Raw genomic sequence first — 144,179 nt, forward strand, 5'->3', positions numbered from 1 at the left:
AATTTAACTGAAGCTGCACAAAGTGGTCTTGCTCATGCATTTGGGCTCCACTGAGTGGAGCGCAGAAAATGAACTCTCTCACAGAAAGGTATTACAGAATACTGTGAAGACCTGGAAGCATTTTGCATTCAAAGCTCTTCAGAAAACTTCAGAGATTCCATCTGATAACCATCACAGCCTAAGAAGCCACAAACAGTTTACAGGTCATTGGACCTGGACCCTCTCATGACTTGTAATGATTTTAGAGAGGACAAATGTACAGTCATGTATATGATAAATATTTGGTACCAAACAGGGGAGTTCAAAATGCTTCCATTCAGTACATTTTTGGGTTTTTCGGACATACGTTCTTTAGGTGATGGAATGCTGGATCTTTTCCCTGAATGGCCTGCTTCCATCTACACAGCCCTAACATTAATGTCTCATAAGCAGTTCACACTACACACTTGTCAACATTTTGTAAAAGTGCTAACCCAGTGTCTTTGACTAAAATTTCCTGTATGTATTCAATGGTGTTTTGATACCGTTCAAAGCTCTTTGTCCAGGGTGGTGGGTTTGAGGGGTTTTTTGTTTGTTTGTTTTGGTTTTTTTTCTTCTTATGCACATCTGTGGTGGGAGCTCTGAAATTAAGCTCAGATTTCTGATAGCACTCTACCAAATCAAGGAAAAAACACTGATCCCATTTTTATTATTTCCTCAGTTTTGTGTGAGAATCAATTCAATCACTCTTAAACTCCTATATCTCAGCCTTTTCTCCCTTACAGTTTTCCACCTTGAGACAGGCTCTTGAGTTTCATATAGTCTTATAGCTTTGCAAAAGGTGCCCTTCACAGATCACACTTTCTTTTACACAAGCCCTGGCAAAACCCTGGTCATGTCAAACCCCAAGAAAATAACAGATGATGAAGCATGAATTATACACCCATCTTAACAGGCAAGTTAGTTAAAAACATACACATATATCAGGACAGCAGATGCACTCCTTAGCACTGTTTCTTAGTATTGCCAAACCTTTACCATCCCATTTGTTTCTGAATGATGTTTTGCCTACAAGCTCAGTGTCAAATTAGACAAGTGCACCTTCTCCAACTACCTAACTACCAAGACAGCTAACAAAGTTCTTAACAGAGAAAACTTTTTTTTTTTTTTTTTTTTTTTTTTACATTAAGAACAGTGTTCTGCTTTTAGATAGCAGGTAACAAAGTAATTCATCAGAGGAATACATTTCTGTCCTGGTTTCATCAGGGACAGAGTTAATTTCCTTCCTAGTAGCTGGTACAGTGCTGTGTTTTGAATTTAGGATGAGAACAAAGTTGATAACACACCGATGTTTTAGTTGTTGCTAGGTAATGCTTACACTAGCCAAGGACTTTTCAGCTTCCCATGCTCTACCGACTGAGAAGGCTGGAGGTGCACAAGAAGCTGGGAAGGGGGCACAGCCAAACTGGCCAAAGAAACATTCCATACCATGTGACGTCATGCTCAGTACATAAACTGGGGAAAGCTGGCCGGGGGGGGACGCTGCTCGGGGACTGGCTGGGCATCGGTCAGCAGGTGGTGAGCAATTGTACTGTGCATCACTTGCTTTGTGTATTATCATTATTATTATTTTATTTCAATTATTAAACTGTTTTTATCTCAACCCATGAGTTTTTCTCACTTGTGCTCTTCCAATCCTCTCCCCCATCCCACCGGGGGTGGGGGGAGTGAGCGAGCGGCTGGGTGGTGCTCAGTTGCCGACTGAGGTTAAACCACGACAGTCCTTTTTGGCGCCCAACGTGGGGCCCGAAGGGTTTGAGATAATAACAGATTAACCCGAGTGTATTAAGGAACTTATATCTGTTAATAGTTGTGGGTCACAATGTTGGTTCCTCTGTTCTCGATATTGATTTGTCTAATATGCATCATGCTCCTTTTTTTGTTGTACATGTTAAAGATTGGTGTTGGTTTTTGCAGTTTGCTGTGGTCTGCAGTGATTAGTGATGTCTCACTTGTGAGGTTTGTTTTTAGAACATTGACCTTGACCTTAGTGTGGTATGTAAGTTTCGCAATGAAGCCGTTACTGTACCATGGATACCATTTCGTGGAGACAACTAGCAATTACAGTGACTTTTCTGAGAGTTTTTTTTACGGAGGAAATACAGGATGGCAGTGTCACTACCTTCTTCTATGATGTTTCCTCCTTCATTACAGTAACTTGTCAGTATTTTGAACAGCCTTGGGTAGTTAAGATACTTCTATTGGTACTTCTTTGGAATACTGTTTCGGTTTTGTCTAAAGTTGGTAAGCAATTTAAGAATATCATCCAGAGATCTGCCCCAAGGCTGAATGGTTATGAGTGGCAGGGTGTGTGGGACAAGATGGGCAAGTACCTAGGCCAATGGGCACCCCCAGTGTTTTGGAACTTCAGCCCTGAGCAAGTGCAGAATCCTGAAGAGTTAGTAGAATATTTGGACAAAGTATGCTGTCACCCTGGCAACTCCAGAGAGATGCAGATCACTGCAACGTGCTGGGGCCTGGCCCATGCCTACCGAGCCCTGTTCAACACCATTCAGTACCCTCAAAGGGAAGAGAAGGTCTCTGGCTCTGACGGTAAAACGACACGCACTGCAGCCACTCAGACCCCAGCGACAGGCCCTGCGGCTGAACCAAAAAACGAGCCTGTGCCGGTATCAGTCGCCCCTGTACACAAGAAGAAATCTTGGAAGCGGAAGTCGGCTCGTTTAGTAAGGGAGGAATAAACTTCTTCGAAAAGGGAGCCAGAGGAAGAAGTGGAAGAGGCAGACTACCCTGGAGAAGGGCCATCACGAGAACAGCAGGAGGAGAGCCGGCCACTGATCGGGGAGGAAGAAGAGGAAGAACTCATATACGAGGCAGTGACCACCCGATCTCTATCCCTGAGTGAGCCAGATAATGGAGCCAGTAGCCTAGAATTAGAGGGTAGGGAAGCCAAGCAGCTGGGATCCCTTTCTAGGGAAGGGGGCATTGACAAAGCAATTGGAAAAGGGACACGAGTCCTCAGCCTTTGGAGGCGACTCTTGTCAAACATGAAGGAAAGGTATCCCTTTAAGGAAGATGTCATATGTCGCCCAAGCAAGTGGGCCACCATGGAGAAGGGTATCCAGTTCCTGAGGGAATTAGCTGTGCTGGAGGTGATTTATGGTGACTTGAACAATGAACAGCTATCCAAAGATCCAGACGAAGTCAAGTGCACACGACCCATGTGGCGGAAGTTTATAAGGAGCGCACCATCGTCATACACCAATTCATTGGCAGTGATGACCTGGAAAGATGGAGAGGAACAAATGGTGGATGAATTGGCTGGTCAACTCCGGCAATATGAGGAAAGTCTCTCTTCCTCCCTCGTCTCAGCTGTGGAGAAACTGTCCCGGGAGATCCAGCAACTCAGAGAGGATAGGTCCTACTCCTCACCTGTACAGACCAATATCTCGGCTATTAGGAGTCAGCGTTCTTTTGCTCAAGAGAGAGAATATAAAGGGCACACACCACGGGGCACCCTATGGTTTTACCTGCGTGACCACGGAGAGGACATGAGGAAGTGGGATGGGAAACCTACCTCAGCCCTAGGGGCACGGGTACGTGAATTGCAAGGGAAAACAATCACAGAAAGGGGTTCTTCCAGGAAAATTGCTGCTCCAGTTTCCAGCGGGCAGTTCCCCAGACAGAGTAGAAGGGCTGATCTTACTCTTGATCTTAATGAAGAAACTTCTGACTCATATGTACAAGAAATGAGAAACAAGTACTGTGACGAGGATTAGAGGGGCCCTGCCTCCAGCCAGGGGGAGGAAAGGGACAACCGGGTTTACTGGACTGTGTGGATTCGGTGGCCTGGCACATCAGACCCACAGGAGTATAAGGCTCTAGTGGACACCGGTGCACAGTGTACCCTAATGCCATCGAGCTATATAGGGGCAGAACCCATCTGTATTTCTGGGGTGACGGGGGGATCCCCACAGCTAACTGTATTGGAAGCCGAAGTGAGTCTAACTGGGAATGGGTGGCAGAAGCACCCCATTGTGACCAGCCCAGAGGCTCCGTGCATCCTTGGCATAGACTACCTCAGGAGAGGGTATTTCAAGGACCCAAAAGGGTACCGGTGGGCTTTTGGTATAGCTGCCTTGGAGACGGAAGAAATTAAACAGCTGTCCACCTTGCCTGGTCTCTCGGAGGACCCCTCTGTTGTGGGGTTGCTGAAGGTCAAAGACCAACAGGTGCCAATCGCTACCACCACAGTGCACCGGCGGCAATATCGCACCAACCGAGACTCCTTGATTCCCATTCATGAGCTCATTCGTCGACTGGAGAGCCAAGGAGTGATCAGCAAGACCCGCTCACCCTTTAACAGTCCCATATGGCCAGTGCGGAAGTCTAATGGAGAGTGGAGACTGACAGTAGACTATCGTGGCCTGAATGAAGTCACGCCACCGCTGAGTGCTGCTGTGTCAGACATGCTAGAACTTCAATACGAATTGGAGTCAAAGGCAGCCAAGTGGTATGCCACAAATGTTATCGCTGATGTGTTTTTCTCAATCCCTTTGGCAGTGGAGTGCAGGCCACAGTTTGCTTTCACTTGGAGGGGCGTCCAGTACACCTGGAACCGACTGCCCCAGGGGTGGAAACACAGCCCCACCATTTGCCATGGACTGATCCAGACTGCACTGGAACAGGGTGAGGCTCCAGAACACCTGCAATACATTGATGACATCATCGTGTGGGGCATCACAGCAGGAGAAGTTTTTGAAAAAGGGAAGGAAATAGTCCAAATCCTGCTGAAGGCTGGTTTTGCCATAAAACAAAGTAAGGTCAAGGGACCTGCACAGGAGATCCAGTTTTTAGGAATAAAATGGCAAGATGGACGTCGTCAGATCCCAATGGATGTGATCAACAAAATAACAGCCATGTCTCCACCAACTAGCAAAAAGGAAACACAAGCTTTCTTGGGCGTCGTGGGTTTTTGGAGAATGCATATTCCAAATTACAGTCTGATTGTAAACCCTCTCTATCAAGTGACCCGGAAGAAGAACGATTTCAAATGGGGCCCTGAGCAACGACAAGCTTTTGAACAAATTAAAGAGGAGATAAGTTCATGCAGTAGCCCTGGGGCCAGTCTGGGCAGGACAAGGTGTAAAAAAACGTGCTCTACACCGCAGCCGGGGAGAATGGCCCTACCTGGAGCCTCTGGCAGAAAGCACCAGGGGAGACTCGAGGTCGACCCCTAGGGTTTTGGAGTCAGGGATACAGAGGATCCGAGGCCCGCTATACTCCAACTGAAAAAGAGATATTGGCAGCATATGAAGGGGTTCGAGCTGCTTCGGAAGTGATCGGCACTGAAGCACAGCTCCTCCTGGCACCCCGACTGCCGGTGCTAGGCTGGATGTTCAGCAACTGATGCTACATGGAGTAAGTGGGTCGCCCTGATCACACAACGGGCTCGAATAGGAAACCCCAGTCGCCCAGGAATCCTGGAAGTGATCATGGATTGGCCAGAGGGCAAAGATTTTGGAATATCGCCAGAGCAGGAGGTGACGCGTGCTGAGGAGGCCCCAATGTATAATGAACTACCAGAAAATGAGAAGCAATATGCCCTGTTCACTGATGGGTCCTGTCGTCTTGTGGGAAAGCATCGGAGGTGGAAAGCTGCTGTATGGAGTCCTATGCGACAAGTTGTAGAAACTGCTGAAGGAGAAGGTGAATCGAGCCAATTTGCAGAAGTAAAGGCCATCCAGCTGGCTTTAGACATTGCTGACCGAGAAAAGTGGCCAGTGCTCTATCCCTATACTGTCTCATGGATGGTGGCAAATGCCCTGTGGGGGTGGTTGCAGCAATGGAAGCAGAGCAACTGGCAGCGCAGAGGCAAACCCATCTGGGCTGCCGCATTCTGGCAAGATATTGCTGCCCGGGTGGAGAACCTGGTTGTAAAAGTCCGTCACGTAGATGCTCACGTACCCAAGAGTCGGGCCACTGAAGAACATCAAAACAACCAGCAGGTGGATCAGGCTGCTGAGATTGAAGTGGCTCAGGTAGATCTGGACTGGCAACATAAGGGTGAATTATTTATAGCTCGGTGGGCCCATGACACCTCAGGTCACCAAGGAAGAGATGCAACATACAGATGGGCTCGTGATCGAGGGGTGGACTTGACCATGGACACTATTGCGCAGGTTATCCATGAATGCGAAACATGCGCTGCAATCAAGCAAGCCAAGCGGTTAAAGCCTCTCTGGTATGGAGGACGATGGTTGAAATATCAATATGGGGAGGCCTGGCAGATCGATTATATCACACTCCCACAAACCCGCCAAGGCAAGCGCCACGTGCTTACAATGGTGGAGGCAACCACCGGATGGCTGGAAACATATCCCGTGCCCCATGCCACTGCCCGGAACACTATCCTGGGCCTTGAAAAGCAAGTCCTATGGCGACATGGCACCCCAGAAAGAATTGAGTCAGACAACAGGACTCATTTCCGAAACAACCTCATAGACACCTGGGCCAAAGAGCGTGGCATTGAGTGGGTGTATCACGTCCCCTATCATGCACCAGCCTCTGGGAAAATGGAACGATACAATGGACTGTTAAAGACTACACTGAGAGCAATGGGTGGCGGGACATTCAAACATTGGGATACGCATTTAGCAAAGGCCACCTGGTTAGTCAACACGAGGGGATCTGCCAATTGAGCAGGCCCTGCCCAGTCAGAACTCTTACGTACTGTAGATGGGAATAAAGTCCCTGTAGTGCACATAAAAAATATGTTGGGGAAAACAGTTTGGGTTATTCCTGCCTCGGGCAGAGGCAAACCCATCCGTGGGATTGCTTTTGCTCAAGGACCTGGGTGCCCTTGGTGGATAATGCGGAAGGATGGGGAAGTCCGATGTGTACCTCAAGGGGATTTGATTTTGGGTGAGAATAGCCAATGATCTGAATTATGTGATGTTAAGTACTAATTATAGTTATAATAGTTATACTAATAATACACAGATATACTAATAACACTAATAATATTATATGCCATACTAATGTTATTACAATAAGAATCACCCAGACTAATGAAGAATAACTTCAGTGAAACCAAGCAAAGCACAGTGATGATGGTACCAGAACTGACTTCAACATGAAACAATCCAACACCACATACCATCTCCATTTTTTCCTGCCCTGGAAGATTATTATGACAGATGGAGCCCGAAGTCATGGACTAAATGAACTCACCGAACGTTTTAGAGGGATGGCCCACAGACTAAGGGAATGATATCTCTGTGTGTGTGTGTGTATATATATTAAAAAAAAAAAAAAGAAAGGGGGGTGGTGATTAATGAAAATGTACTGGAAAATATGAGACTTGAGCATGATGCAGATGGTATAGAATAAGGGGTGGATATTGTCCTGGTTTCGGCAGGGATAGAGTTAATTTCCTTCCTAGTAGCTGGTACAGTGCTGTGTTTTGGATTTAGGATGAGAACAAAGTTGATAATGCACCGATGTTTTAGTTGTTGCTAGGTAATGCTTACACTAGCCAAGGACTTTTTAGTTTTCCATGCTCTACCGACTGAGAAGGCTGGAGGTGCACAAGAAGCTGGGAGGGGGCACAGCCAAACTGGCCAAAGAAACATTCCATACCATGTGACATCATGCTCAGTACATAAACTGGGGAAAGCTGGCCGGGGGGGGACGCTGCTCGGGGACTGGCTGGGCATCAGTCGGCAGGTGGTGAGTAATTCTACTGTGCATCACTTGCTTTGTGTATTATTATTATTATCATATTATTATTATTATCATTTTATTTCAATTATTAAACTGTTTTTATCTCAACCCACGAGTTTTTTTCTCACTTGTGCTCTTCCAATTCTCTCCCCCATCCCACTGTGTGTGGGGGGAGGGGGAGTGAGCGAGCAGCTGCGTGGTGCTTAGTTGCCGACTGAGATTAAACCACGACACTACTTCAACTGAAGTCACAGCTTTGACACTCTTGCATGCAGCCTGGAGTGCACAGTGTTAAAAATCAGCAGTTCTGCTACTATTTATTAACTGAATAATCTGAGAATAGTCTAAAATTTGAACGCATGTTCTGCACGTGATTAAAACGAGATGTACAAAAATATGCATTTGTGCTTTGGAAGCTTTAGCATAAATTTCATATCTTAAAGTTAATGAAAAACTATATTTGATTTCTAACTTATTTACATCTTCTGAAATACTTTTTACGTCATAAAACATAAGTCTTTTATTAGGAAGGAAAAAGCAGTACAAATTATAATGCTGTTATTAATTATAACCTGGAAACTTTTTTAAAAAGCTACAGGTTCATCCTATAAATAAGTAGCAGAATATATGGCCTTGTCATAAAATTTAGATCAGTTTAATAAAATTGATGACCATGTATACAAACACTTTATAAAAAAGAATGTTGATCAATTGCCACAATAGTTTATATGTAAAATTTGACAAAACATCACACAGTAGCATTTCTAAGATGGCAGAGGCACATGTGGATGGCACCAATTATACAGAACATGCTTATTTTCCTCCATTATATGACCAATTTTAAGGGAATTTGACTGGTCATACCAAGATTTTATATGAAAAAGAAGAGAGAGCAGGTGGTGCTCTGACAGTCTCTGTAATAAAAAAGAAGGTTGTTTTAAATGGTGCAGGGTTTGTTTTTACTGTATCCCATTTCTCGAGGGTTACTTGTTCTACTGTGCGTGTTCTCTTTAGAACTATGGTTCAGAGATCTGAAGAACATCGACAGAATTGGGGCAAATTTATGCTAGATAAGTGGGAAGGTTTTTATGCTTATTTGTCAACCTATTCTTATTCTACTGGTGATTAGATTATCCCTCTGAGAAGCAGTTGTGTGAAGTGTTAGTGACTACAGTTGTATTACTTACAAGGTTTGACAAATGCATATTCAGTATTAGAAATTAGTTTCAGAAGTACCTTTTCTGCCACAAAATGTTATTTCCAAAGAGCACTTATTCATCTGTGGATTATATAGCCTTTTTGAAAACATTTTTCTGTAGGATTCAGAGAAGCTTAAAAGCGATGGATAAAATATTTCCTTCTTGCCCTGCAGTCTTCATTTCACTGGAAAGGAAACACCATCCCCCTTGTATCCAAGTTAGTAAGTGATTCACAGTGAAACTGATAGATCAAAAGGTCTGTTTTTCTTGCCTTAGTGTCAGTTGTTTTCTGATGGAAGCCTGAGACTCTTGCACTTTAACTCATCTAGTGTTTTCCAGTGTTTGTAGTTATTAGCCAAGTGTTGCATCAAAACAGGCAGATGTGCAAGTGCTGAAATGAACAGGAGGAACAGTTGTACTACATATACAGAATGTGCAGACGAGCAGCCCAACCTCATCTGAAATTCGTATTCTCCTAATCTCTTTTGCTCCTTCAGTTGTAAGATAATGCTAAAAGGGGAAAGATTTTTTTCAGTCTGTTTCTCTTTCAAGAAAAAAAATCCCTTTCTTAAAGTATGATGACTTTATCAGTTATGCTAGCACGCAACCACTGTGATCTCAGTTTCTGCTGCTCAGAAGAAATACATTGCTAAAGGGAAAAAAAGGACCTAGATGAAAAAAGCTTAGTTTTAAGCCATTACTCCTTCCTTCTTTACATAGATTGTTTGGTAAGCACTCAACTTTCATGATGGTGGTGGTGTGTGCAGTGAAAACGGCTTCAACAGCATTGTTGCTTAGATCCTATGCTGTGCTGCATACTGAATGCTTATATATATAGGTACTGGCCCTGAGAAAAATGGACTAATGGCCATCTTGAGATTATTCATTTTAGTCTCTAGAAACCTCTGTCTCAGAGCAAGGAAGAAAAAAGCAGAAGTACTTACCATCCTATGCATCAAACATATCTGTTATAAAATAATCAATGAAGGAAATCTGAGACTTGGGGATGCTGCAGGTGTTTCTATCAAATACTGGCATTATAACAGGCAGACCCTGTCTCTTCTCTTCATCAGTCTAAGAAAACAAAACTCCAGTTAGCCTCTAGAGCTTTGCTGGCTTTCATGCTGGAATAGCAAAGGCCAGGGGATTAGATGACTTTACAGTAAGAGATTTGAGACAAAACTTAGAACCCCTGAGGTGAACTGGCTTATTTCATCTGGAACAGGAACCGAAATCAACATCTCTTTCCTTTTACAAGTACTCTATTACTGTAGTGCTCTTGGTTCCGGTGAGACAGAATGCTCTAATCTGGTGATTAGGGCACAACCAGTTAAAAATGGAAAATGGGGTTTCAGAGTCCCTTTAGCAGAGGACAGATTTGAACTCTCCTTTTCCATGTCTCTGGTGGCTGTTCCAAACCATTTCTTTTTTAAGTAAGAGGGATGGTGCTGTCACTACTTTCTCTGCTTGTATCGGGTTATAAGATGAATAGAAGTCAGGGTATGCCCTTTAACTCTGTGCCCACAAATGGAAGAGGGCTGGTTTTGTTGCTCTCAGTATGGTAGAGGAGCCAATCACCTCAACAGTCTTAGAATTTAATTACAAAAACCCATTTTAAGTAGTTTAGGCAGCATCTAATGCTGGAAGTGGCAGCAGAACAGTCCCCAAAATTACCAGATGAGGTGAATGAAGAGCAGAACAGTTCTCAGCACCTTGCATTGCTGCAGGTAGGCTAGTGCCTAAGATTGGCAATTTAAAGCTAGCTCAGGATACCTTGACTGCTAGGGAGATACAACCTAAGTGAACCTTGATCTTACCCAGGAAGTGCTCAAATTTATTCACTACAATTAAAATGAAATTCAGACACGTCCCAGGTACTAACTACTACTTTGTTTCAGTAATAACTGTCACATCTATGATCTGAATTTGGATGGTAGGCATGCCCACTTTTCTGTCTCTCCAGTCGTAGCTGCTGATTTCTATGCCATTAGTGGCAAATAAAAGCTAAAAATCTATCAGTTGTTCAAATAAAGGATTAGAAGAGTGTTTCACTTTCAGGAAGCTGGTATGTTTGTGTTAGAAAAACCAAATATTAAGAAAGGAAGTTGAGCTTCCAGTTCTGTTCTGAGGGATCACGTGATAAACATTTATACTGCCCGTGTGTCTGTGGTACTGGCCTGCCACATCATCTGCCTACCATGACAATAGTTCAGGTACCATCTTAGAAGAGAAAGGGCCAGCCTGATGAGTCAGTCGAGGGCTTCGTCAGGCATGGCTCTTCATGCTCTCTTCAGGGAAGGTATTGGGACTAGAAGTTAGAATGGTGATGGTCTTGAATTTCAGCCAATTAAATTGACTAAGGTTAATCAAATCATTTTGGTTTGGCCAGATGGAGAAATTTAAAAGTGTAAAAACCTCCTTTCCACCATTCTGTACTGCAAGCTTCAGGGTAAACAAACTAGCTAACTTTGACTGGGGTGAATTCTTCTGCATGAAAGTGAGAGGCCAGTTCTGACTGGGGATGAAAAGCATACATCTGGACTCCGTGGAGATGCCAGGCAGGCTCCGTGTGGAACAGCAGACCAGCCGATGTGCACTTTCTTACATAACATAATCAAATTATAAAAATATATGTACCTGTGCAAAATACTCCTCTGAAATCCTCCCTGCCCATTCAATACATAGCTCTAGGGGACCACATGGATTTGCTACATCTGCACATTTAATCATCATGTGCTTGATCAGTGTCTGGTTATCTGGAAAATTCTTTATATTGGCTATACATTCACAGTCACTGCCTTCACTCTGTAAAAGAGAGTTGGTTACAGGGGCCAGTGGCCAGCATCCCTGCTAGCAGTAAGGACATCATTATTAGCTCTACAGCATGCACTTACGCACCCAGTCCAATGCCTTCTAATTCCATGCAAAGCACCAGGAATTCAGAGGAAAAAGTAATGATGTCTGAGGACAGCAGCCTTGCTAAGTAACTAATGATAGCCCCATTACATGAGACAGTTGGGGAGATTCTCAGACTTAATAGCAAAGTTTGTGAAATAAAGGAGTCACAGGCTCTTTATCAGCTAGGGTGAGTTACCCTTCTCTGCATCCCAGCCTTGCCCTCTTGGAATAGGACCACTGTGGTGGAGGCATCCACCAACTGCAAGCTGATAAACCACCCTCACTGCTAAACATTTAAATTTTGGGGCAGTGATGGTAGGGGCTGCTTCATTTAGGGGAGTTTCTAGAATTCAGTTTTCATGCCCAGATGGGAAAACTGAGACAGGCACAGAGGGGTAAACCAGCTTGCACAACTGACTGTTTCTTTTAGAGGCAGAAAAGCAAGTCTGTGCCATTCAGTTCCAGTATGTTTTCAAATAAAACTGCCGCCTTTGTGCTGGATTTTGAACCCTCGGCCTGGAATACTTTTTGGTTTTAGGCACCAGCTAAGATTAAGTCTCAGATAAGCTTTGAGATTAACAGTAGGAAAATGCAAGAGAGGCAGACTGACTGCAGAAAGGCTTTGCTTGCTAGGCAGTAAAATATCGAACTGCTTATTGACTGCTCTGGAGAGCGGGTGGAGGGGACAGAGTAGTTGTTACAAGTCTGTTGCGGCATCATCTTCTGGGTCTTGAACAGTTTAGAAGGGTACAGGTATATTATGTTCCTTATTGAGTAATAAAAAGCCTCCACCTCATCTCACTATGGCATTAACACTATTCTCAAAATAATATATTTGTGTAATTATGGCCTCCCTTTGCTGCTAAATTCAACTCTGAGTCAAAAATTGAACATAAATACTTTTTTACCACCACTGCTAAATTAATGTCTTTGTGGTTTATGGGGAGATATTTTGCAGTGACTCTTGCCAATTCTGGCATTAATCTTCTAACTTTATGTTTAACAGTTAATTTTTTTTCAGCATGGGTAGCGCAGCAAAGAGCTGCCAAATTAACTCTGCTCCTTAACTGCTGTTCAAGATCAAAAATAGGAAGAGCCACCGTTAATAATAAGGAATACAACAACCTAATACTGGGGGAAAAAAAATAAGTCTGTAATACAAGTGGTTATGTGCTGCACTTTTATTGCTCTCCAACTCTTGTACATTTTAAAATAGCCTCTGCTATAAACTGGTAAGACAAAGGACAGTGAATCAAAGAAAATATTTTCTATAGGTTAAAAATGCTGATTGCAGTATAATGTATGGAGATCATTTAAAAGCTCTTTAGCAACTGCTAGAACAAATGCATTCATGGGATAAAAGGGAGATTCCCAGAAACGTGTTCAGAGCTTGGAAACATCGTGGTTTCAGTGAGGCTTATGAATCTAAAGCCTACAGGCCAATGTGGGGATGCCAGAAAACAGAGATTTTAAAAGGGGGGAGGTGGAGGAAACACTTCAGAAAACGCTTAAGCTGTCAAGAGGGAGAAATGAAGCACTGTGAGAACCCAGATTTCCCAGTGCCACCTCAGAGGGCTTTTTTAGAAATTGATGGCCTCAGAGCAAGCTGCTATCTGGTCCACATGTAAGTACAGAGAAATATGATAGCAGCTAATTCTACACCACCCACCAACGTGGACCTTTCTTTCCTCTGTGCTTTGATCTAAAGCAGAAGCTCCGCTGTCCTGGCTTAGCCCACGCCACGAGGGCAAACCCATGAAACAGTGCTAGGTGATGTGCTGGGAGCACAGTGCAGAAACAGTGATAGGAGCCCCCAGCATTGCCCAAACCATGTCCCTCTGTGCCGTGGGACTTCTGGCACTGAAGATGTATCAGGCTAATTCAGACCCAGTGCCATGTCCAGTGAGCCCTCCAGAGCTTGGAAGTACTGGGGAGTACAGTTCAAAGTGTCCACAGAGCCAGTGAAGTTCAGCAGCATTTGTGATTTCCAGCTCAAACTGTTGGGAGAACAGAGCTCAGCGGTCCCTAGAAGCAGGTCAGTTCAACTGGTGTAATGCTGTCCCTAAAGTCATAAACCCCACCAGTCCTGACTGGTTTCTACACCCATGACAGTTTACAATGCAAAAATTCCAGTTACGGAAAACTGACAGAAGCTGCTTTATTTATTTTTAATACCACTGACTTTCCATTTGGTCTGATTTTTTTTCCCCCAGTGTTTATAAAAAAGCACGATTTTCACTAAGCTGTGATAAGATGATCTTTGCTTAGGTAAGTAACACTGCCCTAGAGAACCCTGTCAGACACTGAGCATTCAACCTTGAGAGGCAACAAGAGAAGGTAAAAAGAGGCCTGGGCTGGGAAACTCAAAGGTGTCTCATGAAATATGCCCTGGCTGGCGATGGAGCATTAGGGTGCAAGTAACTGATAGGAATAGTGGCCTGGACATCTCTTGGTGCAATCAAGAATGGGGCTGGGGTGGAGAGGTCTCAAGAAGCAATGGAGTTATTCCTTATGGCTTGAAGGCTTCAGATTATATAGACACAAAACCATCAGGGCAGTTTCCTCAGTTACAACCCCAGGCTTAGGCAAATCCCAATATTCGGAGGCAGGACCATAGGCACAAGTGCCGACCTGGCTCCATGCACAGAATTTTGCATGTACAAAAGCATCCACCTGCATGTTTTCTGAACACAAGATGGCTTTGAAGGCAAGGCTTATAAAATGAAGTGTTTAAATGAGCTAAGGGCAGAGCCAGACACAGAAAACTTAAGAAAATAAAAGTATTTTTTCACACTGAGGTGTGAGGTCACGAATCCAATTGTGTCTTTTGGGTGTTACCACAGTGCAAATCAATACAACGTGAATGAAAATGATACTTAAAATTGTCTCGGAAGAACTTCACTGAAGTTGTCTGAAGGCATAAAGTCCTGCAAGCGCTTACGTATGAGCTGGTCTCCTCAGATGCCATTGGCTTGTTGATGCTGTTCACAAATTTGTTCACATGCTCAAAGTGCTTCATCATCTCTGTTGCCAAAACCATATCAATAATGGCCTGGCGCAATGTCTGGTAGTGATTTCTAGGAAAGAAAAATAGTTCTTGCTCACAAGCCTGCCAGACAGAACTCTGTCCTTTCCTTGTCCCTTCCCAGACAGCACTGCAAAATGCTGCTTGGGGGGCTCATCCACACAAACTGGCACCTTCATAGTTATGAATGGTCTAGGGTTGGAGGAATGGACTAGACCACTCCTCTCCAGGTTCCTCCAGCTCTGAATTCCTGTATCGCCTTTTTTCTGTTATTTTTACCTAATGAAAAACAATCCCCTGAAGTCAATAAAAAATAAATTCAATTTCATAATGCTGTAATACTGAGACAACTTCTCCAGGAATGGCACCAACATATTTCCATCACGCTGTATGTTAGCTTGGAACTCAAATCTCAGATTTTTCAACAAACTCATTACCTGTTTGGGGTCAGGCCCTGAGCCCTTTCCCTCCCATCCCGCCCCTGCAAAAGCTACGCTGATGCAATGGAAACTCCCAGGCTATGCATACGCCCAACAGTAGGGCTGCCTCCAAGTCTCCCAGAGCTTCAACTCCCTCTGCCACCACCCCTTTCCATCCCATGTGAATGCAGCAGTGCCAGCAAGCATGAGGCCATGCACAGACACAGCTTGCAGCATCTGGCTGCTTGGGTGGAAACGCATGGCCCAAAAAGCCATTTCCAGGCTCCTGCAATGAAAAGGCAGTGGGTCAGATGCAGCCTTGAGGCTGCCAACTGGATCATGCCAATGTCATCCATGAAAGATTATCAAACGTTTTATATGGTTCCAAACAATACAAATTGGAACACTGAGAGAGAGAATTAAAGCCTTTTTAAAAATAATGACTACATAGGATTCTGGAAGAGGTTAAATATTAATGTCTCTATTCAAATTATATTTTCTGGTTTAGAAGGTAGGCTCTCAATCTGCCTCAAACTAAAATCCCCAAACAAGCAATCCACACACACACAGTCCCCTCCTCCAGCAGACCCACCTATCAATATTCTTGAAAATGTTGCATTTGCTGTCTTTAGCCGTAAGCTGAAATGCCAGTGCTGTGTGATGACTCTCTAATACAGCCGTATCATTGTAAAGGACAGCTAATTCACTGCCTGCATTGCACAGGAAAGAGTTGGTCCGTCCAGGGTGATCTACGTCATGAATGGTGGCAGCTATTAATGCAGCCACCTCATCTAAATGGTCAAGGCTTCGCTACAGGAAGAGAGAAAAATTATGACATGTCACAAAAATTACAGTAAATAATTTCTGATCATTTCCAGGTACCCACCAATATGTAAGTGTAAGCTTGAGTGCAGGGATCCTACCTCCTTGCAAACGTTTTCTACTCACTGCGCCCACAGGTTACCTACTCCAAAACTCCCCCTCCTACCCTCACCCAAACCCTCTTTCCTTAATGAAGTTTTTTACTGTGCTGTCACCTAAGCAATATCTTTGCATTAGATCCTCTAATGGTGGATGGATCCTCTAGTGGTGTCCTTCCACTTTGTGCACTTGTCTGAATGACTGTACTGACTCGACTCCTACAGATCTTGTGTGTTTTGCAAAGCTTTATTAAGAACTGTTACTAACAGCCAGTTACTAAGAGATAGAAGAGAACCAGTTTTTTTCCCCCTATTATTGCTACTTAAAAATGTAAATTCCTTACTCATATAAACAGACTTTAGAGAAACTGTGTGGGCCTACAGGCATCACAGGAAAAGACTTCAAGGGCAGAGCAACTTTATGAAGCCAGGACCATTATTTAAGTAAACATCTGACTTTTGAATGACACACACAAAATGGCAAGCACACCAAAATCCTAGCCCAAAGGACTCCTAGGTGACATTTATACCTTAACTCTCTCCTTCCCAAGAAAGAAGGCAGTAGCATGCAGGACATGCACTGTGTGTGTGGAGTTGTGGTATGAGTTGGAGGAATGGTAGTGTCCTGGTTTCGGCAGGGATAGAGTTAATTTCCTTCCTAGTAGCTGGTACAGTGCTGTGTTTTGGATTTAGGATGAGAACAAAGTTGATAATGCACAGATGTTTTAGTTGTTGCTAGGTAATGCTTACACTAGCCAAGGACTTTTCAGTTTTCCATGCTCTACCGACTGAGAAGGCTGGAGGTGCACAAGAAGCTGGGAGGGGGCACAGCCAAACTGGCCAAAGAAACATTCCATACCATGTGACGTCATGCTCAGTACATAAACTGGGGAAAGCTGGCCGGGGGGGCCGCTGCTCGGGGACTGGCTGGGCATCGGTCGGCGGGTGGTGAGCAATTGCACTGTGCATCACTTGCTTTGTGTAGTATTATTATTATTACATTATTATTATTATTATTATCATTTTATTTCAATTATTAAACTGTTTTTATCTCAACCCATGAGTTTTTCTCACTTGTGCTCTTCCAATTCTCTCCCCCATCCCACCGGGGGGTTGGGGGGGGAGGAGTGAGCAAGTGGCTGTATGGTACTCAGTTGCTGACTGAGGTTAAACCACAACAGGCAGTTGGCTTCAATCACCTGCAGCCATGCTCGCAGTGTTGCTTCTGAACAGTTTAAAAACTCAGAGACCCCAAACAGGGCAAAAACTTTTAAGCCCAAATACGCTAATGGCCTGAAAAACAATAGAAGAAAAAAGCACCACTGTAAAATAGGAACTTCTGACGTTCTAAAGAATGATGGTTTTGACAAAGAAACCAACAAGGCCTTAAAAATAAAAAGTGGGGAGAATGTTAAACATTTTTTAATTGTACATCTATAACATCAAAAGCCTGGCCAACAAGGTTACAAATTATTACATCTACCATCCTTTCAGATATTATTTTAATATGTTTTGTAGAAATGGTGCAGTTCCACTACAGTTTCACCAATTCTTGTAGCTTCAGAAAAAAATTTGTAAAAGCTCAGTTCTTTTGTGTTTTGAATATCTGTCAATCTATCAAAAATACATCTTTTTTCTGAGGAGAAAAAGCACACTTTGAACATTACACAGGCACATCCCAAAGGCTAAAAAACCATAAGACAAAGCGTCAAATGTTTACTGTTTCAAATAATCCTGGGATTTCAGGGGGTCCAGATTTCTACTTCTTCACTATTTGAAGTTGGCAATATGCTGCTTCTCAGAGAAGCTCTTAGCATCAAGTTACTATTTCATGTGAACTGTTCCAGCTTTAGGAGGACTGGATCACTTTCTAGAACTGAGGCAGGAGTCTGTCATAGGCAAACCCCCCCCCCCCCGAATTCCAAATGCTAACAGGCAGTGGATAATTGGGTGGGTGGGTGTGGTGGGGGTTAATGTCTAAAATTGAACTTCTGAACTCTCAAGCAGAAGCCTGCTGCTTTCTTGCTCCAAGTGGTATGGGCTGGACTAAACAGAAGTGGCATGTCCTGGATCCTTCAGTTAGCAAAGAGATGTGAGACAAAACCACCAATTAGGAGGGCTGATCACATGCTGTGTTTCTGCACACAGACTATTTAAATTGGGAAAACCATCAGCTTGGGGTTGTGAAAAAGAAAAGAGCTGGTGCTGTAAAAGATTGGTTCCCAAAAAGAAGAATAGGTCTCAGAAAGGAGAAGGGTGCCTGGAAAGAAGGAGGTGAAGACTCTGGCTGGAGGAAAGATCCTGGAAGTGGGGGAAGATCCTGGAGCTCAGAGAGCTGCATGGAGATGAATGCCGGGGGATGCCTAGGGACCTTGGCCAGCAATGCCGGAGGCTGGTACCTGCGAGCCACTGCTGAGCATGAACCAATCCAGCTGTCTGCCTGACCTTCCCATACCAGCAGCAATCTCCAGGCTGGGGAGGGAATTTGAGGTCTGGTCAGTCACATTTTTCATTCCTGCAAGATGATCTATGGGGCTCCTGAGCTGAGAAAGGCATAACCAAAAGCCAACATCTGCAAATTAAAACCAGGCAAATACAAATTCAGAAAATGGCCACTTTCTTCAAACAGAGTACAAGACACCTGGTAGTCTCTCCAATTCTTTGCATCTTGGAATGAAAATCACTTTTCTCTCTGGATGACATGTTTATTTTTGTGGTCTGCATGACATCAAAACTACTGGTGCCTCCTTTCATTATAATCTTTAAAATCTCAGGCTCTTGAGCTTATTGCTGGTTTATCCTCCATCCCAGTCTTTTATCCCTATAATCAAAAGCCACAGTTGCCTCAGAGCTTCCTAAATCATAGAGTGATTTAGGTGAGGGATGGGATAGGCTTGCTTTTTCCAGCATGACCATTTGTGCAGCAGCAGGAAAAAGGGGCATCTGTGAGACATCCAGAATGTAACAACACTGGACTGTGCCAAACAGTGTGACCTGGACAGAGTAGATGGGAGTCAAACAAGGTAAAAGTTGAACAGGAAACAATCTTGGAGGGCTGCAGATGCTGTCAGAGAAGACAATGGTCTGTACAGGGCTCTCCATGGCCTGTGCATGCATCTTGACCATGGTGTGTGCCTGGCTTGTTAAATGGGACAAGTGATATCAACACACACACAAAAAAGAGAGACAGCTCTCACAGATTTGCTGTGTCTTGCTTCAGTTTTTCCAGAGCAAAGCACTTTCTGCTACAGCTCCTCAACAACCTTTTTATGGGCATCCAGGGAAAGGAGTCCAGTACCTTTTATTTGTAACAGCTTCCAACTCAAAAATATTGAAGTCCCAGCTTTCCTCATTATCCAGGAGCTGTGTGATACAGGATAGAACATCATTGATGATATTTGGCACTGAAAGGTGACTATAGCTCAGGTTCATATCTGTTGAAATGGAATTTGGGAATTACAACATTTCTGGATATTTTTTTTCCACATATGGAATTCCATTTAGAAAACAACTTTTTTCAAGAAAAACAATTCTTTTCCTTACATGAAAAAGTCTGTAAAAGCCTATAATATATATGGTTTATATTATTATAGATGATTTGAACATAAACCAAAAAGATCAGTGAACATCTCTTTGAGTGCCAATTTAGTTATTTTCTACATTTTGAAATGCATTATTTTAATTATTTGAACCTGCTTCAACTCCAAAATGGAGGCAGTCTAGCACTAATTCTACAGTCACTTAGACAACCATTTCCAAAGACATACATCCCACTGCAAAACAGCATGGAGCTCTCTGTCACTAGCATCTACAGATGAAGTAACACATGCAAAGGGAATTTTAAAATGGTGGCTTACTCTTAGAAAACACATACTCATTTCCCAACAGTCTTCTCAAGCCATCCTGAAAAAGCAGGTTTATGCTGCAGTGAACTGAGAATTACAAATACAGGGGTACCGTAAAAATAACTGAATTAAATTCAATAGCTAATTTAAAACCCCAGGAGCCACTGTATCAACACTATATTTCCATTAATTCAATAACAAACTTAATTTTAATTTTCATCAAGCCTTCATGGATTTTTAGTCTATCCCACTAACTGCTGCAGAAAATGAAGCCTTCGTGAAATATTCAGGTTGAGCTTGAGCAGCCATGTAGGGGTTGTGCTTTCCGTTTGGTTGAACCTCTCTTTGCCACCAGAGGGTGCAAACCTGCAGTGTCCAAATGTGGATCAGGGTTAACACCATCACATTAGTATTGCTACAAAAATATCTGTAAGAATTCTTATGAATATAGTATAGATATTCTTATACATCACCACCACTGCCCATCTAAAATGGATCCCCCCCCCCAAATACACAAAAAACCCAAAACAAAACTTCAAGACATTGTATTTTCCATGCAAGGCGAGAGCACCTGGTACTCTACTACAGGCAGGAGAGATTTCCACCACAGAAGTGAAACAGAATAATTACCTAGTTCTGTTAGATGTACCTTGTTTTTTCCCTTATGGACCTTAAAGCTCCACAGACCATGCTTTCTGTTAGGCTGTGATCTTTAACCTTTGTGGTAGATCTCTACATCTGTTAAGAACAGGCTATATTCCCTGGGCTCACCAGATGTGTAAGGCTTCCCAGACCTATAGCTCGTTGCATTAGGGCTTTATTTACCAATAATTGCTCATGAATCAACACTAAAAAACATGAATTGAAGGTGCTATCCAACAGTACCAGTACAGTGCCAGTAGTATAGAGAATATGAATGTGACATTGGACACTAAAATTTGATTCTTAAGCTTGCTTGCTTCAGCAGTGTATTGGGTTTATGTTACAAGGTTTTGGTAGTGGAGGAGGGGGCTACAGGGGTGGCTTCTGTGAGAAGATGCCAGAAGCTTCCCCCATGTCATAGAATCATAGAATCATAGAATAGTTTGGGTTGGAAGGGACCTCTAAAGGTCATCTAGTCCAACCCCCTGCCGTGGGCAGGGACATCATCAACTAGATCAGGTTGCTCAGAGCCCCATCCAACCTGACCTTGAATGCTTCCAGGGATGGGGCATCTACAACATCTCTGGGCAACCTGTTCCACTGTTTCACCACCCTCATTGTAAAAAATGTCTTCCTTATATCTAGTCTAAATCTACCCTCTTTTAGTTTAAAACCATTACGCTTTGTCCTGTCGCAACAGGCCCTATTAAAAAGTCTGTCCCCATCTTTCTTATAAGCCCCCTTTAAGTATTGAAAGGCTGCAATAAGGTCTCCTCGAAGCCTTCTCTCCAGGCTGAATAACCTCAACTCTCTCAGCCTTTCTTCATAGGAGAGGTGTTCCATTCCCCTGATCATTTTCATGGCCCTCTTCTGGACCCGCTCCAACAAGTCCATGTCTTTCCTGTGCTGAGGACTCCAGAGCTGGACGCAGTACTCCAGGTGGGGTCTCACCAGAGCAGAGTAGAGGGGCAGAATCACCTCCCTCGACCTGCTGGCCACGCTTCTTTTGATGCAGCCCAGGATAAGGTTGGCTTTCTGGGCTGTGAGTGTACATTGCTGGCTCATGTCCAGCTTTTCATCCACCAGTACCCCCAAGTCCTTCTCAGCAGGGCTGCTCTCAATCCCTTCATCCCCCAGCCTGTATTGATACTGGGGGTTGCCCCGACCCAGGTGCAGGACCTTGCACTTGGCCTTGTTAAACCTCATGAGGTACACACGGGCCCACTTCTCAAGCTTGTCCAGGTCCCTCTGGATGGCATCCCGTCCCTCAGGCGTGTTAACCACACCACTCAGCTTGGTGTCGTCTGTCCAACAGAGCCAGTGTCAGCTGGCTCCAAGATGGACCCGCCGCTGGCCAAAGCTGAGCCAGTCAGCGACGGTGGTAGCGCCTCTGTGATAACATATTGGGGAAGGGGAAAAAACTGCTGTGCAAGAGCAGCCGGAATAGAGAAGAATGAGAATATGTGAGAGAAACAACTACGCAGACACCAAGGTCAGTGAAGAAGGAGGGGGAGGAGGTGCTCCAGGTGCCAGAGCAGAGATTCCCCTGCAGCCCGTGATGAAGACCATGGTGAAGCAGGTTGTCCCCCTGCAGCCCATGGAGGTCCACGGTGGAGCAGATATGCACTCTGCAGCCCATGGAGGACCCCATGCCGGAGCAGGTGGATGTGCCCTGAAGGAAGCTGTGACCCCGTGGAGAGCCTGCACTGGAGCAGGCTCCTGGCAAGACCTGTGGACCCATGGAGAGAGAGGAGTCCACGCTGGAGCAGGTTTGATGGTAGGAGTTATGACCCCGTGGGGGACCCACGCTGGAGCAGTCTGTTCCTGAAGGACTGCACCCTGTGGAAAGGACCCATGCTGGAGCAGTTCGTGAAGAACTGTAGCCCGTGGGAAGGACCCACGTTGGAGAAGTTCGTGGAGGACTGTCTCCCATGGGTGGGACCCCCACGCTGGAGCAGGGAAAGAATGTGAGGAGGAAGGAGCAGCAGAGACAACGCGTAATGAACTGACCACAACCCCCATTCCCCATCCCCCCGAGTGGCGCAGGAGGTAGAGAAGTCAGGAGTGAAGCTGAGCCCGGGAAGAAGGGAGGGGTGGGGGGAAGGTGTTTTAAGATTTGTTCTTATTTCTCATTATCCTACTCCATTATTAATTGGTAATAAATTAAATTAGTTTCCCCAAGTGGAGCCTGTTTTGCCCATGATGGTAATTGGTGAATGATCTCCCTGTCCTTATCTCAACCCACGAGCCTTTTGTTATATTTTCTCTCCCCTGTCCAGTTGAGGAGGGGGAGTAATAGAGCAGTTTGGTAGGCACCTGACGTCCAGCCAAGGTCAACCCACCACAAGCAGCCCAATGAACGGGGTGATGAAAAACAGAAAACAAAAGGACTTTTATCTATATTCCTACTGCTGCTTTTTTTCAGATGGCTGCAAGTTTGTAATTGTTTTGTACTGATTAGCTTGCATTAAGAGTATCACATCTACACTTCCCTGTACCAGTCTTTCAGCTGTGTGTATATTATAGAAAAACATCAAAGCGTATCTCCCTTTCAAATCAACATCAAAGCAGCTGTAAATGAAACAATAACAACTGTGAGGTTTTATTAATGAATTAAAAAGAAATACATGTAACTTTAGCACTGCTTGTTACAAAAATCTCTTGCACTCTAGCTTGAGCACTTTTAAAAATCCTGCTACTGTAAATGATACTTTGCTGCTAATACTGAAATGCATGTTTTAGTCCAAAGATGAGGTCAGTTTAAAACATTTTGAGCTTTGTTTTTCAGTGATAGACTTTCAAAGTTCTTCCAAAATTTGTGCAGATTTCTCCCTTGACTTGTTACTACCTGCCCCCACAAAAACTTGTGCAAGGGGGGGTGGTTTCAACAGTCAAATTTTACAGAATACCACCTATGAACTTCTTCCAATAGTAGAAGTTGTCCAATAATGTATTAATAAGGATAGGCTTGTTATACTGAAGAAGGGGCAACTAGAAATAGTAGTAACCTTCTAAATATCTTTTATGCACAAGTGTCTTTAGTCACATCATAGATAAAAGCACATTAAAATTCTAGATAAAACAAGATACATAACCCCTCCACCAAAGAACATGGAAACATATCATGTTTCCCAAGCACATCTTCAGTCTAAAATGTTGCCATCTACTTCCTATGCTCCCTACTTTCTATCTCACTCCTACAGACTACAGGCTAAAGATAGATTTCAGTCCTTTGCTCACAGAAGTCCAAACTTCTTTACTCTACAGGCCATGTACTAGAGTATTTTTGAGGCAAAACATGTGATACAATCATTTGCTTCAGACACTTTCGGAGGGAGTGAACCAGGAGCAGATGACAACAAATAGCTCCCCATGCCACCAGATTTGTTGCAGGACCTGCTTGGGTGGATATGTGCCTGGGCTGCAGACACCGGGGTCAACTGCTACTGCTGGTTTACTTCTTCCCATTGCTGAGGATGGCTTGGATTACACCCCTCCACAACACACGTTCTATTGAGCATGCAATGTCTATGAAGGCTATACTTTATTCAATAACCACATATTGGCAAACCTTGTGACAGCTGAGTATAGGTCATTATTAGACACAAGTATGCCAGATCAGACTGGCAAGAGCAGCTCTAGAAAAAAGCTCCTGAACTCCCTTCGAACTATGGTCTATGCTGCTTCACAGTATCACAGACACAACTGTCACATCCATGTTCCAGAGAATAAAAGCCTTTCTTCCTCTACAAAACGAGAATAGCCCATCAGAAAAAAGCTAAGCTTGAAGCAAATGCTAAAGTTTTCTTGTTTGCTCCAAGAAGCAATGAGAATCTCATTGACAATATAGATCACATCCTCTTGGAAAAACATCAATTTCTAAAACAAAAAATACCAATTTACTAAAAGTGATGAAAATTATGACATGAAATACCTGTTTGTTGTTTTCATTGATACAACGCAGCCTTTTGAGGGACACAAAGTGTCTTATTTTCCTAGCAACAGAAATAATCAATTGTTACCATATCAAATGGTTAAGAGAGAAGTTAAGTGATATACTGCTATTTTCTAAAGCAGAGTTCTCGATGCTCTTATGAAACAAGATACCAAACCCAACACCAAACAGACAACTGAGCAACAAGCACTCCTTCAGTGTTACAGCTGTGTTTTTGTCCCAGGACACCTGATTCTTTTGCTCCTGCAGGAAGTCACCTGCACATCTGGGAGCAGAATTTGGCAACATGCCCATAATACACTATAAAGGTGCAAGCACATACAAGCATGCACACAAACAAGAGGATCGCCCAGCTGCTGATCCTTCAAACTGACAACAGTTTGGATACTGTAGAATAACTTCATAAAGAAACACATGGTAACATGAACCTAAACATCAACTTTCAGGTATCTATAGTAGTAACACTATTAATTGTTACGACTTTACAGTTCTTTTAGCCAGCATATGACATCAAAATGGACAAACATCAGAAAAGAATGCGGCCTTCTCAACTTTGCTTATTCTTTCCACATTGCTAGAAGTCAGTAGTTATATCATCACCCTGCTACTAAATACATGAAGGCTCATGTAAAACTTACAGATGGGGAAAGCAGAGAGAGGACCCTAAAAAACAGAAAGCGGTTATGCTCTGGACAAGTTAGTTACCCTCCTTGACTGATCACAGGCATTATCTACACATGCTGCTGGATACTGTCTCCTGATTTTCTTCTTGCATAGTAAACCCCTTGCCATTCTTAAGCAAACACACACAACAGAGACAGCATATAAGAATATATAGCTTGCAGTCAATTATTCATTTATTATTACACAGTCCTTACGTAGTAAATAACTACATATTATTTCATGGTTGTATTTTTTTAAAATAGTGTAAAATGTATTAATACAGAGTAGTACCTTTAACAGACATTTGCTTATCTAAGGACAGTGTAAATTTTTTGTCATATGTTTCTCTTGTGAGAGTATATGATTTTTACAAAGAACTTTAGGAATCATCTATTTTGAGGGGTTACAAACATCCTTGCTAGGTACCACCATAAGCAGTGGTGGCTGCAACACATCCAGAAAATATCTCCCTTGGGAGCAGCAGAACCAAACTCTGTGCTGAGCACCATACAGCTTTGAAGTTGTCAGTCCTCAAGCGATATGTATGCTAAATTTCAGAAGCCCTTGACCTAAAGATGTCCCCTTCAACTAACCTCAGGTAACCAATAGCCTATTCTCACTCCATGACTGTTTTACCATGACCATGGACATCCAAGGCACTCTAGATGAGCAAAAGGAAGAGACAATTTCTTCATGGCATCTTTTATCCTATTCTCCTATGCAAATGCCCATTTGTCTGACTGGCCATTCATTTTCCCTCCATCTCCATTGCTACAGAAAACATCAAGAGGACTGCAGGCTAACCAGGAGCCATATATGCACCATCCTTAAGCAGTCCACTGATGCAGAAATAAAAGATATCCTCCGGTATGGATTGGGGAAGAAAGGAAGATAAAGTAGAAGGATTCTCTCTCCTTACCACCTCAAAGAATAGAGATTTTTAAGGAGGAAACTACTTGGCAGAAGACTAGGATGAAGTAGGAAAGCGGGTGGTAGATACCTTCTCTGTCACAGGCAAAGATGGGGACCACTACCTTCCAATGCAGAGGATGCACAGGGCCTTTGAGCAGGCAGTGCTAGCAGCTGGGCAGCTGTCCTGGTTTTGGCAGGGATAGAGTTAATTTCCTTCCTAGTAGCTGGTACAATGCTGTGTCTTGGATTTAGGATGAGAACAAAGTTGATAACACACCGATGTTTTAGCTGTTGCTAGGTAATGCTTACACTAGCCAAGGACTTTTTAGTTTCCCATGCTCTACTGACTGAGAAGGCTGGAGGTGCACAAGAAGCTGGGAGGGGGGCACAGCCAAACTGGCCAAAGGAACATTCCATACCATGTGACGTCATGCTCAGTACATAAACTGGGGAAAGCTGGCCGGGGGGGCCGCTGCTCGGGGACTGGCTGGGCATCGGTCGGCAGGTGGTGAGCAATTGCACTGTGCATCACTTGCTTTGTGTATAATTATTATTATTACTACATTGTTATTATTATTGTTATTATTATTTTATTTCAATTATTAAACTGTTTTTATGTCAACCCACGAGTTTTTTTCTCACTTGTGCTCTTCCAATTCTCTCCCCCATCCCACCGGGGGGTTGGGGGGGGAGGAGTGAGCGAGCGGCTGGGTGGTGCTCAGTTGCCGACTGAGGTTAAACCACAACAGTCCTTTTTGGCACCCAACGTGGGGCACGAAGGGTTTGAGATAATAACAGATTAACCGGAGTGTATTAAGGAACTTATATCTGTTAATAGTTGTGGGTCACAATGTTGGTTTCTCTGTTCTCAATATCGATTTGTCTAATCTGCATGGTGCTTGGTTTTTTGCTGTACATGTTAAAGATTGGTGTTGGTTTTTGCAATCTGCTGTGGTCTGCAATAGCCCTGGGGCCAGTCCGGGCAGGACAAGATGTAAAAAATGTGCTCTACACCGCAGCCGGGGAGAATGGCCCTACCTGAAGCCTCTGGCAGAAAGCACCAGGGGAGACTCGAAGTCGACCCCTAGGGTTTTGGAGTCGGGGATACAGAGGATCCGAGGCCCGCTATACTCCAACTGAAAAGGAGATATTGGCAGCATTTGAAGGGGTTCAAGCTGCTTCGGAAGTGATCGGCACTGAAGCACAGCTCCTCCTGGCACCCCGACTGCCGGTGCTGGGCTGGATGTTCAGAGGGAGGGTCCCCTGTACACATCATGCAACTGATGCTACGTGGAGGAAGTGGGTCGCACTGATCACACAACGGGCTCGAATAGGAAACCCCAGTCGCCCAGGAATCCTGGAAGTGATCATGGATTGGCCAGAGGGCAAAGATTTTGGAATATCGCCAGAGCAGGAGGTGACGCGTGCTGAGGAGGCCCCAATGTATAATGAACTACCAGAAAATGAGAAGCAATATGCCCTGTTCACTGATGGGTCCTGTCGTCTTGTGGGAAAGCATCGGAGGTGGAAAGCTGCTGTATGGAGTCCTATGCGACAAGTTGTAGAAACTGCTGAAGGAGAAGGTGAATCGAGCCAATTTGCAGAAGTAAAGGCCATCCAGCTGGCTTTAGACATTGCTGACCGAGAAAAGTGGCCAGTGCTCTATCTCTATACTGACTCGTGGATGGTGGCAAATGCCCTGTGGGGGTGGTTGCAGCAATGGAAGCAGAGCAACTGGCAGCGCAGAGGCAAACCCATCTGGGCTGCCGCATTGTGGCAAGATATTGCTGCCCGGGTGGAGAACCTGGTTGTAAAAGTCCGTCACGTAGATGCTCACATACCGAAGAGTCGGGCCACTGAAGAACATCAAAACAACCAGCAGGTGGATCAGGCTGCTAAGATTGAAGTGGCTCAGGTAGATCTGGACTGGCAACATAAGGGTGAATTATTTCTAGCTCGGTGGGCCCATGACACCTCAGGCCATCAAGGAAGAGATGCAACATACAGATGGGCTCGTGATTGAGGGGTGGACTTGACCATGGACACTATTGCGCAGGTTATCCATGAATGCAAAACATGCGCTGCAATCAAGCAAGCCAAGCGGTTAAAGCCTCTCTGGTATGGAGGACAATGGCTGAAATATCAATATGGGGAGGCCTGGCAGATCGATTACATCACATTCCCACAAACCTGCCAAGGCAAGCGCCACGTGCTTACAATGGTGGAGGCAACCACCGGATGGCTGGAAACATATCCCGTGCCCCATGCCACTGCCCAGAACACTATCCTGGGCCTTGAAAAGCAAGTCCTATGGTGACATGGCACCCCAGAAAGAATTGAGTCAGACAACGGGACTCATTTCCGAAACAATCTCATAGACACCTGGGCCAAAGACCATGGCATTGAGTGGGTGTATCACATCCCCTATCATGCACCAGCCTCTGGGAAAATGGAACGATACAATGGACTGTTAAAGACTACACTGAGAGCAATGGGTGACGGGACATTCAAACATTGGGATACACATTTAGCAAAGGCCACCTGGTTAGTCAACACGAGGGGATCTGCCAATCGAGCAGGCCCTGCCCAGTCAGAACTTGTACGTACTGTAGATGGGAATAAAGTCCCTGTAGTGCACATAAAAAATATGTTGGGGAAAACAGTCTGGGTTATTCCTGCCTCGGGCAGAGGCAAACCCATCCGTGGGATTGCTTTTGCTCAAGGACCTGGGTGCCCTTGGTGGATAATGCGGAAGGATGGGGAAGTCCGATGTGTACCTCAAGGGGATTTGATTTTGGGTGAGAATAGCCAATGATCTGAATTATGTGATGTTAAGTACTAATTATAGTTATAATAGTTATACTAATAATACACAGATATACTAATAATACTAATAATATTATATGCCATACTAATGTTATTACAATAAGAATCACCCAGACTAATGAAGAATAACTTCAGTGAAACCAAGCAAAGCACAGTGATGATGGTACCAGAACTGACTTCAACATGAAACAATCCAACACCACATACCATCTCCATTTTTTCCTGCCCTGGAAGTTTATTATGACAGATGGAGCCCGAAGTCATGGACTAAATGAACTCACCGAACATTTTAGAGGGATGGCCCACAGACGAAGGAATGATATCTCTGTGTGTGTGTGTGTGTGTGTATATTAAAAAAAAAGAAAGGGGGGTGGTGATTAATGAAGATGTACTGGAAAATATTGGACTTGAGCATGACGTAGATGGTATAGAATAAGGGGTGGATATTGTCCTAATAATAATTTATTTCAATTGAAATAATTTATTTCAATTATTAAACTGTTTTTATCTCAACCCACGAGTTTTTCTCACTTCTACTCTTCCAATTCTCTCCCCCATCCCACCGAGGGGGGGCGGGGAGCAGTGAGCGAGCGGCTGCGTGGTGCTCAGTTGCCGACTGAGGTTAAACCACAACAGCAGCCTATGTAAATGAGGAGAAGCAAAGCAAGAGCAGTCTGCAGGTATTGCTAATGAACTAAGGTGAACCTGCAAACTCCAGAAAATGACCTCCAGAGCTCAGACCATTGCTGGAAGTGACTCAAAGGTTCAATGAACCCCAAAAGTTCATGAAGCAGAGGGTGGGGCAGGGAAGGGCGAGAGGTACTTCTGCAACCCATGGGAGATGGGATAAGAGACTGTTGCATGTATTCGGGGAACATATGTCCAGGAACATATAGCCTTTCTGTGGCTCGTCACCACCATGACAGGAGTCCACAGTGCACTGCAGATATTCTAATTATATTTAGAAGAACAAACACCACTGGATGCTGATATATTTTAGTCACAACTGATTATGCCACATGGTGCTTAGAGCATGCAGTTAATGAAGGCTCTGCAGTTATGATAGAACTGTTAAACCTTTTGGTTGGATGATGCAGCCACTCAAGAGTCTGACTGAGGGACAAATTGTTATGTTCCAACTAACAAAAGCTCTATGTGCTCTAACCAAAACAGAAACACAGAAAATGTTCTTATATTGATCTTAAACCAACAGATTAGTAGAAGGGTTCAGTCAGATCCTAAAAGCAAAGCTAAAGAAATCTGTAGTCACTTGTCTGAGGCATGGGTTATTGTGCTCCTAAGACAGAGCAGAATTCTGGTCATACATGTGCAACTCATGAAAACCGCACCTTGTGTTTTTAAACCTAGAGCATTAAAAATAAAGCAGAACAGAAATCAAAACCAATTTTGCACAAGTTTATTTTATTTACTTACCTTTCCTTTTTTAATAAATGTGTTGATAGTGTCTAAAAGATCCACACAGTTTTTATTGCTTTTTGGTAGTTCAGTAAGTTCCTTGCCAATAAGCTCTCCCTTGTGATATCCCATCATCCGTTCAAAGGCTGGATTAACATACTGCCAAAACAAAAGTACTTTAGGATAATATGAAGAACATACTTAAAAGTTAATTACTCACATATAACTATCAAAGTGTTTCAAGATATACACCTAAAGCCATAACCACATATCCCTACAATTCAGTGTTTTTCATATAAAAATACTACATAATGGTGAAACATTTTATTCAAGTAAGGAGTTGAACACAGAAGGTGATATGTAAACTGTTATCAGAACACACAGAAAGAGAACAAAACCCTCTACTGTATAGGTTATCTAGTTCTGCTACAGATTTCATGCTGGTTTTACCATAAGCAACGTTACTTTACTGGAAATTATTAAAATTTAAAATAAAATTATTATTTAAATAAAGTTACTAAAGGAAAGGTCTTAAAAATTCCACAAGCGTCAACATACAGCATCCAGAAATAAGGCAGTTCATTGTATAGGGCTTTCTAATGGACAACAGCAGTAAATTACTGAAATAGAACAGAAACTACTGAGCAAAGATCTCTTTGGGGTTCCTCTCTCCAAGTTCTACAAAATGGTTAACTTTCCCCCCCCCTACCTGAATGACGTGATCTTCAGTGGTTATTTCTATAGCTTCCTGACAATGGTCTAATGCTGTAAACACTGCATTACAAGCCCTGAAATTAGTAAATGATTCACATTAGTTTTATTGTTAGAACATTTTGCTCACTATAAATACATTATTTCATTGTACTTATCGGTAGATGAATCACGAAGTAGCATGTTGTTTTGACTAAACCATGTCACTATCTCCATTATACTTTTTGTCAGGAAATTCAGCTTCAGACATCCCTGTTGTTCACATGTTTTTACAGCAGATCACATTGTAAAATTGCTCATGGGTACTGCAGCATCTTAATAGTATGTTTCTTTCTCCAAACATGGTCTAGACAGCAGGAACTAACAATTAGCAGTAAAAATAACAAATAGCTTTTACATCAGAATAGAAAGTTTGGTGATCAAGATAGGCAACACAAAAATCACCACAGCAGATATATAAAAAGTTTTCCATACAGTAAATACATCTCCACTATCAAATAAGTTGTAATGCAATATAATTGGAGGAAATAATTTAAGCCATCTCAAAGTCCTAGTCAGAAAAATATCACTTGTCCCATTTTTTTCAGGGCTATCCTTGAACTAATGCAGGAAAACAAAAGCCTTACCTTTTTGCTACAGAGTTTAAATTGCTTAAATTATAATTTGCACAGGATGGGATTAACATTAATGTAGGCTCCTAATATTAGAAAGCAAACTATATATATAGCGCATACTAAAAGAAACAACCCAGGCATACTTGCTTTGACAGATGTCAGTACTTTATCTTTGATTTGGACTAAACACAAACTAATTATCTTCTATGTATCTCTCATTGCAGGGAGCATAAAATTCTTGTATACAGTTATTACCTAAAGGAACATCTCGCTCCCAGACTGCATAGTGGGGTTTGAATTAATACTGATGACTAGCAAATCATTAGCAGAGAAGCATTCTGCCTCTGGATTAAGAAATACAGGACATCATTGCTAGTTCTGCTCACCATGGAAGTGACTCAAAAACAAATAGGATGCACAAAGAAATATACACAAAAGACATATACACGCAATCACGTGGATGAAGATTTGTAGGAACAAGTGTTGTATATAGAAGAGAACAGCTATATTTTGGTTCATACAATAAAAGGAGCTCCCAATGTAATTTTGCAAGGGATGTTCTAGCAGTCCAAGCCAGCTCCATGGTGTGATTTTGTGCTGTGTGAAACAACTAATTTATCTCGGTGATAGATGCCTGTCTGGTACATCAGCCACTAACAATTGTCATTATGTAAGCTTTCTGCAAGAAAACACATAGCTATGCTTGCACTATTTAAACCTTAGTATTTTCATTTGATCTGGCAAGCAACCCAGCAAAATTACAAGTTTAAATGGGCCATATTCTCTTTGATTAATACACACCTCCCACAGACGTCCAACCAAGCTTCAAAACAGAGAGCCAGAGAAGCTATGCAGAGTCCCTGCTTGGAATGGAAAGACACTTCTGACCACTGAAATGACCTTTCTGCTTTCTTGGGCTGGTCCTACTTTTTCATTAAGCATTTCTCTTGTGTTTGAACACCTGAAATATCCTGGTTTTAATTCCATCGACTAACTTTCTGAAAATATTCTCTCTTCTCTTTTACATTTACAAAGCTGTATTGAAGACCTACTGAGACAGCAAACAGATCAGAGACCCAGTGGGATAAACATACAGTGCACCACTTTTTTCCCCACTTAATTAAACTGTACAGATGAAAACAAATTATAACCAAATAGCATTACCAAACACTAGTTCTGCTTAGTTTTTCATGGCAAATTCATTTAGAGCACCTGCCTAATCAGGCAGAGGTAGGAGGAAATCCTCTGTTGCAAGACATCAGCTTCTCCAAGTTACAAGTATGCCTTTTCAGAAAGTTTATCTTTTAAAAGACTACTTCATGCCCCCAGATGTTAGTACAAATGTTGCTTGTAAGCGTTATTTATGCTTGTTATATGAAAAGAAGTATTTAACTATTTAACTATTTTGGGCCTGCATCTATTAAACTGTTTAAACTATTTAACTATTCTGGGTCTGCATCTGGAGGTGGCAGTAGCAAACCAAAAATACCACATCTGGATATTTTTCATAGTATTTTGCAATGCTGCCAACGTTTTCTGAAACAGTCATGTTCAGAGGTGATGTGAATATATTATACACACACATAAATATGATATCAATATACAAAAGACGATAATAAAGAATACATTTTATATAATGTTATTATTTACATAAACTAAAAGGAAGTAGGCTCACAGTTTATGTAACTACATTCAGGAGAGCAAAAGCAAGCAGAATTACAAGTGGGTGGTATACCACTGTTTCCATAAAAAATACAGATGAAAGAACTGTCAGTAGATTAAATGCCTCTAGAGACTGGCATTGTTTCCTTCAAATTTTAATGGATTTCAAGACTTTTTTGGTGATGGCTTTAAATAAACTTGAAGAAAAATATGGTAGCCAATATCAATCATGTTCCCTGTGTTTGAGTTTTAATTATCTGCATTCATAATTGATACTACTCATGTAGAGATGCTCAAACTGTATTTGCATCCTGTTCTTTAAATGAATCATTCTATATGTTAAAGCAGGAAGTTTTGAATGAGAAGGATATAAAGTTTATTTGAAAAAGAAATTAATGAAAACAAAATATACAGCAAGAGACCACTGACACATCTGTTAATACTTTAATGAAAAAAAAGGATAGTTTTCATTCCTGTACATTTTGGTAAACAGTAAGAGACAAGTGGAAACACCAAAAAGCTTCTACATACAGAATACAAAGCGATGAATGCTGTAACATCCTCAGATAAGTAATTAAGGAGGCCATTTGCATAAATTTACAGTTTCTGGGAGGAATCTGACTTTGAACATTGCTGGGTAACAAAGTTCTATAACTGGAGTAGTGGCTAAACTGTGAGAAGCTGTTACGACCCAGACTGGGTGACTCGGGGGGTCGTAGCAGTTTCATGATTCCCTTGGGCTAAATTAAGGTGAAACGACACCAGGCGATCAATTAAATGCTTTATTTATGGAGCATGCAACTTAAACTTGGAAAGCGTAGTAATAGGCGGCGTGGATTCTATTGAGGCATTTATAAGAAGAAAAGGAAACAGAAGAAAAGGAAAGAGAGAGAGAGATATCACCACCTGCGATGACGATGACGGACGTGGCAATCCTCCGGTGATGGGCGCGTGCACGGCTCCTTGGAGTTGTGCCTTTTATAGCCTAGTTCCCGCCTCTTGGGGAGTTATGTAGCTCCTGATCCTTTGTACAGGCACCATTGGGGGGGGGGTGTGGCTGTGAGCCCCTTCCTCGAATAAACTCTGTATGACTGTCGTGGTTTAACCTCAGTCGGCAACTGAGCACCACACAGCCGCTCGCTCACTCCCCCCACACCCCCGGTGGGATGGGGGAGAGAATCGGAAGAGTAGAAGTGAGAAAAACTCGTGGGTTGAGATAAAAACAGTTTCATAATTGAAATAAAATGATAATAATAATATAATAATAATAATAATAATGATAATACACAAAGCAAGTGACGCACAGTGCAGTTGCTCACCACCCGCCGACCGACGCCCAGCCAGTCCCCGAGCAGCGGCCCCCCCCCGGCCAGCTTTCCCCAGTTTATGTACTGAGCATGACGTCACATGGTATGGAATGTTTCTTTGGCCAGTTTGGTTGTGCCCCCCTCCCAGCTTCTTGTGCACCTGCAGCCTTCTCAGTCGGTAGAGCATGGGAAGCTGAAAAGTCCTTGACTAGTGTAAGCATTACCTAGCAACAGCTAAAACATCGGTGCATTATCAAATTTGTTCTCATCCTAAATCCAAAACACAGCATTGTACCAGCTACTAGGAAGGAAATTAACTCTATCCCTGCCGAAACCAGGACAATATCCACCCCTTATTCTATACCATCTACGTCATGCTCAAGTCCAATATTTTCCAGTACATTTTCATTAATCACCACCCCTTTTCCTGGGTTTCTTTTAATATATATACACACAGAGATATCATTCCCTTAGTCTGTGGGCCATACATCTAAAACGTTCGGTGAGTTCATTTAGTCCATGACTTTGGGCTCCATCTGTCATAATAATCTTCCAGGGCAGGAAAGATGGAGATGGTATGTGGTGTTGGATTGTTTCATGTTGAAGTCAGTTCTGGTACCATCATCGCTGTGCTTTGCTTGGTTTCACTGAAGTTATTCTTCATTAGTCTGGGTGATTCTTATTGTAATATCATTAGTATGGCATATAATATTATGTAGTACTTAACATCACATAATTCAGATCATTGGCTATTCTCACCCAAAATCAAATCCCCTTGAGGTACACATCGGACTTCCCCATCCTTCCGCATTATCCACCAAGGGCACCCAGGTCCTTGAGCAAAAGCAATCCCACGGATGGGTTTGCCTTTGCCCGAGGCAGGAATAACCCAGGCTGTTTTCCCCAACATATTTTTTATGTGCACTACAGGGACTTTATCCCCTTCTAGAGTATGTAAAAGTTCTGACTGGGCAGGGCCAGCTCGATTGGCAGATCCCCTCGTGTTGACTAACCAGGTGGCCTTTGCTAAATGTGTATCCCAATGTTTGAATGTCCCCTTCCCTAGAAAGGGATCCCAGCTGCTTGGCTTCCCTACCCTCTAATTCCAGGCTACTGGCCCCATTATCCCAGCATCGGAGCAGCCAGGTGACAATATGCTCACCTGGACAATGGCTGAAATCTTTTCGTATATCTTGCAGCTCACTCAGGGATAGAGATCAGGTGGTCACTGCCTCGTTTATGAGTTCTTCCTCTTCTTCCTCCCCAATCAGCGGCCGGCTCTCCTCCTCCTGTTCTCGTGATGGCCCTTCTCCATGGTAGTCTGCCTCGTACACTTCTTCCTCTGGCTCCCTTTTCGAAGAAGTTTCTTCTTCCCTTACTAAACGAGCTGGAGTCTGAGTGGCCACAGGGCCTGTCGCCGGGGTCTGAGTAGCTGCAGTGCATGTCACCCGGGTCTGAGTGACTGCAGGGCCTGTCGCTGGGGTCGGAGTGGCCGCACGGCGTGTCGCTGGGGTCGGAGTGGCTGCAGGGTGTGTCGTTTTACCGTCGGAGCCAGAGACCTTCTCTTCCCTTTGAGGGTACTGAATGGTGTTGAACAGGGCTCGGTAGGCATGGGCCAGGCCCCAGCACATTGCAGTGATCTGCATCTCTCTGGAGTTGCCAGGGTGACAGCATACTTTTTCCAAATATTCTACTAACTTTTCAGGATTCTGCACTTGCTCAGGGGTGAAGTTCCAAAACTCTGGGGGTGCCCATTGGCCTAGGTACTTGCCCATCTTGTCCCACACACCCTGCCACTCATAACTATTCAGCCTTGGGGCAGATCTCTGGATGATATTCTTAAATTGCTTACCAACTTTAGACAAAACCGAAACAGTATTCCCAAGAAGTACCAATAGAAGTATCTTAACTACCCAAGGATGTCCAAAATACTGAAAAGTTACTGTAATGAAGGAGGAAACATCACAGAAGAAGGTAGTGACACTGCCATTCTGTATTTCCTCCATGAAAAAACTCTCAGAAAAGTTACTGCAATTGCTAGTTGTCTCCACGAAGTGGTATCCGTAGTACAGTAATGGCTTCATTGCGAAATTCAGATACCAAATTAAGACCAAGGTCAATGTTCTAAAAACAAACCTCACAAGCGAGACATCACTAATCACTGCAGACCACAGCAAACTGCAAAAACCAACACCAATCTTTAACATGTACAGCAAAAAAAGGAGCACGATGCATATTAGACAAATCAATATCGAGAACAGAGAAACCAACATTGTGACCCACAACTATTAACAGATATAAGTTCCTTAATACACTCCGGTTAATCTGTTATTATCTCAAACCCTTCGTGCCCCACGTTGGGTGCCAAAAAGGACTGTCGTGGTTTAACCTCAGTCAGCAACTGAGCACCACGCAGCTGCTCGCTCACTCCCCCTCCCCCCGGTGGGATGGGGGAGAGAATTGGAAGAGCACAAGTGAGAAAAACTCGTGGGTTGCGATAAAAACAGTTTAATAATTGAAATAAAATAATAATAACAATGTAATAATAATAATAATAATACACAAAGCAAGTGATGCACAGTGCAATTGCTCGCCACCCGCCGACCGATACCCAGCCAGTCCCCGAGCAGCGTCCCCCCCCGGCCAGCTTTCCCCAGTTTATGTACTGAGCATGACGTCACATGGTATGGAATGTTTCTTTGGCCAGTTTGGCTGTGCCCCCCTCCCAGCTTCTTGTGTACCTCCAGCCTTCTCAGTCAGTAGAGCATGGGAAACTGAAAAGTCCTTGACTAGTGTAAGCATTACCTAGCAACAACTAAAACATCGGGTGCATTATCAACTTTGTTCTCATCCTAAATTGAAAACACAGCATTGTACCAGCTACTAGGAAGGAAATTAACTCTATCCCTGCTGAAACCAGGACATATATGGTGCATTGTCATGCCGGGCCTATCAGAACATGGAACTGCACACCCTCCGGCACACCCTCCACGTTCTGATTTTTCTGACCTCTCGTTTAAGGTTTATCGCTGCTATGCAGACCATGACTGGTTTTACCACAATGTTTGAGACATTAACTCTTTCAGTCTCTCACACCACCCTGTGGCTCAAGCATTGTCTATGTAATCTTCATCCAGGGTGGTGATTTTCACATAACGAATAGAGGAGAGAGAAGATAAATGTTGCGACAATATCAAGGCAATCATTAAAAACAAGAACCCACAGCCCAACATCATAGCAATATTTAAAAGCCATTTTCCCCAACCTGTAAGTCCCAGTGAATTCAGGAGAGATTTGAACCAATATCCAGGGCTCCAGCCGTTAAACCAGTCCTTCGGCTGCATTGCCTGGAAAAGCTCTCAAATCTGCTCCGATACCTCTCTCATCTTCTTTCGTGCTTCTGTAGTGGTAGTTGCATTGTGTATGGTGAGACAGCATTCTCCATCGGTGAGATTTAACATTCCACATACCCCCTGCTCTTTTACCAATATCGTATCTAAAGCTAATCTATTTTGTAAAGTCATTTTAGATGCCAGTTGAATCTGTAAATTCATTTCCTTGAAGGCATGATTGGTCCAATTGCTTAGCACGTGTATTTGCCAGGTCAGATTTTCTAAGACAAACTGGTGTCTTTTAAGGGTCACATATGGGGTAAATATATTTTCTAACATCAGAGATGTTGTCATGCCCCAGGTATAATAATCGGGTACTCAGATTCCATGCACCGCCCACTCGGGTTGCACCTGGGACCCATCACTTTCCTGGCACCTTCTGTTTTGATGAGGCACTAAGAAATTGAACACTCTAGAAGGACACGTTGTAGGAACTCCTATTCCACACTGTAATCCGGCATGTTGTCTCACATTAAGATGGGAATATAATTTTCCTTTCGAGCATCCCCACACTGTGCCCCATGGGGACGCGTACCTGGCAGTAGAGCAATCCATCCTGCTGCTCCCTCCCCCACCGTTCACATATGCGGGATCATGGGAGAGGGGAATTCCGCAAGTTGTTAGGGATGTACCTCGACTGGTTTTGTTCATTACTTGCTCACATAGATCTCGTCTTTGTTGTCGGAAACCATATATTGGATATCCCTAACACGTACACATATCCTGAATGAACGTTCTCAACTCTGGGCTATACAAGGTTTCCAGTGGGTCACCAGCCCCCATGGTACAATTTGTCATTTGGGTACAATTAAATAACGGGGACTCGGTCTTATTCTTAATCTTCGAGCCGACTTCACCTAGATCATCTGGGTCTCCCTGTTCTTTGCCCAAAACATGTCTCCAAGACCAGGCCCAGTGGTGCCAACTACGATTCCGGGCACTTGTGTTCCCTTCTTGGCCCGGAATATCAATACACCACAATGGGTTCCATGGTATCTTATACTCATATTCAAAATAGCCATCGGTGAGGGGAGGCTTTCCCGACACTTTTTTCGTACAGGTCTGGTTAACTGTCTGAGTTTCATTTCTATATTCATTGCAAGTTTGATTCCACAATTTTTCCCAGGAAAAATTGGTCGGAAGTTGATACCTGGTCCCCAAGCGATCAACCACTGTGTTGTTTTCTATTGTTAGGCGATAGCCATCTAAGTGAAAGCTACTGTTTAAATCAATCATTGCAAATTTAAATCCCCCTTCTGTCAAGTCAGGAAGGGTAATACATACTCCTTGGTCCATGTGATTCCAAATATGTACAAACCCCTGTATCAACTCCCAAGCCAAATTGGGGGTACCACCCCGTGATCCCAGTATCCCAACAGTGATAAAAAGAAAACAGGTTTTCCCGTCCATCTTTCTCAATATAGTTACCCAATCATTTCCAATAAAATCAAGCCAATAACACAATCAACAACCCTGCAATTGTGAACGTGGATCCCACAATGGTTTGTTCACAACCTGCAACATATACATATATAGATATGCCAAACAGAGTATAACCAAGGAGACAAAATCACATATGGCTGTAAAGGTTTCTGCGACAACCTGCAAATACATAGAACAAGAACAAAGCAGGTTCAAAAGGACGGCACAATCCATCTAGTATTAATTCGATGATCCCTTCCGTGGGCGTCGGTGGCTATCCAGGCATAGAGGTTAAGCGGAGTTTTCAGAGTTAAGGGTACTTCTCCTACCCTTGGTAAGTCTACCAAAACGGGTTGTCCTGGGTAGTGGAGTGGCTCTACCGAGTCCTTTGTTTCCCTCTTCCCTGGGAGCAGGGAGGGGGGTTTGGGGAAAAATGCGGTGAGCCTGGGACATCCATTTACCCCCCAGCAACTGTTCACTTTCGCTACGGCATCGGGGAGTTGTGCAGGCCATCCGGAATTGTGGGGCCTAAGGACACATTTCAGCAATCCGTTTGTCCTTTCCACTATCCCATTAGCTTGAGGATAGTAGGGGGTGTGAAATATCCATTGTATTCCCTTGCCTTTTGCCCATTCCTGAACCACCCCAGCAGTAAAGTAGCTACCATTATCTGATTGGATCGACTGGGGTTTAGGTAGATAACTAAACCATAGCTTCAACCCTTTCACCATGTTGTCCTCAGTTGCTCTCGCAACAGCCTCAGCCTGGGTAAGTCCCGGCACCACTTCCACCCTGAATCAACTTGCCAGGTCTCCCAGAGGCCCTTCCCTTCCCGTAAGTGGAGAGGGGGTTCTTGCAAGGGGTGCCTCTCTAATCGGGTACGGCACTGACTACAAGCAGAAATGATTGTGTTACACAGTTCCCGAGTAACAGGCCAGCCCCTGCCACCGGCTTCTTTGAAAAGGTCTTTAGCAGCATTTAAGATTTCCTCCCATTTTTCCCTTTGCCACACAGGTACCCGGTTAATTTCCCACTGTCGTGGTTTAATCTCAGTCGGCAACTAAGCACCACGCAGCCGCTCGCTCACTCCCCCCACCCACGGTGGGATGGGGAGAGAATTGGAAGAGCACAAGTGAGAAAAACTCGTGGGTTGAGATAAAAACAGTTTAATAATTGAAATAAAATAATAATAACAATGTAATAATAATAATAATAATAATACACAAAGCAAGTGATGCATAGTGCAATTGCTCGCCACCCGCCGACCGATACCCAGCCAGTCCCCGAGCAGCGGCCCCCCCGGCCAGCTTTCCCCAGTTTATGTACTGAGCATGACGTCACATGGTATGGAATGTTTCTTTGGCCAGTTTGGCTGTGCCCCCCTCCCAGCTTCTTGTGCACCTCCAGCCTTCTCAGTCGGTAGAGCATGGGAAACTGAAAAGTCCTTGGCTAGTGTAAGCATTACCTAGCAACAACTAAAACATCGGTGTGTTATCAACTTTGTTCTCATCCTAAATTCAAAACACAGCATTGTACCAGCTACTAGGAAGGAAATTAACTCTATCCCTGCCGAAACCAGGACACCCACTGATTTTGTTCCCAGAAGGGGAGCCACTCAGTACATCCTTTAAATACAGCATATGAATCCGTATAAATAAATGTTGGTTCTTTGCTCTCAGCCTCTCTTTTTATCACACTCCAAACTGCTATCAACTCCCCTACCTGAGCACTTCCCTCTCCCTCGGTTACAATTCGCTCCCCCGAATCAACATGTAAGGCTACTGCCCGGTATTTCCATACCTTTCCTTCTCTTTTTGAAGATGCATCAGTAAACCACACATTCTTCAAGTGAGGTTCGAACAGGGGAGCTGGTTTTATAAGGGAAGGGGGGGGTCTCCTGGTTAGATTGGTTATCGGGTGACTCATATCTGAAGTACCTTAGGTGCTCCTTCTTCTATCTTACGTGCATGGCAATAGTATTCCAGTTGTGCATACCATTTTCTGACTGTTTCCCGCTGTGCAACCCCTGCGGGGGGTGGGGTCCCAGCCAATAGTGGTTTCAGGACCTTAAAGGGCCCTCTCAAAATAATTGATTGTTGCCTTATGATTTTTTTGGCTTCCTGCAGGGCTAGATTAACTATAAAAAGGCCCTTTTCCCAAACTGAATATTGTTTTTCTGTATCTTTGAAACGGTTTGAATAAAACCTGATGGGACGAGTCGGACCCTCAGGTCCACATTGCCACATGTGTATTGATAGCCCGTGAATGGCAAAACCCCACTCGATATGGAGGGGATCAGTCGGATATATCGGCCCTAAGGCCTGATATACCCCAGCCTCAAAAATCAGCAGCTTTAAGGCTTCCTCATGGATGGGGGTCCAATCCCAAGAGGCCCTTTTGCATGTCAGATCATATAGGGGTCGGGCTATGATGGAAAAATCTGGAATGTGTTTCCTCCAAAATACCAACAGGCCTAAGGCATGTTGGAGTTCCCTTTTGTTTCCGGGCATTCCCACTTGTTCAAGGGTAGTCAAGGTTTTGGGGGGAATACACACGGTCCCACCCCTCCACCAGATACCCAGGAACTTTACCTCCGAGGATGGGAGCTGTACCTTCTCTGTCGGGATCTGGAGTTCTAAACTCTCCAGGTGAGTGATTGTTTTCATCTGGGTCTGTCCCACTATGCTGGTATCAGGGCCGCCAATCAATATATCATCAATATATTGGTATATCCTAACTCCCTTCTCAGGGGTAACCCGGGCAAGCTCCTGTGCCAGTGCGTAGTGGGCGATGGTCAGTGAGTGGCGGTATCCCTGAGGAAGATGTGTAAAAGTAAACTGTACCCCTTCCCAGGTAAAAGCAAAACGATCTCTATCTGCTTCCTGCAAGGGAACCATAAAAAACATGTCTTTCACATCAATAGTCGCCAAGATCGGGTGGGCTCATTCCTGTATAGTTGCAATCAGCTCAGCCATGTTAGGCGCTGCAGCTGTTAAGGGACCTGTATTGGCATTCAGGCGCCGATAATCAATTGTTAATCGCCACTTTCCGTTTGGTTTACGAACTGGCCACACAGGGGAGTTATAAGGGGAGCGAGTTGGGATAATTATCCCCTGTTCCTGCAACTCAGTTATTACAGGGGTAATTCCCTCCCTTGCCCCTAATGGCAAGGCATAGGGTTTCACATTGACTGTCTTTGAAGGAGGGAGTGCAGGCGCCGACTGTAACAGTCTCACCGAGGCCACAGGGAGTCTGAACTTCCATTCCTTTCCCTTTGCATCTACCCACGCTCTCCCCTTTAATAAATCCAATCCTAAAATGTTTGTGGGCAATGAGCCTAATATCATTGTGACTTCAACAGGGGATGTATCTCCTGGCAGCCAGAACCTGACTCGGGCGGTTGGCTGTGACTCAGAATTTCCAAAAACATCTGTGACCCAACTTTGCTTTTTGTCAGCAACTATTCCATTGCGGCTAGCAACATCCCTCCAGAGAACTGACATCTGAGCCCCTGTGTCTACTAAAAAGGTGACTGGAGTCTTAAAGGGGCCCAGGGGAAAAGTAATCAACAAGTCCCCTTTGTCACTTTCCGTGAGCCTTCTTAAATAGATCCACCGGCCATCCCCTGGCTCACTGATTGGGGATGGTGGAGGGTGTTTCCCAACTCGGGGATGCTCAAATCAATCAACTCAGTCTCCCGGGGGGCAGACGGGGTTATTATTCCAGGTTCCCGGAATAGGAGAGAAAGATCCTTGGGGTCCGAGGGAGATGGGGTTCCCTTTATTTTGTCCCAGCCTTTCACCAAACTTTCCAGGTTGGGAGTGGACAACCCATCCATCACCTCCCAGGGAATCCCTTTTGAAATGCCCTCTGCCCATAGTGTATATCTTCTATTGTCAGGGGGTCGCGTCGGTCTGGCCAGGGCGGGGAGGGTCGAGGATTGAGTTACCTAGGGACTGGGGCCCTCACCGAGGGGGGGGGAAGGAAAGAGAGGGAGAAGAGAGAGAGAGAGTTTTTTTCCTTTTCCCTTCCATGCTCAAACAAGCTTCTCGAGGTCAACAAGCATGCCATGTGTCAAATCTCGGGGAATTCTCATTTTGATCCCCTCAGCCCACGACAGGCCTTTCTTTGTCTTTGGGACTCTTGGAGGAAGTCGGTTCACCCATTCCTCAGTGGTAGCTTCCCCACCGTCCCCCTTTTCAATGATTTTTCTCTTAATTACTGGCCTCATTACTGATTTTTTATTCTCGGGGCCGGATGTTGCTTGGATAATTTCCAATTCTTTAGTCGGGTGCAAAGGTGTTGGGCTTTGTTTCTCGGCCATCGGTGCCAAGTGTGCAAATTCCGACTCATTATCCGGAACCGGATTAAGATCTACTTGATTAGGAGGTTTCTGCCCCCTCTTCTTCAACTCAGACCGTAAAGTCTCTTCTCGGTCCCATACATCTGTCAGAGCCGCTTGGAGTTGCTGAGTATGATTACGCTCCACAGTTAGTTGGCTCTGCAGGGTTTCTATTTGTTTTTGCATCAGGTGCCTCTCTTCCCGGGCCGCCACTAGTGCCTTCATAAGCGTAGTAATTCCCTCCATTATATCTTTTGGATTGTGCCAATTTACTTGGGCCCAAGTCATATCAAGGGGAGAAAATGGGGCGATATGGCCCCCTAACTTCTCCAGGAGAAGGGTGCAGCCTACAATTGGACCTCCCAGGGAGGCCATAATGAATATACCAATATAGGGATCAGATCCCTTATCAGTCCTCTGAGGACTATCTCCCCTTGTGTATGATCCCTCTCAGAGAGGGGGACCATTGTAAAGGCATAGTTCCAATGATCGCTTTAGCACCAACAAGGGAATCCCATCCTCGTCGCCAATAAAAATGTTATGACCCAGACTGGGTGACTCGGGGGGTCGTAGCGGTTTCGTGATTCCCTTGGGCTAAATTAAGGTGAAACGACACCAGGCGATCAATTAAATGCTTTATTTATGGAGCATGCAACTTAAACTTGGAAAGCGTAATAATAGGTGGCGTGGACTCTATTGAGGCATTTATAAGAAGAAAAGGAAAGAGAAGAAAAGGAAAGAGAAAGAGAGAGATCACCACCCTTGGATCCTGCGATGGCGATGACGATGACGGACGTGGCAATCCTCCAGTGATGGGCATGCGCACAGCTCCTTGGAGTTGTGTCTTTTATAGTCTAGTTCCCACCTCTTGGGGAGTTATGTAGCTCCTGATCCTTTGTGCAGGCACCATTGGGGGGGGTGGTCATGAGCCCCTTCCTCAAATAAACTCTGTATGATCTCTGGCCATATATGGTGCGTTGTCATGCCGGGCCTATCAGAACATGGAACTGTGCACCCTCCGGCACGCCCTCCGCGTCCTGAGTTATCTGACCTCTCGTTTAAGGTTTATCGCTGCTATGCAGACCATGACTTATTTTACCACAATGTTTGAGACATTAACTCTTTCAGTCTCTCACAGAAGCGTAATCTTGAAAACTGTATCCAACAGCTTGAAAAAGTTTCCTTTTAGACTACAGCATGCCTGTTATTACAAAATCTAGTTTATTGGACTTAAACATAAGCTACAGGCATTGTGTGTGTGAATGACAGCTTAATGTTTATATATAAATTGATGTTTCTGACCTATGCTGACTTAGTTCAGAAGTCACACATTTCACATTACATTTACAACTGAACAACAAACCAAGTCAGGACCACCATAACACCTAATTAACTTCTAAAATTTCAGAGCTGCTTTATTTTCCTGCTGAGTCTTGCAAAACACCTATTAAAAATTGTGTAAGCCCAAATCCTATTTTTTTCCCTGAAAATTTTACTATAATTGCATTTTGCATGCACAAACACGTATTCACTTGATCATGGAGTCACTTTGAGATAGGTTTGCAAAGAAGGTCTTAGAAAAATCTACTTCTTAAACAGAGACACTGAAACCTGTAGAGAAATAATAGTATTTTCTGTAGATGGACCTGGAATTCATTTATGACACCCAGAGAACTACACATTCTTTGGATGACACTCAACTTCAAGGGCTCTTTTTTCATACAGTTGAATTGCAAGCATATTTACATGCATGTATAAGCACCTGTATTAAATATAAAATTAGTCACATTAAAGAAAAAGTGATAATGGAATGAAAGCCATTTAATTTCTCACTAAGATAAAAATCTGTGCTCCTAGTCCGCCAAGTCTCGCCCAAGCAAGAAAATAAAAACTCAGGGTATGAGGAGCCGGCTCAAGACTGCGTTCATCTCAAGCTGTCAAATATGAAATCTCACACATATTAGATCAAGAATGACTACATGAAGTTTTACTGTCATGTAAATTTGCAGCCCATAAACCTTACGCATAAGACAGCATTTTAAAAATGCTACCCTTGCAATTAAATGAGCAGAAGTCATTGTTCTGCAATATTTCTGCTAAAGGATCTCACCCTGACTGTGATGCCAGTAGTAATGGCTGCTAGAATGTTGCCAAATTCAATATGGGCACCTCAAAACATATGGGACACAAGCAAGCATCAGAATAAAGGACATGTACTGCATTTTGCATTAAGGAAAGCTGTCATTTAAACCACCAGTGAATGAAACTGTACACAGACTAAACTTTCTCAGGGTACCAGTTACTAAAGCACTTAAATTTGTCCTTTACAAAATAACTGAACAAGGAAATAAGGTATAGTAATTAATTAACATACAGATGCAAAGCACATATATACGCAGCTGGGAAGAAGCAGAAAGTAACCTGATACAATTATGTAGAACAAGCAGTTTATGTTTGCAGTTTCTTACACTTCTACATACCATAATTTGAACTGAGATTGCACTTCTCCATGTTCTATTTGAATCAATTCATTGTAACAAGCAGTTATGCTGCTATTCTCCATGAATTGCTGGAAGACAAATCAAGAGTGCATGAAATAGATTGGAACAGTTTTAAACTATTATTTCTGTTCCTGCATCTAAACCTCTAACCTTTTAAAGAGAGCTGGCACGAGTCCAGCAAAGGGCTACAGAGGTGATTAAGGGACTGGAGCACCTCTCCTATGAGGAAAGATTGAGAGAGCTGGGACTGTTCAGCCTGGAGAAGAGAAGGCTCAAGGGGAAATCTCATCAAGGTATATAAATATCTGAAGAGAGAATGTAAGAAGACAGAGCCAGGCTCTTTCCAGTGGTGCCCAGTGACAGGACCAGAGGCAATGGGCACAAACTGAAACATAGGAGGTTCCCTCTGAACATCAGGAAACACTTTTTTACTGTGAGGGTGACTGAGCACTGGCACAGGTTGCCCGGAGAGGTTGTGGAGTCTCCATCCTTGGAGATATTCAAAAGCCGTGTGGGCATGGTCCTGGGCAACCTGCTTTAGGTGGCCCTGCTTGAGCAGGAGGGTTGGGCAAGATGACCTCCAGAGATCCCTTCCAACCTCAACCATCCTGTGATTCTGTAGAAATAAAAAGCTTTAGTTGTACCTTTTATGTTCAGTAATCATCTTTTCCCCAGAAATGATTTTCTAGTTGTTAAGACAACATTGATAGTTAAATGCAAAGCAAGTATAGAAATATGCTAAGACCTCAACTGTGAATTTTCCCATTTGGTTTTAGGAACCCAGTTAGAAATAGATAATCTAAAAAAAAAAAAAAAAAAAAGTCTCACACAAAACCAGTATCGCCTCGATGTTTCATTTTGAGCATCTATTCCTTAATTCAGAATGGAATATTTTAGAGACATAAAACATTCATGCTAATAAATAAATAAATAATGATATTTTGCATTTCATTTGTTTTCAAGCTAATACTGCAGCCGAAGCTCAGAAGGTGTAGTAACTTTGCTCCACAAGTAATCTCGCTGAGCTGTCACTGTGAATTCAGAAGTGCAGAAAAGTATATAAAGTTAGGAGCACGCTGACAACAGTGAACAAAACTTTTATATACTTCAGACAGAGAGAATGTCCTCTGTTACACAAAGGCAGTAAACTGAAAGGTCTTGTGCTTGGTCCTGCTGAAATCAGAAACTTTATGTTGATAAGAAAAGAAGTAGATTCTCTGACTTCAGTCAAGTTTACTGCTCATTAGTAAACTTCTGCTATGAAGAGCTAAATCACTGCTTTAGAAATACATGCACAGATTCTGGTTTTCACAGAAAATACTCTGTGTAGTCGCTTATTCTCACAGCATAGCTGCATGCTGAGTCAAGAGCCAGCACTCAAACCTCCGAGGAACAAAGAATGGCTTTTGAGAAATCTACGCTTCTCTCCTGTATGAAAAAATGCATTTTGGGGATCAACGGCTTAAAACCAAGTTGCCAGAAAAATGTAAAAAGTATATTTAAAAATAACTGTTGTCATGGGTCTACTTCACTGCTTAATGTTAAGATCTTAAAATACTTCTGTAACTCTCACTTCATATACTAAGTGAATGCATAGGAAACCAAAAGGCACAATATCAAGTTGGCAGAAGCTAAGGTGCAAATGATGTTGTGTTTTTGCATAACAAACTGCTTCCAAACAAACTTGTCTTCTACAGCATTGTAGATTTAGATTTTCAGTTTTAGGGTGCTACTTTAAATATTCAAATATACTTGTACTAATTTAAAAACAATATAAAACCAAATCTATCAAAATTATACAATTTAAACAATGATGGCAAGCTATTTTACAAACTAAACTTACTAGAACATACTAAAGCTTTTTATAAACTGAATTTTAAAGTAGTGCTGTTTACTGACAAAATTTAAGAGAAAATGAAACCGCTATATCAGCACAATTCTTTGGCTAAGAACCAAGAATTTCATCTTGTTGATGTGCTAAACCTGTTCTTAACTGTTGTATATTCTTCTGCAGATGCACAAAATCTCTTTATTTAAGTTTATAATACTAACGTAATTCGTTCACTGGTTCACTCAAAGCTGAAAAATCAATTTGGACCTGAAAAAAGCAGGAAACATTTCCTTTTCTAATATGTGCATATAACTGAGGCACGAGAAGATAAGATCTATTAACTCTCAAATATTAGAAGGCAGATCACAATACTTTCTTTTAAAAAAAATAGTATTTATACAATACGTTTTGATTTAACTAACATATACTCTTAAATTACATTTTACTTCATTATAATTGGATTCCACTGTCATCCTATACAGAACTTGATGCAAGCCACAAGATTAATCAGCTAGTAGAAATGCATCATTCTTCTTACTTAGCAAGAAGCACTAGGTCTAATATTAAAGATTTATTTTGTTGCAAACCAGAAAGTTTTAATAGTAACTGGTCAATGAGAATCAACATTTGTTTAGGAAAAGAACTAAAGTTCAAAATGCAAAACAAGATTGCAATTGAGCAACTGCAAACATTAAGGTCTCCTGTTTGCTAATTTAAATCATAGTTTAAAATCAGTCAGGAATTCAAATCACTTATTTAAAGTAGTCCATCCTAAGTAGGCCATCACTATTAGATTTATGAGGCTAAGGGGGGAAAAAAAATCAGCATAATAAGGGTACTGCATTAACAAGACCATTAATATACAGACACAAAATCTGTTAATGATAAAGGAAAAAAAATATGCCAGAAGATGTAATAAAATGGACTTTCTTGAGAAGGAGGAAGAAAAACCAGAATAAACTTAGCATTAAAAAAAAAAAAAAGAAAAAAAGATGCCAAAGTAATTTATAAAACGAACAGAAAAGACTCCTGAAATCTCTCTCTGGATAGTGTTCATAAGATCTTTTAGTGATCATAGTGATCCAGATCCGGATAGTCATCAGTCATCACTGATTTCATTAGAAGTAATTTAAAGTGATTTCTTTAAGACTACTTACAATCTATTATATATGTACACATAAACATAGAAAGATATTTCTCTAACATAAGTACACATGAAGGTAACAGAACATTTTAAAGCAGAATAATCAGCTATTCACTACATGAAAAAAAATATGTATGGTTACTTGCAAGAGTATCCCCCCAAAAGATTGGAGTTCTTTGGAATCTTTAGATCAAACCTGATGTGAAAAGTCTGGTTTTGTCTACAAAACTCTACAAAAAGGTGACAGACTAATTGGCTACAAGATCAGACTCTTTACTAATCAAGTTGGAGATGCATTTAGAAGACAGCCACCACCAGGCAGAGCGATTACAATCAGTGTTTTGTCAAGGGAAGAGGAGGAGGAAGATGAGCAAAAAATAGGACAAATGCTGATACAATGAATAGTGATAATGCAAAATAAAGCTACCAGAAAAGTTGGACTGTAAAAATAAAAATAGTGAAGAGAAACTTATAATTTGAACAGATGTGATTTTCCAAAAATCAATTTAATTTTGCTGCTGAGGAAAAGATCCCTGCAAATATTGTCTCTCTATTTGGAGAAGGGTATTGTTTGTTTGAAGCTTTTAAATCTTTTTTTTTTTTTGGTTCTTAATAGATTTAGTCCCTACTGATCCCCATCCAAGCAGAAATAATTCCTATGTCCTCCCCACTGCAAAAATAGGATCTTTGACATCAGATGTGTTTTAAAGGCTTGAAAATAGTTCCAATAAGGAATTATTATATTATGCAAGCTCCCTGATAAATTTGGGACAGCTAGAGGGAATGGTTAGAGACTTGGTTCACTTGCCAGAGCAGCTATCAGGTGCAAAAAGATCCGACTACTTTTACTTTCCTAGGAAGACAGCATGACACAGATGTGTCTCAGAGCTGCACAGTGTCTCCTCTGGCTCTACTCAGTACTACACCTACAGTTATAATCTAGCCCACAAAACATATTGCCCTGCATTTTTTTTTTTAAATGAAACACCAGACTTGAAAAGAAATAAAGACGACTGAAAAATATTAAACTTTTTTTTTTTTTAAAGAGGGAGAAAACTACACTAAGAAAACACTGGCATTCTTGGGCTGACCTTTCTCTTAGTCCCGACTTTTCCAATTTTCAGAGCATCTGAGTTCTTCAGAAATGCTTTTGCCTTTAATGCTTTTGTCCCCATAGTACCCTTACAAGAGAGGCAAGATCTATTACCTCTTTTTGGAGATGATCTGCAAATGGTGACTCAGGTGCATGTTCTGCTTTGCAAGGAAACTCTAGCTAACTATGAATTAGCTCAGTATGAGTATATCAACATGACATTCTGCCTGGGCTAATTCCCTTGCTTCTCTGATTTTCCTAACTACAGTTAATTCTCCTAACTATATATAGTTAATTCTCCCTAACTACAGTGTCAACTGATGTGCTTCTATTTCTTCAATACATAACCTTCCTTATGAAGGGCTAGCTTTAATATTACAGCTGCTTTATTTACATTAATATAACATTAATATCCACTCAAAGCCAGTCACACAAAGGTTAGAAGAGGGTAAGCAACTGAACCTAGATTTTCAGAGCTGAGAACTCCTGCCTTTCTGCTCTCTCCTACAAAGCTGTTCTGAGAAACAGTAGGAAGAGTTATCTTCCCTTCTGCCACCTATACAGGACAGCCTCTAATGCTGTCCTGGAAAGAACGGGTGCAAGCCAACATAACAAACTAATTAAAGCCTCTCTGGGAAAAAAAAAAAAAAAAAAAATTTTCTTCACGTCAGGAGGAGCTGGACTAGGCTTGTAGCCCTTTTAGAAGAGGAATCCTAGCAGTCAGAGGCACACAGAGATGTCCAGGTGACTAGTCAGCATGCTGCGACACACAGCACACATGAATCAGGGTCCCCCATCACTGTTTTTTTAATGCACTCATAAACAAAACCCACCCACCATCCGCCCAGACCACAAGGAATTAATCTCATGGTATTCCTGCTTATTCTAGAAGGATTAGCTAGATTACAGATTCTCTTATTTCATATGCTTCTTGGATACATTGTTGAAAAGAAAAGAGTACCTAATCAACTGCCACTGTTTTCTCATAAATAAATTTTTGACAGAAGCAAATGTATAGTTTTCAATTTGAGGAAGTAGAAGCATCTGTAATTTACGAAGCGATCATGGTTACTATATTAAATATGTAATTTATACATACCCTATCAAAGCCTGCATTAAGAAGGGGAAGAACAGAAGTCTCTTCCTGGTCAGCAGATCTACAAAACAAAACAGATGGTCACAAAACATTTAAGAATTAGATGGTATCAATTTGACATTGTATGGGGTTTGCATGCAAGGTTTTGGTAGCGGGGAGGCTACAGGGGTGGTTTCTGTGAGAAGCTGCTAGAAGCTTCCCCTATGTCCGATAGAGCCAATGCCAGCCAGCTCCAAGACAGACCCGCTGCTGGCCAAGGCTGAGCCAATCAGCAACGGTGGTAGCACCTCTGTGATAACATATTTAAGAAGGGGGGAAAAAAACCTATGCAACACCAGCAGCAGTCAGAAGAGAGGAGTGAGAATATATGAGAGAAACAACCCTGCAGACACCAAGGTCAGTGAAGAAGGAGGGGGAGGAGGTGCTCCAGGTGCCAGAGCAGAGATTCCCCTGCAGACCCTGGTGAAGACCATGGTGAGGCAGGCTGTCCCCCTGCAGCCCATGGAGGTTAACGGTGGAGCAGATATCCACCTGCAGCCCATGGAAGACCCCATGCTGGAGCAGGTGGATGTGCCCGAAGGAAGCTGTGACCCCATGGAGAGCCCGTGCTGGAGCAGCCTCCTGGCAGGACCTGTGAACCCGTGGAGAGAGGAGTCCACGCTGGAGCAGGTTTTGCTGGCAGGACTTGTGACCCCGTGGGGGACCCATGCTGGAGCAGTCTGTTCCTAAAGGACTGCACCCCGTAGGAAGGACCCACGCTGGAGAAGTTCGTGGAGGACTGTCTCCCGTGGGTGGGACCCCCACGCTGGAGCAGGGGAGGAGTGTGAGGAGTCCTCCCCCTGAGGAGGAAGGAGCGGCAGAGACAATGTGTGATGAACTGACCACAACCCCCATTCCCCATCCCCTTGTGCTGCTTGGGGGGGAAGGTAGAGAAAATTGAAGCCACCGAGGCGAAGGGCTCCGGAGCGGAGGATCACGCCGGGGGACCCTTCCTGAAGCGGCAAAACCGGCGAAAAGCAAAAGCAAAAGCGCAGGGAGCGAGAGGGTGCCCCAGCCCCCCCATTCCCCGAGCCGGAGGAGGGAGTTCCTGACGAGCGGCAGCTCTGACTCAGCGTGGGCGGGGACAATAGGGGCGGCGGCCAAACCCCCTAGAATCATAGAATCATAGAATCATAGAATCATTGAGGTTGGAAAAGACCTCTAAGATCATCAAGTCCAACCGTCAACCCAACACCACCATGCCCACTAAACCATGTCCCTAAGCGCCTCATCTACACGTCTTTTAAATACCTCCAGGGATGGGGACTCCACCACTTCCCTGGGCAGCCTGTTCCAATGTTTAACCACTCTTTCAGTAAAGAAATTTTTCTTCACGTCCAATCTAAACCTCCCCTGGCGCAACTTGAGGCCATTTCCTCTCGTCCTATCACTTGTTACTTCGGAGAAGAGACCGACACCCACCTCGCTACAACCTCCTTTCAGGTAGTTGTAGAGAGCGATGAGGTCTCCCCTCAGCCTCCTTTTCTGCAGGCTAAACAAGCCCAGTTCCCTCAGCCGCTCCTCATAAGACTTGTTCTCCAGACCCCTCACCAGCCTCGTTGCCCTTCTCTGGACATGCTCCAGCACCTCGACGTCCTTCTTGTAGTGAGGGGCCCAAAACTGAACACAGTATTCGAGGTGCGGCCTCACCAGTGCCTCACTTAGAAGAGCAGCCCCCAGGGAGCGTGAGCGACCCGGAGCGCGGCGCGTCAGTTTGCGCGGCAGTTCACGAGGGAGGGCGTGCAGGGAAGGGGAGCGGGCAGGGCACAGCCCCCCTCCTGGCTCTAGAGGCCAACTCAGTTGGTAATCGTCGGCTTCCGAGAAGAGGACCAGCTATGGTTTCCACTCGGCCGAAAGCCGTTGCCAGAAGGAATGTGGTGACCCAGATGGAGCCCTCATGCAAGCATACAGCTGTCCAGGTCTCTGGCTGCAGGGAGTGCCTGAGCCTGTCAGCTGTACCAGAGGGCAGCAGAGACAACACCTGTGTGTGGTGTGACCAGGTGGATGATCTGCTCAGCCTGGTGGCAGAGCTGAAGGAGGAAGTGGAAAGGTTGAGGAGTATTCGGGAGTGTGAGAGGGAGATAGATTGGTGGAGCCGCACCCTACCGTCCCTGAGGCAGAGGCAGCAGATGGAGGCTCTGCGAGAAGCAGAGGATCCCCTGCCTTCTTGCCACCAGGCAGAAGGAGGGGACCTAAGCGACGGGAGGGAATGGAAATGGGTCCCTGCTCGGGGTACCAGGCGAACCCCCGCCCGGCCTCCCTCACCTTCCCGGTTGCCTTTACACAACAGATATGGGGCCCTGGAACTTGAGGGCCAGGCAAACGAGGATGTAGATGAAGGTCCATCCAGGGGGTTGCCTAGGGTGAGGCAGTCAGCCCCACGCATTATGACTGCCTCTGCTAAGAAAAAAAAGGAGGGTAATTGTCATAGGCGATTCCCTTCTGAGGGGAACAGAGGGCCCGATATGCCGACCGGACCCGTCCCACAGGGAAGTCTGCTGCCTCCCTGGGGCCCGGGTCAGAGACATCACTAGGAAGCTCCCTGGTCTGGTACGGCCTTCCGATTACTACCCGCTGCTGGTTATACAGGCTGGCAGTGATGAGGTTGCAGAGAGAAGTCCTGCAGTGATCAAAAGGGACTTCAGGGCACTGGGGCAACTGGTTGAAGGATCGGGAGCACAGGTAGTGTTTTCCTCTATCCCTACAGTGGCAGGGAAGGATACTGAAAGGAGCAGGAAAACACACCTGATCAACACGTGGCTCAGGGGCTGGTGCCATCGCAGGAATTTTGGCTTTTTTGATCACGGGGAGGTTTACACGGCACCGGGCCTGCTGGTGGCAGACGGAATCCAGCTGTCTCGCAGGGGGAAAAGGATCATTGCTCATGAATTGGCAGGGCTCATTGAGAGGGCTTTAAACTAGGTTTGAAGGGGGAAGGGGATAAAACCAGGCTCACTAGAGATGAGCCTAGGGGTGGCGTGCCAATGCCAGGGGTGAAATCGATAGCCCAGCTCAAGTGCATCTACACCAATGCACGCAGCATGGGCGGCAAACAGGAGGAGCTGGAAGCCATTGTGCAGCGGGAGAGATATGACTTAGTCGCCATCACAGAAACATGGTGGGGTGACTCTCATGATTAGAGTGCTGCAATGGATGGCTATAGACTCTTCAGAAGGGACAGGCGAGGAAGGAGAGGCGGTGGGGTGGCTCTGCATGTTAGGGAGTGTTTTGATTGTCTAGAGCTCAACGATTGTGATGATGATACTGTCGAGTGTTTATGGGTAAGGATGAGGGGGAAGGCCAACGAGGCAGATATCCTGCTGGGAGTCTGTTATAGACCACCCAACCAGGACGAAGGGGCGGATGAAGCGTTCTACAAGCGGCTGGCACAAGTCTCTCAATCGCTAGCCCTTGTTCTCGTGGGGGACTTCAACTTCCCGGATGTCTGCTGGAAATACAACACGGCAGAGAGGAAGCAGTCTAGGAGGTTCCTGGAGTGTGTGGAAGACAACTTCCTGATGCAGCTGGTAAGTGAGCCTACCAGGGGAGGTGCCTCTCTGGACCTGCTGCTTACAAACAGAGAAGGACTGGTGGGAGATGTGGTGGTCGGAGGCCGTCTTGGGCTTAGCGACCATGAAATGATAGAATTCTCCATTTTTGGTGAAGTAAGGAGGGGGGCCAGCAAAACCGCAACCATGGACTTCCGGAGGGCGGACTTTGGCCTGTTCAGGACGCTGGTTGAGAGAGTCCCTTGGGAGATGGCCCTGAAGGGCAAAGGGGTCCAGGAAGGCTGGACGATCTTCAAGAAGGAAGTCTTAAAGGCGCAGGAGCAGGCTGTCCCTGTACGCCGTAAGAAGAATGGGCGGGGAAGATGACCGGCCTGGCTGAACGGGGAGCTCTTGCTGGGACTCAGGAAAAAAAGGAGAGTTTACCCCTTGTGGAAGAAGGGGCAGGCGACTCAAGAAGAGTACAGGGATCTCGTTAGGTCGTGCAGAGAAGAAATGAGAAAGGCAAAAGCCCAGCTAGAACGCAATCTGGCCGCTGTCGTTAAAGACAACAAAAAAAGCTTTTACAAATGTATTAATGACAAGAAGAGAGCCAAGGAGAATCTCCATCCTTTATTGGATGTGGGGGGGAACATTGTCACCGAGGATGAGGAAAAGGCTGAGGTACTCAATGCCTTCTTTGCCTCAGTCTTTAACAGGCAGACCAGTTATCCTCAGGGTACTCGGCCCCCTGAGCTGGAAGACAGGGACGGCGAGCAGGATGAACCCCCCATAATCCAAGAGGAAGCAGTCAATGACCTGCTACGCCACCTGGATGCTCACAAGTCTATGGGGCCGGATGGGATCCACATAAGAGTGCTGAGGGAGCTGGCGGAGGAGCTCGCCAAGCCGCTCTCCATCATCTATCAGCAGTCCTGGTTAACGGGGGAGGTCCCGGACGACTGGAGGCTTGCCAATGTGACGCCCATCTACAAGAAGGGCCGGAAGGAGGATCCGGGGAACTACAGGCCTGTCAGCCTGACCTCGGTGCCGGGGAAGATGATGGAGCGGTTCATCTTGAGGGCGCTCACAAGGCATGAGCGGGACAACCAGGGGATCAGGCCCAGCCAGCATGGATTCATGAGAGGCAGGTCCTGCTTGACCAACCTGATCTCCTTCCATGACCAGGTGACCCGCCTAGTGGACGAGGGAAAGGCTGTGGATGTGGTCTACCTGGACTTCAGTAAGGCCTTTGACACCGTCTCCCACAGCATTCTCCTAGAGAAGCTGGTGGCTCACAGCTTAGACAGGTGTACTGTGTGCTGGGTCAAAAACTGGCTGGATGGCTGGGCCCAGAGAGTTGTGGTGAAGGGAGTTCAATCCAGTTGGCGGCCGGTCACGAGCGGTGTTCCCCAGGGCTCAGTTTTGGGGCCAGTCTTGTTTAATATCTTTATCGATGATGTGGACGAGGGGATCGAGTGCACCCTCAGTAAGTTTGCAGACGACACCAAGTTGGGCGGGAGTGTTGATCTGCTCGAGGGTAGGAAGGACCTGGACAGGCTGGATCGATGGGCCCAGACCAATTGTATGAGGTTCAACAAGGCCAAGTGCCGGGTCCTGCACTTTGGCCACAACAACCCCATGCAGCGCTACAGGCTTGGGGAAGAGTGGCTGGAAAGCTGCCTGTCGGAAAAGGACCTGGGCATGCTGGTTGAGAGCCGACTGAACATGAGCTGGCAGTGTGCCCAGGCGGCCAAGAAGGCCAATGGCATCCTGGCCTGTATCAGAAATAGTGTGGCCAGCAGGAGTAGGGAAGTGATCGTGCCCCTGTACTCGGCACTGGTGAGGCCGCCCCTCGAATACTGTGTTCAGTTTTGGGCCCCTCACTACAAGAAGGACGTTGAGGTGCTGGAGCATGTCCAGAGAAGGGCAACGAGGCTGGTGAGGGGTCTGGAGAACAAGTCTTATGAGGAGCGGCTGAGGGAACTGGGGTTGTTTAGCCTGGAGAAGAGGAGGCTGAGGGGAGACCTCATCGCTCTCTACAGCTACCTGCAAGGAGGTTGTAGCGAGGTGGGTGTTGGTCTCTTCTCCCAAGTAACTAGCGATAGGACGAGAGGAAATGGCCTCAAGTTGCGGCAGGGGAGGTTTAGATTGGATGTAAGGAAAAATTTCTTTACTGAAAGAGTGGTGAAACATTGGAACAGGCTGCCCAGGGAAGTGGTTGAGTCCCCATCCCTGGAGGTATTTAAAAGACGAGTAGATGAGGCACTTAGGGACATGGCTTAGTGGGTGGTGGTGTTGGGTCGACAGTTGGACTTGATGATCTTAGAGGTCTTTTCCAACCTCAATGATTCTATGAAAAAAAAAAAAAATTGGGAGTAAATTTGAGCCCAGGAAGAAGGGAGGAGTGGGGGGAAGGTGTTTTAAGATTTGGTTTTATTTTCTCATTACCCTGTGATTTCGCATTACTCTGTGCCAAATAACAGCTTAAAACACACACCAGAATAAAATGAACATTGCTAAGAAAAGCCCTGGTGACAATTGTTTTAACAAATTGAATTAACTTGCCAGACAATTGTGGATATGATTAAGCACTCGCAAATAGACATTTAAAATGTGATATTCAGTAGCTGTTTGCACTGCACAGAGAAATACGTAGCTCTATTGTCAAGATGGAATAAAAGATTAACACACTTTTTTTAAAATGCGTGGACGTGTGCAATACTTGCCAAATTAACTGAGTTAATTGTGGTGGTGTGCTCCCCCTTCCCCTGCATAAGCAACGACCACTAGTGGGGGTCCTTGTGGCTGCATCCAGCTTACACTGGACTTTGGGGATGGATGGCAACACAGTAGCCAAGGGCTGCCTGGAGCAGTCACCCAAACGTCTTGCTGATATGCAAATATGACCATAAGTCAATCATCTTACTCTATAAATAGTGGACAGCCCAGGGCCGTTGAGCTTTCCTGCACGGCAGCGGGCTGCACGCCAGGATCTCCCCTTGAGTAGGGACGCCTCTCAAGGTTACTCCTCGAGGTTGAGAGATTCCTTGCTGCAACACATCCTCGGTAAGTGACTAATAGCATGCTAAACTTTGAAATCTTAGCTAAGTGATATAAAGGATTGATTGTGCATAATATAATCCTTTAGACGTAAACCGTTGACCAAATCTCGGACTAGGATTGGATCCAGCCGCACCTAGACTCCTCTCCGAGAAGGAGTTTAGAAAGCAAGGGGGTCCTTTCTGAACCTCACGACTCAACGGGAGGGTCTCCCTGACAGTTTTGTTTGACCCTGTCCTCTATGCAGTAAATAATCAAGTGTACCTTGCCATCAAATCTTGTTAAATCACTGTCGCATTTACCATTGAACTTTAACTCACTGTTTTCTATCAATAAAGTATATTGTTGCTTCTCTCTTATGAGTGAAGTGCAGTCTCACTCTATCCGTGACAGTAATGTGCTTGTTTCACAAAGGAGGTGAGTTTACATAAAGTGCTTTCCCTTTACTTTAAATAAGTTAGTGCATGGCAATGTCTTTACAGAAAACTCTTCAGTTAACAGTTTTACTTAAGGTCTGCTTTCTGCTTTACTTAAGGTCTTCTATGGTAGCACCATAGATTCTCTCTTGTCTAATGTAAAGACAAAATAACATCCACACCTCACAAGATACCAAGAAGAATGTCAAACACGTTTTAAAACAAAAACCAAAACACTTTCTCTTCTTATATGAAGAATCTTCATTTATATTATATCATAACAGCTAACACTGGTACTATGATATTTTGGCAAATCCATTTTCAACAAAGTAAAATGCCGATATAAGCACTGAGAGTATTTATACTTGCTAAATATCTTCTAGACCATCTTTCTGAAGATGATCACAGTGTAAAGAACATTATTCTGTGAAGAGTTCCATACTTTTATGTTGAAACTCCTTGCAAAAATGAAGACTGGTCTACTGCTGAAGCCACCGTTCCACAGTCATAACATAAACAAATAGTTTCATCAGATCAAGTCATTAAGACTGAATGCTTAATACAGAAATAAAAATGTAAAGCTTTATGATGCATATACATATGATTTATTCTCCTTGAGAATAGCATTTCTTCCACATGTAGGTTTTTCCTCTCATAGCCAGATATGAAAAAAAAAATCCCCAAAAAACAGAAAAGGTGACTGGTGACTAAATATCTGTATTTTACAGAGTTAAGTGACCCAAAAAGTTAATTCAAATGAACGCTGCATCACTCGAGCAATGTTAAAGACTAAGATGATATCATTTGCTATCATCTGAGAGCTCTAAAACACACTATAAGCTAAAAAAAACGCAACTCAGCATCTGTCTGTTTACTGGCACAGGAACAAAATGTACAGAAACAGCAGCAAGTACAGGTAAGAGCTGTCGCTTGTTAAACCGAAGTTCAACCTTTCTTGTTGGAACTGGTGTGATTTCTTGGATTTGTGACCTGTAAAAGCACAGTTCTCTGTCCTGTTGTGCAAAACCCAGCAAAACTCACCTGGTACCTAAACTTTATAATGAAGCGCTCTGCTGTGGTATATGAGAACTGAACGGTTTTTAACATCCAGAGAGGCACCTGTTTCCCCTGCTAATGCATCCACTCATATTCCTATTGACATGACATATAAAAGGAATGATTTGATGTTAATGGAAATCTAAGCACCTTGTTTACCAATTTAATTTACTCGTAGATCTCTTCTCAGGCAATCAGATAAACAAAAACACCAGTTACCCATCTCACAGTCCTTGCACAAGTAAAATGAAAACATTATACTTAACTATAGAGGTTGAACCTTAATTTCTTCACCCATTAACACTCAATTGACTGTATCAAGAAACTGAAAGAACATCTTACCTGAATTGGATCTTGTGTCAGTCTCATGGGCCCAATTTGTACCTCTGTAGTTGAAGCCTGCTAAAGAAGAGTAATATAGATTTATTTATTTTTTCAGCCTGGTTCTTAACAAGATAGCATTTTACACGGAAGAATGAAAGACCAAACAGAACCATGAAAGACTCTCAAAGAAAGGCAGGCATATGACTAGCAGCCTTGATTTAGTTGCTTTGAAGTGTATCTTTTATGAACATATTTTACCAAACTCTTAATTTTGTTTTATTTGTCTCTAAGTTAAAAATCGTAGGGCTTTAAATAAGGAAAAAAGAAACATCTCTTCCTTTCCCCAACAGAGTACCTTGGTTACACAAAAGGACTTATATTTTGCTTGAGACTACGGAAAGCTATTTTTTCTGGCCAAAAATTGCCTTATCATTTGAATGCAATACAGAACTTCAAGGTCTTGTGACATATATTTGATAATAATATTTTAATGGGTTTGGTTAGGAAAAAAATGATTTTTCAGACAAAAGAACTTGTTTGGATTGCAGATTTAAAATTGTTTTCCAGAACAATAGCCTTTAGTTTGTAGGAAAAAACATTGCTACTGTGCAAGTCATGATATATTCAGAAGATATGAGAGCACATCATAATTTAAAGCTACTGCAAGAAAGCCAGCTGCTTTGTTGCCATATTTCCTAGGAGTTAGACTACCTTAATGCTTTTTGTGTCTTGATACATTTCAATACACTTCTGTAGACTACTGATTTGTTTCACTTCAGATCATTAGTTACAGAAGGTTGTTAAGCAACTGAAGAATACCTGTGTCCTCCCACAGATGCATGTACTTAAGGAAAAGAGTCTTTGAACCCTTAAAATATTGTTCCCCTCATGCGTATGGAGGATTATTTGCAAGTTAGTGATCTCCGAAATGGCAGATTCTCTGCTTTCCTAGTACCAGTTACCCCAGGTGTCTAGTGTAGGCGAATTAAAGCAATTGCCCTCCAAGATGTGTATTTGAACAAAACCCTAATTGTAGGCAGATCCCCAGGACTTTCCCTGACACCCAGGAATCCTGGAACCTTATTTCTGCAGCATTTTGCGCTGCGGTACTCGTTAGTTCGAGCCTTTTGTCCAGGTATTACCTTATTCTTAAATTTAGTATTTTTCAAAGGAATGCATATAAATATTAAAAATGGATGAAGCTACCAGTATTCAGCTTTTTTCCTTAGAGAATACAGTGCCATGTTAAGTATTAACAGCTTTGCCCTGCATGTGAGACAGTGGAATTATGTATAGCTACAACTGACACATTGGACTTTCACGTACCACTGAGCATCGATTCTTCTCAGCCCAACAATGTACATCAGAAGGTGGTAACAGACAGTACTCCAAAAGATTAAACTACAAAGCCTGCTACTGTTTTCCAAAGCAAAAACTGCCCCAAATATAAGTGTAGTTAACCTCTCCTTTTCTCACACAAAAGCTTTACTTCCCACTTGAGTTCCTGCCATACTGGAATGGAACTTAATGCAAGTAAGAGTATCAGAATAGAAATGAAAGCATCGATCATCAACCACGAGGTCATGAGTAAGGTTAGAGAAACAGAGTTCTCTAAAAGCTCCCAGCCCCTGTTCCTCCCCCCAAAAAAGAAAAGCAGCACATTCACACTCCAGTGGTATTATATAGGAAACTCTTACATACATTTTGTATCATGATTCACTTTGATTTTTTAAAAAAAATATGTTTTAAAGTAGTCTCATTAAACAAATCTGTAAGAATACACAACAGACTTGGGTCAGTATCAGCACAAAAGCTTCTTTTTTAAAAAATGCACAGCTCTGTCCCAGAATGTATTGATCAAGAGCCCGGGATCCTTCACAAAAGACAGTTAGGAAACAGATTATTTAGTTTATTATTCATTTATTAATGCTACTAGGAAATTGACACTGTAAATGAATGCTTTCTGCTTTGCTACCACTTCAGAGGACATCCAGCTTTAATTACTCTATTTTGTCCAAGATGGAATAACTGTGTCTAAGACGTAGATCGATGCAGGCAAGTCTATCAATCCCTTTACAGAGATTCCTTTATAGAGTAGCCACTTCTCTTAGCCTGGGTATTTTAAAACAACAACAAAAAATCCACACAACTGTGACTTGGGGTTTCTCTCTCTGCTGCTTCTGTGTCAGCCTCATGAATAGCAAATACTTGAATAGAAGAACCTAAAAATCAGTGTCTCTCTTGCTTCTTCCCCCCCTGCCCAGTTTCAGAGTGTTCCTGCCTTTGCTAATAGGAAAGCTTCATGGGGATTAGAGAATCTGAGAACCCCAATGTAGGTGAACTTGTCCCAGTCCTGCTCTGCGCAGACATGATAGGATCAGAACCACACAGGGATGCAGAAAAGATGCTGCTATATCTGAAAGATTGCCATGTATAACCTTTAACTCCCTAAGCTACTCAACTTCATTACTTATATAATGCATGGAAACAGATGGGACCCTCAAATTAAGACTGGTAATGAACCTGAGCATAGGAAGGATTAATAAACCTTCTCATCGGATACAGCAAAGAATATGTCCGAAATCCTCCTTCCTAGACTTGGAGTTCTGAGTTTTGTTTTGCAAGCTGAATCAGTCCCTTGGATTTATATGCCCAAATTGCTTTAGGTACAAGTGACTGGCTCATTTTTCTCTTTCAAAACACAGCTAAGGGAGGCAGCAAGAATAATGACATGAGTGCCTGGCCTTCATAAATGTCCTACGGATCTCTCCTTGTCCTGAAGGAACTAATTTCACATCTTCCTAACTCCCAGAAGAATCTGACCATGTGGACCTTTCATATTAGTGATACCACAACCATACCTCTGCTCATTTCCTGACTTAAGTGAATATCTCATTGCTGATAATTCCCAATTTAAATAAATCTCTCATTATTTTACTGACTGGCAGGAAGGACTGCTAATAGACTTGCAACCTAAATCAATTAGTACAGTAGCTCATGACAAACTTTCCTGGTAAAACATATGGAGACAACCCTGGTTCCAAAGAGGTCAGTGAGAAAATCTCTGATTTCAGTGAGCAGAGGAACAGACACAGGGTTGGAAGCAAAGAAATCATAAATAAACTAACCATCTGGGAATAACAAGAGCTTAAAAACAGTGAAGAAATTTTTGTTTTAACATTTTAAACTGTCCAATATTATTTCCAGTATCATTCTAACCTCCTAGGCAATCTCCACAGGAATCAGCTTTTAACCAAAGAATTAAAGACAAAGTCAATGGTACTTAAATCCTATGTTTTTATATAAATCAGTGATCATCAATTACCTTACTATCATAGCAGTACCATTAAGCAAAATGTACTTACCACTTCATTAAAGTCCCACCCTTTTAAATCACCAATACAAAAATCTTTTCCTTTCCCATATGACTGGAGACTTACAGCCCCTGCAGTTTATGAATCATCAACAATTAGTATCACAACTACTGTAAAGATAGACTAATTAGTACAGCAAAACCTTCTTGAATAATTCTTCATTGCACCAGAGAAACAACAGCAACTAGAGCCAACTAAGCGGTGAAGCAAAGGTGTTGGGGAATTCAGCTTCCTGGAAAGGCTCAGGACAGATGTGCCGGTTGAGAAGCTGTACTTGTAACAGACATTGCACAGACGCCAAGGGCTCTACAGACACCCTTTTGCCCTGAAGGCTCCTCCCCCCTACCCACTCTATCTCCGTCCACCTTTACTCACTGACAGTCATTAGGACACCCACACTGATGGACCCATTCCCTCACCTTTGTAGTACGCTTTCAGACCTCTGTCCCTTTGGTTGCGTAGTAGGTAACAGGACTCTCTTTTAGGCCCAGCTCTCATCGCACCACTGCACTCCCCTGGCTTCATCTCCCCTTCTTTGCTAGGGCTCATTCGCATTTCTCTCCAGCTCAGCTTTTCCCATCCACGCCACTGGCAAGAGTTGACACCTCAGCCCATCCTTTGTCTATTATTACCATTTCCATATTCAATTATACCACTATTTTCAACCTCAAATCCCTTCCCTTTTTTTTTTTCCTGGCCAAACTCCAGTCCTGAAAAGGATTACAACCATACGTGACCTCAGCACTAGTCTTAGCCTTGCGTTCTCTCAGGGGCTTGAATTCCCTTACGAGATACAGGGCCCACAGCTCCAACATCCCTGGCCTGGAGCTGGTGTCCTGCTCCTCTTCCTACTCCAACACATCTGACCAGGGTGTCCAGCTCCTCTTCCACTGTTCAGCAATGTTATGCCCCTCTCTTCTTTCCATTCTTTTCTTTGTCTTGTCTTTCTTAGCAGAACTATATCCCAATCTTTCTCCTCTTCTTTTACTTTTTTATCACTTCTGGTCCATTCAACTCCCATCCACTGGCATTTTTCTATAGTTTAACACCTGGCTACTCTTTCTGTTTGGAGCCTCCCACATGCTTCTTTGTCAGCTTCAACTGTTACAGGGAATATCACTTGACCTGTCTAGCAATTTATGTGGATTAAAGAAGGGACAGATTTACAGGAGAAAAATGAAGAGCTCTTTTCACAAAGATGCCATCTCTGACTCAAGAAGCCCCTTAATCATAAGTTGGCAAAGGCTGGGAGAATAAACGGGATTGATCACTACATGCTCCTCCCAGGGCTCCTGCTGCTGGAGACTCAGTCCTGAGCTAGATGGCTTTTGGCCTGACCTCCATGGCTTTTCCAGGCACCATCCTTCCCCGAGTCAGTCATTTGACCAGCTACCTTGGGTCATCCTCTCCTCCCACCAACACAGCTACTCTCCCAACTCTCTTTCAGGGAGCACCGCTCTCTACCTCTGTTGTCAAGTTCTGCCCAGTCACTCAGAGCATTCCTACCTGTTTTTTTTGTTCTCCCCTTACCGTGGCTTCCAGTTGACTTGTGCTTCTGCTTTCCCAGCTGCTCATACCTTGCATTTCCCTGGCTCCCACTAGAGGGCTGCCAACTCACTCTGCTCCCCTCATGCCAGCCAGCTGCCACTTTTTCCAAGGAGTCCAGAGGAACATTAAATAGTTGGATAGCTCAACTTTCAGGTTAATGTAAGGTCATGCAATTTCATTAACTGAAAATAATGATCAAACACACATACCATTTAGAAGAAATAAGGTTTCATCATTGCTGACTTAGCCACTGCAATCTCTGCAAGCATCCATAACAGAAGCCTGACCCATCAGATATGTAGGAACTGGTAAAAAAATATGCATGTGCATTTTGAAGAGCTAGCCTATTCACAATATGTGTGACATAAGCTTTGTGTAAGTCACAAATATTTTCAAAAACAGCAAGTATGAACTTTTTGTGAGGCGTTTGGAACCAAGAAATCAAGACCACTGCAGACTCTCAATGTATCAATAACACTTGCACAGGCTTCCACTTGTGGTAACACCATGGAAATAGCCGGCTGTATGCCATAAGCCTTGTTAGTAAGATCATATAGGTCAATGACTACAAATTCACACATCTACTGCTAAGACCACAACATTATCTAAGCTTTAGTTTCAGCCTACAGAAACTCTCATGCCTTTCCTTCCTTAACTATTTTGAACTCAGCTTCTCTTCACACTCCACTCAAAGAGAAGTCTCTAAGTGTCCCTCTCTAGAGTCAAAGCTCAGCAGTATTCCACAGTCTTCTTCCATGCTCCCATCAGCTGCCTTTCACACCACTGACACTCTATTGTTTGAATATATTATATTATACCCTCACCCAAGGTGTATAAGTGACCATAATCACTGCCCCAAGGTGTTTACTTGATGGTCAGCACTTGCCACCTTAAAGGCGCGAAAGTAAGGGCGTGAAAAGTGAGGACGCAGCGGTCTTAATGCCCCCAGTCTTTGTTAGGGCGGGTGCACCTGCCACACAATCCACCCCGTGACCACAGTCACGATTCGACTGGTTTCCTTGGAGTGGTGGTACAGTCACCTCTTGCCTCCAAAGTTAAAATGGAGCACAGTCTTGGTGAGTTTGGTGCTCGCTGTGGATCATCATTTCTCAGTTGTTTAAGGTCGTACTGGAACATTAAGTATACGAACAGATTTTGAAGGAGTATACTCCATGGTTAATAGAGATCTAGTTATTGCGAGCTTAACACAATTTATAACAATACAAATCACAACAATCACAACTACAACCGAGACCTCATCGCTCTCTACAACTACCTGAAAGGAGGTTGTAGCGAGGTGGGTGTTGGTCTTTTCTCCGAAGTAACAAGTGATAGGACAAGAGGAAATGGCCTCAAGTTGCGGCAGGGGAGGTTTAGATTGGATGTAAGGAAAAATTTCTTTACTGAAAGAGTGGTGAAACATTGGAACAGGCTGCCCAGGGAAGTGGTGGAGTCCCCATCCCTGGAGGTATTTAAAAGACGTGTAGATGAGGCGCTTAGGGACATGGTTTAGTGGGCATGGTGGTGTTGGGTTGACGGTTGGACTCGATGATCTTAGAGGTCTTTTCCAACCTCAATGATTCTATGATTCTATGATTATCAGAGATTGGAGAAGACTGGTTAGCCATCCTGACAAAGAAAATCCAAACATATAGAAAACTTTCCCCAACCAATTAGTCCCTAGTGCAGCAACAATTGCCTCTGAGTCCTTTGCTACTTTTTTCATTTTGTTGATCTGGTCTTGAAGGGATACTGACACGTTCGGGATGTGGACACAGCACTCATCTTCCGATAGGTTCAGGACTCCACATACACCTTTCTCCTTTAACAGCATCAGATCTAATATGGCTCGGTTTTGAATAGTCATTCTATTGGTATGTTGTAGTTGATTATCTAATAGCCCCAAACTGTCAGACGTGGCGTTGGCCAAGGCTGACAGCTGCAGGCCCAGTTCCAGAATAGCCTGCCGGTTCCGTACTGGAGCAACTCCCATCCCAAAAATTGATTCCAGCCACCATCCTACTCGTGTTGAGGCTTCCCACCATTCCCCCCACAAGTCCCTTGGGCTGCTGTCGTGGTTTAACCTCAGTTGGCAACTGAGCACCACGCAGCCGCTCGCTGACTCCCCCCCCACCCCCGGTGGGATGGGGGAGAGAATTGGAAGAGCACAAGTGAGAAAAACTCGTGGGTTGAGATAAAAACAGTTTAATAATTGAAATAAAATGATGATGATAATAATAATAATAATGTAATAATAATAATACACAAAGCAAGTGATGCACAGTACAATTGCTCACCACCCGCCGACTGATGCCCAGCCAGTCCCCGAGCAGCAGCCCCCCCCGGCCAGCTTTCCCCAGTTTATGTACTGAGCATGACGTCACATGGTATGGAATGTCCCTTTGGCCAGTTTGGCTGTGCCCCCTCCCAGCTTCTTGTGCACCTCCAGCCTTCTCAGTCGGTAGAGCATGGAAAACTAAAAAGTCCTTGGCTAGTGTAAGCATTACCTAGCAACAACTAAAACATCGGGTGCGTTATCAACTTTGTTCTCATCCTAAATCCAAAACACTGTACCAGCTACTAGAAAGGAAATTAACTCTATCCCTACCGAAACCAGGACACCCTGCCAAATCTAGGACAGCTGCGATCCCACCACTTATGTGGCATGGATCCTTCCTGATAAATGGGACAGAGAGAGAACACGGCTAATGTGCAGGCTAGTCCTCAGATGGTTGGGTATAATTGGGAATATATGTGGCCGTCAGAACATGCCCACACTAAGTTAGGAGGTGCAGGGACAAAGGATGTTTGGCATGAACCTGGCATGGTAGTAAGGGGACGACAGTAATCTTTCTTACTACAATCTAGGGCAGAGGGTCATAAGTAACTGGTATTGCTACCCAGGCAGCCCTGTATTAAAGCTTCCTGAGCAGGAGGATATAGCCATAACAGTGGCATTTCATCTGTGTTTTTACACCCAATCTCTGCCTGACAGACCCAGAGTGGAGATTTCCCTACTGGGAATACCTTATCCTTTTCCCCGTACCAGCTGGGCGCATAAGTGTATCTAGCCCACGTGCAGTCCCACAAATTTCGATTACACGCACTGGGACATTCATTATTATCCTTTTCAGGGTGTTTGATGCACCATGAGGCATTTAATGGTTTTTTATATTGTAGGGAGAGGTCATCAGTGCTCCAGTGGACACTATATTCGGTAGCTCCCCATGGAATTTCGAGGCATGGTGTAGTGCCATTCCAGCTCCACCCCGTGGCCTCATGGGTAGGTTGAAGAATATAATCACATCTGGCATCCCATACCAAACTAGCATTTACTGTGCCCGGCAACCAACTGTAGACAATATAAATATAGCCTCTTCTCTCGATCTCCCTAAATCTCCAACTATAATTAGTGTATTGCTCCCATGTGAGCTCAAGGGCTAGCGATATGTTAATATCCTGCACAAAAATTGGTAAAGGGTCTTCTGCTGACTTGGGTGTGGGCAGGCAAACCGTTACAGAGGTTAAATTCATCATTCGGGTAAATCCTACTATCATTTTTGCTACCATATTGCTGTCCAGGTCCTGGTTGTTTCCGTTGGTTACTGTCACCATTGCCAGTATGAGCACCAAAGCAGTCCGCTTTTCCATCATCCTCTAAGAAAACACAGAGCTGGGCCTCGGGCTTGAAACCAGGCTTCAGGGTTAGAAGTCAGGGATTATCCACCGAGCACTAATACAGTGGGTTTTTCCGCTCCCATCCAGAGCTTCCCAGGCATATAAGCCTCTGGGTTTTGCCAGGGTCATGGGTACAATGCCAATGGAGGGTAGCTTCACCATTACAGGTTGGCCCACATATGTCCGTAGTGGGAACTGGTCCTTTGTATCGCCCAGTATAGGGTCATCGCCCGTTAATGGTCTCATAGGGCAAAATGCTTGAATTTTGGGGTTTCCATAACTTCCCCAACGGCTGTTAACAATAAAGACTGCCTGTGGTAATCATATGTCCCAGTTGTGGCGTGAGACATCGGCATGTCTTTTAATCAAACCATTGGTTCATTCAACTATACCATTAGCCTGAGGATAATATGGTGTATGGAACACCCATTTGATGCCTTCCCCTTGAGCCCAGTCTTGCACCACTGTGGCCATAAAATGTGACCCATTATCACTTTGAATGCACTCGGGGGTGGGTAAAATACTAAACCACTTTCTTAACACTTGGACCATCTGATCTCCAGTGGCAGTGCTAACAGCTGTAGCCATGGTCAGTCCTGACACCACCTCTACTCCTACCAAGATGTATTTCTTCCCATGGGATGGCCGCAAAGGACCAATATAATCAATTTGCCAGGTGCTCCAAAGAGCCTTGCCTTGTTTGATATGCTGGGCTGGAGCTTGATTTGGGTGGTTGGCCTTAAGCCTTATTCAACATTGTGGGCAAGCCGTAAGGACTGCTTCACATATTCTCATGGACACTGGCCATCCCCAGGACTGACACTCGTAATAGAGGTCTGCTTTCCCCGAGTGGCCTTGCTTAATGTGCAGCCACTCAGCCAACCATCCCCGATCTTCCTTTTCGCTATCTACTACCTTAATTCGGGCTAGGTGATCTACCTGTTGATTCCATTTTGCAGCGGGGGTCCCATTTCTTGCATGGCCTTTTACCCATCCCACCTTTAGGGGTCGTGATCTGCCTATTTCTAACAATCGCTGCCAGTCTCCAGCTCTCCAGACTTTTGTACAGCCTACTTCCCATTGATTGGATTCCCATTGGCATATCCACTCTGTGGCACCCTTATAGGTTGCGTAGGAATCAGTGTAAATTATGGCAGCGCCATTCTCTGCTGCCAGCAGGAGGGCACGCAACTCCCCTACCTGTGTGCTACCTTCCCCCTCCTCTGTAATTGTTTTCCCGGTACTAATTTCCAATGCCGCTGCTTTATATCACCACCTAGATCCCACTCGGCAGGCAGATGCATCTGTGAACCACACTCTTTGTGTACCTGAGCCTGTGGTCAGTTCGGGTGCCTCTTTGATGGGAGAAGGTTTATAGGGTTGTCCCAGCAAAACCGGATCCAGATTCACAGGTTGTTGGAGCTTAGAGGCTTTGACCGGGCCCTCTCTTAATGACAGTAACTGGCTAACTCCCTCTAGATAGGCATACCACTTCCGTATCGTGGCCTTCTGGGCCACTCCCTCAGGAGGAGGTGATCCCTTGAGGATCGAATTTAGTAGAGGAAAAGGGCCTTGTACTATAATGTCTTGTGAAGTACATAACCTCTCCACCTCCTTAACTGCCCTGGTAAGTGAGAGGAGTCCCTTCTCCCACTCTGAGTACCGTTGTTCAGCTTCCTTGAATGAGGTAGAAGAGAATAATAAAGGTCTAGCTGGCCCCCTCGGTCCCTTTTGAAATATACCGCAATAGGAGGCATGTTCTGCAAAGCCCCATTCTACCCTCAACAGGTCTTGTGAGTGTAGTGGGCCTAGCCTCTGATAGGTCTTAAGTTCATCCTTTAGGACATTAAGGGCCTCTGTATGCCGTGGAGTCCAATCCCATTCCTTATTCTTTCGGAGCAAGTCATAAAGGGCAAGCAATCACCGAAAACCCCGGTATATGTTTTCTCCAATAGCCCACTGTACCTAACAATTGCTGCAATTCTGTCTTATTGCCTGGAATTTGCCCTTTCTCAATAGCTGATAGAGTGTCATCAGGCACCGCAACTGCTCCAGCTATCCACCAAGCTCCTAGGAATTTAATTTCTTGTCCGGGACCTTGACATTTGGAAGGTGGAATGTCTAGCCCGTTTTTAGTCAACTCGTTCCAGATGGCTTCGGCCACTTGCCCTACCTGTTCTTTATTATCTCCGCCAACTAGGATGTCATATATGTACTGATATATGTGGACGCCTGACAGCACCTCCACTGTGTCGAGGAGTTTGGCCAAGGCATTGTGGGCAATAGTGGGGGAGTGTTTGTATCCTTGTGGGAGTCGATTAAAGGTGTATTGGGTCCCTTCCCAAGTAAAGGCAAACTGAGGCTTATGCTCTTCTCTTAATGGTGTCCTGGTTTCGGCAGGGATAGAGTTAATTTCCTTCCTAGTAGCTGGTACAATGCTGTGTTTTGGATTTAGGATGAGAACAATGTTGATAACATACCAATATTTTAGTTGTTGCTAGGTAATGCTTACACTAGCCAAGGACTTTTCAGCTTCCCATGCTCTACCGACTGAGAAGGCTGGAGGTACACAAGAAGCTGGGAGGGGGGTCACAGCCAGGACAGCTGACCCAAATTGGCCAAAGTGACATTCCATACCGTATGACGTCATGCTCAGTACATAAACTGGGGAAAGCTGGCCGGGGGGGCCGCTGCTCGGGGACTGGCTGGGCATCGGTCGGCGGGTGGTAAGCAATTGCATTGTGCATCACTTGCTTTGTATATTATTATTATAATTATTACATTATTATTATTATAATTATTACATTATTATTATTATCATTATTTTATTTCAATTATTAAACTGTTTTTATCTCAACCCACGAGTTTTTCTCACTTGTGCTCTTCCAATTCTCTTCCCCATCCCACCGAGGGGGGCGGGGAGGAGTGAGCGAGCGGCTGTGTGGTGCTCAGTTACCGACTGAGGTTAAACCACGACAAATGGGATCATGAAAAACATGTCCTTGACATCCAGGGCGGCCATCCACAGGTGAGCGGCTGCCTGTATTGCTGTTACTATTGAGGTTAGACTTGGGACAGCAGCTGTTAGCGGTGGGGTATTATTGTTTAATCTTCGATAGTCAATCGTTAGGCGCCACCGCCCATCTGCCTTACAAACTGGCCAGACTGGAGAATTATAGGGGGAGTGTGTGCGACTTATGATCTGTCTCTTCTCGAGGTCACTAATTACCTCTGAAATGCCCCGTTTAGCTGCGGTTGGTAGCGGATATTGAGAAACACAGGTTACTTTAGATTGAGGTAGTGCGGGAGCAAGCTGCAGGGTTCTAACATGGATGGCCTCTGCTCCTCTACCTCCAAAACTCCACACCTTGCCATTAGGTAAATACCACTGCTTGTCCACTAATACATCAAATCCAAATATATTTCCCTTATAAGGGCTTAGAGCCACCTCCACTGCTGTCATCTGCTTTTCTCCAGGTAGCCAAAGTTGAGTCCGAGCTATGGGACATTTTTCTGCTGCATCTGTCATCCCTATTATGTTTATAGTCTTTCTCGATGGTTTAATTCCTAACTCATCGGCTTGTTGCTTATTTAGAACACTAATTTGGGCCCCTGTATCAATTAAGAACTCTAAACTTATTCGCTTCGGACCCACGGGGATACGTGTATAAGGTTCCTTGTCAGCGGACCATTGGCAGGAATTCACCATGCGGAGTGGGCGGCCCGAACCGCAAACCGCGGCTTCTAGTTTTTTAACTCGTTCAGTTCCCCTCGCAGGGACGCGAAAGGGTTAATTGTGTCTGTGCTATTGTGAGGGAGGGTGGTTGCCGGTGTTTTCCCTTAATCTTTGGTTTTCTCCTCAAGCAATTCCACCAGTTTCTGGATGTGGTCGGTGGGCTGCCCGTGCAGCATCACCCGGGGTACTCCCAGCGCTAATGCTTTTCGCCAAAGGTCGTTCCTTTCCAGATCGTGGGCTCGATCTGGTCTATCTCGGGAAGGTACAGGCTCCCTGCGGGGAGGCCGTCCAGGATGGGGGTTTCGGCTGGCTTGTCGAACCCTCCTATTCCTGTCGGCGCCACCGCCTGGATCGGTCCATCCCATCTCTCGCCCATGAGTGACTATGTCGTGTAACGTCTCCGCCCAAGCACGTGAGCGGGCGGATTCCGAGGGTTTTGCCGAGTGTGTTCTATGGCCCTCTGGATCCTTTCCCTGAGAGACTGAACGTGTATTTTTAAGGCGTCCGGTAGCCCTCTAATGAGAGGTCTAAGGTGGCTGGGGTCCACCGGTGCAGCCACCGGTACTCCTTGCCGCTCCCTCTCTTACATTGCCTGGATACAAGCAGCCTTTTGTACTCCTTCCGCTAACTCTGACAGTCCTTTTACTCGGATGGTAACAGGCTCCCCTCGCTCTTTGGGGTCCACACCCCCAGCCCAATAAGCCACTCCCGACGTGATCGACTGGTCGCCTGCCGGCCCGGTCACTCGGAAACACTCCGGGTCCCCAAAATCCCCTAGCCTCGTCCTCGCTCAACAGTATCCGATCCCCCCCATTAAAGAGACACGCCACAAATACTCGGTTTCCGTTTCTCCCGGTCTACACGAAAACCTGGCTTGTAATTCACTGAGCTTGGGTCCCGTCCAGGGGGTGGTACGGACAGCGGTTCGGGGGTTCCTGCCCCGTGGACCCGTGTGCCTCTCTGTTTTAATAAGAGGTCGCACTTCTTTTCCCTCCAACTCTTCCGTTTCCTCAGAACTATTTTCATCAGGGTCTCCCCAGATGTCCCCATCCCAATCCTCGGGATCTGCGCCCACAATTAGTTTTCGGATTTGGACAACACTACAGGGTCTTTTCGCTTGTGCTAGCATGATCTCAATTTTTTTTAACAGATGCGTCCACTCTCTTTCTCTTTCCAGTTCTCCTTTTAAACAATCGATTTCTAACTGCTTCTTTAAATTGTTCTTTTCTAATATTCTGGAATAATTATAATGATCTTGCGCTTGAATTAGACAGGCACCCAGGATTGCACACATGGTCCCTTTACCTTTACCATTTCGATTATTTCCGTGGCATTGTTCTACTCTCTCTGCGACCGCTGCTGGGTCGAACCACTTCTCCTTTGCCCATTTTATACCTGGGGGAGAAGGGCTACATCCGTGCCTCTGTAATAATTCCTCTATTGACACCATCCTGCCGACTACGCCAATTTAATGTCACGGAGGCTCACGAAATCAAATTAGGCAGGTGATAAATTCAAAAATAAACTTTATTTTAACCAAAATTGTTTAAGAGAAAACTAACTAGAAATGAGGCGTCAACACTCTGATATCAGTAAACCACAGGTTCAGGATGGTGTACAAGGAATTAATACTGCACAGCCGGTTTTAGAAATGAGGATCCAAAATGTGCACAATCACTCACCTATAAGATGAGGGCACTCAACCTCGAGGAGTTTCCTTGGGTGGCGTCCTGACCCAAGGGGAGAGTCCCCGACTGCAGACCTGCTGCTCCGAGGAGGACCGACTCCACTTGCCCTCCGGCGGGGCTCCATTTATACCCTAGTCGAATCTGATCTGTGGTCAATTCTGATTGGCTGAGGGCCTCGACTTTCTTACCCTTCGCCCGAGGTGTATAAGTGACCATAATCACTGCCCCAAGGTGTGTACTTGATGGTCAGCACTTGCTACCTTAAAGGCGCGAAAGTAAGGGTGCGAAAAGTGAGGACGCAGCGGTCTTAATGCCCCCAGTCTTTGTCAGGCCGGGTGCACCTGCCACACCCCTTCAGAAGGTCCTCCATAGAATATCCTTTAACTTTGACAAAGGTCTCGGGTTGTTTTTCCCCCTACATGTATCACTGCAGGTAGCATGCCTTAAAAATACTGACCCTAAAGGCCCATTTACCTGGAACAGGAAACAGATTTTTCTTCTGTTTTTTCTTCTTTTTCTTGATTGCAAGAAACAAACAATTTGCTCCAAAAACACAGCTCCACTAAAGACTTGCATCTATACATCTCTACTCCAGATCTCTTTCCACTGTCAGCAACAGAAATCTCAGCTTTTCTCTATACATGTCTAGCTGTCATTTCAAGTAAACCCGCCTTCCAAACCCGTGTCTCCCCCATCAACCTCTATCTGCAACCTTCTCTTGGTCACTGTGAGTACTGCCACCAACCTTCTTCTGCTCATACCCACAATCTGTAAGTCATCATCCACTTGAGCTTCTCTTAAGTCCTCTCACCCTGGCTATTTCTAAATCTTGCTCATCCTACATTATCTATAAAACGTGGCCTTTCCTTCTCATCCACCTCCACTCTTTTCATCCAGTTCTCTTATCTTGCCTGCAGATTATTACAGCATCCTTCTCTTTAGCTGTGACATAGAAAAACTTGCCAAGCTTATATTCAACTTGCAGAAGGCACAGACAAAATCTTCTCTGCAGATGAAAGCAACAGAGAAAAAAAATAAAAGGGCTGCAAACAAACCAACCTGTCTTCACTCTGAAGACCCTTTCCAGCCTATTTCTTATTCCTATGTGAATTATCCCCCCTCCCTTTGCCTGGGATGTCAGGCTGTGCAGCCTGTCAAGTTTCCAAGTTTTCATGATCTCTGTATTTTTGCAATGCCCACAAACAACTACAAAAAGTAACCCAAAACCCCATGCCTACAAGTGCTTAGATGGTTTGTAGATATGATGGTGTCACTCTTACATATGCTCTACACTGTCTCACTCCTCTCATCTGTGCCTCTGTTAATGCTCCATCAACAGTTACAGGGTACTCTGTCAAAGGCAGCAACACTATTTCCAGTTTGTGTTATACAGCCCTTCCACAGTGGTGTTCTGGTCTTTTACACAATAAGATAATACAAAGAAGAAACAACAGATATTCATGGCTGTGGTTTTTTGCTTTGTTGAAAAGCAAACACACCCAGGGCCAGCATATGCAAAAAAGTTAGTACTTGCAACATTTTTATTATTTTGCAGATTTATTCTTTCAAATAGTATCTGCATATTTGGATTCTTGACTAAAATTTATTATCGTACTTTATGCTTTCTCTGCCCAAGGAAATGTTAATGAAATTTCTACCAAAAAAAAAAAAGGCAAAAAAAGGACAAAACCCACATCCACACATATTCTGTATAAAGCATTAGAGTAAAAAATTTTGTAAGATAGGATGGAAAGTGCAACCAACCTTTTTCAGAATACTGATATATTAAAAGTACAGCCCTGAATTTTTATAAATCTCACAAAGAAGCGGTATTTTCCATGTTTTCAGGAATCAGTCCAGCTCTTATTACCACAGAAAATACAATCAGAACCAGACTCTCCCTAAAGGAAATTAGAATGTTTTGAAAATGATCTCCTCTTTTCTCCATTATTACAGAGCTTCAGACTGAGGCAAATGGAATCTGTTCGGATTTTAGGTCTTTTTGGTTTGCAAACTTTCAGTTAAATTTCAGAATGCTTTCTGTTTTTAAGGAGCTTGCCCTGGTTTCAACTGGGACAGAGTTAATTTTCTTTCTAGTAGCTGGTATGGTGCTGTGTTTTGGATTTAGGATGAGAATAATGTTGATAACACACAGATGTGTTAGTTGTTGCTAAGTAGTGCTTACACTAGTCAAGGACTTTTCAGCTTCCCATGCTCTACTGACTGAGAAGGCTGGAGGTGCACAAGAAGCTGGGAGGGGGCACAGCCAGGACAGCTGACCCCAACTGGCCAAAGGGATATTCCATACCATGTGACATCATGCTCAGTATATAAACTGGGGGGGAATTGGCCGGGGGGGGTGCGTCCGCTGCTGGGGAACTGGCTGGGCATCGGTCAGCAGGTGGTGAGCAATTGCATTGTGCATCACTTGTTTTGTATATTCTTTTATTATTATCGTTACTTTCCCTTTCTTTTCTGTCCTATTAAACTGTCTTTATCTCAACCCATGAGTTTTACCTTTTTTTGTTCAATTCTCTCCCCCATCCCACTGGGGGGAGTGAGCGAACAGCTGTGTAGTGTTTAGCTGCCTGCCAGGTTAAACCACAACAGAGCTGCTGTTTACAATGTCACACCTGAGATACCTTAATGCTCTAAACCCCTCAAAATCAAAGTAATTTTTACAGCATAATCCATGAAGAACAGTATTAAACAGTTTCATAGAATCATTAAGGTTGGAAAAGACCTCTAAGATCATCGAGTCCAACCATCAACCCAACACCACCATGCCCACTAAACCATGTCCCTAAGCGCCTCATCTACATGTCTTTTAAATACTTCCAGGGATGGGGACTCAACCACTTCCCTGGGCAGCCTGTTCCAATGTTTAACCACTCTTTCAGTAAAGAAATTTTTCCTCACGTCCAATCTAAACCTCCCCTGCCGCAACTTGAGGCCATTTCCTCTCGTCCTATCGCTAGTTACTTGGGAGAAGAGACCGACACCCACCTCGCTACAACCTCCTTTCAGGTAGTTGTAGAGAGCGATGAGGTCTCCCCTCAGCCTCCTTTTCTCCAGGCTAAACAGTAGTAGTTTCACTACAAAACTCTAAGATAAGCATAATTTTTTCCTTATTATATTAATTTAGCGCTCATTTAGGAGGTCTGCGATATATTTGCATCTTAGTTTTAACTCATGCAGTGTAGCATTCCCCCAATCTAACAATTTAATCATTTAAAGCTTATCTACAGGTCAGGAACATGTAGTTTTGAGCATACTCTTCCCATATATATAAGCAAAATTCGTGATCTGCAATGGATTCTCCTCTTCCAGATACTATATGCAATTTTGTTGACAAGCAACAAAGCTCAAAATTCCCTTGGGAGCTGGGGGGGAAGTCTTTTACTTATGTAGCTATCACACATACAACTACTCAGTGACAACTGGGCCAAATCCTCAGCTCAGGACACCACACACAGAGGCATGGATCATGAAAACACTACATACACAGGCAATAAACTGGAACCAAATCCACAAGGACACATAGGTCTGGCAGGCTCTGCTGTACTTTCATGCACCTAGCTTGAGGGCAGAGTTCACAAACCTGCAACTGGTTCTTCTGCTTCTCAAAAGCAAGCAGAACTGGGATGAGGCCCTCTCAGTGCCTCCTGTTAAAGCTATGTCACTGCACACAAGGGAATGGAAAACTTGTGAGGGAGAAAGTCAAAGGGAAGAGCTTTCCCTTCCATTACCACCCTTGTGGTCACCTATGTGAGCACCACACAGCTGCTCGCTCACTCCCCCCACAATGGGATGGGAGAGAGAATCGGAAGAGGAAAAGTGAGAAAACTCATGGGTTGAGATAAAGACAGTTTAATAGGTAAAGCAAAAGCTGCGCACACAAGCAAAGCAAAACAAGGAATTCATTCACTACTTCCCATCGGCAGGCAGGTGTTCAGCCATCTCCAGGAAAGCAGGGCTCCATCATGCCTAACGGTTACTTGGGAAGACAAAACATCATAACTCCAAACGTCCCCCCCTTCCTTCTTCTTCCCCCAGCTTTATATTGCTGAGCATGATGTCATATGGTATGGAATATCCCTTTGACCAGTTGGGGTCAGCTGTCCCAGCTGTGTCCCCTCCCAACTTCTTGTGCGCCCCCAGCCTACTCGCTGGTGGGGTGGTGTGAGGAGCAGAAAAGGCCTTGACTCTGTGTAAGCCCTGCTCAGCAGTAACTAAAACATCCCTGTGTTATCCACACTGTTTTCAGCACAAATCCAAAACATAGCCCCATACTAGCTACTATGAAGAAAATTAACTCTATCCCAGCCAAAACCAGCACACAAAGCTAGGCTGGGCATAGGCTATCATATACCAGATGCACCAGCCCACTGTTGTCCCTGCACATCCCATGCCGTCTGAGGATACCAACCTGACTGGGTACTTCAGGGGACCTGCCAAAGAGTTGTGGTGAATGGAGTTAAATCCAGTTGGCGGCTGGTCACGAGCGGTGTTCCCCAGGGCTCAGTATTCGGGTCGGTTCTGTTTAATATCTTTATCAGTGATCTGGGCGAGGGGATCAAGTGCACCCTCAGTAAGTTTGCAGATGACACCAAGTTGGGTGGGAGTGTTGATCTGCTCGAGGGTAGGAAGGCTCTACAGCGGCATCTGGACAGGCTGGATCGATGGGCCGAGGCCAATTATATGAGGTTTAACAAGGCTAAGTGCCGGGTCCTGCACTTGGGTCACAACAACCCCATGCAACGCTACAGGCTTGGGGAAGAGTGGCCGGAAAGCTGCCTGTCAGAAAAGGACCTGGGGGTACTGGTCGACAGCCGGGTGAACATGAGCCGGCAGTGTGCCCAGGCGGCCAAGAAGGCCAATGGCATCCTGGCCTGTATCAGAAATAGTGTGGCCAGCAGGAGTAGGGAAGTGATCGTGCCCCTGTACTCGGCACTGGTGAGGCCGCCCCTCGAATACTGTGTTCAGTTTTGGGCCCCTCACTACAAGAAGGACGTTGAGGTGCTGGAGCGTGTCCAAGGAAGAGCAACGAAGCTGGTGAAGGGTCTGGAGAACAAGTCTTATGAGGAGCGGCTGAGGGAACTGGGGTTGTTTAGCCTGGAGAAGAGGAGGCTGAGGGGAGACCTCATCGCGCTCTACAACTACCTGAAAGGAGGTTGTAATGACGTGGGTGTTGGTCTCTTTTCCCAAGTACCAAGTGATAGGACAAGAGGAAATGGCCTCAAGTTGCACCAGGGGAGGTTTAGACTGGATATTAGGAAAAATTTCTTCACCGAAAGGGTTTTCAAGCATTGGAACAGGCTGCCCAGGGAAGTGGTTGAGTCCCCATCCCTGGACGTATTTAAAAGATGTGTAGATGTGGCGCTTAGGGGCATGGTTTAGTGGTGGACTTGGCAGTGTTAGGTTAACGGTTGGACTCGATCTTAAGGGTCTTTTCCAACCTAAATGATTCTATGATTCTATTCTATGTCTCTGGCTGTGAACTCCATATATTCTTCAGTGTGAGGTACGTGCCAAGACCACATATCTTAGCAGTGCTAAGATCGGCAGCAATTCTGGAGATAAGCAGAAGTCCTCATAAAAACTTCAAAGTCTAAGGATCAAATGGCTAAAGTTGAATTTCTGTAAATTACACAGTTGATAACATATTGGATGCTTAAGTTTTTTTGAGTTTGGTTCTCGGAGTCTGCTCCTATAACTGATTCTGCGCAAAGCTGCAAAGAGCTGTCTGATCAGAGTCAGCTTCAGGAACAGATGTTAAGATTTCTATCTTTCTTCCTTCATCCTCATTCCACTCTATATGGTTTCCTGGCTTATGTTTCAAATAAGAAATTAGGAAAGTAAGTATTCAAAAACACAGATTTGTTTCTTCTCTATTTCTCACTCCTTTTTTCCCCTACAACATAATTCATCTATTTTTAAGCAATTACAGACAGTAGGGATAGTATAATTTTGCTGTTTCAATCTAAAATCAGTGGTAAGGGAAGAAAAGCAAACCAATGGGATGCAGGTAAACCTCTGAAGGACATGGGGCAGAGAGAGGAACAAAGGGCAGCTAGCACAAACAGATTACAAAACTTGGATCATCCTTAAGAGAAAAAAAATTGAGAAAGACAAAATTTACCAGTGTCAAAGTGCTAGTGATTTTAGGCAACCTCTTGAACAAGCAAGCTGACACTTGTAAAATAATTCTGTGAGCTCTAATATAACAAATGTATGCCTGATATAAAATTATAACTGAAGTAAGAATATTACATTATGACTTCTTGCATTCTGTTCACATTTTGGTAGCAGCTTCTTTATGAATACATTATCATAATAAGAAATAGAACAATCAAGTAGAAAAGACACTAGTTTGGCCATTACTTTGTTAAATTGGGCATACAAGCTGCCATTGTCAATCGGTTCTCAATTCTGCTCACAGCAGCAGCTGCTTTGAGACCTGTCAAGGGACAGTAAGATACAAAAATCCCACAATCCATAAAGAGTAGTCTGTGTTCCATTTATTCCTATAATTTGTAGATTAAGGCTTCCAAAAGAATCTGGAAGCAATCCTGCAGGTTTGTACATATAATCTCTCTCCACACACATTTTTCTTACATGGATTCAAGACCCATCATCTGCACATTGGTCCTACTAAGACCAGTACCACGATTCTGCTTCTTGATGTTAGCACAAAATAGATTTGGTGTCCAAGTAAAGGCTAGACTTATTTACAGTTGGTTAAACACATCTGCTTAGGACATCCCTTAATGAAAACCCACAAATCTCTGGGAAGATTTCTAAACACATCCCCACGTCCTTTTAAAAGCCCTGTGAGGAACAGCCAAAATTGGTCAGACCAATCCAATCTTGGCCCAACATCCTATCTGCAGAAGTGGCCAACAGAGATGACAAACTGAAGAATGCAAGAATAGGGCAAGCACAGAGTGACACTGTCCCTTATATACCACCTAAGCTCGATGCTGATAGCTCATGTCAGCTTATGCTTTCCCTACAGAAAAGCCATGCTATCTCTTCTCCAGCACATCATATTATCCAATTACCTACATCATCTTCTTGTACTACATTTTATCTCTAGACATAGTGTCTTGCTCATTATCGAAACAGAACATAGTTCCTAGATGATTTTTGGAACCCTCTAAGGAAGAGCAATGTGTCATTATCTGATTTTCACTCCTCTGGCACCGAGATCAGTTTAAAGAACAGGTGACAACACAGTAGTTCAGCAATTTCACATTTATGTTCCTTGCGAACTCCTGGGTGAATATGCCAACTGAGTCCTGGCAATCTTTCCTTCTCCTTCACCTCCTCCCTACAGCAGAGCAATAAATGGCCCACATCCCCAGATCCATCCACATGTCTCTTGTTTAAGAGCAGAGTGCCCAGAGAGGTGGCTCAGATGACTTGTCAGATATTTGTACTGCTTGAGAAGGGCATGGTCTCAAAAGATATAGTTATCATTATCAGTGTACTCACTGTCAGTGAAGTTTTTATGCCAGTGACATAAAAAAAAAGGTATAACAAAAGTTATAAATTAATTTTAATAGGTAAAATATATACCCAGGAAGACATCAAATTACAAAATGCTGCATCACAGTCTGATATCAAACAGTTTTCTTTCAAGAAATTCTATCTTTGATAGATCCTGTCTTTCTCACTCTAAATTCAGTATCAATTTTAAGAAAAAAAAAAATCATATTCCTTAATGGGCTTTCTGGTTAATGTTTTACAATCAAGTCTACAGAAACAAGAAAAATACAGCACAGTTGGCTTATTTCCTATATTTTGATGAGAAAGCTAAGCATTTATTCCTTTTTACATTAAGCTACTCTTAGGTATTGCAGATTTCTTAGTCTTATATTTAAGTAGAAGTTTAGAGGTAAGTTTGCTTAGAATTGGCTGGATTTCTATACCGTAGGAATACAATATTTGAGAAACCAAATTGGCTGTGACAAGGTATCTTTTCAAGACAACAGCTACTTATCCACAGATACTGTTAATTTGTTAAAAAAAAAACAACAACAACAACAACCACCACCAAAACCCCCCAAAAAACCCCACAACACAACAACAAAAAGCAACCAAAAAACACCTTGCAACATTTTTTCCTAATTGGGGGAATAAGTCATGGCGAAAAATCTAACGCATCGATTTCCAATAGTATTTTGACTAGGTTTTCCTGCTCATAGAGCAGCAGAGCACATAAATTAAGAGCATACTTTTCTCCACTGACTATCTACAGGGCCTCAAGGTCTACAACAGTAGGAAACTTCCTCCCCTTCCCCCTAGGTATTCAAAACCTGAATAGGAAGAAGGGCCCTGACTAACGCTTAGAGATGCTAAATGAAACACCAATGAGTAAAGAATCACAAAACTGTTGGCTTGAAGGGACTCCTGAAGATCATCTAGTTCCTTCAAGTGGTGTTATCACAATGCTAGATCAGGTCAACCATGCCTTTGCCTATCCCTTTTCAGTATGGCTGCTGCTCAGGCAATCACCTCCCAGCCTGTACCGATAAGAACGGAATTAAAATCTATAGACTGGCCAAGTGCTTTAACTTCTGAACTACTGTGTAAGAGAAATATCTGCTATCATAATGTAGCCCTGTTTTATTTCACTCCTTTCCCCTACCTGTAATATTGAGTAAATTCAGACCAAAATGACACACTTTTTTGGAAAACATGCAAACAAATTTCACTTTAAAATACTTTTAAAAGTGAACATTGAACAGACCCTATGGACTCCTCCAGAGATAGGAAAATTCAGTAACTCTCAGTATAACTGTTGTGGCAAGTTCATAAATGATGGCTTCTTTAAGAAAAACACACTTCTGCATTTTAATCCAGCAGCACACAGGGAAAAAGAGACAGACTCGTGTCACAAACAGCAACATTTTTAGACTTGCGGAAAGAAAACCAATTACAGAATGCAGTCTCCAATGACATGGGGTTTATTTTGAATATTGACTTTGTTGACAGAAGTTTCTCTGAAAGTATATTTATTTTGTTAGCATGCACATTTCACTTCACTAAATACACGACAGGTAAGTTATGTTAGTGTCCTTGCAGTATGAAGAGGCATGGGGAAAACAAACTTTTCCAAACACCTGTCAAAGTAAGTAGAATCTGCCCAAGACTTGTGGATCGTGGCATGATGAGACCTCTTTCTGTAATTCCATTTGTCATTACTGTCCATTCTCAACTTCACAAGAGCATGAGTCACACACATTACTGGAGAATCCAGTCAAATCTCATTACATCAACCTTAGGGAAAAAACACAGCAACTAAGTCTGAATTGTTTCAGGAATACACGCACTGGTGTTTAGAAGAGAGCAAAATTCAAAACTATAGACACAGCAAGGTTTAAAAATTAATCTTATTTTCATCTTTGTATGTTCAGCTAGTCAAGAAAGCAACCAATGTGAGGATAGGAACAGAGAGCCAAACAAAACTTTATGCTACCATTTAAATTCATGGTGAACCCACACTTTCAAAGTTGTATGACATCTTTTGTTTCCCTTGAGATAAGTTAACCAAAACTAGAAAAATTAAAGAGAAAGCCGCAAGAATAATCACAGATATTCCAAGACATCTCCAGAGAACTAAAAAGACTAGGCTGCTTCTGCCAGGAAGAGAGGTAACTAAGGAGGAACAGAATAGGCATCTATAAAATCATGAATGGTGTAGAGCTGAATGAAGAATGACTTGTCAATAGTCTTCACAATAGAAGAAATACGACACTTTCACTTAAATTATCACGCCAGCGGAGGGGGTGTTGTTCAAAAAACAATTGAACAAAATTTACCAAAGGTAGACCCTTGTGTTGCTGTGAAACATGACAGTAGGAACATAATCTCAACTCAGAAGCCCCTAAGTTATAGGCTAAGAGAGGCAGAGGAGACAGACCCAGGGAGAGACCTCTCTCCATGTGCCCTCTTTTCTGCCTGTTGTACAAGGCTCTTTGCTCTTGTCCAAGACAAGATAATGGGCTGACAGACCTATGGATTGCAGGGGGCATAATTCCAGGGCTCTGTGTCATCAGTAAGAGTTTGCTGGAAGACAGTTATCATATTTGAAATTTCTCCTGGAAATTAGCGAAGGAGGACATTAAATATTTAAATACGATGAATATTCAGGAGTTTTCCACAACTCTACTTTTACTAGAAAAGGGCAATCTGTCTCCTTTCTCTTCATTCAATGTATTGCTGGCTTTGGCTGCTGCTTGTTGGAGGATTATTTTAGTTCAAGGAGATTTTGACAAGAAACAGTGTGTTCTCAAATAATTTAACACTGCTCTTACAATAGTAGATAACCTACCTGGTTTCTTACCCAAGGAGAAAATTTTAGTTGTCTTGGCTTCCACTGTTAATCTAACATAAACCATACAGTATTTTACTGAAAGTGATCAAATTAAGATTGAGCTGAATTCACAGGTTCTTTCTTGCTTTCAAAAACACTAAAACTATGCCTCTCAATATTCTGAGAGCAGTTGGAAGCAGGGCTTCAAATATTGGTTTGCAAATGCACACATAAGTATTACGGACTCTACTCCAAGGGTTAAAAGGAAGACAACTTTTTGACCTAAGGTATGCACTGGTTTTAGTCTACCTTTTCTCCAACGCTATTCAATGCAGGTACTACTAGTTATCAATATCAACCTTAAGCTGGAGTGGTTAGCAGGCTGCTTCTTTAGAGACGCGTGATGGATATCACCATCAGAGCTTTGGCTTAGTATCACCTCCTCTTATTTCTTATCCCAGGTGGGCATAGCTGGAAAGAATTCCTTCCAGGTTCAGCAAGGTCTGGTTATATCTTCCTTTGCCAGCTACTGTAAGGCATCTACATATTATCTCAGCCCCAAATCAACACTATATTCCTCTTGCCAGAACACAGAAAACAACAACAAAAAACCACAGAACAAAGATGGTCTGATGAGCGTTAGTCACTTCTTGAAGTTTCCTGAATTGTCTTTCGCTTAGAAAACTCAGATGTGAACTTTGGTCTACATTTTACAAAAACACTAAAATAAACTCTAGTAAAGAATAGGGTATTCCTATTAAAAAAAAAACAAAACAAACAAAAAAACCCCCCAAAAACCCCAAAACAAAACCCAACAACTCTAAATTGCAAATACACAGTACAACCACCAATAAAGCAAAAATTAAATCTTCCAAAGTTTTCAGGATAACAGATATGTATGTGCACTTTTTCCATTACAATCTAACATTGACTCTAAAATCCAAAAATAGCATTTAAATATGTCAAAATTAACTATTTTGCTGTTGATTCTTTTATCAGAAACCCACAGATACAAGAATTATTCCCAGAGCAGACCCTACCATCTCAAGTATCAAGAATGATGTTGTCTCCAGTAACAAAGGCTCCAGCTCAACAACACCTGTTATTGTGCAGTTACAAATTATCAACATGAAAGTCTGTGTCATGTCTCACACTAAAAATTGTGTGGAAAACAAAAATCAAAGCCAAATTCTCATCAAAATAAACAACTCAGGCTTTCATACTGTCGTGGTTTAATCTCAGTCAGCAATTAAGCACCACGCAGCCGCTCGCTCACTCCCCCCCACCCGGTGGGATGGGGGAGAGAATTGGAAGAGCACAAGTTAGAAAGACTCGTGGGTTGAGATAAAAACAGTTTAATAATTGAAATAAAATGATAATAATAATATGATAATAATAATAATAATAATACACAAAACAAGTGATGCACAATACAATTGCTCACAACCCGCTGACCGATGCCCAGCCAGTCCCCGAGCAGCGGCCCCCCCGGCCAGCTTTTCCCAGTTTATGTACTGAGCATGACGTCACATGGTATGGAATGTTCCTTTGGCCAGTTTGGCTGTGCCCCCTCCCAGCTTCTTGTGCACCTCCAGCCTTCTCAGTCAGTAGAGCATGGGAAGCTGAAAAGTCCTTGGCTAGTGTAAGCATTACCTAGCAACAACTAAAACATCGGTGCCTTATCAACTTTGTTCTCATCCTAAATCCAAAACACTGTACCAGCTACTAGAAAGGAAATTAACTCTGTCCCAGCCGAAACCAGGACAATATCCACCCCTTATTCTATACCATTTGCATCATGCTCAAGTCTCACATTTTCCAGTACATTTTAATTAATCACCACCCCCTTTTATATATATATATACACACATACACAGATATCATTCCCTTCATCTGTGGGCCATCCCTCTAAAACATTCGGTGAGTTCATTTAGTCCATGACTTCGGGCTCCATCTGTCATAATAATCTTTCAGGGCAGGAAAAATGGAGATGGTATGTGGTGTTGGATTGTTTCATGTTGAAGTCAGTTCTGGTACCATCATCGCTGTGCTTTGCTTGGTTTCACTGAAGTTATTCTTCATTAGTCTGGGTGATTCTTATTATAATAACATTAGTATGGCATATAATATTATTAGTATTATTAGTATATCTGTGTATTATTAGTATAACTATTATAACTATAATTAGTACTTAACATCACATAATTCAGATCATTGGCTATTCTCACCCAAAATCAAATCCCCTTGAGGCACACATCGGACTTCCCCATCCTTCCGCATTATCCACCAAGTGCACCCAGGTCCTTGAGCAAAAGCAATCCCACGGATGGGTCTGCCTCTGCCCGAGGCAGGAATAACCCAGACTGTCTTCCCCAGCATATTTTTTATGTGCACTACAGGGACTTTATTCCCATCTACAGTACGTAAAAGTTCTGACTGGGCAGGGCCTGCTCGATTGGCAGATCCCCGAGTGTTGACTAACCAGGTGGCCTTTGCTAAATGCGTATCCCAATGTTTAAACGTCCCACCACCCATTGCTCTCAGCGTAGTCTTTAACAGTCCATTGTATCGTTCAATTTTCCCAGAAGCTGGTGCATGATAGGGGATGTGATACACCCACTCAATGCCGTGCTCTTTGGCCCAGGTGTCTATGAGGTTGTTTCGGAAATGAGTCCCATTGTCTGACTCAATTCTTTCTGGGGTGCCATGTCGCCATAGGACTTGCTTTTCAAGGCCCAGGATAGTGTTCCGGGCAGTGGCATGGGGCACGGGATATGTTTCCAGCCATCCGGTGGTTGCCTCCACCATTGTAAGCACGTGGCGCTTGCCTTGGCGGGTTTGTGGGAGTGTGATATAATCGATCTGCCAGGCCTCCCCATATTTATATTTCAGCCATCGTCCTCCATACCAAAAAGGCTTTAACCGTTTGGCTTGCTTGATTGCAGCACATGTTTCGCATTCATGGATAACCTGCGCAATAGTGTCCATGGTCAAGTCCACCCCTCGATCACGAGCCCATCTGTATGTTGCATCTCTTCCTTGGTGACCTGAGGTGTCATGGGCCCACCGAGCTATAAACAATTCACCCTTATGTTGCCAGTCCAGATCCACCTGAGCCACTTCAATCTTAGCAGCCTGATCCACCTGCTGGTTGTTTTGATGTTCTTCAGTGGCCCGACTCTTGGGTACGTGAGCATCTACGTGACGGACTTTTACAACCAGGTTCTCCACCCGGGCAGCAATATCTTGCCACAATGCGGCAGCCCAGATGGGTTTGCCTCTGCGCTGCCAGTTGCTCTGCTTCCATTGCTGCAACCACCCCCACAGGGCATTTGCCACCATCCATGAGTCAGTACAGAGACAGAGCACTGGCCACTTTTCTCGATCAGCAATGTCTAAAGCCAGCTGGATGGCCTTTACTTCTGCAAATTGGCTTGATTCACCTTCTCCTTCAGCCGTTTCTACAACTTGTCGCATAGGACTCCATACAGCAGCTTTCCACCTCCGATGCTTTCCCACAAGACGACAGGACCCATCAGTGAACAGGGCATATTGCTGCTCATTTTCTGGTAGTTCATTATACACTGGGGCCTCTTCAGCACGCGTCACCTCCTGCTCTGGCGATATTCCAAAATCTTTGCCCTCTGGCCAATCCATGATCACTTCCAGAATTCCTGGGCGACTGGGGTTTCCTATTCGAGCCCGTTGTGTGATCAGTGCGACCCACTTACTCCATGTAGCATCAGTTGCATGATGTGTACAGGGGACCCTCCCTCTGAACATCCAGCCCAGCACTGGCAGTCGGGGTGCCAGGAGGAGCTGTGCTTCAGTGCCGATCACTTCTGAAGCAGCTCGAACCCCTTCATAGGCTGCCAATATCTCTCTTTCAGCTGGAGTATAGCGGGCCTCGGATCCTCTGTATCCCCGACTCCAAAACCCTAGGGGTCGACCTCGAGTCTCCCCTGGTGCTTTCTGCCAGAGGCTCCAGGTAGGGCCATTCTCCCCGGCTGCGGTATAGAGCACATTTTTTACATCTTGTCCTGCCCGGACTGGCCCCAGGGCTACTGCATGAACTATCTCCCGTTTAATTTGTTCAAAAGCTTGTCGTTGCTCAGGGCCCCATTTGAAATCGTTCTTCTTTCGGGTCACTTGATAGAGAGGGTTTACAATCAGACTGTAATTTGGAATGTGCATTCTCCAAAAACCCACGACGCCTAAGAAAGCTTGTGTTTCTTTTTTGCTAGTTGGTGGAGACATGGCTGTTATTTTGTTGATCACATCTATTGGGATCTGACGACGTCCATCTTGCCATTTTATTCCTAAAAACTGGATCTCCTGTGCAGGTCCCTTGACCTTACTTTGTTTTATGGCAAAACCAGCCTTCAGCAGGATTTGGACTATTTCCTTCCCTTTTTCAAAAACTTCTCCTGCTGTGTTGCCCCACACGATGATGTCATCAATGTATTGCAGGTGTTCTGGAGCTCCACCCTGTTCTAATGCAGTCTGGATCAGTCCATGGCAAATGGTAGGGCTGTGTTTCCACCCCTGGGGCAGTCGGTTCCAGGTGTACTGGACGCCCCTCCAAGTGAAAGCAAATTGTGGCCTGCACTCTGCTGCCAAAGGGATTGAGAAAAACGCATTAGCAATATCAATTGTGGCATACCACTTGGCTGCCTTTGACTCCAATTCGTATTGAAGTTCTAGCATGTCTGGCACAGCAGCACTCAGCGGTGGCGTGACTTCATTTAGGCCACGATAGTCTACTGTCAGTCTCCACTCTCCATTAGACTTCCGCACTGGCCATATGGGACTGTTAAAGGGTGAGCGGGTCTTGCTGATCACTCCTTGGCTCTCCAGTCGACGAATGAGCTCATGAATGGGAATCAGGGAGTCTCGGTTGGTGCGATATTGCCGCCGGTGCACTGTGGTGGTAGCAATTGGCACTTGTTGGTCTTCGACCTTCAGCAACCCCACAACAGAAGGGTCCTCCGAGAGACCAGGCAAGGTGGACAGCTGTTTAATCTCCTCCGTCTCCAAGGCAGCTATACCAAAAGCCCACCTGTACCCTTTTGGGTCCTTGAAATACCCTCTCCTGAGGTAGTCTATGCCAAGGATGCACGGAGCATCTGGGCCAGTCACAATGGGGTGCTTCTGCCACCCATTCCCAGTTAGACTCACTTCGGCTTCCAATACAGTTAGCTGTTGGTATCCCCCCCATCACCCCAGAAATATAGATGGGTTCTGTTCCTATATATCTTGATGGCATTAGGGTACACTGTGCACCGGTGTCTACCAGAGCCTTATACTTCTGTGGGTCTGATGTGCCAGGCCACCGAATCCACACAGTCCAGTAAACCCGGTTGTCCCTTTCCTCCCCCTGGCTGGAGGCAGGGCCCCTCTAATCCTCATCACAGTACTCGTTTCTCATTTCTTGTACATATGAGTCAGAAGTTTCTTCATTAAGATCAAGAGTAAGATCAGCCCTTCTACTCTCTCTGGGGAACTGCCCGCTGGAAACTGGAGCAGCAATTTTCCTGGAAGAACCTCTTTCTGTGATTGTTTTCCCTTGTAATTCACGTACCCGTGCCCCTAGGGCTGCAGTAGGTTTCCCATCCCACTTCCTCATGTCCTCTCCGTGGTCACGCAGGTAAAACCATAGGGTGCCCCGTGGTGTGTATCCTTTATATTCTCTCTCTTGAGCAAAAGAACGCTTACTTCTAATAGCCGAGATACTGGTCCGTATAGGTGAGGAGTAGGACCTATCCTCTCTGAGTTGCTGGATCTCCCGGGACAGTTTCTCCACAGCCGAGACGATGGAGGAAGAAAGACTTTCCTCGTATTGCCGGAGTTGACTAGCCAATTCATCCACTGTTTGTTCCTCTCCATCTTTCCAGGTTATCACTGCCAATGAATTGGCGTATGACGATGGTGCGCTCCTTATAAACTTCCGCCACATGGGTCGTGTGCACTTGACTTCGTCTGGATCTTTGGATAGCTGTTCATTGTTCAGGTCATCATAAATCACCTCCAGCACAGCTAATTCTCTCAGAAACTGGATACCCTTCTCCATGGTGGCCGACTTGCTTGGGCGACATATGACATCTTCCTTAAAGGGATACCTTTCCTTCACGCTTGACAGGAGTCGCCTCCAAAGGCTGAGGATACGTGTCCCTTTTCCAATTGCTTTGTCAATGCCCCCTTCCCTAGAAAGGGATCCCAGCTGCTTGGCTTCCCTACCCTCTAATTCCAGGCTACTGGCCCCATTATCCCAGCATCGGAGCAGCCAGGTGACAATATGCTCACCTGGACGGCGGCTGAAATCTTTTCGTATATCTCGCAGCTCACTCAGGGATAGAGATCGGGTGGTCACTGCCTCGTTTATGAGTTCTTCCTCTTCCTCCTCCCCGATCAGCGGCCGGCTTTCCTCCTCCCGTTCTCGTGATGGTCCTTCTCTAGGGTCATCTGTCTCGTCTACTTCTTCCTCCGGTTCCCTTTTAGAAGAAGCTTCTTCCTCCCTTACTAAACGAGCTGACTTCCGCTTCCAAGATTTCTTCTTGTGTACAGGGGCGACTGATACCGGCACAGGCTCGTTCTTTGGTTCAGCCACAGGGCGTGTTGCTGGGGTTGGAGTGGCCGCAGTGCAAGTGCATGTCACCGGAGTCTGAGTGGCCGCAGGGCCTGTTGCCGGGGTTGGAGTGGCCGCAGTGCATGTCACCGGGGTTGGAGTGGCCGCAGTGCATGTCGCTGGGGTTGGAGTGGCCGCAGTGCATGTCGCTGGGGTTGGAGTGGCCGCAGTGCATGTCGCCGGGGTTGGAGTGGCCGCAGTGCAAGTGCATGTCACCGGAGTCTGAGTGGCCGCAGGGCCTGTTGCCGGGGTTAGAGTGGCCGCAGTGCAAGTGCATGTCACCGGAGTCTGAGTGGCCGCAGGGCCTGTCGCCGGGGTTGGAGTGGCCGCAGTGCATGTCGCCGGGGTTGGAGTGGCCGCAGTGCAAGTGCATGTCACCGGAGTCTGAGTGGCCGCAGGGCCTGTCGCCGGGGTCGGAGTGGCCGCAGGGCCTGTCGCCGGGGTCGGAGTGGCCGTAGTGCGTGTTGCCCGGGTTTGAGTGGCTGCACGGCCTGTTGCCCGGGTCTGAGTGGCCGCAGTGCGTGTCGTTTTACTGTCAGAGCCAGAGACCTTCTCTTCCCTTTGAGGGTACTGAATGGTGTTGAACAGGGCTCGGTAGGCATGGGCCAGGCCCCAGCACGTTGCAGTGATCTGCATCTCTCTGGAGTTGCCAGGGTGACAGCATACTTTTTCCAAATATTCTACTAACTTTTCAGGATTCTGCATTTGCTCAGGGGTGAAGTTCCAAAACACTGGGGGTGCCCATTGGCCTAGGTACTTGCCCATCTTGTCCCACACACCCTGCCACTCATAACTATTCAGCCTTGGGGCAGATCTCTGGATGATATTCTTAAATTGCTTACCAACTTTAGACAAATCCGAAACAATATTCCCAAGAAGTATTAATAGAAGTATCTTAACTGCCCAAGGATGCTCAAAATACTGAAAAATTACTGTAATGAAGGAGGAAACATCATAGAAGAAGGTAGTGACCCTGCCATTCTGTATTTCCTCCGTAAAAAACTCTCAGAAAAGTTACTGCAATTGCTAGTTGTCTCCACGATATGGTATCCATGGTACAGTAACGGCTTCATGGCGAAGTTTACATACCACAGAAACGTCAAGGTCAATGTTCTAAAAACAAACCTCACAAGCGAGACATTACTATTCACTGCAGACCACGGCAAACTGCAAAACCCAACACCAATCTTTAACATGTACAGTAGGAAAAAGAGCGCGATGCAGATTATACAAATCAATATCGAGAACAGAGAAACCAACATTGTGACCCTCAACTATTAACAGATATAAGTTCCTTAATACACTCCGGTTAATCTGTTATTATCTCAAACCCTTCGTGCCCCACGTTGGGCGCCAAAAAGGACTGTCGTGGTTTAATCTCAGTCAGCAATTAAGCACCACGCAGCCGCTCGCTCACTCCCCCCACCCCCGGTGGGATGGGGGAGAGGATTGGAAGAGCACAAGTTAGAAAGACTCGTGGGTTGAGATAAAAACAGTTTAATAATTGAAATAAAATGATAATAATAATATGATAATAATAATAATAATACACAAAACAAGTGATGCACAGTACAATTGCTCACCACCCGCTGACCGATGCCCAGCCAGTCCCCGAGCAGCGGCCCCCCCGGCCAGCTTTTCCCAGTTTATGTACTGAGCATGACGTCACATGGTATGGAATGTCCCTTTGGCCAGTTTGGCTGTGCCCCCTCCCAGCTTCTTGTGCACCTCCAGCCTTCTCAGTCAGTAGAGCATGGGAAGCTGAAAAGTCCTTGGCTAGTGTAAGCATTACCTAGCAACAACTAAAACACCGGTGTGTTATCAACTTTGTTCTCATCCTCAATCCAAATCACTGTACCAGCTACTAGAAAGGAAATTAACTCTATCCCTGCCGAAACCAGGACACATACTGACTGAATAATTCATGACCACACTTAATTCAGTTTAAGTTTCTATTTTAATTTTGACAAAGCCATTACAGTTAATCCAGACAGCAGCAGTAGTGTATGAATCTAAGAGTCCAATACTGACATCTGGATATCACCTTCTGGGAAGCACACAATGCCTTGCTCACTGGTGAGTCATCTGAGCCACATGGATGTTACCCAGAACTAGCATTTTCTACTTCTGTATTTTGTCATTCAAGACTAAAGTTATGAAGTTTGTCTCATCTATTTAGGTTATAAATCTCAGAGGCAAAGATCACCTCTCACTTTTATAATACCTTGTACAATAGGGCACACAGGCTGACTGATCCTATAAGCCCTACCCAAATACAGATGAAGAGTGAGTAAGAGTGGAAGTAGTACTCATGCTAGCGAGGTCCTTCAGCCTACTCTACGATGTGCTGAGTACACTGGAGCACATTTGAAATGTCTCTATACTAATGCACACAGCATGAGGAATAAACAAGAGGAGCTAGAAGCTTTGGCCCACTTCCAGAGCTACGACATCATTGGCATAAGCGAAACCTGGTGGGATGAGTCCAGTGACTGGGGTGCCGTGATGGACGGTTATAGGCTCTTCAGGAGGGATAGGCAGGGCAGGCGAGGCGGGGGGGGGTGGCGCTGTATGTAAGGGAGGGGTTGGATTGTATGGCACTTGCAATTGGTGACGACATGGTTGAGAGCCTCTGGGTAAGGATGAAGGGGAAAGAAAATAAAGCGAATGTTGTTGTGGGAGTCTACTATCGACTACCCAGCCAGGATGACGACACCGATGAATTATTCTACAAGGAATTAAGGGATATCTCTAGAACAGCTGCCCTTGTCCTTATGGGTGATTTTAACTTCCCAGATGTCAACTGGGAATATCATACAGCAGACACAAACAGGTCCAGGAAATTCCTGAAGCACGTTGAAGATAACTTCTTGGTGCAGGTACTAAGGGAGCTGACTAGGAAAGGTGCCCTCCTAGATTTGCTGCTTGTAAACAGAGAGGGACTCATGGGTGAAGTGGTGATTAGTGGCTGTCTTGGTCACAGTGACCACAAAGTAGTTGAGTTTCAAATCATTGGCGATAGGAGAAAAACCACCAGCAAAACTTTGACCCTGGATATGGGGAGAGCAGACTTCGGGCTGCTGAAGGAGCTAGTTAGTAAGGTCCCCTGGGGATGTGCTTTTGAAGGTATTGGGGTCCATGAATGCTGGTCACTTTTTAAGAGCCATCTCTTAAGAGCGCAGGAGCAGGCAATTCCAAAGCGTCGGAAGTCAAGCAAGCAGGGCCGAAGGCCAGCTTGGCTGAGCAGGGATCTCCTTCTAGAACTTAGGCGGAAAAGGAAAGTGTACGGACATTGGAAGCAAGGACAGGCGACACGGGAGGACTACAGAGATGCTGTTTGCCACTGTAGGGAGAAAATTTGTGTGGCCAAAGCTTGATTAGAGTTCAAGCTGGCCAGCACTGTGAAGGACAACAGAAAGGGCTTTTTAAAATATGTCAACAGCAAAAAGAGGATCAGAGATAACATTGGTCCGTTACTTGGTGAGGTCGGTCACCTCACAAATAGGGACATAGACAAAGCAGAGACGTTTAATGCCTTCTTCGCCTCTGTCTTCAACACTGATGATGGGCCCTGGGACCCCCAGAGCCCAGTGTTTGGAAGACCGTGACTGTGGGGATGATAAACTCCCAGCCAACCCTGAACTTGTTCGAGACTTGCTGCTCCAGCTGGATGCACATAAGTCTATGGGGCCCGATGGGATTCATCCCAGGGTACTGAAATCACTGGCCGATGTTATCGCGGGACCTCTCTCCATTATTTTTCAATGGTCTTGGGAGCCTGGAGAGGTCCCAGTCGACTGGAAGCTGGCAAATGTTGTCCCAATTTTCAAGAAGGGAAAGAAGGAAGACCCTGGTAATTACAGGCCTGTCAGTCTCACTTCAGTGCCTGGTAAAGTTATGGAGAAGGTTATTCTGGGAGTTATTGAGAAGCACTTGAGAGACAACACAGTCATTGGTCATAGCCAGCACGGGTTCACGAGGGGAAAGTCCTGCTTAACTAAATTTCCTTTTATGACAAGGTCACCCATCTAGTTGACCAAGGGAAGCCAGTAGATGTGGGTTATTTGGATTTTAGCAAAGCTAAAAGTATCCTTCTGGACAAAATGTCCAGCATGCAGCTAGACAAGTCCATAATATGATGGGTGAACAATTGGCTGACAGGTCGGGCTCAAAGAGTTATAGGAAATGGGGTTACATCAGGCTGGCGGCTAGTCACCAGTGGGGCTCCCCAGGACTCAATTTTAGGGCCAGTGCTCTTTAATGTTTTTATAAATGATCTGGACGCAGGAATCAAATGTACATTAAGTAAGTTTGCCGACGATACTAAACTAGGAGGAGCTGTGGACTCCCTCGAGGGTAGAGAGGCCTTACAGAGAGATCTGGATAGACTAGGGAGCTGGGCAATCACCAACCACATGAAATTTAACAAGAGCAAGTGCTGGATTCTCCACCTGGGATGAGGTAATCCTGGTTATACGTCCAAATTGGGGGATGAGAGGCTGGAGAGCGGCCCCACAGAAAGAGATCTGGGGGTTTGGGTTGATGGCAAGTTGAATATGAGTCAACAGTGTGCCCTGGCAGTCAAAAAGGCCATATTAATTTTACCGCCATTACTCTACTCTACTTTCACCTTGCTGGTGAAAGGGCTGGAAGGCACGTGCTATGAGGAACAGCTAAGGACTCTGGGTTTGTCTAGTTTGGAGAAAAGGAGGCTGAGGGGCGACCTCATTGCTCTCTACAGCTTCCTGAGGAGGGGAAGTGGAGAGGGAGGGGCTGATCTCTTCTCCCTGGTATCCAGTGACAGGACACGTGGGAACGGTTCAACGCTGTGTCAAGGGAGGTTCAGAATTGACAATAGGAAGCATTTCTTTACTGAGAGGGTGGTCAAACATTGGAACAGGCTTCCTAGAGGGGTGGTTGATGCCCCAAGCCTGTCAGTGTTCAAGAGGCATTTGGACAATGCCCTTAGTAGTATGCTTTAACTTTTGGTCAGCCCTGAATTGATCAGGCAGTTGGACTAGATGATCACTGTAGGTCCCTTCCAACTGAACTATTCTAGTCTATTCTAAATGCTGGTAGAATCAGCATCTAATGTTAGGATTTAACTTTTGCATACATCTGCAATCCAAATAAGCTTTGCAAAAGTACAGAAAGAAGGCATTGCATAGTTCTTCAGCTGGTCTGCTGCACCAGAGCAAATTATTACTTATGCAATAAGCAATAATCTTTTCGGTATTACTCATCACTATTTCCACAAGGTGGGGGGAAATAATTAAAAGCTTTCTGGAAAAAGACTTTTTTGGGACATTTTATTCCAATCCTAACAAGGAGAAGCACAACCAAATTTAAGTGTCACTTTCCAGAACCAGCATTACAAGAGTCATGCAAATCTTCTACAGAGAGCTCTCACTGCTACTCCAGTTTTTATGTACTGACATCTATGTGAATAGAGTATAGTAATTTTAGTCCACCATTAGAATCATCCATCATTAGGATGTATTATGCAACTCCCAACATAATACTGAGAGAATAAAAAAATTACACTGTTACATTCTGCACAGATAGCAAAACACGATTCTCTAACAAATGTCTCGGCAACTGATCTTCTCCCATAGATTCTGCATGTGTACAGTATGAACTTCCATGCTCAAGAATTAAATCAGAAGTTCTGGCTGCTGAATGCAGTGTGAACTGCCACACTTTCTCTCCCCAAAGAATACTTACAGCTGCCTATTTTCAATGCACCTTATATTGCAGAAGCATAATTCTATGCAACACAGTCTCAGTTCAGCAATCTAATTTTATGAGCAATATCACCGGAGACAAAAAGGGCTTCTTGTACAGTTAAAGGTAGCATGGCCCAAATGCTCAGCATTTTGCAGAATTAAGCAACTATTAAGCAACAGGAACTATATACATATCATGAACTGTAGGAGACTATTAATCTCCTCTCTAAGAGATCACATGGACAAAGCTTGACACTTTCCAACCACCTTTATCTAGAAATCATGTCTCTGAAAGTCATAAAAGATTTTAGTTCCAATTCACTGACAAAATTTTCACCAACAAAGCTTTTATAAGGCATGATCTCTTCATTTTAGTGGATTAGACTCAGTATCACATACAGCTCCACTGAAGAACTACTTATGCATAAATTATTCCCAGTCTAACACTACAGTCTATGAGATTACAACAGAAAAATATATTGCCGGAGTTCTCTCCCATATATCTCTTTATTTTACAACTGTCTCTGGATAGGCTCCAAAGAGAAATACGTTGTATTTCTTCTTAATATTGTACTTATTCACAAGTGCATACCACAATACAGAAAACAGTAACTTCTATAAATTTCTTGCTGAGTCACAGTCAGTTTTCAAAGAAGTTGAGAAACATTTGATTGACATAAGCTGGGGGAAATGAGCTGCCAAGAGAGCAGGAAAAGTGATCTGAACCACCATAGGCCCATCATATTGGCATTCATGCTAAAAATCTGTACCAGAGTTGTATGGAAGAATAAAGACATTGAGTTACATTGAACAGAAGATGCAATTCAATATCATTTTACCAAACTTACTGGGTCAGCCTAATATGAGCGCTTATAAAAGAAAAGTGATTTTCTAGAGAAAAGAAACTTAAGAAACCTGTCCTGTTCAAGACTGCTGAAAGGCATTTGTTGGGATGCCAAAGGCAAAGCTATTAAAAAATCTACAGAAAATGGGATGAATAAAAGAACTGTAAGGTAGGTAGGGTAGCAGAGAACCTTGAGGGCAGGAGTTGTACAAATGGGCTGAAATTCAAACAATACCAAGTGCCACACTGGGCACTTAGGTGTGTTACTGTATGTTGGAAGCTTCTTAGCTGAATACAACAGAAAAAGCAGAGATGACAGCTTAGGACTCCTGTCAGTAAAGTCAGAGAGGACCAGAAGTAAACTTTTTCAAGGCTTTGAGAAAATTAAAGGGGTTCTAGAAGGTGACTTCTTACAATTGCAGGGGCCAGCTCTCTGACCCAAGAGTCCTTTCCAGAAACTGCATTTTACTTCACATAGCAAGTTACCGTTAAAGTTTAAATGCTTTTCCAAAAATAAATGTGACCCATCATGCTGGGGGCCTCCTAACAAAATACATCTGTAATGAAATATCTGTTACGGTCGTTGAACATAAAAAGCCAATTTCTGGGCACACATAAAACAGTCTGACTAGCTTGCTGGTCACATCTGCGGAAACCTTGTGATTAAGTGATAATGCAGTACGGATAGCCGGATTCTCCACACTGAGTAACACAAGAACATCATTGATTATTTCAGTCATGGTATTGCAAATATATTAGTACTGCTCACTACAGAATTTAGACCTCAAATCTTCAGATCCACAGAATGTTATCAGAACAAGAAATTTTCACATATGCAGCTCTTCTTGGGAAAATACCACTTTTCATTGTACTCCTTTTTAGACCTTTGTAGTGACACAGAGCTAACTGACTGTTCTATATTTAGCTACCAGACACAGGTTATAACCACTCCAAGGTTCTTTTAGACTTCTTCCAAGTGCAATGACCCTGCAGAAATGTAAAGTCAAACCAGTGCTCTGGTCTTTCCAGTCGAGCTGAATGGTTCTACTTGTGCGCTTAAATATTTTGCTAAGTCAGGCTTCAATGGAGGCCAGGATTGCAAATACATAACAACAGGTGTACTGGGTCAGATCAAACCACCAAACTAACATCATGTCTCTGAGAATGGGCAACACTAGATAATACGTACAAGACTGGGGCAAGCAGATATGATACCTCCTGCATCCATTCCCCACTGCAGGCCTCAGAGATTTCCTAAATACACAGAAGTCATTTTTGATTTATTAATCCTCAAAAGATATCTCTCAGTTATTTTTTCAGTATCCCGGTGAACTCATATTACGTGTTCTGTGGAACACTACCTCCTTTTTCTATTTATAGCTATAAAACAAGGCACAGTCTGACACATTCTATAATTTGCAATCATTATGTTTTTCACAGAAACTGCCATATATGGGATACAGATTACTCAGAAAACTTTCATTAAAAATAAAGCAAAGCCATTTTTAAGTCCTCAAGGTAGATAAAGTCGTATTTTCAAAGTTCGCATGAATCAACATATTCCTGAAACTACAGCAGGTCTGAGACAATGGCTCTGATAGCTTTTAAGGCAATTTAACAATCAGCATGATGAACTTAACTTGCAGAGAGCTCTGTTCTGAAATGGGAGTTTGCCTTGTGAACTCTAAAAGAAAAGTGGCCTTGATACACCACTTATGTGCATCTTGTCCAGTGATTTCCCCCCCCCCCCAAGAAACTGAGAAGGTTGTTCCTCTGATCCAAATTAGGATAATTTGATTTTAGGGAGACCTTAGGAAAGGAGCACCCTAAAGAGTTAGCAATAAGATGAGAAAGAAGGTAAGAAGTCATTTTGCTAGTGACGAGAACTGTAGGGAATTTATAGAAGGGTGCATTTTTCACCTGTTTCAGGGTCTTTTTTTAAAAAGTGCAATGAATACATACAAAATGCTGAAAGAGTGCCATTCCCCTATAAAAGTCTGAGTGCTGGGTTATGCTTAATATTTCATGTTTTAGAAGTTTCTTGTGTTTTAATTCCTCTCACAGCTTCCAGTACATATATTTGCAGATACAGTTCTTCCCATAAAAGTTCTAATGAAATACATTTGCATTAACTGACATTTTTGTATTTTACTTTATGAAAAGAGCCCAAACAAATATCCTTATCCACTTTGCCATTAAAAACATATATAAAAAAAAGTGATTCCCTAATCTGGTATTTTAATTTCAATCATGATGTATGCAGAAATATTTTTTAACGATTCAGTCACTCTTATCACATTTAAAATATGGTCACTTCAGAACACTTACCATGAGCCATCTAAGGAATATACATTTGGAAGTTTTCAGAGAATAAGCAACTCTATGCACAGTTCCCATTTTTCTCCAGAGTGGGATCTTCATCTCTGGATTGGGAACTATCCTTCCAGCCAAGCGGGAGTCAGCTAGGATCTTTCTCCCACTTAGCGACACTGAGACCACCTCTGTGATGGCACAGGAATCCTCATCGCAAAGCAGGAACTCTCTCTGCAGCCATCCATCTCAGAGAAGGCAAAAGACACAGCATTAAAGATATCAGGCCATCTCAGAACTTTGGACACAGAAGTGTCGAACTGACTTTGCATATATCAGATCAGAAAAAAGGTTATCCTATTTCTACACGTAATAAAACTTACGATTTTGTAGTTATTGATCATGTTATCAGATTAAGAAAGTGAAAACATGATGTTAGAATAGAAACCTTACCTATGCTCACAGCAAATAAGAACCGTTCCTCCATTGCTCATGCATGCCAGTTACTTTAAGTTTTTCTTTGTTGCGTAGGACACTTGCTATAAGTTGCAATGAAATTGTATGCAGGTTCAAGTAACTAGATTATACTATGAACAAAGTAACTTCACTGGTACCCATCACAAATTATTTTATTATCCTTGGAAGACTAGTGAAGATGCTGTGATTGTGTACAGAAACAGAATAAATGCACTCTACTTGGCAAGGATTTATAAATGAGCTCTAGTGAAAAGACTCATTCTGACAAAATGAAACAGCTGCAAGAGCATCTATCTTATTTAAGATGGCTTGGTTTAATGATTGTCTGCTGCTGTTGAAAGGTAGACTGCAGACATTTCCGTCTGAGACTATTACTTATCACTAAAATGTGTACAGCATGAAGTAGTACAGAAGTGTGGTGGGTTGACCCTGGCTGGATGCCAGGTGCCCACCAAAGCTGCTCTATCACTCCCCCTCCTCAGCTGGACAGGGGGGAGAAAATATAACAAAAGGCTCGTGGGTCAAGATAAGGACAGGGAAAGATCACTCACCAATTACCATCATGGGCAAAACAGACTTGACTCGGGGAAATTAATTTAATTTATTGCCAATCAAAATCAGAGTAGGGTAATGAGAAATAAAACCAAATCTTAAAACACCTTCCCCCCCACCCCTCCCTTCTTCCCCAGGCTCAACTTCACTCCTGATTTTCTCTACCTCCTCCCCCCGAGTGGCGCAGGGGGACGGGGAATGAGGGTTGCAGTCAGTTCATCACACGTTGTCTCTGCCACTCCTTCCTCCTCAGGGGGAGGACTCCTCACACTCCTCCCCTGCTCCAGCGTGGGGTCCCACCCACGGGAGACAGTCCTCCACAAACTGCTCCAGCGTGACTCCTTCCCATGGGCTGCAGTTCTTCACGAACTGCTCCAGCATGGGTCCTTTCCATGTGTCCTTTCCACGGGGTGCAGTCCTTCAGGAACAGACTGCTCCAGCGCGGGTCCCCCACGGGGTCACAAGTCCTGCCAGCAAAACCTGCTCCAGCGTGGACTCCTCTCTCCACGGGTTCACAGGTCCTGCCAGGAGGCTGCTCCAGCACGGGCTCTCCATGGGGTCACAGCTTCCTTCGGGCACATCCACCTGCTCCAGCATGGGGTCTTCCATGGGCTGCAGGTGGATATCTGCTCCACCGTTAACCTCCATGGGCTGCAGGGGGACAGCCTGCCTCACCATGGTCTTCACCAGGGTCTGCAGGGGAATCTCTGCTCTGGCACCTGGAGCACCTCCTCCCCCTCCTTCTTCACTGACCTTGGTGTCTGCAGGGTTGTTTCTCTCACATATTCTCTCTCCTCTGGCTACTGTTCCGCGGCAGTATTTTTTCCCCTTCTTAAATATGTCATCACAGAGGCACTACCACCATTGCTGATTGGCTTGTCTTTGGCCAGCGGTGGGTCCATCTTGGAGCCAGCTGGCATTGGCTCTATCAGACATAGGGGAAGCTTCTAGCAGCTTCTCACTGAAGCCACCCCTGTAGCCCCCCCGCTACCAAAACCTTGCCACGCAAACCCAATACAAGAAGTCTGTGAATTTTTATGTACAACAGAACACACACCATTGACTGTCGGTCACTTTACATTTCTGTTGCTGACAGTAATATCAGATAAGCATTTCATTCATATGCTTCCTCATATGACTAGGTTCTCCATGAAAATAAACATAACAACAGATTGAGTAACAGCCTACTAGTCCAATTTAAAACCTTGTTTGGCTTCATTTTGACTGATTTGGACTGAGATGCAAACCAAGTCAGAAACTATATTTATTTAAAGACCGCTTGCTAAATTCTTCACCTTAGTGCTCCACTTGATCTTTTCCTTCAAAGGGAAGGATTTTCCATTGCCATATGTGCTCACTGAACACATTTGCAAGCATTAAACACAGACAGCAAAGCCAAATCTGTAACAATACAAATGATATTATGGCAGACTGTAAGAAGAGTAAATAATCACTCGTTTTAATTTTCATTCTGAATTTTGATCTAACAGTGCAATCTCTACCAAAGATGGGTACATCATTGCAAAAAGTAAGAAAATCAAGTCAGTTAACAAAGGAGGAGGAAGAGCAGCAGCAAGCACTGCAATCATATTTGTGGAGCCACTGGGCCTTTGTAGATCTGATCTATTTGTCCAATGCCACCTACTTGTCCTTTACAATAATGGCACAACTCAGGTATTTAGGCACCTGGTCAGGCCCCTTAGTACAAGGCTGATTGTGTCTCAGTAAGAAGTCCCATGCTTCCAACTTCAAAAGCATACATCATTGGGCTGTAATTAGGTGTATGCAGTGCAGCCAGCTGCTGAAGCATATATCCAGCCTCCCAGTGTGTGTTTTACAGCTGATGTTGCTGTAATAATTAGCCTTCGAGCTTTAGTAATTTTAAGTTGGTTTAAAACTACTGTGGGTATCTCTATGGTAACATGTCTTTGGACCTCCCAACTGCAGCATGAAGTTATTGAAATTAGCATTGCCAGACAGTTAGAAGTTTTCCAGCTGGATCCTCCCAGCCACCAGAAAAATTTCATTTATTAGAAGTAAAGCCTTTTGCAGAAGCTGTAAAACAGGTGGACATTTTTATCAAAATATAAACAGAATCTGAGATTGACTATAGTAAGTTCTGATTGACTTGAAACATTTTTCCAGAATTTTATCTTTGAGATATTTCTCTTGTTGAAGTGACATTTCCAAATAAGCTGGAAATTGAATTCCCACAAACTTCCCATCAGCATACAAGTCAGTTGCCAAGCAAATTTCTGAGCAGATGAGCAGCAAAAATTTGGAAGGAGTTTAGAGAGGATGCACAGAAGACTGTCTTTCCTGTTTTATGTTTAATCCTATGATGGGCAGCAATGAAAGTACTGTTTTAAGTTAGACATTTGTGCCATGATTTTTTCCTGTCTGGTGCTGTCCACGGCATACGTTCTGGTGGCAGAAAATTAGATATGCCTACTGTTGTCAGATAATAATCAGTTTTGATAATACTTGGAATAAACAGGGAGAACTGCTCTCCTCCAGAGTGAGAAAGTGACTGATCATCAAAGAATGAATGAAGAGACTTGGCAGCTGGTAGACATAGGATGTGAACTGTGACCAAAAAGAACCAAGAAGTCCATACATTTAAATGTATCCTGCTTTGATCCCATTCTCAGCAGTGGAAACACCTCTGCAACTGGTCAAATGGAAAAAAACCCAAACAAACCAACCCCAAAACTGGAGGGGAAATACCAGAAGATGGCTCACCCAACCTGCAGACAAAGCATATACCAAGGATGCATACAAACATACAAAAGGATCACCCATCATCCAAAGAAGGCAGACTATCCCCTTCAGTGATCCTCCACTGAAAGAATGAGTGAAAAATAAAAATCCTGTAAGAGAGAGAGTGGCAGATCAACAAAAGGGAGTGGTGACAAGAAATACTGCTGACAATTTCCAAGTGATGCAGAGTTAGAATGCTGCACCTATGCCATGCCACTACCTCCTTTATTCATTAACAAATGTTGAACACTTATCAGGGAGAGTTAGGAATGAGGCATTTGGAGAAGCAGCATTGCCCAGCCCAACTACTAGCTACAGCTAAAATAGCTAAGGGCTGCCAACTGTTTTGGTCCCTGACAGCCCATTAACCAGAAGAGGAGATACCAGGCCCCAATCGTTTATTTCCATTGAATTAAAAATAAAACATAAGGAAATTTTCAGAAAATCTGAATAGCCTTTTGCCCATTGCTATCTTCCTATCTGAAAGGGGCCAAATCTTCATCTCACTGATGTCAGTGGAGTCTTTTCAGGAGGAAGATTTGGATCCTAACGTGTGGAGTGGTGACTTCTGAATTTGGCCATTCTTACCAGACTACACGTATGAATTGCACATTTCTGCACTAGGGCAGAAAGTGCAAAAAGGTACGAAGCTTTTACTGTTGTATCATTGAACATGGTTTTGTATTTTAAGCTCTTCATTAAATTTTGAAACAAAATACTGTTCTTCCTTCAATGATAAGTGATATAAAAAAATAATAATCCAGAGTACTTCTTGTAAGCACCTTAAAAAAAAATAACCCCATTTATCATCTTCATGTTCTGGTGTTCAGTTAGAAAGCTAGCTCTGTTAAATGTTCTTACAATGTATGTCCACAATCAAAGTTAACCTGGTCTCTCTCCTAAAAGTTTGAGGCGCACATAAGTTTATTGCTCTTTTTTACCATTCAGATATTCCTAAATATGCCTGATGACAATATCTTGTAGGAGTAGCTCTCCAGCCCAAACTCAAAGATGATCATATATCTCTAGTATCCATTTTACAACATCAGTAACACAAACTGAAACACCTTGCAACTGTGAGCAAGTTGCCTCCATTTTCCTTAATTTTGTTCCAGTGGATCCTGTGCAGCTATACTACATGAGTTCGCAAATAAAACAAGGGTACGTTGAAGACATTCTTTACTCACTTGCTATTTAACATGCTATATGCCAAAAACTGTACGTGTATCATAAAATACCAAGTTGTAAACATACATGTATCTCAAACTTAGATAGTTAAACTGCATTGCCACCAGAGAATAAACATGAGCATGGTAAGTGTCATCCTTTCACAGGCAACCATCTGCATTAACCATGCAGGAAACCAGTGTTCTCTAATAAGACTTTACATGCAAGCTATAGAAATACAGAGCCTTTTTTAATTTAAAGCTGTCTACAGACTACTTGCAATAAAATGAAAAATAACAATACAGTGAACATGAAAGAATGGCCTTAAAGGAGTTACTTTCAACACAGCAGATTTTTCAAACCTAAGGTGAGGCCACAGATGTCTTATAGCTCAGCTCTAAGGGGGAAAAAAAAATATCCTTGATCTAAAAATAACCTCTTGTATAAATCTGGTGGAACCCATGAAAAGGATTCCCTTCTTTGAAGATGATTCATTACTGAACTCTTTGAACTGTATGGATGGCCCCTAAGCCTCTAAAACGCCAGAGGGCCAAAAAAGATCTGTATGTATATCAGCTGTTTCAGTTAATGGATATCTGCAAACAGACAACAAAGGAACCTTATAAGTTGATAGGGTAGGAAAGAAACAAACAAATTTAATCACAAAGTCTAAAACTGTTGATTTGAACTATTTTTTAAGAGAGTTTCTCACCACCTGCTAGGTTTTTTTCCTCAACTCTGTAAGCATGTGTTGGGACAAAATGGTAGGTATTAGGACAAAACCCAGGAACACACTGGAATACAAGACTTCGTTCCACATACATTAGTGGGGACGCAAATCCCCCAAAGCAACATATAGATCTAATATACTGCAGGATCTTACTAGAGAATATACAATATCCTCACGCTTTCTGGTTGAGTCTAACACTGATCAGTCCCACTAGTTTTTATTTTATTGCTAATGTTATGATATTTCACTTTCTTAAGGATCTGGCTTCATACCTGAATATTTCAGTTAAATAATTAAGCTTGCTGCCTGAAAGAAAAAGTCTGATATCTCCAGCACCAGAATGTACAGAATCTAACTTAAAATGATGAAATCTTAAGTATAATATTTTTAAGATTGGCACAACTCTTGTCTTGAGCTTGTGTCTTTAGTAATATCTATCAAATGCATGGTTTTCAATCACATTAGAAAATAAGATCTTTTTGGAATGTGAACAATTCTAATGGTGCAAGAAACAAACAAGTTCTGTTGCTCATTCCAAGCTCACCTGAAGGACCAGAGTAGTAAAATGTAGCTCTGTCACACCGAAACGAGCAAAAAATGCCAGAATGCACCAAAGAAACTGTTGCACCAAAGAAAGTGACAAAATTTATACAAAGTCACTTTTGAAAGAAGAAACTGCCATTAAGATTAAATTCATTCCCATGCACCAGATCCACAGAGCTAATGCGCTGTGTGAGTCCTCTCCTGGGAATATCCTATTTGGGCCTGGAATACAGGAGTACATGCTGTCATTTCACAAAGTTGTACCAGAAGTATCTCCATATTACAACAGTTTTGATTTTTATGCTCTGCTTGGTGGTTTTGGGGTTTGTGGGGTTTTTTTGGTTTTGTTTGTTTTCTTTTTCTTTTTTTTTCTGCTTTTGTCAAAGCTCTCTTTGGGGCAACAAGACCCTCCCAGCAAGCTCCCTTTCCTGTCTTATAGTAAAAGCATCCATTTAGCTATAAACATTTTTTCCCTATCATGACACTAAACCAAACCAGCATGGTTTGTCTGGAGCAGTACTCCAGACAAGGAAAAAACCAAAACAAAACACACGAAGCTAAGAAATGTTTTCCTTTCAAGAGTGTACAGCTTGCACTGGCAAACAGACTGGTTAGTAGCCTTCAACTTGTCTGGATAAATATTAGATACTTCTCTCTTGCTCTCAAATATAAAATTGTATAGATTTAGAAGGAGCCCTCTGCTGTTGTGATGGGGGAAAAAATAAAACCACAGAAAAGCACAGATTATTAGGTGACTTTAGGCAGCAGTGGATACATTACTACAACTTTGTAACACAGAACACCATCTATGCATTCCCTGTTGCAGTGAAACAGATGTACAATTGAATTGTTTTAGACGCTCATTAAGACTACCACAAATAAACTCCAGAAGTAGCATTTTCAAGACGATTGCTATAATCCACAAAATTTCTTAGCACTGAGTTGCAAGCTATTTTTTTTGCTGTGTAGCTATAAGATCTGGACAGAAATCACTAGATTCAGACATCACATCTCCTCAAGACTTCCAAGTGTCATCAGCATTCTGTGCCACCAAGACAAATCTTTTTTCCCCAAAACACCTCTCTACCCATGTGCTTCTTCAGCCCCACTCCCTTTGGCTTAAGTGTCTGTCTTGGCCTCCTCCAGCCCATAACAGATGCTTTTTCCACAACCACCCCAACCTAGGCTAGACTGATTACTTCCTTTTCATTTAAACAATGATGTCCCACTCTGCTTAGCCCATCTCAAATCTTCACTTCTTCTATCTTCTCTCTAACCATCCACTGCACCCTCATAGTACTGTAGTTGACCTTTTAATGTCTGCAAAAAAAACCCAGAACACAGATAGCCAAAGATTTCCCAAGTTTCTACCAGCACACTGCGGCCGCCGGCCAGAGCTCCACGAGCGAGTGCTGTCCAGCAGCTGCAGCCAGCCCCACTGCCACTGCACCACATCCACTGCCCACCACACCACATCCGCACGAACTTAAGAAATCAAAACTTTTGAGATGTCTTGTCTTGCCATCCTGGCCTCCTTCACTGTGCTCTCTGAGGTAAAGGGAAGCAGCCTGAAACAGGGGCATGGCAAGGTGTTCAACATGGCAGCTACTCACCTCTTCCATGAGTCACAACACGGCCTGGCACATAAACACAGCCCTAACCATTTAACATACGTGAGTGGTTTTATTCTGAAATGGAACATGTCAGCTTTTCCTGAAAGCTTGTGTTATTTTCCAATAGAATTAAAGATCTGTTTAGGAAACAGCTTTCTTTGCGACAGGAGGAAGTAGTGATTCATCAGGACAGGGCTCTTTGGAAATGGATGGATTTCAGGGAAGCTGTCTCAGAGCCTAGAGAAAGAGAAACCTGTGATAGCCAACAGTACAGGAGGCAGGGGACTCACGTGGGAGAACCTCTGCAGACTTGTTCAAGACAGAATTGAACCTGGGCGTCTCATCTCCAGAAAGCACCTTAGCCACCACGTTATCACTTACCCCGGGGAAAGTCTCTGTCTCAGAATTTCAAAATAAATTTGCTTCACTTTGGAAATGAACACACACAAAAGTTAAAGCCTCATTTTTCCCCTCCTTTTTTAAAAGGGATTTCTTGGTTTTATGGCTAGATCCTGAGATTTGGCAGCAGTGCAGGTGGTGCAAGAGGAAAATTTAACCGAAAGCATGGTTGCTTTTTCATTTCTGGTTCCCCTTCGTATCACTACTTACACTTTCACCAAATCTTATTCTCTTGGACTTGAATTTTCAAGCAACGCCACCTTTAAGGGAGTACACAGATAATCCAAAATGAGAATACAGTAGTCACTCAAACAGCATGTCTGCCTTGTATTATGAAGATATTCATTAAAAAAAAAACAAACCAACTCCACTTCTTTTTTGCATATAGGACTAAGGCTTATGAACATCCCCAGCTCTGGTTGCATTAATCAGACAGGCTTACCGATGAGCACACAGCATTTCAGAAATCACTAGGATCTAGTAAAAACACTCCTTTTAACTTCTACAGGCTTTAGATATCATCACACAAAATTCAGGACTACTTTACAGAACATTACAAAGTTATTGAAAATACGCACTTGCGTTACTCCTTTAGGAATGCCTACACTGTACAATACAGCCTGGTGCAACTACCCGAACTAGGAACCCATGGAAGTAGAAGAGGTACAGTAACCTGTCTGAAATAATAAACTCCCTGAGAAGTTGAAGTACCCCCACCAGGAACAGGAAACATTTTTGTGAGTCAGGTGCTTAAGTGCTCATTACAGCAAATAGGGCAAGCTCATCATCTCTATGTGAAAGATGCCCAAGGTGGGGAGGGGGCACTCAAGCCAGCTGATAGGAAATGCCTACAAGAGATGTAGATGTTTGGTATCCTTGCCTCTCTCTTAGACTACCCACAGAGCGGGTGTGATGTTTAGTTTCACAACCTAAAACTGCTCAATTACTCTGCTGTCTAACCCACTACTTAAAGTATGATAGATGGCTAGATTATTCCTCTCCTGAAGGAGAGGAAGGGGAAACAACATGCCCATTTTCTGTATGGCACCCTAGTGATCATTAAGCATTCTCAGCTGCAGGAATTCAAACCTCTCTCTTGCATCCCAAGAACATGTGCTATTCTCCAGGGTACATGGCACATCATCTCAGCTTGCATTATGTCTTTCAGCCATGCAGTCAGTTTTATTTGAAATCCCTCTGCTCTGCATTCAGCATGATCATGGAGTATTAGAAATTGTCAAAATTATTGTATTAGAAAAGTATTAGAAATTGTCAAAAGATCCATATCAAACTCCTCAGAAGGTAAAACCTGAGAGTCTCATTTTGCGCATAATAAATGGTACAAAGTAGAAAACATGCTAATAACACTCAGTTTAGCTAAAACAGTTTGGTACTTTGGGCACTGAAGCAAATGTTCCAAAATAACTTTTTATTGGAGGACTTAGAGGGGTGCAGGGGTCCCAAGATGCCTGTTGACTCTCGATGCCTAAATGGTTGACCCACATTGTTCTCTTACAAGTTTCCAAAGCTTCTCTTTTCCCATACAAACTAAGGAAAAAAAATAATGATGTATTTTATATTTAATGATAGAAATGCCTATCATCCAGAACAGTTTTGGAAGTCCAGAATGTTGTATGACTCAATACCAAGTAAGTTTAATCTACCAGGCTGCTCTGTTCCCTTTGCCAAGTGGTTTATTATTTTCTAAGGAAATGGTTTTCTCCATTCTGTAACACTTCAGTCCACACATTTCTCCTGTCTAGCATTGCTTAAGAGCACAACTACAGCGCTTGTTGAAGTTTACCTGCACCATTTTGAAGGAGGAATGGAAAAGTCAGATACAGAGCAGCAAATCTTTGCAAAGTCCTTTTAGTGTACTCATTAGAAGTCTGGGATTAGTCCAAGAAAAGTATTTCTCCATTAGCGATCTTCTTTATGGTAAGAGTTATTCAGGCCAGCACCTCTCAGAGAACAGCTAGTCTAAATTGAAAAGGTTCTGCACTGTAACAGTTCAGTGTACTAACACTTTTCGGCCTGCCCCAAATTTTTTTCTGCCAGCTTTGCAGCCCCAGAGTATGTTCAGGAGGACTCTGACGTCTCAGATGTCATATCAAGTTGCAAAATAGACCTCCATCACACTAAGTCACAGAGTCGGGAGATTTATTTTCCAAGTTTACCCTACATCTAGTATGTTCCACATTTTGTAGAACATACTAGCAGCCAGTTAAAGAGTAGCACTTCTTGTTTTGTTTGAACTGTACAAGTACAGTGACTTTTCTTGGACATAATACTGCTTTAAAGAGAAGAATCATATTTTAAATCAGGGCAATGCTTAGGGTTGCATTTCTCCAAGGCCCGTGGACCTGATGCAACTCTCTCAGTATCTGGATTTCTCAATGCTCTCCATAGCACTTGGATTTCCTCAGATTTGTATTTGGCAGCTGCATCCTTTCCCCTATTCCCCCACATTTAAAAAAAAAAAAAAAAAAAAAATCAAAAAAGCTAGGTGCTTGACATATTAAGGCACTTCCTTCTTCTCAGTGCTTCCACCTTGGAACTTAACACAGACCAATATCGATAAGACAAGAGATACTGCCCCATTGCATTTCTTCTTATTTCTGAGCTTTGCTTCTAATAATTATTTTGATATAGAAAAGCCTGAAAAATGTCAAAAACTGTTTCTAGTGTGACTGACTTTCAGGAGAGCTTCATAAACAGATTCTTCTGTTCCACAAAGAACATGGCATAAGAACCACCAAACCATCTGGTGGTGTTCTTGTCATTTCAAGAAGAAAAAGAAGGTAAAGTAATCAAAAGAAGGCTGCAGAGTTGGTTTTGGGTTTTTTTTGGTTTTTTTTTTTTTTTTTTTCCCCTCTCTCTCTTCACTAGGCTACATGTTAGTAACAAGAGCCTTAAAACTTGTTTGTTCTTCTCTTTTAGGTTTGGCTAATGTTTAAGTATCAAGATGTTAAAGAAAAGCATATGTATGCACACACTTTTGCTTAAGATTTGTATTTGGCCATAATTAAAAGATGTATTTGTAAACATAAATTAGGTAAACTTTTATTATCTTTTCAAATCCCCAAGGAAGTGTTCAAGAAGCTGTTTACTTCTTGCTAAAGAGATGGTACTGTTGCACTTCAGAACCGGCAATAGTTGAGCAATGGGTCAAGCAGCCATTATACACTCGGTATCAACTCATGCTCAATGTTATGCTTCAATGACGTAAGTTAAATGCCTTGTATTTTTATATAAAGCCAACGTAGGGTTTGAGACATTAATACTGTTTGCTGCCATTATACTGTTCGTTTTTATTAAGGAGGGAACGTGGGCAAGGAATGTCTGTTTTTTCACTTGAGTGTTTCTGACCAAGTACCTTAGTAACATAGCATATGATTGGGCATCAGAAACTGTGTCCCCTATTTCAAACTATGGCACAGACTCATCTTATAATACTTAACAAATCCACTTAACATCTTTTTCAACTAACCTGTAGATATTTGTTACCAAGCTTTTGAGATCCACAAAGAAATGCATACACACTAGAACTACTAAATGGTTACTCACATCCTGCTCATACTGGTTATGACCAACCATCTGAATGCTCTGAACAATTCAGAACTTTTTATTAAAGAAAACAAACCAAATAATATTTGTAACACTGATCTCACCCCAATGAGTATAGATTAGACGGACTTAAAAGGAAAGGTTTAGGCAAGCCATATATTTTAAGCGACATGGGATCTTTTTTGGTTTTTATTTGAATTGCATCGGGTTGAAATCATTATAGGTTGATTTCTTTTAATGCCAGTTAAATATTATGATATGGAGGAATTTTAAAACATTTTATAAAGATAGGGTCAAATGCAAATAATGCAATACTTGACTGTATAAACAACTAAAGAACAGTTTAGAACAGAAAATGAAAACAAATGAAGCAGCATGGTTTAAGTGGGTTGAACAGTTACACAACTGGAATATTATATTAATTTATAATAGTGCTAACAGCCATTTGACCTGTGTATTTGTTTCCTCCCCTAAATACAATTAGATGAGATTTCAATGCAGCTAATATGTGCAACCAAGCACTGTAGAAGTTAAAGCCATGAGGTGTATTACTAGACACTTTTTCTGTACCAAAATAACTAAATATTTTTCTTCACCTTTCAACTTCTATGGAAATAAATATTGTTATGTACTATTGGAGAACTATGGTTCCATACTTTTCCATTTCTTATAGCCCGTCAGATATCAAGTACTATTTTGCCTTTACGATAGTTCTGTAATATTCAAACCTCACTTTGGTCACACAAATACTTAAGTATGAGATGACCCTGTAGGAAATCATGGCAAGAGTAGCAGCAAGAATGGAGGCTCTAAGTCTGTTTAAAAATGATATAAAATATTTTACAGATCTTAATTCTTATAAGAACGGAAACATTTCTACTGTATCATTGAAGCAATTGTTAAATAAATAAAAGCATCTTCTCCCTTAGGTGCTTGGGACTCTAAAATTGTAAAAAGAACTGAAACTATCCAAAATGACATCACAGTGCCAATTATGAAGTTCAAAAACATCTGAAATACATTCACTTTTAACAACCAGAAATGTTGACAAATATATTCATTTATAAGAGCACATGATGTAATAATAATAAACAATTCATAAGAACAGAAAAAGGCATTACCACTTTTTAAAAAAATACTTTTTTCAAATCTCAACTTTCTCAATTTAAAGAATTGCGCAAGAATTTCTATTTTCATAGAATCATAGAATCATTGAGGTTGGAAAAGACCTCTAAGATAATCGAGCCAACCATCGACCCAACACCACCATGCCCACTAAACCATGTCCCTAAGCGCCTCATCTACTCGTCTTTTAAATACCTCCAGGGATGGGGACTCAACCACTTCCCTGGGCAGCCTGTTCCAGTGTTTAACCACTCTTTCAGTAAAGAAATTTTTCCTTACATCCAATCTAAACCTCCCCTGGCGCAACTTGAGGCCATTTCCTCTCGTCCTATCGCTAGTTACTTGGGAGAAGAGACCAACACCCACCTCGCTACAACCTCCTTTCAGGTAGTTGTAGAGAGCGATGAGGTCTCCCCTCAGCCTCCTCTTCTCCAGGCTAAACAACCCCAGTTCCCTCAGCCGCTCCTCATAAGACTTGTTCTCCAGACCCTTCACCAGCTTCGTTGCCCTTCTCTGGACACGCTCCAGCACCTCAACGTCCTTCTTGTAGTGAGGGGCCCAAAACTGAACACAGTATTCGAGGGGCGGCCTCACCAGTGCCGAGTACAGGGGCACGATCACTTCCCTACTCCTGCTGGCCACACTATTTCTGATACAGGCCAGGATGCCATTGGCCTTCTTGGCCGCCTGGGCACACTGCCGGCTCATGTTCAGCCAGCTGTCGACCAGCACTCCCAGGTCCTTTTCTGCCAGGCAGCTTTCCAGCCACTCTTCCCCAAGCCTGTAGCGCTGCATGGGGTTGTTGTGGCCGAAGTGCAGGACCCGGCACTTGGCCTTGTTGAACCTCATACAGTTGGTCTGGGCCCATCGATCCAGCCTGTCCAGGTCCCTCTGCAGAGCCTTCCTACCCTCAAGCAGATCAACGCTCCCGCCCAACTTGGTGTCGCCTGCAAACTTACCGAGGGTGCACTCAATCCCCTCATCCAGATCATTGATAAAGATATTGACCAAGACCGGCCCCAAAACTGAGCCCTGGGGAACACCGCTCGTGACCGGCCGCCAACTGGATTTAACTCCCTTCACCACAACTCTCTGGGCCCGGCCGTCCAGCCAGTTTTTGACCCAGCAAAGAGTATACCTGTCCAAGCCATGAGCCGCCAGCTTCTCTAGGAGAATGCTGTGGGAGACGGTGTCAAAGGCCTTACTGAAGTCCAGGTAGACCACATCCACAGCCTTTCCCTCGTCCACTAGGCGGGTCACCTGGTCATGGAAGGAGATCAGGTTGGTCAAGGAGGACCTGCCTCTCATGAATCCATGCTGGCTGGGCCTGATCCCCTGGTTGTTCCGCACATGCCTTGTGAGCGCCGTCAAGATGAACCGCTCCATCATCTTCCCCTGCACCGAGGTCAGGCTGACAGGCCTGTAGTTCCCCGGATCCTCCTTCCGGCCCTTCTTGTAGATGGGCGTCACATTGGCAAGCCTCCAGTCGTCCGGGACCTCCCCCGTTAACCAGGACTGCTGATAAATGATGGAGAGCGGCTTGGCGAGCACCTCCACCAGCTCCCTCAGCACTCTCGGGTGGATCCCATCCGGCCCCATAGACTTGTGAGCGTCCAGGTGGCGTAGCAGGTCGTTGACTGCTTCCTCTTGGATTATGGGGGGTTCATCCTGCTCGCCGTCCCTGTCTTCCAGCTCAGGGGGCTGAATACCCTGAGTATAACTGGTCTGCCTGTTAAAGACTGAGGCAAAGGCGGCATTGAGTACCTCAGCCTTTTCCTCATCCTCGGTGACAATGTTCCCCCCCTGCATCCAATAAAGGATGGAGATTCTCCTTGGCTCTCTTCTTGTCATTAATACATTTGTAAAAGCTTTTTTTGTTGTCTTTAACGACAGCGGCCAGATTGCGTTCTAGCTGGGCTTTTGCCTTTCTCATTTCTTCTCTGCATGACCTAACGAGATCCCTGTACTCTTCCTGAGTCGCCTGCCCCTTCTTCCACAAGCAAGAGCTCCCCGTTCAGCCAGGCCGGTCATCTTCCCCGCCCGTTCTTCTTACGGCGTATGGGGACAGCCTGCTCCTGCGCCTTTAAGACTTCCTTCTTGAAGAACGTCCAGCCTTCCTGGACCCCTTTGCCCTTCAGGACCATCTCCCAAGGGACTCTCTCAACCAGCGTCCTGAACAGGCCAAAGCCCGCCCTCCGGAAATCCATGGTTGCGGTTTTGCTGGTCCCCCTCCTCACTTCACCAAGAATGGAGAATTCTACCATTTCATGGTCGCTAAGCCCAAGACGGCCTCCGACCACCACATCTCCCATCAGTCCTTCTCTGTTTGTAAGCAGCAGGTCGAGCGAGGCACCTCCCCTGGTAGGCTCACTTACCAGCTGCATCAGGAAGTTGTCTTCCACACGCTCCAGGAACCTCCTAGACTGCTTCCTCTCTGCCGTGTTGTATTTCCAGCAGACGTCCGGGAAGTTGAAGTCCCCCACGAGAACAAGGGCTAGCGATTGAGAGGCTTCTGCCAGCCGCTTGTAGAACACTTCATCCGCCCCTTCGTCCTGGTTGGGTGGTCTATAACAGACTCCCAGCAGGATATCTGCCTCGTTGGCCTTCCCCCTCATCCTTACCCATAAACACTCGACCGTATCATCATCACAATCGTTGAGCTCTAGACAATCGAAACACTCCCTAACATGCAGAGCCACCCCACCGCCTCTCCTTCCTCCCCTGTCCCTTCTGAAGAGTCTATAGCCATCCATTGCAGCACTCCAATCATGAGAGTCACCCCACCATATTTCTGTGATGGCGACTAAGTCATATCTCTCCCGCTGCACAATGGCTTCCAGCTCCTCCTGTTTGCCGCCCATGCTGTGTGCATTGGTGTAGATGCACTTGAGCTGGGCTATCGATTTCGCCCCCGGCATCGGCACGCCACCCCTAGGCTCATCTCTAGTGAGCCTGGTTTTATCCCCTTCCCCCTTCGAACCTAGTTTAAAGCCCTCCTTTTGCTCTCCTCTACATTAAAAAAAAAAAAAAAAAATTGTCTTAAGTATTCCACTCTGAAATGTAAAAAAAATTTCCAAAAATCCAAGAAATGTAACAATTTCTTTTACTCCAGTCCTGCTCAGACTTTTTCCATATCACTGATTACACAGGTTCTGCTTCTGCATGAGTAAAACAGTCAATGTAACCACAGACAATTCTGCAATTTTCTCAGCATTTGAACAAACTAACTACGGGTTGCGGCGGTGGTGATTTTTCCTCTGTGATCTCTCTCACTTATGTTTTCCTCAGATGATTTATGGTTTTTTTTAAGTTATAGAAGTAGTTTATATTTTAAGTTTGCAGTAGTCTTTTAATTTCTTGATTATATTCTAACAAAATACCAGGATCTGTTTAAGCCCATGGAATTACTTTGTGACATGATATACTGCGTTATTAGTACAACAGAAAAGTAACCTAAGGTGCAGCTGGGATCATGACACCATTTGTTTTGATAGCAAGCTTTGGAATAGGGCAACACAGCAAAATGTAGTTCTTAGAAAACTTTCAGGGAAATCGATGAAAAGTCTACTGTGATATTATAAAAAAAAAAAAAAAAAAAATCAGAGCAACCATCTCTTTTAACTGCTAAACTTAAGTGAAGATGTTGATGTGCGGGTTGCTGCAGTACCTGCCCCTAGCCATGGACGAGAGGACCCAAGCCTTCCAGATTTGGAGTGAGAATACCCTACAGACACAGCCCCTGTCCACCCCTCCCTGGAGTAACCACTAGAAAACCTCTACTAACCACTAGTAACCTCTACAAAAGCAAGGCGTATTTGCCTGTGTGCAAATCCAAATGGTTCGGTTCTCAGCTGAACATTCATGCCTAGCAGCAACAGTTCATTTTAACCAGATACGGGGAGATGAAAAAGGGATGAAGAAAACCCAACAGCGAGTACAGGCTTTTCACTGTTGAGAATTAAGCTGGGGGAAATTTTATTCCGGCATATTAACACCTCTCCCACACACTCACTCCCCGCCATTAACCACAAAGCTCGAAACAAACCCTTTCCCCCCCCAGCTGTAACTCCAGGAGCTATCTCAGCACAGGGGCACACTGATACCACCCCGAGGGCTGCGAACGTGGGGCGGAGGGAGCCCGAGACGCCCGGCGGCCGGCGCTTGCCCCCGGGGGGGACTCCAGGCGAGCCGGCCCCCGGCGCGGCCCCCCCCGCCGCAGCAGTGCCAGCCCGGCCCGGCCACCGCAGCTGCGGTGAGTCAGTGGGCACCAGGGCAAACCGCTCCTCGCAGCTGCATCCCATGTGCCAAAGCATCTCCCTCACCAGTTGAGGCGGGGGATGCTGTGGCTCTGTCCTCCCTCTGCCGCGGCCGGCGGGGAAGGGGGAGAGGCTTAGCCTCCTACCCCCCCAACCCCACCGGGGACCCCATCCAGAGCTGCCAGGGTTTACCTTGGCGCTGGCGTTGCTGGTCTGGGTCTCCGCCTCGATGCCGTAGCAGCGGGGCGCCCTGGCCCGGGCGGAGGCGCCGGGCTCCCTGGGCTCCTTGCGGCGGCGGCCGCCAGCTCTGGTAGGCGAGGACGAAGGGGATGGAATCGGCCGCGTCTATCTTGACGAAGAGGGTGGCGGTGCCCTGCGAGATGGTGGGGGGAATTGGACTCGTCCGAGTCCCGGCAGTAAATCACACCGCTTTGCAAGACGTGGATGCTGGGGGCGCAGCCCATCCCTTTCCTTCCCCACCCCGCTGCACTGCCGGCCAGCCGCCCGGCCCGCTCCACTCTCACCTGCCGCCCGCCCGGGCTGCGAGGCCACCGCCCTTGCGCCGCGCACCCCGCGGCGGCACCGACACCACCCACCACCGCCGCCGCGCCGGTGGCGCTGCCCTGGCCGCTCCCCACCCATGCGGTGCCTCCCCGGCACCCCCGCCTCCCCGCGCTGCCTCTAGAGCCCCCAGACCCGTTAAGCGTCTTATGAAGCGCCGCGTCCGTGCAGCCACCGGGTCCTTCTGCCGGGGAGGAGAGGCATCATCGGTGGTGCAGCCCCCTCCCAACCCTGGCAGAGGGCCTGGTTTCAAACCTTTGGTACGTACAACACGCGCCCCCCCCCCCATTACATCAAATACTTTTTTTTTTCTTTTCTAAAGCTGTTAAAAATACTTATTTTGAAAGTCAAAACGTGCCTACTTTTCTTAGCCATGGGTGAGCAATTTTCAATTGTTTGGGGGGACTGCAGGGAGGAGTTCGGAGCCACACAGCACCCACTGCAAGCTTAGAAAAAAGGCCAGGATCGTTCAATAATTTTTAATGCTGTGGTTTTCAATTAGGCCAATATTCAAAGACACAAGCTGCTATTTTAGCCTATATATCTGATAGCTGCCAATCCCTGTTTCTAGTCCCTGGGGAGATAATCAAGCAAAATGTTTAATCCTGCAGAGATTTACACACCTTCTTAGCTTTCCACAGTGAATAGTTTCATTGACCTCAGTGAAACTACTTATGAGGTGTAAAGCTAAACGTCGGTTTTAAGTCTTTGCAAGATTTTAGTTTAAATCCCTCTGTTTTCAATGGCACGTTATAAATTCTTCAAGAAGTGGTAATGTCATCCAAGCGGTATGCTCCCTGCCTAATAAAGCATTTCTCTGACACCCAGTTACCAACCAACACTTGCGTATACACCTTTTCTTCTCCTTGGAGTGTTACCTGATGTTTGATCACTATTTCCCCACCTAGTTTTTAGTAAGTGATGTAAAAATACTAGAAACATGAAGCACAGTTGGTGCAAAGATTGTGATGCTGAATGACAAAATGCTCTGAACATTTTATTTTGGCTCATAATACTCATAGAATATCTCAAGTTGGAAGGGACCCATAAGGATCGAGTCCAACTCCCTGCTCTTTGCAGGACTACCTAAAACTAAACCATATGACTAAGAGCATCATCCAGACCTGAAAGTGCTTTTGTGATTAGAGAACAGTTTATTCAGAAGTGATGGCTTCACAGCTAAAATGCCTCAGTTTAGAGAGACTGAGCCTTTTGCCTCTGTCTCTGCTGATCCAGTCCATGGGTCATTGTAGTTGTGGCAATATGGACATTCACTCATCCATCAAGAAGTGAACTGAGATCACCAACCTAGCTGACAAACTATGGTTTTCCAGTTACCAGAGAGAGCCTGTGTTGGCCCTAATAATCAAATTTCTCTAGGTAATTTTTTTCCCCACTAGTTGTCAAAGTTCACAAACCAAGTTGTGGCTCATATCCTGCATATGCTGCATGTTTACATGGTTCCACTCTGCTCTGCTGATGGCTGTCTTTGAGGACCACCTTGAAGACAGGCTCAGTATGAGCAAAATGAAGCAGACTATGCTTCATCACCCAACTGTGCAGCCCCTGTTGCTGCTTAGGCTGCAGTTCTGGATGAGACCTTCCAGTCTACTAGAGAATAATGCACTTAGTTGCAGATGAATAGGTCCTAAAACTACCTTTAATATCAATAGAGCAACAAGTTGTATGTATTCATAGAATCATTTAGGTTGGAAAAGATCCTTAAGATCATTGAGTCCAACTGTTAACCTAACACTGCCAAGTCCACCACTAAACCATGTCCCTAAGCACCACATCTACACATCTTTTAAATACCTCCAGGGACGGTGACTCAACCACTTCCCTGGGCAGCCTGTTCCAATACTTGACAACCCTTTCAGTGAAGAAATTTTTCCTAATATCCAATCTAAACCTCTCCTGGAACAACTTGAGGCCATTTCCTCTCGTCCTATCACTTGTTACTTGGGAAAAGAGACCAACACCCACCTCGCTACAACCTCCTTTCAGGTAGTTGTAGAGAGCGATGAGGTCTCCCCTCAGCCTCCTCTTCTCCAGGCTAAACAACCCCAGTTCCCTCAGCCGCTCCTCATAAGACTTGTTCTCCAGACCCTTCACCAGCTTCATTGCTCTTCTTTGGATGCACTCCAGCACCTCAATGTCTTCCTTGTAGTGAGGGGCCCAAAACTGAACACAGTATTCGAGGGGCGGCCTCACCAGTGCTGAGTACAGGGGGACGATCACTTCCCTACTCCTGCTGGCCACACTATTTCTGATACAAGCCAGGAAGCTATTTCTTGCAATATTTTGAAGTCCCTCTTAATTTTAGTCTTATTATACTGAAGAACTAAGCTTTCTGTTAATGGTTGGAAAACTGAAGTTGGGGATTTGAGTTACCTCCCCTAGGCCACACACGAGATTGGCAAAAGAACCAGGAGCAGAGCTCAGGAATGCCACTCAGAATCCATACACTGGTTATTGCGGGGATGGGAATCTCACTAACGGACATTCCTGAGTTTGATTTTAATGAGCAAACACTGTACCACCTGGCATGACAAGGCACTTAAGCAGAAAACAACGGAGAAAGGAATGTGCAGCTGGAAGGAGAAAAACAAGATAAAGACCATGAAGGCATTTCGCATGATCAGAAAGAACGGGCCAATCTGCTAGAGCATAGATGCGCGTGAACACAAGGCTGTAACCTATCTGCAAGCTGCAGGTAGCGCGTGTCCATAGTAGATAACTATATAAGCCTTGTTATAAGTATGAATAAAGGAGAATGACCATACTCATATTGAGATCCATCATTACTCCGGATTCGCACTCCCGCTCCGCCGTCGACACCGGACAAGGTAAACTCCGACAGGTTATAAATGAAGTTGCCCAAAAAGACCACCAAGAGTTGTTGACTAACTAGTTTGAGACTTAGTTCATAGGAATTTACCCACCCCAGGTATCAACAGCATCTAGAATTATAATAAAGAATGTGAAAGTGAACTGTATTTTGACTTTGCAGACTGAGCTTGGTGAAAAAGTCACATCACACCCTAAACTGTGTTGTTAGCTATCACTGATATCAATTTAGAAAAATGGACTGTGAATAAGTTATTCATCAATACTCAAGTTTCCGCCCTGTAACTACAGAATTCCATAACAACTTCGCTATTGATTTCAGCCAGCATTGCAGACACCTGGCCATTCTCATGTGGATTTCCCTTGTTTGGGTATAACATTTGAGTTGATGTCTGAGAATAAGTCATACGAATAAGAGGGCACAGCTCTGGAGAATCTTTGCTAAACACAGCTCTCAAGTAGCTCTCCCTGTGCTGTTGATTTCAGGGTGTCGTGGTTTAACCTCAGTTGGCAAATGAGCACCACGCAGCCGCTCACTCACTTCCCCCCTACCCCCGGTGGGATGGGGGAGAGAATTGGAAGAGCACAAGTGAGAAAAACTCGTGGGTTGAGATAAAAACAGTTTCATAATTGAAATAAAATAATAATAACAAAAATAATGTAATAATAATACACAAAGCAAATAATGCACAGTGCAATTGCTCATCACCCACTGACTGATGCCCAGCCAGTCCCCGAGAAGCGGCCCCCCCGGCCAGCTTTCCCCAGTTTATGTACTGAGCATGATGTCACATGGTATGGAATGTCCCTTTGGCCAGTTTGGCTGTGCCCCCCTCCCAGCTTCTTGTGCACCTGCAGCCTTCTCAGTCAGTAGAGCATGGGAAACTGAAAAGTCCTTGGCTAGTGTAAGCACTACCTAGCAACAGCTAAAACATGGGTGTGTTATCAACTTTGTTCTCATCCTAAATCCAAAACACAGCATTGTACCAGCTACTAGAAAGGAAATTAACTCTATCCCTACCGAAACCAGGAGAATATCCACCCCTTATTCTATATCATCTACGTCATGCTCAAGTCCCATATTTTCCAGTACATCTTCATTAATCACCACCCCTTTTCCTGGGTTTCTTTTAATATATATACACACACAGAGATATCATTCCCTTAGTCTGTGGGCCATCCCTCTAAAACGTTCGGCGAGTTCATTTAGTCCATGACTTGGGGCTCCATCTGTCATAATAATCTTCCAGGGCAGGAAAGATGGAGATGGTATGTGGTGTTGGATTGTTTCATGTTGAAGTCAGTTCTGGTACCATCATCACTGTGCTTTGCTTGGTTTCACTGAAGTTATTCTTCATTAGTCTGGGTGATTCTTATTGTAATATCATTAGTATGGCATATATAATATTATGTAGTACTTAACATCACATAATTCAGATCATTGGCTATTCTCACCCAAAATCAAATCCCCTTGAGGTACACATCGGACTTCCCCATCCTTCCGCATTATCCACCAAGGGCACCCAGGTCCTTGAGCAAAAGCAATCCCACGGATGGGTTTGCCTTTGCCCGAGGCAGGAATAACCCAGACTGTTTTCCCCAACATATTTTTTGTGTGCACTACAGGGACTTTATTCCCATCTACAGTACGTAAAAGTTTTGACTGGGCAGGGCCAGCTCGATTGGCAGATCCCCTCGTGTTGACTAACCAGGTGGCCTTTGCTAAATGTGTATCCCAATGTTTGAATGTCCCGCCACCCATTGCTCTCAGTGTAGTCTTTAACAGTCCATTGTATTGTTCAATTATCCCAGAGGCTGGTGCATGATAGGGGACGTGATACACTGTCCTGGTTTTGGCAGGGATGGAATTAATTTCCTTTGTAGTAGCTGGTATGGTGTTTTGGATTTAGGATGAGAACAAAGTTGATAACGCACCGATGTTTTAGTTGTTGCTAGGTAATGCTTACACTAGCCAAGGACTTTTTAGTTTCCCATGCTCTACCGACTGAGAAGGCTGGAGGTGCACAAGAAGCTGGGAGGGGGCACAGCCAAACTGGCCAAAGAAACATTCCATACCATGTGACGTCATGCTCAGTACATAAACTGGGGAAACCTGGCCGGGGAGGCCGCTGCTTGGGGACTGGCTGGGCATCGGTCGGCGGGTGGTGAGCAATTGCACTGTGCATCACTTGTTTTGTGTATTATTATTATTATCATATTATTATTATCATTTTATTTCAATTATTAAACTGTTTTTATCTCAACCCACGAGTCTTTCTAACTTGTGCTCTTCCAATTCTCTCCCCCATCCCACCAGGGGTGGGGGGGAGTGAGCGAGCGGCTGCGTGGTGCTTAGTTACCGACTGAAATTAAACCACGACATACACCCACTCAATGCCGTGGTCTTTGGCCCAGGTGTCTATGAGGTTGTTTCGGAAATGAGTCCCGTTGTCTGACTCAATTCTTTCTGGGGTGCCATGTCGCCATAGGACTTGCTTTTCAAGGCCCAGGATAGTGTTCCGGGCAGTGGCATGGGGCACGGGATATGTTTCCAGCCATCCGGTGGTTGCCTCCACCATTGTAAGCACGTGGTGCTTGCCTTGGCAGGTTTGTGGGAGTGTGATATAATCGATCTGCCAGGCCTCCCCATATTGATATTTCAGCCATCGTCCTCCATACCAGAGAGGCTTTAACCGCTTGGCTTGCTTGATTGCAGCGCATGTTTCGCATTCATGGATAACCTGCGCAATAGTGTCCATGGTCAAGTCCACCCCTCGATCACGAGCCCATCTGTATGTTGCATCTCTTCCTTGATGGCCTGAGGTGTCATGGGCCCACCGAGCTAGAAATAATTCACCCTTATGTTGCCAGTCCAGATCCACCTGAGCCACTTCAGTCTTAGCAGCCTGGTCCACCTGCTGGTTGTTTTGATGTTTTTAAGTGGCCTGACTCTTGGGTACGTGAGCATCTACGTGACGGACTTTTATAACCAGGTTCTCCACCCGGGCAGCAATATCTTGCCACAATGCGGCAGCCCAGATGGGTTTGCCTCTGCGCTGCCAGTTGCTCTGCTTCCATTGCTGCAACCACCCCCACAGGGCATTTGCCACCATCCATGAGTCAGTATAGAGATAGAGCACTGGCCACTTCTCTCGGTCAGCAATGTCTAAAGCCAGCTGGATGGCCTTTACTTCTGCAAATTGGCTCGATTCACCTTCTCCTTCAGCAGTTTCTACAACTTGTCGCATAGGACTCCATACAGCAGCTTTCCACCTCCGATGCTTTCCCACAAGACGACAGGACCCATCAGTGAACAGGGCATATTGCTTCTCATTTTCTGGTAGTTCATTATACATTGGGGCCTCCTCAGCACGCGTCACCTCCTCCTCTGGCGATATTCCAAAATCTTTGCCCTCTGGCCAATCCATGATCACTTCCAGGATTCCTGGGCGACTGGGGTTTCCTATTCGAGCCCGTTGTGTGATTAGTGCGACCCACTTACTCCACGTAGCATCGATTGCATGATGTGTACAGGGGACCCTCCCTCTGAACATCCAGCCCAGCACCGGCAGTCGGGGTGCCAGGAGGAGCTGTGCTTCAGTGCCGATCACTTCCGAAGCAGCTCAAACCCCTTCATATGCTGCTAATATCTCTTTTTCAGTTGGAGTATAGCGGGCCTCAGATCCTCTGTATCCCCGACTCCAAAACCCTAGGGGTCGACCTCGAGTCTCCCCTGGTGCTTTCTGCCAGAGGCTCCAGGTAGGGCCGTTCTCCCCGGCTGCGGTGTAGAGCACATTTTTTACATATTCTCCTGCCCGGACTGGCCCCAGGGCTACTGCATGAACTATCTCCTCTTTAATTTGTTCAAAAGCTTGTCGTTGCTCAGGGCCCCATTTGAAATTGTTCTTCTTTCGGGTCACTTGATAGAGAGGGCTTACGATCAGACTGTCATTTGGAATATGCATTCTCCAAAAACCCACGACGCCTAAGAAAGCTTGTGTTTCCTTTTTGCTAGTTGGTGGAGACATGGCTGTTATTTTGTTGATCACATCCATTGGGATCTGACAACATCCATCTTGCCATTTTATTCCTAAAAACTGGATCTCCTGTGCAGGTCCCTTGACCTTACTTTGTTTTATGGCAAAACCAGCCTTCAGCAGGATTTGGACTATTTCCTTCCCTTTTTCAAAAACTTCTCCTGCTGTGTTGCCCCACACGATGTTGTCATCAATGTATTGCAGGTTTTCCGGAGCCTCACCCTGTTCCAGTGCAGTCTGGATCAGTCCATGGCAAATGGTGGGGCTGTGTTTCCACCCCTGGGGCAGTCGGTTCCAGGTGTACTGGACGCCCCTCCAAGTGAAAGCAAATTGTGGCCTGCACTCCACTGCCAAAGGGATTGAGAAAAACGCATTAGCAATATCATTTGTGGCATACCACTTGGCTGCCTTTGACTCCAATTCGTATTGAAGTTCTAGCATGTCTGGCACAGCAGCACTCAGCGGCGGCGTGACTTCGTTCAGACCACGATGGTGGTCTCCACTCTCCATTAGACTTCCGCACTGGCCATATGGGACTGTTAAAGGGTGAACAAGTCTTGCTGATTACTCCTTGGCTCTCCAGTCGACGAATCAGCTCATGAATGGGAATCAAGGAGTCTCGGTTGGTGCGATATTGCCACCGGTGCACCGTGGTGGTAGCAATTGGAACCTGTTGGTCTTTGACCTTCAGCAACCCCACAACAGAGGGGTCTTCCAAGAGACCAGGCAAGGTGGACAGCTGTTTTAATTTCTTCCATCTCCAAGGCAGCTATACCAAAAGCCCACCGGTACCCTTTTGGGTCCTTGAAATACCCTCTCCTGAGGTAGTCTATGCCAAGGATGCACGGAGCCTCTGGGCCAGTCACAGTGGGGTGCTTCTGCCACCCATTCCCAGTTAGACTCACTTCGGCTTCCAATACAGTTAGCTGTTGGGATCCCCCCCATCACCCCAGAAATACAGATGGGTTCTGCCCCTATATAGCTTGATGGCATTAGGGTACACTGTGCACCGGTGTCCACTAGAGCCTTATACTTCTGTGGGTCTGATGTGCCAGGCCACCGAATCCACACAGTCCAGTAAACCCGGTTGTCCCTTTCCTCCCCCTGGCTGGAGGCAGGGCCCCTCTAATCCTCATCACAGTACTCATTTCTCATTTCTTGTACGTATGAGTCAGAAGTTTCTTCATTAAGATCAAGAGTAAGATCAGCCCTTCTACTCTCTCTGGGGAACTGCCCGCTGGAAACTGGAGCAGCAATTTTCCTGGAAGAACCCCCTTTCTGTGATTGTTTTCCCTTGTAATTCACATACCCGTGCCCCTAGGGCTGAGGTAGGTTTTCCATCCCACTTCCTCATGTCTTCTCCGTGGTCACGCAGGTAAAACCATAGGGTGCCCCGTGGTGTGTACCCTTTATATTCTCTCTCTTGAGCAAAAGAACGCTGACTCCTAATAGCCGAGATACTGGTCCGTACAGGTGAGGATTAGGACCGATCTTCTCTGAGTTGCTCTTTGGTTCAGCCACAGGGCGTGTCGCCGGGGTCTGAGTGGCTGCAGGGTGTGTCGTTTTACTGTCAGAGCCAGAGACCTTCTCTTCCCTTTGAGGGTACTGAATGGTGTTGAACAGGGCTCGGTAGGCACGGGCCAGGCCCCAGCACGTTGCAATGATCTGCATCTCTCTGGAGTTGCCAGGGTGACAGCATACTTTTTCCAAATATTCTACTAACTCTTCAGGATTCTGCACTTGCTCAGGGGTGAAGTTCCAAAACACTGGGGGTGCCCATTGGCCTAGGTACTTGCCCATCTTGTCCCACACACCCTGCCACTCATAACCATACAGCCTTGGGGCAGATCTCTGGATGATATTCTTAAATTGCTTACCAACTTTAGACAAAACCGAAACAATATTCCCAAGAAGTATTAATAGAAGTATCTTAACTACCCAAGGCTGTTCAAAATACTGAAAAGTTACTGTAATGAAGGAGGAAACATCATAGAAGAAGGTAGTGACACTGCCATTCTGTATTTCCTCCGTAAAAAAACTCTCAGAAAAGTCATTGTAATTGCTAGTTGTCTCCACGAATTGATCTCCGTGGTACAGTAACGGCTTCATTGCGAAACTTACATACGACACTAACATCAAGGTCAATGTTCTAAAAACAAACCTCACAAGCAAGACATCACTACTCACTGCAGACCACAGCAAACTGCAAAAACCAACACCAATCTTTAACATGTACAGCAAAATAGGAGCATGATGCATATTAGACAAATCAATATCGAGAACAGAGGAACCAACATTGTGACCCACAACCATTAACAGATATAAGTTCCTTAATACACTCTGGTTAATCTGTTATTATCTCAAACCCTTCGGGCCCCACGTTGGGCACCAAAAAGGACTGTCGTGGTTTAATCTCAGTTGGCAACTGAGCACCACACAGCCGCTTGCTCACTCCCCCCCCACCCCCAGTGGGATGGGGGAGAGAATTGGAAGAGCACAAACATCGGTGCGTTATCAACTTTGTTCTCATCCTAAATCCAAAACACAGCATTGTACCAGCTACTAGGAAGGAAATTAACTCTATCCCTGCTGAAACCAGGACAATTTAACATATTTCTGTTTTCCAAGCACCATCATTTCTTGTATTGTTGATGAGTAAAAGCACGAGGTTAGCATTTGATAATCTATTATTATAGAGGTGGGTTTTTTACAAAATAGAGGTATACAGAGAAGGCTTCCATTCTAGCTGCCATGATTATTTACTCATATCTATTTTAAGTAAAAAACACAGCATGTAGTCTGGATAATTTAAATTAATTTTTAGCTATTTACTTTTCTCTAATCTGGGTATGGAGCATGTTAGTTTTTACTGTAATTTAGAATTCTGTTGGACCAACATGAAAGGACTGAGAAAGTGTTGAGCCTCCTAAGAGCCTAGTAATTTTTTTTTTATACAGGCTTATTTATACATTCTTAATCTGGCTTTACAGTACATGAACCATGAATAGAGGTAACTGTCTTCAGAAGCTGGTTGTCAAGTACCAGATTTTTAGGTGTCTGTAAAATGCGACCTCTGAAGTAGTATATTCTTACTGCAATGAACTCGGATTTACAGATGTTACTTCCAATAATGCCAACATAAACTTACCAATCTACTTGTAACATTGAGACTTAATATTGAGGTCAGAGTGAAGCCTATGACTGGCTTTGGAATGGTTATAAATTTGGAGGCGTATATTTTCCTCATTGTGGAGGGATTTGCAGGTGTAAACGCCATAGAGAATGTTTATCCACTGCTTTTTACTGGAAAAAAGACTAGATGCTTCAGGGTTCCACTGATGGCTTCCAGAATCACTCATATGCTTAAATTAATCATGCTGAAATTAGTCATGTGTAAGAAATCGGTTTCCTGTAAGCGTAAAATTTGTTAGGATTTATACAGTTGCAACTAAAGCCAGTGAAGGCTCTTAAGTAGTGGAAAAAATGGTGCATGTGAATATCTTCCAGTGGTTGGATGCACTGGCTTAATTCTGGGGCCATATTAAATAAGCGTTTCTGAGGGTAGAGTCTGCTTCAGTACATTAACTGTCCCTCCTGTAAGTCCCTGGTTGAATTACTATGTGCTGCTCATAGTAAGGCCTTCCGCTTTAGTGCACATCAGTCAGGGCAGACTGCAGCAAGATGACTGCAGGAGCATCATTTGGCGAGGAAGAGTGTACCATAAGAGGTGGTGCAAGTGAGCATGTGTGTCTATTAAATATTCCCTCTCCCCCCCCCGTCCAGTAAATCCAAAGTTATCTTCTCACAGGCAAGATACAGCAAGAGTACCAATGTTAGGAAAAAGAGAATCTTTAACTTTCCATTTCTTCACCTCCTATTTCAGCTGTAGACAGTCATCCTTCTCCTCTGCACCTGCTCACTTTGCCCCACTCCAGCCTCTGCTCATGCTAATCATCAATGCTTGTACTGTCTCTCTAAGTTCCTTCTGAGCATCTCGCATATGAGGAGAGGCTGAGAGAGGTGGGACTGTTCAGCCTGGAGAAAGCTCAGGGGGGGATCTTATTAATGATCCATGATTGCAATGCGAGGAGCATCAGCAGCGTCGGCAGCAAGCAGCGGCGACAGACACACGAGGGATACGCGAGGACAAGGAGAGACTGCGACTGAACAGGGGGCGTTCACCGAGCGACTGAGCCCGGACCCTCTGATTGGACGAGCCAGCAAGGGGCGGAGCCTGCAGCTGACTGCGCAGCTGATTTAAACAGGCTAAAACAATCAGCCCAGATGACTACAACGGCGGCGCCGCCGCTGATGATCTTTGGATGTAAGCCAGCAGGACTGATTGAGAGGGCTTTAAACTAAAATTGGTGGGGGAAGGGGATACCAACAGGATTGCAGTAGGTAAGCCAAGGGTTGGCATGTCATTGCCTAAGCGTAGCAATGCTAGTGGGAACACTTACACTGCTCCAGGGAGCATGGAAGGTTCAGGAGCACATCCAAAATGCTTGTACATCAACGCACGCAGTATGAGAAACAAGCAGGATTAACTGGAAACGATCAGTTCCCAGAGCTACAATATCATTGGTATTAGTGAGACTTGGTGGAATGACTCCCACAGCTGGAGTGCTGGGATGGAGGGCTACAGGCTGTTCAGGAGGGATAGGCAGGGCAGGCGAGGTGGAGGTGTCATGCTGTATGTAAGGGAGAGGTTTGATTGTACAGCCCTTACAGTTAGCGATGATGTGGTTGAGAGCCTCTGGGTGAGGATTAGGGGGATGGAAAACAAAGGAGATGTTGTAGTGGGTGTCTACTACTGATCACCCAGCCAGGATGATAGCACTGATCTATAGGCAATTAGGAGAAATCCCTGGATCGGTAGCCCTTGTCTTTTATGGAAGATTTCAACTTCCCAGACATCATCTGGGAATACCATACTGCTGTGACAAGCAGATCTTGGAAATTCTTGAGGTTTGTGGAAGATAACTTCTTGACACAAGTACTCAGGGAGCCAACTAGGAAAGATGCCCTCCTAGACTTGCTATTTGTGAATAGAGAAGGACGTGTGGGAGATGTGATGGTAGGTGGCTGTCTTGGCTGCAGTGATAATGAAATGGTTGATTTTTTTTTTCTCATTACACCAAAAATTTTGAAGGACAGCAGAGTTGCTACCCTGGACTTCAGGAGAGCAAACTTTAAGCTATTCGGGGAGCTACTTAGCAGAGTACCCTAGGAATCTGCTTTTGAGGGCTTAGGTGTCCATGAGTGCTGGTCGGTCTTTAAGAACCACCTTTTAGAAGCACAGGAGCAGGCAATCCCATTATGTCCTAAGTCAAGCAAGCGGGGCAGAAGACCAGCTTGGCTGAACAGGGAACTCCTTGTGGAACTCAAGAGGAAAAAAGAAATTGTACCATCTCTGGAAGCAAGGTCAGGATTTGCAGGAGTTTCCCATGCTCTACCGACTGTTAATAGTTGTGGGTCACAGTGTTGGTTTCTCTGTTCTCAATATTGATTTGTCTAATCTGCATCGTGCTCTTTGTCCTGCTGTACATGTTAAAGATTGGTGTTGGTTTTTGCAGTTTGCTGTGGTCTGCAGTGATTAGTGATGTCTCGCTTGTGAGGTTTGTTTTTAGAACATTGACCTTGACCTTAGTGTGGTATGTAAGTTTCGCAATGAAGCCGTTACTGTACCACAGATACCATTTCGTGGAGACAACTAGCAATTACAATGACTTTTCTGAGAGTTTTTTTACGGAGGAAATACAGAATGGCAGTGTCACTACCTTCTTCTATGATGTTTCCTCCTTCATTACAGTAACTTTTCAGTATTATGAACAGCCTTGGGTAGTTAAGATACTTCTGTTGGTACTTCTTTGGAATACTGTTTCGGTTTTGTCTAAAGTTGGTAAGCAATTTAAGAATATCATCCAGAGATCTGCCCCAAGGCTGTATGGTTATGAGTGGCAGGGTGTGTGGGACAAGATGGGCAAGTACCTAGGCCAATGGGCACCCCCAGTGTTTTGGAACTTCACCCCTGAGCAAGTGCAGAATCCTGAAGAGTTAGTAGAATATTTGGAAAAAGTATGCTGTCACCCTGGCAACTCCAGAGAGATGCAGATCATTGCAACGTGCTGGGGCCTGGCCCATGCCTACCGAGCCCTGTTCAACACCATTCAGTACCCTCAAAGGGAAGAGAAGGTCTCTGGCTCTGACAGTAAAACGACACGCACTGCGGCCACTCAGACCCGGGCAACATGCCCTGTGGCTGAACCAAAGAACCAGCCTGTGCCGGTATCAGTCGCCCCTGTACACAAGAAGAAATCTTGGAAGCGGAAGTCGGCTCGTTTAGTAAGGGAGGAAGAAGCTTCTTCTAAAAGGGAAGCAGAGGAAGAACTGTACGAATACCCTGGAGAAGGGCCATCACAAGAACGGGAGGAGGAGAGACGGCCGCTGACCAGGGAGGAGGAAGAGGAAGAACTCATAAACCAGGCAGTGACCACCCGATCTCTATCCCTGAGTGAGCTGCGAGATATACGAAAAGATTTCAGCCGTCGTCCAGGTGAGCATATTGTCACCTGGCTGCTCCGATGCTGGGATAATGGGGCCAATAGCCTGGAATTAGAGGGTAAAGAAGCCAAGCAGCTGGGATCCCTTTCTAGGGAAGGGGGCATTGACAAAGTAATTGGAAAAGGGACACGAGTCCTCAGCCTTTGGAGGCGACTCCTGTCAAGCGTGAAGGAAAGGTATCCCTTTAAGGAAGATGTCATATGTCGCCCAAGCAAGTGGACCACCATGGAGAAGGGTATCCAGATGCTCCGTGCATCCTTGGCATAGACTACCTCAGGAGAGGGTATTTCAAGGACCCAAAAGGGTACCGGTGGGCTTTTGGTATAGCTGTCTTGGAGATGGAGGAAATTAAACAGCTGTCCACCTTGCCTGGTCTCTCGGAGGACCCCTCTGTTGTGGGGTTGCTGAAGGTCAAAGACCAACAGGTTCCAATTGCTACCACCACGGTGCACCGGCGGCAATATCGCACCAACCGAGACTCCCTGATTCCCATTCGTGAGCTGATTCGTCGACTGGAGAGCCAAGGAGTAATCAGCAAGACTCATTCACCCTTTAACAGTCCCATATGGCCAGTGCGGAAGTCTAATGGAGAGTGGAGACTAACAGTAGACTATCGTGGTCTGAACGAAGTCACGCCACCGCTGAGTGCTGCTGTGCCAGACATGCTAGAACTTCAATACGAATTGGAATCAAAGGCAGCCAAGTGGTATGCCACAATTGATATTGCTAATGCGTTTTTCTCAATCCCTTTGGCAGTGGAGTGCAGGCCACAATTTGCTTTCACTTGGAGGGGCGTCCAGTACACCTGGAACCGACTGCCCCAGGGGTGGAAACACAGCCCCACCATTTGCCATGGACTGATCCAGACTGCACTGGAGCAGGGTGGAGCTCCAGAACACCTGCAATACATTGATGACATCATCGTGTGGGGCAACACAGCAGGAGAAGTTTTTGAAAAAGGGAAGGAAATAGTCCAAATCCTGCTGAAGGCCGGTTTTGCCATAAAACAAAGTAAGGTCAAGGGACCTGCACAGGAGATCCAGTTTTTAGGAATAAAATGGCAAGATGGATGTTGTCAGATCCCAATGGATGTGATCAACAAAATAACAGCCATGTCTCCACCAACTAGCAAAAAGGAAACACAAGCTTTCTTAGGCGTCGTGGGTTTTTGGAGAATGCATATTCCAAATTACAGTCTAATTGTAAACCCTCTCTATCAAGTGACCCGGAAGAAGAACGATTTCAAATGGGGCCCTGAGCAACGACAAGCTTTTGAACAAATTAAAGAGGAGATAGTTCACGCAGTAGCCCTGGGGCCAGTCCAGGCAGGACAAGATGTAAAAAATGTGCTCTACACCGCAGCCGGGGAGAATGGCCCTACCTGGAGCCTCTGGCAGAAAGCACCAGGGGAGACTCGAGGTCGACCCCTAGGGTTTTGGAGTCAGGGATACAGAGGATCCGAGGCCCGCTATACTCCAACTGAAAAAGAGATATTGGCAGCATATGAAGGGGTTCGAGCTGCTTCGGAAGTGATCGGCACTGAAGCACAGCTCCTCCTGGCACCCCGACTGCCGGTGCTAGGCTGGATGTTCAGAGGGAGGGTCCCCTGTACACATCATGCAACTGATGCTACGTGGAGTAAGTGGGTCGCACTGATCACACAACGGGCTCGAATAGGAAACCCCAGTCGCCCAGGAATCCTGGAAGTGATCATGGATTGGCCAGAGGGCAAAGATTTTGGAATATCGCCAGAGCAGGAGGTGACGCGTGCTGAGGAGGCCCCAGTGTATAATGAACTACCAGAAAATGAGAAGCAATATGCCCTGTTCACTGATGGGTCCTGTCGTCTTGTGGGAAAGCATCGGAGGTGGAAAGCTGCTGTATGGAGTCCTATGCGACAAGTTGTAGAAACTGCTGAAGGAGAAGGTTAATCGAGCCAATTTGCAGAAGTAAAGGCCATCCAGCTGGCTTTAGACATTGCTGACCGAGAGAAGTGGCCAGTGCTCTATCTCTATACTGACTCATGGATGGTGGCAAATGCCCTGTGGGGGTGGTTGCAGCAATGGAAGCAGAGCAACTGGCAGCGCAGAGGCAAACCCATCTGGGCTGCCGCATTGTGGCAAGATATTGCTGCCCGGGTGGAGAACCTGGTTGTAAAAGTCCGTCACGTAGATGCTCACATACCGAAGAGTCGGGCCACTGAAGAACATCAAAACAACCAGCAGGTGGATCAGGCTACTAAGACTGAAGTGGCTCAGGTGGATCTGGACTGGCAACATAAGGGTGAATGATTTATAGCTCGGTGGGCCCATGACACCTCAGGTCACCAAGGAAGAGATGTAACATACAGATGGGCTCGTGATCGAGGGGTGGACTTGACCATGGACACTATTGCACAGGTTATCCATGAATGCGAAACATGTGCTGCAATCAAGCAAGCCAAGCGGTTAAAGCCTCTCTGGTATGGAGGACGATGGCTGAAATATCAATATGGGGAGGCCTGGCAGATCGATTATATCACACTCCCACAAACCCGCCAAGGCAAGCGCCACGTGCTTACAATGGTGGAGGCAACCACCGGATGGCTGGAAACATATCCCGTGCCCCATGCCACTGCCCGGAACACTCTCCTGGGCCTTGAAAAGCAAGTCCTATGGCGACATGGCACCCCAGAAAGAATTGAGTCAGACAACGGGACTCATTTCCGAAACAACCTCATAGACACCTGGGCCAAAGAGCATGGCATTGAGTGGGTGTATCACATCCCCTATCATGCACCAGCCTCCGGGATAATTGAACAATACAATGGACTGTTAAAGACTACACTGAGAGCAATGGGTGGTGGGACATTCAAACATTGGGATACACATTTAGCAAAGGCCACCTGGTTAGTCAACACGAGGGGATCTGCCAATCGAGCAGGCCCTGCCCAGTCAGAACTTTTACGTACTGTAGATGGGAATAAAGTCCCTGTAGTGCACATAAAAAATATGTTGGGGAAAACAATCTGGGTTATTCCTGCCTCGGGCAGAGGCAAACCCATCCGTGGGATTGCTTTTGCTCAAGGACCTGGGTGCCCTTGGTGGATAATGCGGAAGGATGGGGAAGTCCGATGTGTACCTCAAGGGGATTTGATTTTGGGTGAGAATAGCCAATGATCTGAATTATGTGATGTTAAGTACTACATAATATTATATATGCCATACTAATGATATTACAATAAGAATCACCCAGACTAATGAAGAATAACTTCAGTGAAACCAAGCAAAGCACAGCGATGATGGTACCAGAACTGACTTCAACATGAAACAATCCAACACCACATACCATCTCCATCTTTCCTGCCCTGGAAGATTATTACGACAGATGGAGCCCTAAGTCATGGACTAAATGAACTCACCGAACATTTTAGAGGGATGGCCCACAGACTAAGGGAATGATATCTCACTCTGTGTGTGTGTGTGTGTATATATATATAGAAAAAAGGGGGTGGTGATTAATGAAGATGTACTGGAAAATATGGGACTTGAGCATGATGCAAATGGTATCGAATAAGGGGTGGATATTGTCCTGGTTTCGGCAGGGACAGAGTTAATTTCCTTTCTAGTAGCTGGTACAGTGCTGTGTTTTGGATTTAGGATGAGAACAAAGTTGATAACACACCGGTGTTTTAGTTGTTGCTAGGTAATGCTTACACTAGCCAAGGACTTTTCAGTTTCCCATGCTCTACTGACTGAGAAGGCTGCAGGTGCACAAGAAGCTGGGAGGGGGGCACAGCCAAACTGGCCAAAGAAACATTCCATACCATGTGACGTCATGCTCAGTACATAAACTGGGGAAAGCTGTCCGGGGGGGCCGCTGCTTGGAGACTGGCTGGGCATTGGTCGGCGGGTGGTGAGCAATTGCACTGTGCATCACTTGCTTTGTGTATTATTATTATTATCATATTATTATTATTATTATTATTTTATTTCAATTATTAAACTGTTTTTATCTCAACCCACGAGTTTTTCTCACTTGTGCTCTTCCAATTCTCTCCCCCTTCCCACCGTGGGTGGGGGGAGTGAGCGAGCGGCTGCGTGGTGCTTAGTTGCTGACTGAGGTTAAACCACGACATAAATACAAGAGGTGAAGCTTATTTATTTTGCCTGAGGAAGAGCAGAACATATTTTTCAGTCTACAAATCTGATGACTTTCATACCAATATAATCAAGAGTAACTTCACTGAAAGCAATGAACTTCCTCCAACTCAACAAAAAAGCAAAATCAAGTCCTATATTTTTTTCCCTGCCCAAAGCTACTTTAATTTCATAACTTTGAAAAATTATTTGTTGCAGCAAAGCTATGTTTTAATTTACCATAGGTTTGTTATACTGTGTTTGCATACTAAATTCTGAGAGTGCTATGAATAAAAATCTCCCAATAGCAACACCCTACAATAAGATACCCTCAGGTAGGTATTGCTCAGATGGAATGGGTTTGCTGGGATTGCTTGCTAATCACACCATAAAACCTGACTTTGGCCTTCTTTTACAGGCAGATTTTGACTGGCTTGGATAATGGATAATACCAGCTATCTCAGTTTTCACCAGAAGTACATAAAATACTTTGCACTATGGATATTTTGCAAGTGGGGAAACCGAGTCACAGAGAAGTCTGTTGCCAAGCTCACTTGAGGGAGCAGAGCTGAAGAGGGAACTCAGTCCGGTTCCATTTCCGCTAGCAGTCTGTGCCACTGTAAATGCTGCTAGGCACAGATTATGTTGAGAGTGCACTGTGGGGCAGGGGCCTTCCTCTGCTCTCTACCTTCTCCACCCCTTTGCATGCGAGCAAGGAAGTGCTGTGGTTCCTGCCCTACTCTCTCTGCAGCTGTTTCTCTCTCCCCAGGGGCAGGAGAAGATGCAGTCTTGGGCTTTTGCTCCTCACTGCTGACATGGACAGAAACCCAGGTCGCAAGCTGCCCCAGGGATGCAGATTCCTTCCCAGGGACAGACACCTGTAGTCGTTTTCCCTAGAATGGGCCAACTTGGCACCCTCCTTTGTATCAGCATGTTTTTGAGAGACGCAGCAACCCTTCAGCTTTAGTACACTCTTTGAAGAGGAAGAGTAATGTACAGAAATACATAGTAGCTACAGGCTTCAGTCACTAGCAGTAGCATTATGTGTTAGACAGTGTTATTCCCCTTGAGGAGCTCAACTTTTGGCAGGACACTGGCCGGATATTTCCAGTTATAAGCAAAATTTCTAGGACAACAGTGATCTCATCACATTTAAAAGGCTTAGACTTCTGTTCTCCACCAAACCCTTTGGTTTGCCTTAGAGTAGGACTGAATCAAGTACTTCACTGAGCTCAAAGTTAAGAAAAGTGACTGTGGTTCTCCTACCAGCACTGAGAAGTCCCCCAGCAATACTTCAGTGGTCATTTCCTCACAAGAAGCTTGTTCTTTGCTTGTTACAACTTTAATAACACGACTGTTCTCCCTTGATTCATTGTTCTGCAGGAATATTTGCACAGCAAATACCTCTTGGGTGGTTATTGCATTCGTAGGAAGCCTTTGGCTCTGTGCACCGGGCACCACTGAACACAGCTCCTGGCGAGCTGAGCTGTGTTGAACGGGGTCAGACAGACGCTTTGGCAGCAGCTGCTGACCGACACATCTCCACCACCCCCCGAGGTGCCGCCCGGAGGTGGGAGATCACCCGGAGAGCGTCAGCTCCCGACGCCGCTGTGCCCCCGCGCAGGGCACTCCGGAGCAGGGCGAGCCCCTCGGGATCATCCCGCTGCCCCCCGACCCGCCCGGCCTCCCCTTACCTTCCTCCTCGGCCCGTTCATCCTCCGAGGAGCGGAAGGGAGCGGGACCGGCGCTCCGGAGCGGCTGCCCAGGTGAGCGGGGCGGGACCCCGCCGCCGCCGGCGGCTCCGCTGGGGCCGGGCCGGCCCCGGCCATCCCCGGAGCTCCCTCGCCGCCCCACTCCCGGCTCCGCTGGGCTGGAAGCGCTCCAGGAAAATGAGTTTCGCCTCCGGGACTCCGCTGGGGAAGGAGGACGAACCGGCTTTACCGAGTTGTCCTGGACTCCCAGCCTCTCCCCCTGCCTGTGCCCCGTACAGCTCATTTTCTGCCCTGATCAGGAACGTTTAGTTAGGGAAAACTGCTCAGGGAAAGTAAGGTGAACCAAGTGCTCTGAGCCTGGCTTGCTTCAATATGCTAATAGTTACACAGCCTTTGGAAAAAGGCAAACCCTTACATCCCCTGGAGAGAGTGGTAAATCCACCCACGGAGCAGATACCTTGTTGCTGGTGCTTTTCAGGATCCTCAGGTAAAATCTAGCCTCACAGTCAAGGAGAGGGGAGACAAACTGCCTGGGGTTGAGAGAGGCAGCATGACCCTGATCTGGAGCAAATCAGAACTGCCAGAGATGGGACCAGAGACATACTTCAAACAGCCTATTTTCATCTTTGAGATATTCTAGTTTGCAACAAGTACCAGGTAGGTGGAATGTGTCATCTTGGGAATGACATCTTTGGGCTTGGCTGGACTTGACTCTCTCACTTCGTTGCTCTCTCCTTCATGCTTTAAGAACAACTTATTGCTGGTTTTCCTTTTGGAGTATTGCTATTTCTTGGGAGTTTGTTAATATTGTCAATACTGTCATTGCTCTGTAGTGGTACCCAAGACCTCAGCGAGGGAGCTGTACAAGATACTCAGCAAATACAACAAAAAACAACCCCTACCCCAAAAAAATCAAAGGCTTGCACACAAGTCAGTGGAGAACACATGAATGTCACAAAAGTAGAGCAACATTAAAGACAACTGGGAGCTGTGGGGCAAGTAGTGATCAAGTCACAGCAGCTGCCCAGCCAAAAACCCGCAAAACCACATACCACAACACAAAATAAACCCAAAGCACTGAACCTGTGCAGAAAATCAGTTCTAGAGAGGAGAAGCAGAACCAGTGTGGGTTAGCAAGTTATGTCAGATTGAGGCTAGGGACTGTGAAGAGCTGCCCTACTTCTAGGGGAGAAGAAACACAGTCAGCAAACACAATCCTCCTTGACCTCCCCAGAAACCCTAGACAGCGCACATATTGAAATGTCCTTAACAGGAGGTCAGAACATCCCCCCTTTTGTGACCATACATCTGCAAGAGCTCTTGTCTGGGAGCTCATGTCCTTGACACTCTCTCAAAGGTCCTGGTCCTGCATGGATGAGGTGGACGGGAGGTTTGCTACAGCCTCAGCCACACACAGCCACATTCTTGGATACCTGGGACTGCAGCCCTGGTATGGTCTCGGAAGAGATATAGCCTTTCCTCTTCAGTGCCTCTGCACAAGTGCCAGGTGTCAACCAGCCTTTAACTGCAAACCTCAGAATCAGCTTTGCCCATTTATTTCAAAGGATTGTCAGACTAGCTGCATTGCAGCAAGCAAGTGTCACAGCCTGCCCTGGGACCCTGCTTTCCCCAGGTGGACAAATTAGGGACTAATCAAAGCATGCCTTTTACTCCTGCCATTCTGTGCAGCCAGCTTGCCTTCCCAACAAAGACACAGGAAGAAGAGAAGGAGGAAGGATCTCACCCAGACATGGCATTGGGATCAGGGCAAGGCACTCATCCAGACACAAGGGCTCAGAAGTACCCACAGCACTGAAGTTTTAGATACAGCCTCAGAGATCTTTTGCAATTCCCACACAGGCTTTCCTTGCATTTCTCCTTGCACCGTCCCATTCGAGCTGATGTGGCTTTTGACTCGCTAGAGGAATGTTGAGGCCAGCCAGAGCGTCAATTCTTTGCAAGCGCAGAGAAGCTGACATGGGAAACACAGAAGGATTAGCCCCATTGCTAACAACCACACTCATTTTGTGTGCGCTCCAAAAGGAGGATGCCATCCTGCAGCAACCGTGCTATCAGCAAGGCTTTCCCTAAGCAAAGAGCACAGGCACAGACCCACTCACTTTTTATTCACCTGTGACTTGGGACTGGGTTGCTGACACTAACAACTTCAACGCTTTAGAAGACAAAAAGTAACTCAGTCATTGTTTCCGGGGAAACAGATAGCCCAAATGCAGGGGATTATTCTGCCTACTTTTCTTTTAGATGTAGAAGTAAAATAAAAAGTAAATTATCTGCTTTTTTATTACATTTTGCATGCGTGTAGATTTTAACATGCACTAAGGACCCCACTTCAGGCTCGGTATACTACTCCCACTGAACTTAATGGGAATGTGGCTGTTTATATTTTAATAGGGATGGAATTAGGCCCTTCATTTGAACTTTATAGCCTTTTTATTCCCTTTTTTATTAATCTATTTCATCATTCTTAATTTGCTCCTGCTGTGTTCCGAGAACATCATAAGTACACTCTAGTGTCCTGAATAATATCTTTAAATTCTAGTATGCAAACATTGTGCCTCCTAGTGGGACTTCAATTCTCCTTTGGGTTGCATTTTCGTGCTAATTTCTTTGGGACTTTCTTCTGTTAGTATCAAGGAGGTAATTTTCAACATTTTTATCACTCTAGAAGTCCCTTGTTTCTTTCCTATGCTGTTCACTTTGCTCTTTCTTGCACACAGCCAGTTAGGTTATGAACACTTGGTCTTTATGATTTTCTTTTCTGTGTATAAATCTGCCATTCAAATTCCTCTCTTCCACAAACCTGTTTCTGAGGGGCCCATTCCTGAGAAGTTATTGCAATCATACAAATAGTAAGAAAATGGGTGTTTGTGTATCCTCCTGAGTGGACTTTCCCAAGTACATCACCTGGGCCTGAATTGTACTGTGACAGCAATAGAGCTCATGTTTCTTATGCAAGCAAAATGCCCACTCCACAGATTCTGGGACTTTTGAAGGAGGTATCCAAGACCATGTCATAGATAAGACCCAGGATACTGCTTTTCTTGGGTGAATTCCCCAGTCTACGGAAGCCAACAACAAACTCCAGCAGCAGACCGGCAGGTCTAGGTACAGCAAGGTCCATAATCCATTTTTGCCTCCTTAGCTGGCTGCAGCCTGGCTGTAGCTTCAGCTCACAGCATCCATATGCAGTTTAGGAAGAGACAAGCTCTAGATACCTGCTGGTGGACAGGCTGAGGTGTGCTTGCCCAGACACTCCTTCCTGTCCCAACTGCAAGGACCAGAGCTTGGTCCTCCTAGGCTCAGGCTCAGGCAGACTCCAGAGCTCAGACTAAGTTTGCACTTGACCATTTGTTTGGCATTAGCAAAACACACGATAAAACATTCCTGGTCTTGCAGACAGACCCAATCCCATGAATAACATCCTCACTCATTTCTCTGCCATCAGTTTCCTCCTCTGATTTCACTGTAGGCAGGAGTAGGATTTCTTTGCCACTTAAACAAGAACTGGGTTTTTTTTTCTTCATTTATATTTGGCCAGCATTGAAAATGCTGCTAGATCTCGATAGATAAGAAATAATCTAAAATTAGCTGTGCTTAAAATGAACAAAAAATTTTTATCTATGAATATACATAACCTATGTATAGGTTAGAATATTAATCCTGAAAAGGCCACAATTTGCCAGACTGCAAGCCGAATTGGAGCCCAGAACACTGTTTCATTTTTTTTTCATCCTGTCCTTATACACTAACTTGGGTTTAATCTCTCCTCAGGTTTTCAGGTCATCACAAGGGCAAACAGGAAAAAAAAAAAGAAGCTGAGGCAAATATCTAACAATACTCTCTGGCAGAGCACAGCTGGGTGAATAGGACACTGCCTAACAGAGATTTGTCATGTGATGTGTACTCAAAAAAGCATTGCTTTTGTCACTGGCTAAGAAAGAACCATTCTTTAGAGAAGGAAGTGTCATTCAACGATAGTAATAATAATAGTAATGATAATAAATAATAATAACAATAACAATAGTAATAGATTTACACTCCTGAAAAATTCACTGCCATTTTATATAAATGATAAAGCTGATAAAGCTGTGGGCTTTATGCTGCATTTTAGGTGCCTGGTTCTTGGATACACATCGTATTTACAAGCTCTTCCCCTGCTTGATGCTGTCTCAAAAGCCTTCAGGGGAAATGAAGGGCCAATTCTGTCCCACACTGCCACACATCTGCATGGACTTTTTGACCAAAGAAAAAACAAAAGCACAAAAGAGTTGAGTCACTCCCAGTCCCACTTCTTGAGCGTGGCCTGCAGAAACAAGGGGATAGCACGAAGAGGTCACTGGTCACTTGAGAGTGAGAGGTCTCAGTTCAAAGAGAACTGCAGCCCGTGGGAAGGAGTCATGCTGGAGCAGTTCGTGGAGGACTGTCTCCCGTGGGTGGGACCCCACGCTGGAGCAGGGGAAGAGTGTGAGGAGTCCTCCCGCTGAGGAGGAAGGAGCAGCAGAGACAATGTGTGATGAACTGACCACAACCCTCATTCCCTGTCCCCCTGCGCCACTTGGGGGGAGGAGGTAGAGAAAATCAGGAGTGAAGTTGAGCCTGGGAAGAAGGGAGGAGTGGGGGGAAGGTGTTTTAAGATTTGGTTTTTATTTCTCATTACCCTAGTCTGATTTGATTGGCAGTAAATTAAATTAATTACCCTGAGTGGAGTCTGTTTTGCCTGTGACGGTAATTGGTGAGTGATCTCCCTGTCCTTATCTCGACCCATGAACCTTTTGTTATATTTTCTCTCCCCTGTCCAGTTGAGGAGGGGGAGTGATAGAGTGGCTTGGTGGGCACCTGGTATCCAGCCAAGGTCAACCCACCACAAGAAATGCTGTCCACATTGCTGGAGATGACAGTGATTTCATTTTCTCTCTCTAGAGTATATTTAGGACACCTAAGGGTTGGTCCTTTTGTCAGTGAAGTTCACATGAAGACAATGTCTTTTTCTCTTGTCATTAGGCAACACAAGGCTTTGGTGGATCACATGGTCCTCTCCTGACTCTGGAATAAACTGTGCCACTAATAAAACCAGATGAAGGATGCTAACTGGAAAGCAGTATGAAGGAACCCAGTAATTCCTGACTTGTACTGTCCTGGTTTCGGCAGGGATAGAGTTAATTTCCTTTCTAGTAGCTGGTACAGTGTTTTGGATTTAGGATGAGAACAAAGTTGATAATGCACCGATGTTTTAGTTGTTGCTAGGTAATGCTTACACTAGCCAAGGACTTTTCAGCTTCCCATGCTCTACCGACTGAGAAGGCTGGAGGTGCACAAGAAGCTGGGAGGGGGCACAGCCAAACTGGCCAAAGGGACATTCCATACCATGTGACGTCATGCTCAGTACATAAACTGGGGAAAGCTGGCCGGGGGGGCCGCTGCTCGGGGACTGGCTGGGCATCGGTCGGCGGGTGGTGAGCAATTGTACTGTGCATCACTTGCTTTGTGTATTATTATTATTATCATATTATTATTATTATCATTTTATTTCAATTATTAAACTGTTTTTATCTCAACCCACGAGTTTTTCTCACTTGTGCTCTTCCAATTCTCTCCCCCATCCCACCGGGGGTGTGGGGGGAGTGAGCGAGCGGCTGCGTGGTGCTTAGTTGCCGACTGAGGTTAAACCACGACACCCACAAACAAATGCTAACTAATGGGATTGGGGATTTGCTGTTGAATATGCATTGACGTAAATTTTGCTGTAAAATAGTAGTAGGAGTATTCATCTTAGCCATCACAGGGAAATTCCTCTTCTACTCATTTTGGCAGGCTGTGTACTTGTGGGGATGGGAATCTCACTAACGGACATTCCTGAGTTTGATTTTAATGAGCAAACACTGTACCACCTGGCATGACTAGGCACATAAGCAGAAAATAACGGAGAAAGGAATGTGCAGCTGGAAGGAGAAAAACAAGATAAAGACCATGAAGGCATTTCGCATGATCAGGAAGAACGGGCCAATCTGCTAGAGCATAGATGCGTGTGAACACAAGGCTATAACCTATCTGCAAGCTGCAGGTAGCGCGTGTACACTTCTGCTTGCTATAAAAGATGCTAACTAAAAGCAATAAAGGTCTTTGGTTGCCGTGCCTGCCAGAGTCTGTGCCTCTTTAAACCCCCACATGTACTTACTGAAGATATCTGCCCCCCTGGAAAGACACAAGCATGGCTTTCAAGAGCTACAGTACTTGGCAGAACCCTGTTACTTGGCAAGGGCACTGTCCTAGTTTTGGCAGGGATAGAGTTATTTTCCTTCCTAGTAGCTGGTACAATGCTGTGTTTTGGATTTAGGATGAGAACAATGTTGATAACACACCGATGTTTTAGTTGTTGCTAGGTAGTGCTTACACTAGTCAAGGACTTTTCAGCTTCCCATGCTCTACTGACTGAGAAGGCTGCAGGTGCACAAGAAGCTGGGAGGGGGGCACAGCCAAACTGGCCAAAGGAACATTCCATACCATGTGACATCATGCTCAGCACATAAATTGGGGAAAGCTGGCCGGGGGGGCCGCTGCTCAGGGACTGTCTGGGCATCAGTCGGCGGGTGGTGAGCAATTGTACTGTGCATCACTTGCTTTGTGTATTATTATTATTACATTATTATTATTGTAATTATTATTTTATTTCAATTATTAAACTGTTTTTATCTCAACCCACAAGTTTTTCTCACTTGTGGTTTTCCAATTCTCTCCCCCATCCCACCGTGGGTGGGGGGAGTGAGCGAGCGGCTGTGTGGTGCTCAGTTGCCGACTGAGGTTAAACCACAACAGGCACAAAAGAAGGAAGCGACATCAATCATTTTGTGCCTGTAAACTCTCAGGGTAACGCTTCAAACACACAAACATGAATTCCACTGTTTCAGACCACTCCACAGCAGGACTATGTTGTAAGCAATCCTTTGTCAAAGACAACGATTACATCACAGACTGCACACTTGTGCAACACCCATGTGTGGATGGACAGGCAGAGGGCTCATGCCAAGGCAGCTATGATGAGTACAAACTTAGAATCATAGAATCATAGAATCATTGAGGTTGGAAAAGACCTCTAAGATCATCGAGTCCAACCATTGACCCAACGCCACCATGCCCACTAAACCATGTCCCTAAGTGCCTCATCTACTCGTCTTTTAAACACCTCCAGGGATGGGGACTCCACCACTTCCCTGGGCAGCCTGTTCCAATGTTTCACCACTCTTTCAGTAAAGAAATTTTTCCTCACGTCCAATCTAAACCTCCCCTGGCGCAACTTGAGGCCATTTCCTCTCATCCTATCGCTAGTTACTTGGGAG

The 144,179-nt window shown here is 44.5% G+C and overlaps 1 pseudogene; it reads right to left on the minus strand.

The window, feature by feature from the left end:
* Positions 1-9,202: 9,202 nt before the first annotated feature.
* LOC143172218 (high affinity cAMP-specific and IBMX-insensitive 3',5'-cyclic phosphodiesterase 8B-like) lies at positions 9,203-117,446 on the minus strand (annotated as a pseudogene).
* Between the last annotated feature and the right edge of the window lie 26,733 nt (positions 117,447-144,179).

This window comes from Aptenodytes patagonicus, chromosome W (assembly GCF_965638725.1).
Source record: "Aptenodytes patagonicus chromosome W, bAptPat1.pri.cur, whole genome shotgun sequence".
In the NCBI taxonomy this organism is placed as follows: Eukaryota; Metazoa; Chordata; class Aves; order Sphenisciformes; family Spheniscidae; genus Aptenodytes; species Aptenodytes patagonicus.